We start from the raw sequence: 144179 nt of genomic DNA, 5'->3' as shown, positions 1-144179 counted from the left end.
GAGAGTGGAATGCAGATGCCCTTAGCTTGCTCCCATTTAGTTACTGGTCCATTTGATTTCTTTTTCCAGACTCTAAATATTTGTCTTCTCAGTCCACATTCCTGTTCCCCAGTAGTCTGGCTTCAGTGCCTAGTCTTCTTCCAATTCTGGATCCTTGTCCCTCTACTTGTTCTTATAATTGTGTATGGTCCTGTTTTCTGCTATCATCTGGTTATGTCCAGATGTGAAATTAGCCCTGTATTTCACATGAATGCTAGGTCTTTATGGATAGTTACTAATCATTTTCCCCGATTGAATGTTCCGTGGCCATCTAAATCTTGGTAGCTTCTAAGCCAAACTCACGTTTTGCCTCTTGAGAGAGAAAGAGTGATACTGGGCGCAGTCCTATAAGGATATGTAGGAGTTACCCAGGTGGAGAGGAGAAAAAGAAAATGGTAGTGTAAGTGTGCAAGTGTGGCAGGAGATGAGACTGAGACCAGGTTGTGAACGGCAGAGTTTGCACAACTCGGCTTTTTAACGGGGAAAGTAACTAGGTCATGTCTGATGTGTTTTCATTGAGATCAGAGGCCTCATCTTCATTCATTCAACAATATTTACTGAGCCACCTGTATTTGCCAAATAGTATTTCGGGTGTTGGGAGAATAGTGATGCATAGGACAGTGTCCCTGTTCTCACTGAACTTGTAGTCTTGTGCTTCTTAAATTACTTCTCACTAGGAAGGGTTCAGTAAGTATTTTTGGTAGGGTGGTTTTTGAATTATAGAATTGAATTTGTAATGGTTCAAGTATTTGGAATGAATGGAAGGACTATTGCTACGTTGAAAATATAAGACATTATTTTAATTTTTATACCATAGCAATATGAAGAATTGGGATTATTGGAGGTCTTCAGATTCCCATATTTTAGATGATTAAATGGTACATACAGTTATGCACAAGTGGGGAGGTAGGAGTCAATTATTGTTCTAAGATTTTTAACATTTTTATATTTCGAACTCTTCTTTTACAGGTGTCCTTCTTCACTTCATTATGGAATCATCCGTTTTTCACCATCAGTTGTATCACTCTAATAGGCTTGTTCTTTGCTGGAATACACAAAAGAGTAGTTGCACCGTCAATGTATCCTTTCCCAGGAATTGAGTTTTATTCTCTGGACTAAATTAAAGCACCTTCTCGATCTCTAGGTGTTGGTAAAAGCTCACTCCTGAAATACAAATTTTCCTTTGACCACATTTATCCAGTATAGCTGCTCGATGTCGAACTGTATTAGCAGAGTACAATATGTCTTGTGATGATGTAAGTATTTTCACTAGAGAACTATAGACACGTGTGAAATGACTGAAGTGTTTTGGCTTAAGTAAAACAAATGTTTTATTAACATTAAATTGTCTTCATGGAATTAATAGGGGGAATATTCATTATAGCATTGATTCTAAGACACATTTTTTTAATATTTAACTATGAAATTGAGATGAATCTAATAGTCAATGACATCTTACAATTAAATTGGTAGAGTTGACAGTAATCTTTCTTAATGACATAAAATCATGATGCATCTTCTAATTGAAGCCATCTTAGATTCAGTGAAATACAGTGGTCATTATTGGCTAAAAATGGCTCAGTATTGGTTTTGTAAGCTACTATTATTTCATGGTATTCTGTATTTAGGATCTTAAATAGAGTCATAGATTAATTGATGGAATATGGACATATAAACCTAGTGTGTTTTTAAAAGTTGATCACGTATCAGTATGAGAAGAATATCTCACAAGTTTCATTTATTTATAAAAGCCTTTTTATCTTCAACTTAAAAAGCTGTTAAGTGATACCTACTCAGTATAGAAAATTAGAATAAAAAGCCAAAAAAAGTATTAAGGCAGGAAGACAACTGAATCAATGAAAGTGAATAAAAATGAAACATTCTGATTTTTTTTTATAAGTTAGAGGATAAAGATAGTCTTTCAAGTCAAAAGGGAAGAAATAGGCTATTTGCAGTGTTGAGACAATTGACTGTTTATTTGGAAAAAAATGAATTTAGATCTTTACCTCATATCCATTAAAAAAACTAAATTCCAGGAAATTTCTTAAACAGATTCAAAAAGATACACACATCCTTAGGTGGAGGGTATGGCTAAGTGGTTCAATTCCCAGTACCTCTGTTTAAAAAAATAAACAAACAAGTAAACCTAAAATTATCTCCCCCCATTAAAAAAAAATTGAAAAAGAGACAAAAAAACAAAAACCTATCCAACCATAAAAGCGTTAGAAGAAAATATGGGAGAATATGTTCGTAACCTTGGGATAGGAAAATGTCTTCTTGAGACACAAAACAGAAATGCCATAATGGAAGAAGTTAGATACATTTAATTGCACCAACAGTTAAAGGTTTTGTACAGCAGAAGGCAGAAATTGAGCAATAACTAGAGGAAAGTATTTGTAAGGTATGTAATAGATAGAGGATAGTATCCAGAATATTTGAAGACCTATTAAAAATCAGTAATACAAAAACAAATAAAACATTTTAAAAATGAGAAAAGATAAGTTGTATCACAGAAGGGGACATACAGATGGCCTGTAAACATATAAAGACTGGACAGCCTCATTTGTAATCAGGGAAATGCAAAGTAAAACTCAACTCATTTATGTTACCTGTCAGGTGGGTAGAAATTAAATAACGTTATAACTCCAGTATTGTGGTGAAATGATGCAGCCATACACTGATTGTTTGGAATACACGTTGATGCAGCCATTTTGAAGGGCAGTTTTCATCATGCTTTTAAAATACAATCTGTGCATGCCTCATGACCTAGCGCCATTCTGCTGCTGTCCACCTACCCTAGTTGTGGGCACCATCACAAGTGCACACAAGGAAGCAAGCAAGTACAAGGTGGTTCATCGTAACATGCTTAGCACTAGTGAGCAAATGGAAACAGTTTCTGTTCCTCAACAGGGGAGTCGTGAAATAGGCTATGGTAAAGCCGCATCATAGGAAACCAGAAGTAAATCTATAAATGTGGACATGGATCTCCAAGACATAATGTTAGGAGCAAAGAGTAAATTATGAAGCAGTATGCTCAGTCTGGTACCTTTTTTAAGGTTTGATTATGAAAATTTCCAAACATAAAGTAAAGAGAGGAGTTAAACTCCCATGTATCATTGTCCAGTGTCAACAGTAAATCAACTCATGGCCGCCATTACTTCACGTGTCCCCCTGCCCACCTTCCCCTCATTATTTAGAAACAAATCCCAAGTGATGTATTTTACCCTCAAGCAGCACTTCAGCACCAGATTTTTATTATTCATATATGTGAATGTAAATCCACGGAAAACAGTCTGGAAGAGTTCATGCTAAAACTGGTTTCTTCTTTTACGAGGGCTAGAATTGGAGGTAGAGGGAAAGGATGACTTTAGCCTATCTGTATTGTTTGAACTTTTTATAGTGAGATTACATTAATTTCTTACTCATGTAATTTAAAGTAGATTAAAACTATGGTATTTTTATACAGTGGAATGCTGTATATTTTATATTGTAATAACTGAAAAGGTACAGATGACTGAAACACAGTAACATGAATGAATTTCAGAAACACATTGACTCAGGAATCTATATTCAATACCTTGTAATGGCCTATAATGATAAAGAATGTAAAAAGAAATATATATATATGTATAAAAGGATCACTATGCTGTACACCAGAAATTAGCACATTGTAGATCGACTATATTTCAGGTTTAAAAAAAAAATTGAATGAAAGAGGTAGATGCAAAATCACACACTGTGATTGCATTTATTTAAAGATCAGAAACAGGCAAAATTAATTTGTGGTCAGCAGTTATGTTATATAGGGAGTTGGGATACCATTGACCTTGGAAAGATCATGGAGGAACTTTGGTGGTAATGTTTTGTAGCTTGATCTGGGTGGTGGCTATGAGGGAATACACATTTGTCAAAACTCACAAAATTGTGCTTAAAATTTGAGCATTTCATTGTAGATGAATTATACCTTAATAAAACTAAGAAAAATTATATTAAAGTTCTACCAAGTTATCAAGGAATTACTGAAAATTAAGTGAAAGTAGGAATTGAGAGGTAACCAGAATCCTGACAACACTTTTAAGGATAATAATAAAATTTGTTAATTAAAACCACCTAGAATTTTACCAACCAAAGATAATCATGTTTTATATTTTGTTGTGTATTCTCATTTATTTTTTATAAAAGAAAGATGTTAATTGATTTTTCAAACCTGCTTTGTTGACCCAATGTTAGCCACCATATTTTGTGCATTAACCATGTTCAGTGTCCCAATCCTATTTTTTTATCTACATGATAAAAAATGTAAGGTCTTCCATTTTGTTTAGTTACATACTGTCCCATTTTATGGACGCATATATATATATTGTGCATTTTTTCGCTACGACTTAACCTCCATGAAGACAAGAGACTATCTAGTTGATTACTGGATCCCTGGAATCTCACACAAGGCCTGGCACATAATAGGCACTCAATAAATGTTGAATGAAAGAATTAATAGCACATACATGTATATCTTTACACTTGTATCTAGTTTCTTCAGATAAATTCCTAGAAGTGGAATTGTTTGGATCATATGGTACGTGCTTTTTTAAGGGGAGAGGAGATAAATATGACAGTTGGTCCTACAGAAGAGTTGTATCCACTTATACTGAACACCAGTGTTGTATGAGTGTCTTTCTCCAACCATTGGTTTACATTTTTAACTTAAGGAAATTAAAATTTTAATGTAAAAAAAGGTAAATTTTTGTTTAAATACATAGTTTTATTTGTGTTTTATAGGCTTCATTTGGTAAGGAGCAAAAATAAGTCTATACAAGTTGGGATTTTATTTTATCCAGTGGATCGATTGGCAGGTTTTCAGGTAACCAGTGGACAAGGCATTCATCAGATAAAGATTGTTTTTGTTTTAAAGTACTAAAGATTTTGGAAGTTCCACACAAAGAACACTTTGAAAACATAACTATTAATTGCTTAATCTTGACTAAACAGAGAAGTATTCTAATGCTCTTTGAGTGCGCTTTAAGGTTTCTAGATAAATGGTGGTGTTTTTAATAGAATTGTGTATTTTAAAACTTTTTTTTTTTCTATTTTTACAGACAGGAAAACTAATTTTGAAACCTAGACCTCATGTTCAATGACAATCTGCACTCATTGTTATGGGACTTAAAACAAGCTTTCTTCAAATAAGTGATACAGCAAAAAGCCATAAAGGATTCCTTTTAAGTTGGATATGTGAAGATCATTGCAACAACTGACAAGAAGTGTGCAATATTTACCCAGATCATCTTCGTGGTGATGACTCACGTTATCAGTGCTTTGGTACCTTTGATTACATGTGTTTCAGTATTAGTGTCACTTTAGTACTTCAGATCCTGCAAAGATTTTTGCAGATGAAGTATGTATGTATGTTACTAAGTTAAACTTAGAAACAGAACCTCATCCAGTTTTTATAATGTATTTTTGCAAACTACTGTAAATAGCAAATCAATGCCAATGTTAAGGAGGAAATGTCGTGTGGACTTTGTTCTCCTGCACCAGTATTTCAGGAACATCTGCTTGCCATCTCCACAGCTCTTCAGAGCCAGCTGTTACGTATAGCTGTGCCTTTCACTCTTAACACGCCTCTCTCCTAATCATAATGCAGGAAAAGTACCCGATTGAGCTTAGACTGGGGAAAACTCATCTCCATTGTGTTGTAAGAAATTATAGATGTTTTGAGAAACAATTTTTGTTAAGCCAGATAGTGAATTTCAGCCACTCTTGTTATATTTTCCAGTTCATTGTTTTCATTTAATGCTAAATATACTTTATATTTTTTTAAATGATTTTAAGAACACTCCAGAGGCTTCTGAATAGACAAGTTTAGTTATAAATTATGTATTGTCTGGGAATTTGATAGTCATTGTTTTAGATAATTGGATTTTATGCTGTGGTAGACATGCTGTTACACTAGTATTGTGCAGGTGTAATTGATCATCCCACTCCATCACAAGGATAACTTGGGAGCGGTGCCACAAACTAGTCTACAATTCTCACTGTTTAGAGAGTGTTAATGACATACTGTGTATGCATATTAGCCACATGTACAATAATGGCCCTTAAAAGTAAACTATTGGGATTGCTGTAAATATTTTAAGAACTGGAGGTGCCTTTTACCTGTTTATTAGTAGATTTTGAAAGGTTTAAATTATTTCATGAGCAATCTTTTAAATTTCATTTAATGTAAAGCTGAAAATTGAAAGACAGGACAAAAACTTTTTAACAAGGCTACCATTTAACTTAAATGTGTTCATCTTGGCTTTCACGTGTATAAAATTTTATTCTTTGAACTGCAGCAATAAAACCCTCTGCTCCTACGAAGTCTTCAGAGGGTATTCTATATATTCTGCATTGTTTTATTTTCTGTAAATTTTGTAGGTAAATATGTGCATAGAAATAAATACTTTATATATACTTAGTGATTGGGCTTTTTCCTTGGTGTATTGTAAGTCTGCAGAAAAATTTTTTAAACATGCTGTGTATGTCAGATACAGGCTAGTTCCAAAGGAGATATTTTACTCTAACTCTATGTCCAGTACAGCAAGTTTTAGGAAGCAACCAAAGCCAGTTTATTAGGCTATGAATACTTCTAATATTTTTTATTCATCATTGTCTAATAAACATTTGGTTCTTAATCAGGACATGCAGGTTTTCTCACAAATTGAGCTTGATAAACTTGGATTGCTAGTTTCCTTCAAGTGTGTAAAGTTGAAGAGGGATTTTATATGTCCTAAATCCTTTTTGGAATCATCAGCTACTTTGTGTATTAAGCGAAAGCCTTGCATCCTTTTCCCCAGAGAAATATGCCTGTGCATGTACATTAGTACGTGGAGAGGACTTCAAGGATTTCCTAATGCTGGACTACTTGGAATCCATTGGCCAAGAAAGAAACTTCTGTTACAGTTCCAAAGATTTTTCATACCCTTAATTCTAGCTGAGCAGTTCATTTCCAAAACAGTCTTTGCCCTGGTTGAAATGTCCCAAGGGTCCTTGCCAGGTTAGCTTCTCATCGTCAGCACCCTCACTCTCTCAATCCCCCTTCTGCTCTATTAGGAAATTACCAGTGCAGCTAGTCTTCTGATTTCACAGGTGGGCATAGACAGTCTTAGATTAGATTAGATTTGATTTGATTGATTGATTTAGCTGGGGGAGTAATTAGGCTTATTTATTTATTTATTTATTGAGGAGGTACCAGGGATTGAACCCAGGACCTCGTGCGTGCTAAGCATGCCCTCTCCCGCTTGAGCTATGCCCTCCTGACAGTCGTAGATTTTCAACGTGACTTTACTCCAGGTCCCAACGACTTACTGAAGACAACCAAGTCTCTTGACTCAGACAGAAAGGATGTTTGTGTGTTTGTGTTGAACTTAATTTGTGAGTCATTATAATGTTATGATTAAGAATGTAGACTCAGCTGAACTGTCTGGATTTGAATCTAAGATCTGCTACTTTCTAGTTTTGTAACTTCAGGCAAATTATGTAACCTTAGTTTTTTCATTTATAAAATGGGCATAAGGCCAATCTCCTAGGCAGAGGAAGATAATGTATGGGGTATAGGTGTGTTGCCAATCATCTAGGCTTACATTGAGTATTAAATTTGTAATTCATGGGAAGCACTTAAACAGTACTTGGCTACAGAGTCAATGCTGAGTAAATCTAGTTGTTTAACCAAACACTAAAGGTTAAAACAAAACAAAACAAAACAAAAACATCTCTGTTACACCTTTACCTGATGTCAATATTTTAGTTGAGATCGCCATGAGGAAATGCTACACATCTTTTGAACCAAGCCAACTCCTGAATACTGGATTAAACACAAAGAGAAAGGATATTTGACCTCTAATGATTTAAGAAACTAAAATGACTCCTAGGTATTTTCTCAAGCAACTTCACTGAAAACATTAAGGCTGTGACTGCCTAATAATGCTGCTTTGTGACTGGCTCTTTTCTCTAGAACTGGACTCTTGGTGGGCATTTTGTAGAGACTGAGCTAAGTCCTCATGGCTGGCAGGTGCTCTGCTTTCCTCAGCAACTAAAGTGGCTCTCATTTCCTCTCCTGTTGAAATCATAGAAATTCAAGTCTCATTCTTTTTTCAGGCTAAATTTTCTGTACGCTTTATCCTGGGTAAGTATTCTATCTTTTCCTCTCTTTTTTCCACTAAAAATAGGAAGTGTACTTTGCATCATGGAACACAGACGTTTTAAAAACTGTTTTCAGTGAATAAATGATTGTTATGCATGTCTGATTTTGTGAGGGAAAAAAAATATCAGTTAACTGGAAGTTTGAGGTGTGCTCTTTTATCACCTTTGTGCGATGCCCTTTATGTGCCAAGTGCTTTGTTGTATGTGTGTGTGTGTGTGTGTGTGTGAAGAATTTTTGTCCTCTCAGCACTTGTTGCCTCGGGGAGGGGGGACTCTGGGTGGTGGTGGGGAGACAGACTAGTGGCTGAGCAGTTCCCATATGCTTTAAGTGCTATGAAAGTGCAGGATGCTATAGGAGCCCAGAGGGAAGGTGCTAGTCCAGACACAACTTTCTAAAGGTTATTCTCTGATCTGAAGGGTCAACCATGGAGGAGGGGAGGGGCAGAGTCAGTTCTTGAGTCGGGCTGGCAGCATGGAGATGGAGAGGGATTATGGCAAGAGATGAGGCTGGAAGTAAGTAGGTATCTGGGGTTCGGAGTTTCATGAGGGCAGTGGGAAGCCACCAAAAGTGTTTTGATAGAGAAGTGACAACCGGATTTACATTTTATGATTGTGACTGCTACTGTGTGGACTGGTGGGGCATGGCCTGGGCGGGCGGTTGGGAACTGCTGCTCTGGAGTCCAGGGGAGAGATGAGGGCTCCTGAACCAGGGATGTAAGAACTCTTAAGATAACTCGAGTGGGAGTTAGTGGGAGGTGAGGAGGCGGAGACATTGGGCATAAAGTCTACCACTCTTTTCATCCTGTGTTGCCTGTTACAGAAGTAGTTCCCATGATCACCAATGTTTGAGAACTATTATATGTTCCTCTTGGAGAGTCCCTGTGCTCCAAAGCATAGTAAAAGCTCCAAGTGGTCCTGCAGTAGAGAAAAGTTTCTGCCTGTTTCCCTGACATTTTGGGAAATACCTGTTAACATTGTGGATATTTGGATATTTATCATGATTTCTGTCTACTCAGCTTTTTTTGAATACCTATGCTAGGTTTGGGGAATGCCAGCTGAATGGGTCCAGCCTCTCCCAGGATAACCTCGAAAATCTCCCTGACTCCTTTGTGTTTGGCACACAGGGTGAGGGGAGGCCATAAAGTTGAGTTTCTGTTGTAGGATACTTTGTTGTGCTCAGTGATGGTGGCACTGATTTCCTCATCAGGCCCATTTGGTGACATGAGTTTGGGCATTTTTTCTAAAAGTTTAGAGGTGAACTAGTCTCTCTAGATCTCCCAGTTTCTGTGAGGTACCCAGTATCCTTTCAATGATCTGTTTTCTGTTTAATCTCCCAAAGTCAGTTTCTCTTACTTGCAAATAAAACCCCGACTTACAAAATATTACATAGAAGAGCTGTTCCAAGGAGCACAATTTGAGGAGAGTTGATCCATCAACGTAAGGGATTAGAGAGCTGCTTCAAACCAAGCATGTTGTCGTCTGCCAGGTAAGGGGGCTTTGAGCCATGTGTAGTGGAAGAGCCTTAAGTCCCTATATTCTGAGTCCGCGTCACCCGCGTATCTGCAGTTCCCTAGAGCACATAGCTTATGGAAGATGCTCAGTTACTGTTGGTTGAATGAATGAATGAATCTTGACTTTGGTATCTAAATTTTGTACATAATTACACTAAATCATGTTTTCTTACACAATTTATCTAGTTTTCAGGGAGATTCTCAAGAATGAAGGTTAAATGCTAAGATTTATAATTTAAGTAACAGTAGGGAAACTAAAATAACAGTCTATTATAACTTCAAGTAAACCAAAAAAGAAATACTGTATATTCTTGCCAGAAGTTGCTTTTTATATTTCACATTTCCTACAATTATCTATCAACATCAGACTTGTTTTTTCTCCTGCTCTACCCTGAAAACCATTAAAAGAAAAAACAAATTGTTATTATGGAAAAATGTAAACACATGTAGGGAAAGTAGAATAATGGACACCTTTGTACCCATTACCCAACTTCAACAGGTATCAACATACAATAGCCAATTTTATCTCTTGTGTACACCCTATTTCTACTTCCTCACCCCCAACAAAGGATTATTTTGAAATAAATCCCAGATACTTGATCACTTAATCTGTAAGTATTCCAGTAAGTATATCTGAAAGATAAGGACTCTCTTAACATAACCACAATACTGTATCACACCTGAAAAGTGAACAATAATTTCATACCATCAAATGTTCAGCTCATACTTTCCCAAGCGTCTCATAAATATCTCTTATACAGTTGGTTTGTCTGAATCAAGAATCAGATAAAGAAAATTTGAATACCAGCAACTTGGGAAAAAACCAAGGGTCTGGGGCTTGGTTTCTGAAATCTGATTACATTTGTGAGCTCATGCATATAGAATGCTTTTTCAATAAATAATGTAAAGTGACTCTAGTCAAGAGCTTCCACAGTAAACAACACTATCATAGTGAACACCACTGCTGTCTCTTTATGTATGAACAACCTCAAAGGAGACGGGGAACCCAGTACACAAGCCACGGTGAGGGTCTGGTATGACAGCTATGCAGCATCCTTAGAGAGTTCCCATTCCAGACAAGAGCCGGACGAAAGGAGGAGATCACAGCAAGAAACTGGAGTGGATATGTTTGAACATATGGAAAATATTGTTGACAAAGATCTGAGACATTTGGGAAAAAAATGACAGATTGATGGGAAGCCAGGATAATGAAAAAAACTCAGTTATTAACGTCAGAACAATGAAGGGTTGTATAAGAGACTGTGGTTTTAATGGACTTCTTAGAAGTTGAGCAGTGAGCAATGTATTTGTATTGTCCTAGTAATTTGGATGGTGGTGATTGATTTAATCAAAAATTGTGTTGCACTTTTGTTGAATGAAGGAGAAATGGGGGAGAGGGTACAGGAGAGCTAAGTCCTTACCCATCAGGACAAGAAGTTAAGAAATAATATACAGTACTGACAAACAAGAACAAACAATAGCTTTTCACTGGGGAATATGAAGATACTACTAAGAGAAGCAGAAGAGTTGAGAATGTCTACTTCCTAGAATGGGCTTGGGGTTGGGGAGAAGGAAAGCAAGGGATGGCTGTTCTTCCTTTTATGACTTTTCAAATCGTGTGTTCATGTAAAATACTTCTTTTCAGTGAGGTAGCAAAATACACACGAGTGTGCTCGGTGGAGTAGTTTGTTTTACAAGTGGAGAAGTGTATAGAGAGCATTTTGCCTAGTTCGGGAGCCCTTGCTGTGCTCTTAGTCATTTTTTTATGTTCCTCCCTTTATCTGGTGTTACCCGTGAAAACTTTGATTTCCTCAATTTGTTAGCTCTTCAGTAAATACCAGCAAATTCAGCAGGAGACAGTATATTGCAGTTGACAAGCTAACTCAAGTCTGATGGTCTTTGTCACTTACGAGTCATGTGCTCTTAGGCAAGTAGCTTAACTTCTCTATGCCTCAGTTCCCTTACTTCTAACATGGGGGTGTTAACGTCACGTGGGATTGTTGATGGGTTAAAAAGCTTAATACACGCAAGGCTCTTAAAGCAGTGTCTGGCACGTAGTGAGGCTCAATAAATAGTGTCAATAGGATATTGGCACCCATTCCAGTAGGAAATGGAGCCCATGATAATGACCAGTGAAGCTGAGGGAACTGATCATACAGGGATAGGTTCCATAGACTTTTTTAAAATCAACTTTATTGAGGTTAATTTACATAAAATAACCTCTCTTACTATTATAAAATACTGTTCTTAACTGTAGTTTGATGAATTTTGGTAAGTGTAGCACCCATGTAAAAATCACTACAAGCAAGATACAGAACATTTCAATCACCCCAAAGAGTTCCCTTGAACCATTTCCCAGTCAATTCCCATCCCCAACCCCTGGCTCCAGGCACCTATTGTCTGACTCTATCACTATAGATTAGATTTGTGGTTTCTAGAGTTTCACGTAAATGAAATCATGGTATAATCATACAGTACAATACTCTTTTGTCTGGTTTGTTTTGCTCTACATGTTTTTGAGATTTTATCTACATTAATACATGTATCTGTAATTCATTCCATCTTGTTACTTTTTTGTTTCTCCATTTACCAGTTGATGGGCATTTGGGTTGTTTCCAGTTTGGGGCTTTATTAATAGAGCTTCAGTGAATATTCATGCACAGGTCTGTGTGGCTATATTCACTTTTCTTGGGAATACCTGGAGTGGAATGGCTGAATCATGGGCTGAGTGTATGTAACTTTAGAAGAAGCAGCCAAACTGTTTTCTAAAGTGGTTGCCCCATTTTTCATACCCACCAGCAATGTTTGAGAGTCCCAGTAGCTGTACACCCACTAAAAAGGCTAAAATGAGAAAGACTGACAGTACTGGTTTGGGGAGGAGATGAAATAACTGACTGTTGACTTTTTGGTGAGGAGGGTGCCCTTAAAATGTTCTCCCATCGCTCTGTTTTGATCAAAACCATTTAAGGTGTGTTGCATTCCAAAGGTTGAGTGAGTTAGATGGAATTTATGGTAATCTGTATTAGGATTAAATCCCATCAAGTAGAAGTGATTTGTTCTAAGCTAGGTATTTTTTAGTGTTTATTTTGGCCAAACAGCCAACAAAGCAGGCAATAGTTTTCAAGGGCAGTGATAGGAATATCCTATAACAAAATTGATCTGGCTCATTTCAGGCAAGACCACTAGGTATCAGCTTTGGGGAAAAAAAAAAGTTTAAAATATTCGTTCTCTATTTGAAAAAAGTTTAACTTGCTAGTACAAAATAAAAAAAACTGAAAGGTTACATCAGCAATTGGTATGTTTTTGTCACTTTTGCTATTGGCTAAAGCAAGTGATACGACAATTTTAAGTCTGAACTTTTAATAGAGGCTATTTATTTCTTTTGCTAGTATAGAGTGGCATCAGCAACCGTGATGTTTTGAGAGTTTACCTAACTTTGCATGTTTCATCACATGTGATACAGATTTCCTAAGTAGTCAATTTGTGAACTTTTTATACTATTTGAGATGCATAAAACAATCAGTTATTTAAAAAAAATTCCTTACCTCCATTCTTACTTGAACATTTGATAAATCGTGATTTGATGTGGCATGGAAGGTAATGTAAAAGGAAAAATGTGTAATCACTCATAGTAACTCGTTTTTTTTTAATATATATTTTTATTGAAGTATAGTCAATTTACAATGTTGTGTCAATTTCTGGTGTATACTACTTCAGTCATATGGGAACATACATATATTTCATTTTCATATTCACTCAGTAACTTATGAAAAAAACTGAAGTGATATTAGCCCACTGATCAGTTAAAACAAATAAAACATGATACTAAAATACAGTAGTTAGATGACCCAGTGCTAGGTCCGGACATGCTCAGTTAACACCAGATGGGAATGCACCAGCTCTTCACTGGAGAGTCAGAAGCACCTAGACTGAGAATGGGTTCACTGAGAGCTGAGCAAGGGAGTAAGAAACTACCACTAGGAAGGAAATGCTGCCCACCTGGGAGGGGAAAAAAAACCAGTATTAAATGGGTTTATCTGAAAAATTATATATATGTACTTTTTTTTTAATGGGAAATTTTATAAGAATTCTACAAATGTAAGATTGTTTTACCATATGGAACTCTTGTGCTACAACTAACCTGGTAACAACATCCAACGGTATCCATATTAGTGATAATGACATTAACAAAAAAGGACCAAATGCTGATCTTGACACAGAAGTCACAGGAGGAGCCCTAACTCTTTTAGCAGGGTCTCTGGACACCAAGGGCAGCCTCTGTGGCAGGTGGGTGTGGGGATAATAGGAAAGGAATGGGGACCGCATCAGGGAATTAGACTGCATTTCTTTTAAAATTTTTTCATGGTTTAAAAAAGTATGCAAATACTACCTGCTTATTCTAGAAACACCCCAAACAAAACAGATTTTTAAATGATCTCCCTTATTTACCCCTATAGCCAAACAAACACAGGTGACACTTTGGTATATCTACACACAGGTACTTCCTCTGTGTTTTTCCAAAAATGGGATTCTACTATGCTGCTTTGTAACTTGCCTATTTACTTCATAGTACCTGGTGAACACCTTTCTTCCTTTAAGAATAAATACTGTAAAAGGATAATTTTTCAACAAGTTTAAATTTTCACTCTTATCATATAAACATATAGTGAACATGTGTCAGATTCTTAATGAAGTAGAATTTGATGGACCGCAGTCCCTTTGCAGTGACTTTGTCGGGGTGGCTGTCAGCATTTACACTAACATACAGCTCAGGAAAGTTCTGAGGACCAAATAGAAGATCAGCAGCGAGAGTGCCAGTCTCAGGCTCTGACACCTGCTCTGGAGGCACTCAACTTCCAGTTTTCCTTCCAGGAGGACTTTCCTAAAATAATCAGCATGATCCAAAGCCCTCTGGAATTTCAAAGAGCTGCAAAGAGTTTTTGTAAATGGAGAAACTGAGGTCTACAAAAGGGAAGAGATCTTCCCTTGATCACATAGCCCATTAGTGGCAGATCTGGAACGAGAGGCCAGAGGTCTGATTATCTGTAGATGACTTTTATCAGCAGCTGCATTACTTGCTGATGACTGCTGGGTCACTTATGTAGGGTGAGCTGAGCAGAGGGCAGCAGTCATGTACAGGGAGTGGACAACTCAGGGACTTTCATTCAGCTGGGTGCCAGGCACTGGTCATATAGAGACAGACAATGACCCCTGCCCTCCAAGGAGCTTACAGGCTAGTGCGGGTAGCCCACATGTACACTCTTGATGATAATTCATGGACAATTGTAAGAGAGAAGTACAGGGCCCACAAAGTCCATGGAGGGCTGAGGATGGAGTATCCGCTGGGGCAGGAGGGGGCATGAGGACAGTACGCCAGTCCTCACAGGACAGCCGTTTTTGGTTTACATCTCCTGCCCTACAATGAGTCCCTAAAACTCAGAGGAACTGGAAGTAGAGCCGGGACTGTACCAGGAAAGTGGAAATGGTTAATGCCAGGGTGCACGGTGGAAGCTTGCTGAGCTATACAGCCCCCAGGCCTAGGTAAAGGAAAGTCCGGGGGAGTCTCTGGGGAGACTGAGGAGGCTCCTGGGCCAGAGATGAGGTGTTAGAAGCAAGTGGCAGGGTGCTGTGGCCGCAGAGGAAGTTATGTAAAAGTCTGACCCTGATTCTGTATAGCTCAGACATGCACCTACACAGGATGGTCAAAGGTTTTTAGTGAACTTGATCAGACTGTGTTTTAGGAAGATTACCCTACAAAAATGTGAAGGGGGAGAAACAGGAGTCTGGAAGAACAGCTAGCTCCTGTTTACAACAAAGTGTGTCCAACCAATAATTGATTACAAGCATTTTTATTGTCTCAAAAGGAAAGAGGCTCCTATGCAGTCTAATTCAAAAATTCCCTCTTGACAAAGATCATTTGTAGGAAAGGGGGATGGTTAGATAATCATTGCCTGGCTGGAGTTTTTTAAATGACTGGTTAAGGATTATTAGACTGGTTAAAGGTCTTTGGGCTTCTCCTAAGATTGACAATCATAGGTGGTTCTGAGAAGGGCTTTTAAGTTCACTGAATAAAGTTTTTCATTCATTTTTAGCAGAAATGTTCATTTTTCACAGGAAAGAGTAATGAAATAGACCCCAAAGTTCTCCCCCTGGCTAAGGTTTTGAACTATTTTTTCTTGCTTATTCCCATAGTGAGAGAAACAGCAGGAATCTGTTTTATCTTCTCCTGTTCTGTCTAGATTACATGCTCTACTCTTTCTTGATTACACGGTTCTCCAGTCACTCAAGAAATGGCATGCTTATTTTGTGCGGGGTCTTGGCCAGTGTTAGGAAGACAGTGATGTGGGAAAATAGGCAGCCTTATCCTCACTGGATCTAGTGTGCAGTTGGGGAGAGTATGTGTATAAGTATCAGTATAAGTATTAAATATAACTATACACAAATAAATTTAAATTATACCTGTAATTTTGAGCTGTGTTTTCAAGTAAAGGAACAGGATATATGCTGTCTCAGCAGAGACCCATCTCAGACTTCCAAATCAGAGGAGGGCCTATGCAAAAGTGACTCTTGCACTCACCAAGACAGAGGCAGAGTCTGGGGCTTGTTCAAAGTCTTAAGGAAGAAGAGAGATTGGCACTTTGGAGGATGGCTAAAGGGAGGAAGGAATTCAAGAGGTGACATGAGATGAAGCTGGAGGTTGGGATGAGGCAGTGCAGCCAGCTAAGATTTTGACTTTCATCCTATGAGAAAGAGAAGCCATTGAAAGGTTTCAGGCAAGGGAATGAATATCGGAAAGTTGGAGGGATATTCATTTTGAAAATATCACTCCAGCTGTTCTATGGATGGGCAGAGTGGAAAAAGAGAGACCAGAAGGCCATGTGATCAAGACAAGAATAGACAGTAGCTTGGACGAGGGAGGTTAGGAGATCAGTGGCCAGATAAGAGGGATCTAGTAAAACCTACCAACATACAACTGGGGGTTCCAAGTATTCCTTGTACCTAAAGTTGGTCTTTTATAGGCCCGAGCTTCTGTACAACTTTAGCTAAACCTCTGTGATTATTTTCCAAATATGCTTTCATAATTAGTCATTTTCCTTACTAGACCACAGCTCTTTGAGGGTAGGGTTGCCATGGGGTGGAAATTTTCTCCCATACAGTGTTAACCTGAAAGCTATGTATCTCCCGGGTGCTCAATAAATACATGTAATTATAAAGACTACTAAGATTCTCCTGTACTTTTCCTTCTTTCTTAGTACTTACCACAACAGTAACTAAATAGTTATTCATATAATTATTTATTTAACACATCTCTCACTAAACTGTAAACTCCATAAAGACAAGAACAAATCACAGGGACTGTATCTGTCTTAGTTGAAACTGTTTTATCCCAATGCCTAGCACTGTATCTGGTACTCAATAAATGTTTGTGAAAGAATCCTTTTGTTATTTGTTAAATAAAAGTTTCAACCAAACATTTACATAGTGCTTATTATGTATTATGTGTCAGTCTGTGTTCTTAGCATCTTAAAACGCATGTATCCTTTCTTATTTAAACACATGTATCCTTGTAACTCCATTAGGCATATATTATTGGTATCTCCGTTTCACTGATGAATCTAAGGCAGGAAGATTAAGTAACTTCTTAGGGAGTCTATCTTATCAAATATGGACTTTGTCTATGACTGGACCTGTGCTAGGCACAAAATAAAATCATGATTGGGGGCAGGGTATAGCTCATGTGGTAGAGTGCACGCTTAACATGTAAGAGGTCCTGGGTTCAATTTCCAGTACTGCCTCTAAGCATAAATAAACCTAATTTCCTCCCCCCAAAACAATAAAAAATAAATTTTTAAAAATTTTGTTTAATATTTTTTGAGCACTTACCGTATACAACAGGCTTGGAGTTAGGTGCTTTACACATGTTTGTTTTGTTTTTTAATGGAGGTACTGCGGATTGAACCCAGGATCCCAAGCATGCTAAGTATTTAGTCTACCACTGAGCTATTTCCACCCCCCACTACATGATACTTTTTTAAGCCTCACAATAACCTTTCAAGTTAGGTATCCTTAATTGCATTTGATTATTATGGAAATAAATGTTTGGCAAGTTCTGTAACTTGATAAGCGTCACTAGCTCGTGGTAGACGGGGTCATTAGTACAATTCAAAGCCAGCCTTCCCCTTCCCGGGAAACCCCACAGGTCTCGCCCCTCGGCAATGTCTGGCCCCGCCTATCCTCTATTCTACGCCTGCGCGCTCCCCGCGCCAGCCGCTCCCCACGCCAGCCCCTCCCCCTGCCGCCGACACGCTGCGCGCATGCGCACCGCTGCCCCATGTGGGCTCCGGCCGTCATCGGGCCCAGCTGAACAGCGGCACGTAGTCCCCTAGGTGGCACGACCCTGCTGCCAACTCGGCAGCCTCCGGTTTTGTTGTTGCCTCTCTTCTTCGGTCTTCCTATCAGTGCACGTCGCCATGGGCAAGAGCCGGACGAAGCGCTTCAAGCGACCTCAGTTCTCCCCTACGGGCGACTGTCAGGCCGAGGCTGCAGCGGCGGCGAACGGGACTGAGCGAGAGGAGGACGACGGGCCGGCGGCAGAGCTGCTAGAAAAGGTGAGGCAAGGGCTTGCTGGGCCCCGCGGGGCGGGGGCGGCGGGCTTTACGCGGAGTCCCCGGGCAGCTCAACCTGCCCCCTCGCCGTGCCTCCGCGCATGCGCGCTGTTCTCGCTCTGACACTTGCTCTGTCCTGCTCCAGCTCCAGCACCCGAGCGCCGAAGTTCGCGAGTGCGCCTGCGCGGGACTGGCCCGCCTGGTGCAGCAGCGGCCGGTGCTCCCGGCACTGGCTCGCCGGGACGCAGTGCGCCGCCTCGGGCCGCTGCTGCTCGACCCTAGCTTGGCGGTGAGGGAGACGGCGGCCGGCGCGCTGAGGTGAGCCTTGAGGGGAGTCTAGGGTGGTGCCCCGGATCCGGGCCGCACGGCGTCCAGCCGGCGCCTTCTGTGTGCCACGTACCGTCTCTAATCGGTTTCATCCTCAGTGCACTTGTCTGCGGCACCTCGGGAGGCCCAAGAACTGCCCAGGCTCTCCCATTTGCAGAGGGGGGATTTGAACCCAGACTCCAGACTCCGGAGGTCCCCATGACCCCCAGACCACATGCATTCCATCTGCCGCCTTGCTGCTTCACCTGCAGAAGCCACCTGCCAAGCGTCCTCCCCTCAAGGCCTAGCGCACGTTGTACCCACTTCGAGAACCCTTCATAAGGTCCTGAGGTTCAAGGAACTCTTCCAGTATATGCGCCAGGTCTTCTAGGTGCACGGGATTTTGAGCAGGCAGGACCTTGATCAAGACAGCCAAGATCCCTGCCTTCACAGAACCGATGCTGATGCAGAGACAGACAGGAATTAGTTAAACAGGTGAAGCATAATATTAAGTTGTAAGATGTGCTTGGAGAAGCTGAGAGGATGATGAGTTGGGGGTGGGAAGTTACTTCAAATTGGGTGATCTCTAGATGAAGTTTGTGAACTGAGAGCTGTTGGATGCTAGAGCCAGCAGAGGACAAACAAGGGAGAGAGCATTCCTGACAGAGGGAACAGCAACAGCAGAGGGCTTGGTGTGGTTAAAGAACCAAAAGATTACGTGGCTGAGTAGAGCAGAGGGCAGCATTATGGGAGTTGAGGACGGGGAGATGGACAAGGACTCCGTGGTGTAGAGCTAAAGGACCCGTTCTAAGTGGGAGTGACATAGTCTAATTTACCTTTTCAAAAGGCCACTCTGGTAGCTGTGCAGAGAATGGACTGTAGAGGGGGCAAGAGTAAAGTTAGTATTTGTTCTCGTAGCTCTATGTTTATTCTCTTTCACTCACTGATTTAGCAAGTATATATTGAGTGCCTGCTGTGCACCAGGCAGTGTGTCTAGACTGTGGGCACGTGGGAGTGAGCAAGACAGATAATTTCTGTTCTTTATGGATCTTGCAGTATCTAGGGAGACAGACATGATGCAAATAATCAAGTGTGTAATGACAACCAATGATATTTACAAAGGATGCCATGAGAGGGTATTACTGGGGGTTCAGGGAAGAAAACCCTAAGGGCATGATGTTTGAGATGAGATCCAGGGGATGAGTGGAGGTTATCCAGTTGGTGGAGGAAACGGTGTGGAAAGTCCTACCCTTCCCCTTCCTACGCACACTGGGAGCTCCCGGGAGATGGTGGAGTGGCTTCTCATTTATCTTCATATCCTCAGTGCCTAGCACTGTGCTGTGCTCTCAGAAGGCAGGCAGTGTCTTTCCAATTAAAATTTAATTTAGTCAAGATTGCTTCAGGGAATGTCATTTTCAGTAGCCTCACCTTTCCTACCCTTGAAGTCTTGATTCCAAGAAAAGTTCCCTTCATATAAGATCAGGCAGTGATTTATTATTCACTTTAAATAGGAAGAGTCTTCCTTTCCATGTGTACCATCTCAGACCTGAGAACTAAGTTGTTATGTGATCAGATCATTTATTTGCATCATGTAGAACACGGATCAGAACAGATGGAGATCTGTGGATTGTCTGCAGCATCTTGCAGGAGTCACAAGCAATTTCGTCCAGGAAACCTTGGGTGTGGGTAGAAACATAAATATATTTGAGTGCTTAATATGTCTTGTGACATGTAATCTGAAAGTTTAAAATCTCTTTTAAACTTCTCGTGTAGAAATCTCAGTGCTTGTGGAGGTTTTGAAGTCTGTGATGACATGGTGACTAAGGATATCATGACTCCTCTGGTCGCACTGCTCAAAGAGGTATGCCGCTTTCACGTGTCGCTTTTAGTATACAAACTTAGATAGTTTTGCTTTTTAAGTACTTTGGTATTAGTTATTTTGTCTTCCCTCGAAACATTCTTCAGGAGTTTTATTTCTTTTCCTGGAAACACTGATCTCTCATCACTGATGCTAGTCTCTAGTGTGTACCCACTACCTTTATTCATATGCTTGTTGGAAAAGACCTTCCTAAAACTATAGACTCACTCCGTTGTACTTTAAATTTCATACAGTAAAAATAATTTGTATTTATTGGTTGCTTACTTATGTCCCAGGTGCTGTCTTGTGTATTAATTTATTTAATCCCCACAGCAGTCCTATTTGTCAGGTATTGTTATTCCTGTTTTACAGATGAGGAGACTGGAGCACAGACATTAGGAATTTGCCCCGACGATTAGATTAAACTTGCAAATTTAATATGCCACCTTTATTGCATGATATAGTTCGGGAATCAGAGAGCTCTCTCTCCGTCATGCCTCTGGTCCACTCTTCTGTATTGATGGGTAATTTTCACTTAAGGCTATATAAAGAATATCCAATTTTGATGAGAGGCATCAGTCTGTTTCCCTTAGAACAGCGGTTCTCCTAGGGGTGCTGTGCCCCAGACATTTGGCGATGTCTGGAGCCATTTTTGATTGTCTCAGCTTGGGGGTAGGGGTTGCTACTGGCATCTACCCACTAGATGTTACTAAAAGTCCTACAATGCGCACGACAGCCACGTTTGTCACAGCAAAGAATCATCTGGTCCCAAATGTCATTAGTGCCAAGACTGAGAAGCCTACTTAAGAGGGTGGATTATAGGAGAGGGGCAGACTATGGAGTGGTTCAGAGCACCCACTTCAGAGCCAACTGCCTGGATCTGAATTGCACTTCACTATATACTAAGCTGCACCTTCAGCAAGCTCTCTACTTCAGTTTCCTATTTGTAGCAGGAGATTGGAGATAATCATCTACTTCATAGGTTTGTGGTGAGGATTAAATGACTTAATATACATAAAGTGCTTGGAATAGTGCCTTGTACATAGAGGTACTATGTGGATGTCAGCCTTTATAATGTGTTACCTTTCTTTGTCTTACATAGTATCTTTATCATGTTAGATAAAATACTTTGTATTGATTTTACATTTTCATTTAAAACGTGAAATGCTTTGTATCCAGTTTGTACAATGACTTGCAAACCTTTCTTGTTCTTATTTCTTGCCAAAAAGGAGCAGGGTTATGGGAACCATACTGCTTACGAGCATTTGATTGGCTTGTTAACCACTATTATTTCTGATGTTTAGTTTTTGTGATTCTTCACTGTCATTAGCCTGTTTAATTATTCTTTTGAACCAGGGTTCTAATCATGGTATTTGGTTACAGTGTAGTGCTGGACTGGATTCAAATGAGATGTCTCCACAGGAAAAAAAAGAGCAGAACAGAAATTCTATTGAAAACATAGCCAATGAGGCTGTGAACGTGCTGTGGAATATATGGTAAGATGCTTTCCAAACATATCCTCCTGCGACAGTGCTACTTAGGCTAATGCTCTCTGTTAAACTGCAGAGGAATCTCCATTCTCCTTGGTAGGCCTATAAATCTGTCATCATAATGCTTGGTAGGAAGTCATATCAAGTGACCTAAGATCAGCCGTCCTTCCCAAGCCCTTTTCCTCATAGCATCACAATGTCTTTTTTTTTTTTTTTTTTTTTTTTTTGCTTTACAACTCTTCTCTCCAGGCATTGCTATTGACAAAAATAAGAGGAATCCTGGCCATTAGTACCTACTGCACCCACTGCCTTTGTACTTTAAGCAGCCATTGCCCTAAAGCGGGCCAGGCCCCAGTGCAATAGATGCTTTGGTCTGCCTTCTGGAATGAGGCAGGGACCACAGACCTTGGCAGGTGCCATTTGACAGAGAAGTAGTCGCCTGAGAAGGGCTCCTTTTGCCCCACTAGAACAAAGGCCACGCTCCATGCCACTGTTGTAGCAGTGGCGGGGTTGGGGCAGTGGGTGGACTTGCTTTTAGGAATGGAAATGGCTAGAAGTACAAGCTGGATTTGGTTTTTTTTGGTTTTTTTTTTTTTTACACCCCATTTTATGTCCCATTTCTAGCAAGAATCTGTCATGGATTCTTATTTTCAGTCAGCAGCAACTATTATTTCTGACCTAAGAGCTCAGTTATTTCTTAGAATAGAGGGTTAGGGTGGATCCTGGAGAGCTGCCTGCACAGCAGTCTGAGCTTGCCCATGATTCCACTTTAAACTGCTGGATGCATTCCGCCAGGAAAACTGGAGAGGTCAGATTTGAGGAAATTGCATTCAAGCGAACTAATGGGTGCTATTTTTCAGATAACTTTAACTTACATAAACTGTTGAACTTGGAAATTTAAAAAAAAAAAAACTTTTTTTTTAGTTTGAAAAGAGCCTGAAAAAGTGATCTCTGCAGTGATCTCTCTTTTCTGAGTGCCTGTGAGCCCTGTCTATATCATTTCCAGTTATCATAGCTTTTAACATTTTTGTCTCATAGTTTGTATCTTATATGTACGTATTAAATTGTCTTAACACATGTATGCTTTGTTTTCCTGACTCTACTTGACTTTACTGTGGGGCTGCTGCTTCTTTTTTTTTTTTTTTTAATTTATTTATTACAACTCATGTTTTTCGGTGGGTTTCTGGAGGACAGGCTCATAGCATGTTGCAGTAACTGGGTGGGTGAATGGATGGATGAATAGACAGGCAGAAAATAGTTTATCCTTAGACAACAGGATTGAATGTAAAAATTTAGTCAACTCTGTTAGCTGTTTGTCATATGTACACATGGCATGTCTGGAGGAATACTCTTCCTGGGGACATAAATAAAACTATTATAATATGCTCTCTTTACCCTATACTTAGCATATATATTTGTTAATAACATTAATGACATTAATTCTGACTCTTTTATTAAAAGGTAGTATAATTTCAAAAAAATTTATTGTAGCACTTTCTCTGTTGCAGACTACAAATTCTGCTTGCTAAAATTATAGCAGTCTAGGAGGAAAAAAGTCAAATTTAATTTTACTTTCTTTTAAATTTGTGCTTTTTGTATGATAAGTATAGAGGCCCTTTATCCTTTGATTTATTGCTACTGTGATATATTGTGATATATTGTGATATAGTGAAAAGACTAGTCAGCTGGACCCAAGGACTCAGCACTACCACAATGTGTGATCTTTGGACAGATCACTTCACCTTTTGGGGTCTGGGTTTTCTCATCCATAAAATGAGGAATTGAAGTAAATGATTTCGAAGATCTCTTCCATCTTTAACCTCCTGTAAGGAATCGGGCATGTGGGTAAAGAGACTGGCTAGAAGATCCTACTGTGATGGAAATAAAAATACAGATATCCGGTTGTGCTCATATTTAATGAGTATGAGCGAGTACTGGTTTCTTCATCTGTAAAAATGGCGGGTGTGTGAAACTCCAACTCGGTTCTTTTATAAAGCCTAATTATTTTTTCATGAATTTCTATGGTTGATTTCTTAATGTTAAAATGTGACTAGTAAAACTTTTTTTTCCCCCTTCAATTTAGTGAATGCAGTAGTAGAGCAGTATCTATATTCAACAAAGAAGGGTGTTTGGAGATTGTGTTAAAGTATTTAAGTAGGTTTTCCACCAATGTTGACCTGGCTATTTCAGTAGGTAAGTGAAGAAAAGGTGATGATTTATTAAGTATGTGTGACCTTATTCAAAATTTTTTATTCAGACATAGCATGTTTATTCTACAGGAGTGATTTTTTCCCCCCTCATTGTATATAAATGCATAGCTGAGTGGTGTTTGTTCTGAATCTTTTAAAACTGTGATTAATGCTTTACTTACTCATACAATTTTCTAGAGGGAAGAAGGTAATTATGTGAGCGTATGTAGTTTCTAGTGTATCACCATTCTTAGAAGCCTTTATTAGTTCTTAAAGCTTTCACCTCCCATTTGCTGAGAAACAGTAACCCACAACTACCAGGCCTTTGAGCCAATGTTATTTGGAACGTAGACTTATTTAAATGGCTTCTACCACTATCTCATGCTTCCAGCAGAAAACTTTCGATAACCTGTGTTTTTTGTTTGTTTGTTTTTAACTCACTGCTTTTTTTGAGAGAGGAAAATAAGTGATTGGAATTTCACGTAGGTCTGCTTCCCTTCCGGACAGGGAAAGCAAAGTCTAGCGGCTCCCTCTGCCTCAGCTCCCTAACCTGTGCGTGGGGTTAGAGAGCCGCTGGGGTCCCTCCTGCTCAGCAGGGGCAGGTGACGGAAACTGGAGGTAGGGTGGCTCAACAGAACTCTGGGGGAGAGTGGAAAAATAAGGGATGAAAAGCATTTTTCTTCTACCCATCATGATGATAGGTATCTGGCTGTCCTTAAATTATTTAACTATGCATTTCTCCTGGCAAAGACAAGTTTATTCCCCTTACTGAAGTGTATTCCCTTTACCGATGTTTCTGTTGGCTCTAGTGGTTACCTTTAACAACAGAAAAGAAAAACTAATAGTGAAATAAATACCACTAGGAAAATTTTTAGAAAATCAATTTCTCAGAAAGGAATCTTTGGCAGAGGGGAGATTTGTGGGTAAATGTGGATTTTAAAAACAGTTGAACTAGAAAATTGGTAGATGACTTTTAATCTCAGAGGGCAGTTTTTATTACAGTAAGAGAATTTCGAGAAAGTTTGTAGCTTTTAAAAGAAAAACTTCACTTCTATTTTTGGGTCTTAAGCTTGGTAGGTTTGGTCATTTAGTTTTTTTTCTAAAGAACTTTAAAAAAAAAATGAACCAGAATAAAGTCACTTTGCACTGTATAATAGTGTTTTCCTTCTGCATTTAGCTAGATTCATGATTTTTTAAAACAAACATCAGATTACTTTTGTTTTGAAAATCAAACAAGGCTTGCATCACAGTAAAGTGAGCCTCTAGGATTCCGTCCTTTGTATTGATACAGTTTTCTTTGAACTTGTGTTATGTTAGCATTTACAACTTATTTTGGCTTTTTGCTAAAGTGAATTTAATTATTCTCAGTGAAAAAAGTATTACATTTGGATGTATCTACGTGTATGCATAGATATAGATTTGTATATACATGTATTTTGGAAACCAAACTAGATCACAGCAATAGCATGTATTTTGACTACTAATTTGAATGGAAATGATCCACTTAGGAATTTTTAGACCTGAAAAGAAATGGATTTGTATGGAATATAATATCTCAAAACAAATTTGGGTTTGCTTCCTCTTTTGTGTTTCAGAGGTCTTTTCTGTCAAACTTTTCATGCAATCCCGGTTGTTTTAATACTTTCACTTAATTATTTCTAATATACAAGTTGTAATCCATTGTCTTGTTTTAGTGCCAGAGAAGAGTTAAGTGCTAAATGAATCATATGTCTGTTAATGTTTTACCCATCTCTTAATTAGCTCGTATTTTTATGTAAAGTACTTTTTTTCTTTAGAGAAATATTGTTACCACAGAAATAACCCTGACTTTTAAGGTCATACTGAATTTCAGAGAAGCCAGAATGTCCCAAAACCTAGGGCTTGTCATCGACAAGAGAACTACCCTGAGAGCGCTATCCGTGCTCTGGTGTTTAGTCTGCAGGCTGTTTGCTACTGGTCTGCAATGAGTATAGACATTGAGACTAAACCTTTAGAAGTGTTTTTAGTAATTTCACGTTGTTACAACAGTTGAGCCTTCTAAATTATACTTTATAAAAGAGATTTATTCTGTATAGCACAGGGAACTATATTCAATATCTTGTAATAACCTTTAATGAAAAAGAATATGAAAACGAATATATGTATATATATGCATGACTGGGACATTATGCTGTACACCAGAAATTGACACATTGTAACTGACTATACTTTAATAAAAAAGAAGGAAAGAACTGGGGGGAAACCCCCAAAATAAATTATTTTTTTTTATGAAAGTATAGTTCTGTAAAGGATTAGAAATTGAGAAAAAGAAAAGAAAAAAAGGATAAGAAATTCAGAAAAAGAAGGTAAATTGCATATATCCTACAAAAGCTACCCGTGTCCAAAGAAGTTGTAAAGATACAAATGTTTTTTGATGAGTTATTTTGGTTTAAATTATCCTCGCAGAATTCATTTGCTTCTAAATATTTGACTTTTGTCTTTATAGCATATTGTTTGCAGACAGTGACCGAAGATAATGCAGAGCTACTGAAATCTTTCTGTGCCCCAGCATTACATATGCTGGAATCAGCAATGCTTTCTCCTGTCAGTTCCATGGAGTATATTCTATTAAAGACATTGATAGCAGGTAAAATTTAGCTGTATGCGATGGTGTGCTGTTTTTCAGTAACTTGTAATAGGGGCCAAAATTCAGTCATCCCTTCATTTCACTGCATCAGGGCTTTCTGTGCTTATGTCTGTTCTGAAAATTGTAATATTTAAGTGGAATCCCTTAATTTAAATGGTTCTCCATAGTTTCAAAGCCTTCTAAGTTTAGATTTGTTTTTAATTTAATGAACTGCTGTTGTCTGATAAAGAAATGCTTTTGTCAGGACCCCCTCTTATATATGAACCTGGGAATTCAGAAGTTAACCATAGGCATCTAAGACATGACCACTCACTTTTCTGTAAGATCTCCAGCCCCAGCACTTCTCCCCAGAATTTCTAAATACAGAAGTAAGAAATACTCTGATGATCTGTCGAGTAGTAGGGAATTTATTATATATTTTTCCTTTTGCCCTTTAGTCTTCCAAAGGTAATTTGCCTTGATACGTGGGGTTTTTTTTAATTGGTAAAATATACATAAAATTTACCACCTTAACCATTTTTAAGTGTAAAGTACATTCACATTGCTGTATAACCAGTCTGCAGAACACTTTTCATCTTGCAAGACTGAAACTCTGTAGACATTAAACAGCTCCCCATTTCCTCTCCTCCCCAGGCCCTGGCAACCACTCTTCTTTCTGTCTGTATGAATTTGACTAGATATTTCATATCAGTGGAATCATACAGTATCTTTTTTTTGGTGACTGGCTTATTTCACTTAGCATAATGGCCTCAAGGTTCATCTATGTTGTAGCATGTGTCAGAATTTCCTCTTTTTGAAGGATGAGTAATACTCCACTATGTGTGTATATGGCATTTCGTTCATCTGTGGATGGACACTTGGGTTGTTTCCACCTTTTGGCTGTTGAATAATGCTGCTGTGAATATGGGTCTGCAAGCATCTGTCTGAGTCCTTGCTTTTTTCAATTCTTTTGGATATGTACCCAGAAAAACTATTTTTATTTTAACAGTCACATTTGTTTGTTTGTTTAATTAAGTCTAACCACTTAATGGTAGCTGTTGCTCTATTTCATAAGCAAAAAATAACCAAGACCTTGTTCTCTGGTTTGTCTGTGAGACGTTGGAATTTTAGTACATTCCATTCCATTCTTGGAACATAAGAAGCTGCTTAGGAGAGCAGCTCAGGTTAAGATGAAAGAAAGAGAGGCAACTTAATTTGTCATTTTTAAAGAAACTCGATCGATGTTCTCTTGGCCTGTTACTCTGTGGTGTGTCAGAGAAAGGCATTGTGTGCCAGGAAAGGGAGACGGTGTTGAAGGACTGTAATAAAGGGAGCTGCCTCTGTACAGAGCTTTTTGACATTTAATACAAACCGAACAAAGGTCGTGGGATCGAGATTATTTTTTTGAAATTATGCCTAAGCTTAAAGAACCAATCTTGTGGAAACCATTATTTAATAAAAAATTTCACAGTTGATTTCTTTGTCTTTATCCTCATCCCACCCACTGCCCCCCTCCCCAGGCACAATTTGGAATCTGAAGGACATCATTCCATCCAAGAGTCAGGCAGAGGTAATAAATGCCATACTGAAGATCTTATCTGACATTCTGGAAATGGATGCTGGTGAGACGGTGATTCGAATGAAGGAGGCCGAGACTCAGAGGTTAAAAACTGCTGCCGAGACTGAGGACGCATTACAGAGTGCTAATGGTGATGATCTGATTGAAGACGAGGAAATGGAAGAAATTCCTCGTAGAAGAAAAGTCAGAAGGAAAACTTTCACTTCAGATTTACTTCCAGTAAGTCAGATTGATGCTTTCAAACATGGATTAAGACAGCTGTGTTCCCTCAACGGGTGTCCTAAGCTTTGTAGAAAAATGTTACAGCAAAATTAATTATAAAGTGAATTTCAGTAAAACCAGTCGTATTTTCCCATTAACTCTCATTATAACATTAGAAACCTCCCAAGGCAGGGGGGAAATCTGTCTAAAATGAAACTTTTATATACAGAAGATTCGAAGGATGGGATAGACCAGCACTTTTGCAGCACTTCAGAAACATGCGTGGGTCTGCCTAACTTACTTCCCACTTCAGCTACACACTCTCGCCCAGACTGTCTTCAAACTAAAGGAATTTTCACTTTGCTTGGATTGTCCCTCGCATTCTTGTCTCTTTTACTTTTTAGTATTTCGCCTCTCCATAGTAGCAAGCCAAAGTCTCATTTACCCAGTGTTGCTGAGCAGAGGAGGTTGGGTGATTGTGAGGATGAACGACGGTCTGTAGTTTTCGCAGGCCAGGTGATTGTGGCATCCACGTGCTAGTGGGGGTGATGTTGGGGTCCGTCGGAGCAGTCTTGGGTGCAGGAAGCATGCCAGCTGAGCCAGTCAGCAGAGAGAGAGCCAGACGTTGGGAAAACATTTCCCCCAAGGAGGAGAGCAAGTCGTCAGGAAGACAGGGAGGACAGGGAGTCGGGCTTTATTCATCCAGGTGACGTTTCCTGTGCTCTCGCTGTGTGCCAGGCACTGAGCCAGATGCTGCCGATGGAAGCATAATTAAGGTAGAGTTTGTGTCTTCAGAGACCTTTTCCATCTTGAGAGGATAGACATGTGATTATAGTTTATTGTAATGCATGTGATTATAGTTTATTGTAATGCCTGTGCTGAGAACAGTGATAGGGCCGTGCCCAGATTTCTCAGGGAGTCATAGCTATAGAGTAGGCACAGCTGATTCAGCCCCACTGGGTGAGGAAAGGAAGAGGCTGTCAGAAAAGGGAGGCTTTTTGGACAGATCACCTGAGCTATCTTAATGGTTGGGGTAAGGAGCAGCATGGTAAAAGCAGGTTGGTATTGTTTAGGGGGCCTGGAGGCAGGAAGGCCAGTCAGGAGGCTGCTGAGGTCATTAAAAAATTATTATTGGGCATAAACTTATCAGTATACCACTTCCCCACCTTCGTGAAGTTGGGTAAAGCTGCATTGGTGGTGCTCTAAAGCAATGAGATGTTACCATTATGAACTACTTTCCCAGTCCCCATGAACAGCTGTTGGGTGCAAAGCATTGTGTTCAGTGCTGGGGTTGGACACAAAAATGAAAAGACCCTTGAGTTGCTTGCAAATCATAAAGTGGCTAAAAAATCGTATCACCCCATTTTGGTGCAGGGGGCACATATTTGAGCCCCACATTTACTCCTTATCTCACTTGTGCATCTACATCAGAGGGGGTAGAATTTAAAATCAGTAAAACAAGATAGACTGACATATCTGTGCGCCTTGTTGTCCGAAAGCGTGTTTATAAAGAACCCCAGCAGCTTCTCCTCAGTTGCTACATGGAGGTAAGTTACAGAGCTGGGAGCCACACGTGGAACTTCAGGTGAAACAGATCGGGGCTTGGAGGATCCTCTGCAGATGTCGGCATCACGCCGACCAGGTCACTTTATCCTGACGGATGCACGTATTCCGTGTTTCCCCAGCCCCAGATTCCCGTCTGAGCAGAAGTGGAAATGACTGTTGTGCTGTCAGGGAACTCTGAAGGGTCGGCCGTCCCTGGCTGGGAGCAGGAGAACAGCACTCCTGTGGGTTTTCCAACTCCAGCCTTGCATCCAGCTGCCCTAAAGGGAGTGCATGAGTGGAGATTGAGGTCCAGGTCCACCAAGAAGAAGTGCTACTGTTTAATAAAAGTGTTGATATTTAACTTATTAGAGATTCACTTTCCTAAATATTACTTAGAATTTTGGTGCTTAGAAAATGCAGTGTTTTCTCATAACAAAACTTGCTTTTTAAAGTCTATCCCCATAGCTGAGCAGATGGGATGGTTAACATGCTGGTCAGGCAGCCAGAGTTTAAGTGCCAGTAGGGTGCTGGGCATCGTGCTGTCGTGTGCCAGGAATAGAAATTCGCCGTCAGGCAGCTCTGGGCGTTCACGTTGCCCAGTGCTGGCTTGTGCAGGAGTCCTTTAGACTCAAAACCCTTAATTGCATCATTTAACTTGAGAAGGTATAATCCCAAATCTGTGAAGAACAAACCAACCTAGGTTGTTGCTGTTCCACGCAGAAGTAGGACTCTCCCTGCCCAGCTCCCGACAGATCTCAGTGATCAAGTCATAGTCTGTTTTATTTCATCTATTTCCCCACCCACTCTCCCCTCTCACTGCTGAATGTTTTGAAGCAAGTCTCAGATGTCATAACATTTCCTCTAGACTATTCTTTATGTCAGTGTGATGACAGAACTAGGGAAATGTTCTGAGCAGGAGAGTCAGGTACAGGAGTGAAACTTTTAATTTCAGAGTTCTTCTAAGCCAGATCTTCGTACATGTTAAGTGGATGAAAGCCCCGCAGTGGCGTATGTTTGTGTCATAGCTTTGAGTGTGCTCTAAGAAACGTTTAGTTGGATATCATACATGCATGAAGTGCACAGGGATAAATTTTGTATACATTCATGCCAGCAATAAAAGGAAAACAAACACACGGATTCCTACGCTGCATCTATTAAATTAGCCATCTGCCTTTTTTTTTTTTTTTGAGGACATGGTTCAAAACTGCAGTTAAATCGTTGCACAAAGAAGTTGCTGAAGGATTATAAATGAGTATGAACATTCTGGAAAGGAGAACAGGAATATGTCACAGGATCTATAGATGTGTTTTTAACCTTTGTCCCAGTAAATCTGAGGAAATAAGATAGCAACTACTCTGAAATATTCCACACTAGCAGAATGCTTAATAAATTATAATGCATCCATTTAATGGAATATTGTGCAGCCATTTAAAAGACAATTAGAAAACTGTTGAAGTTGGGAAACATTGAGACAAAATAAGCATAACTTTTAGCTTCTGCACTATTTTGGAACATCACTGTAGCTACTTCACTTTTCATAGGTGACTTGAGAGTTAAGGTCATGTAAATTTATACAATCTATTTTGAGAATGTTGCTTGATAAAGTAAGTTCATGTTATTTATTTCCAGAAGAAAAAGTACCCCTCTTTCTTCAGTCTTAAAGAAAGGCTTTATTGCAGCCTTCCAAGAAAGCCAGGAAGCCTATCTGCTCCCTAGCCAAGCTCTGTCGGTCGTCTAAGGGCCTGTTAGTAATTCTTGTTAATGCAGTCTTTTCTAAGACATCTAAGCGTCTAAAAGCAGGTTTGTTGTGTATAAGTGCCTGGTGTCTGAGAATGAACTCTTGTTCGAGCCTTAGTGTGCTGAGCTACTTCTTAACACATTAGATTAAGTTTCAGGGTGAAATCAGTTCAGAATTCCTGACTATCTGTTCTGTCCAGCTAACTAAGCAACACTTAGAGAATAACCATGCGGATGGATGGATACCCGGTGAATGGGGCACGCACCACAGCACCTAGAGGAGTCATAATGCTCATTTCTACTTCCAGGGCTTTCTGACTTTTCTCCAGCCTACCCGCCTCCCTGCCCTCTGTTCCAAATGCAAATATCATTTGGTAGGCTTTAACTAAGGAAAGTCACATGAAAATATTTTCCCAAACATTTGAGAGTTGGTCATTTGCTTTTTTTCTCTTTTTTTCTAGCCCACCAACAAGGAGCTGAGAGAGGCCATAGCACTGCTGACAGCTCAACAGACTGCTCTGGAAATTATTGTCAACATGTGCTGCAGTGAAGGTTTGTGACCAGTTCACGTCTAGACCTCCTCCCCTGGCCCGAGAGGGCAGCTGCCATGAGGACTGTCTTAAGTATTCCAGTTGTGTTTGGTTTGCCCTCTTTCCCAGATCCCACTGACGACGAGTGGGAAGAGCTTTCCAGCAGCGACGAAAGCGATGCATTTATGGAGGGTTCCTTCAGCGAATGCGGTGGGCAGCTGCTGTCCCCCCTCTGCCTCTCCCACGAGGTTCACACCGCTCTCACCAACCATCTCCTTCCCAAGAAGGTAATCTGTTTTCAGTCTTGGCTCACTGTAGAGCGCAGGGAAGGCTTACGAACGCTATTCGTTCTTTGTGCAGAAGTATGCTCACACTTTCAGGCGCAGGTGATTGATACAATCTGGGAAACAGAGCAATGAACAGCACTGGAAGTAGGCTGCAGTGTGTCTATATTGAGCCTTACATCTCGCTTAGAAGTCATATGTTGGGATTTTATAAAAGGATCATGTATTAAAAAAAAACCTTTAACCTTTGCTTTACTGTTTTTTAAATTTAGATTTTTGAGAAAACTGCTTTTCCAAACAGCATTGCAGTTGACATGTGTTCTAGGAACCCCACTTGGAAACCTTTGATTAGAAAGTAAGAACTTTTCTATTTTCAAAACCACTTGTCGTTATGTTATTATATGAAATGGTGGACCATTAAACAGAAGGTGCTGACTCGCTCAGATTCAAGAGCCCTATTTCTGTGTATGTTCCCTAGAGAAACGTGTGCCTGTGTGCACTAAGACAGGGGAATGCTCACAGCATGGTGGGTCACGGTTGCCCCAACTTGGAAAGAACCTCAAGGTCCATCAGTGGCAGAGTGGATACATAAATTCTGACATAATCATACAATAGAACGCAGACAGCAATAAAAAGACCCAAACTGGAACTGCTCACAACATGGGTGACACTTATGATATTGAGCCAGAAGCAAGTCACAAAAGAATATACACTCTGTGATTCAGTTTTTCCAAAGTTCAAAAACAAGTAACACTGAACTGTTCTGTTTAGGGATGCATAGGTAGGTGGTAAACCTGCAAAGCAAAGCAAGGAAACGTCGGCCATAAAAATCTGGTTATCGGGGTCAGGGAGGTGGGGTGTGATGGGGAAGGGGTAGGAGGGCTGTGAGGGTGCTGGCAGCATTTATCACCCACCTCGGTGTGCAGGTTGTTTGCTTTATAAACTGTTAAACTCGTATGTTCATTGAGCACTTTATGTATGTCATGTTTCACAACTAAAAATGATTTTAAAAATGCTGCCCGGGGGAGGGGGTATAGCTCAGTGGTTGAGTGTGGGCTTAGCAGGCTTGAGGTCCTGGGTTCAATCCCCAGTCCCTCCATAAAAAAAAAAAATAAAACAATTAAACCTAATTATCCCCGCTTCCTCCTAAAAAAGGGCTATGAAGAAAAAATAAGGCAGAGGAAGGAAATAGAGAGTGATGGTCCGTGACTGGTGGGGTGGGGTGGGGTATAATTTAAAAAACAAAACAAACAAGAAGAACCCTGCTGCCGTGCATAGCAATTCTTCTCAAGCAGATTCTGTGTGACTCATAGGTGAGCAGTGTCTCAGGGGCCTTGCGCACGCAAGCAGTTTGATCTGGTCGGGTTAACAGTTCACCTTAAGGTTCCTTGCTAACTGCCCTAGACCTCCTTCTGCTTGCAGGTAGTCCCAGTCCTAGGCTTCCAGAAGCTTAGGCTCAAATGCAGTACTGGATTCTGTTGGGTGACTGTGAGAGGAACAGACAGCATTCTCTCCCTTGCTTTCCAGAATGAACACTGTACAGTGTAGAGCCCTCGTGTGTCTCCAGAGTCTTGTGTCCCTCCTGGATGTGGACCATCTGGGAGGACCTGCAGCCCTTCAGACACTTGCACAACATCTGTCACAGCTGCTTTTTTCCCAGCCAGGTAAATATTTGGGCCTTGTTGTGAAAAACTGCTCGGAGCGAGCGGGAACTTGGAGTCCATAATTGTATACTGTCTCTCATCCAACCTGCAGAAACCTTTCCCAAACACTAAAAGTCATATATTTTTAGTTGTCAATGGTGTAGAGTCAAAACCAGGTATGCAAGCAGGCCTATGGGTTATATTTTTCTTTTTTATTAAAATTTGCTTGTACCAGTTATGTCTGGACAAATCAGGCTGAATCATAAGTATCATAAATATTAGGCTGCATTAAGATGTTTGGGTAATTCTCTATTCTTTAGTTTTCCTCAAGTATAAAACCGCTTGATTTACACTTGATTAGGTAATACAAAGGTGTATGACAGACTTCACAACTTTTGAGAGCCCATAAAGTGGAAAGCCTCCCTACTTTTTCTCACACCATCCAGTTCCTCTCCCAGAATCGGTCACTGGGACCAGTTTCTTGTATATTCCTCCAGACAGATTCTTGATGTAAAGGTATATGTGTGAGTGTTTTTAAGGCAAATGATAAGAGTACCATACACACGGTTCTATACCTTGCTTTTCTCTAACATGTATCTTTCCTCAAACACTTCTGCATGGTAAAAGCTGAATCTCTCTATTACACATCTCTGATATGGATTAATTTCATTTGTACACGGGAACCTAGAGAGAAACTGTACGTAGCTAACTGTTCTTTTTAATGATCTAGCAGTGCAGGGTATACTGCGTGCTTTTCTAACGGATCGTCAGAGTTCACGGTCGTAGAAGCTCATTTAACTTCACCACATTAAACTGGAGGAGTTCAAACAAACAGACAGAGAGGAAATAGTAGTATTTTACACAGTAAAGGAGAATTCTGCACATTACCCACCATTCATGTCTGGTGTGAGGGCTAATACAGGAGACACGAATCTACTGTAATTGCTTGCAAGCAATTTAACATTTTCCCTTCTCAGACACAACACTAAGTCTAAGAGTTGAAACTCTTAAAAGATCCACATATGGTCACTTTTGACTAAATACAAGTTTCTGAATGAGCATTCCTTCAAGAGTTGCTCCCCAACTCTTTTTTTGTTTTTGTTTTTAAATAGAGGTGCTAGGGATTGAACCCAGGACCTTGTGCATGCTAAGCATGCGCTCTACCACTGAGCTGTACCCACTCTGCCGTCCTCAGTTCTTTAAGACATCTATTTTGTTCTCTATCAAGAGGTGCTGTGTATTTAATGGTGCATGTTTTAGAAGTTCTAGATTAATTTTTAAAGATTAAGTAAATAAATGTTCAGAATGTAGTTATTGTTCTGTCTCTATCAACCTTTCAACATTTGTCAGTTAATAGATGCCGTTTTCAGGAGAGCTCAGGCTGTGCGTTCTTTAGTTGGTGTGATCACTTGGAAACTATGCCCAGCCATACCTAAGACAGGTCATAGCCATACCTAAGATGCCAAGCCGGGACTGGGCCAGCTCTGGGGTACAGAGGTGACTTGGCCAGATGGTGACTATAGCTGTGTATTTCTCTTGCAGCCTTATAAACCTAAAGAGATCTGGATGGCAGGGTGGGAAAGGGAGATGGCTCCCATCAGCCCAGCAGGATGTCCTATGGAGGGGTGGCTGGTGGAAGGCTGCTATTGCTCATGCCCCCTCCCACCCACCCATATTCCCATGGGCTTCCCGCAGGGAGCAGGGCCAAATAGGGGAGTCCACAGCCAGGGCCCCAGGTGAGCAGGACCTACCCAAGCCTCTTAGCGCTTCTAAGACCTGCTTAACCCTGTCTGCCCTAGTTCCACAATTGCCATCTCTTTCCTCTGGGCCGTTTCTCAGTTAGAGTCCAGTTAAGGTACCACAAGCCCAATCCCCAACCAGCATCTTTCACTTGAAGTAAGTGCACATATTCTGTGCCTCTGCTATGCAGAAACTCTTAGGTTTGTTTCTCCTAGTTCAGCGGGCTATTTATGGTCACTGGTGCATGCACATTTATTACCTGGAGGGATCGCAGGAAAACCCTCAACAAGCTGAGCCTTGGAGAAATAACGGAAATTGCGGGAAAACATAATTAAACATTTTGATTTTAAATAAACTCCAATTTCATAGCTGTTGTTGACACAATCTTTTATCAAAATGAAATTTTTGATAAAGTAATTGCTTATATTTAGTGATGATATTCTAAAATATTCCTTCTAAACACTTGGGATTTATTAAGTAAGGTAACCCTATGGGTTCTGTATGGATAGAATGAACTGTTATTGGAGAATCTGGCGGGGAGACTGGGGCTAAATCTCTCTCAGCTTTTTTGTGTTACCATGTTTGAAAGTTAAGTGTATGAAGATCACACAGCCATATTTAACTTGTTTTAATTTTAATGCTAAAACATAGTTCCAAATCGTTAGAAAATTTGTGATACATACCTACATATGTTTGTGGCTGACATCAGAGGTGAAGGGAGAAAATTCCAGGAGAATCTGGTCCTTGCATTCAAAGCGCCGATATCTATGTCTCCTTCATTTAAAATACCGATCTTCAAAACGTCAAGAAACTTTGAGCACTGTTGTATTTTCAGATTGGGTCAGTCTGTCATTTGCTCCATTGCTTGGGCTCTAAGATCATTTAGATTTCCTGTTTGCCTAGATTTTGGGAAGCAGAACACTCTTTTTCATTATAGTTAGAATGGTAGTATCACCCATTTTGGGGTATGTTTTTAATTCCATATTAGAACATTGAAAATCAGTCTGAAAAATTCACCTAAATATAATTTGCCTCTTGATTGCTTGTGGGTTGACTATTTGCCCACATTCAGGCGTGCTACAAATTCTTAGATACTGTACAAAGTTGTTGAGGGGACATTTTGAATCACCTCTTTTGTTTAACTTCTTCTGACATTTACTTAATTTCTTCTGACAATACCACATGTGTTGACCTTTTACTGAAAATTTGTCAGAAAGGCAGTCATTTGAACTTCCTTCTCTAATTTGGATAAACGGCCAGACATGTGAATTAAATAAAAATTGCCCAAATTTAGGGAAAGTATGAATTTCACATAATGTAAAACAGTCGTGTAGATTAGGATTTTGAATCTAAGGTAATGGTTATTTTCCTAAGAATGTACGACAGAAAAAAAAATTGAGTCTGAGATATGTTCTAGTATATATTGAGTTACATTGTTCAACTGTTTTATGTGCCATTAGTGAATTTCCAGGGATACACTTACAGCTTTAATCAAATATAATTTACTCTTCATAGCCAGTATGGTGACTTTTTGAAGTTTAATAGTAACAATGTTATACCAATTTTTGAGGGCCTATTAGGTACTAGGTTTTATGAGCTAGGCATTATTACCCTACCTTCCTGGTGAGGAAGCTGAGATTTAGAGGTTAAGGAACTTCGTCAGAGTCATTCCTTTACTTTAAACGTGTGTTTACTGAACACTTACTTTATGCCACGGACTGTGCTGGGTCCGAGGGATCCAAGCATGAACAAGACAGGCAAGGCCATCATGCTCATGGAGCTTGCATTCTCATAGGAGTAAAGGTGTGATGTCATTTCAGCTAGGAAGAAACAAATAAAAGCAGAGTGATATGAGATGTCACAATGGTTAGTGTAGGAAAGGCCCCTCTGAGGAGGTAACATTTGAGCCAGGACCACAATGAGAGGTCACATAATGTCAGAGGCTGGATTCTGTCCCAGGTCTGTCTGATCCCAAAGTATCCTAGTGTCTGATCTGTGATACTTCCAGAAATTCCCCACATCTGTGCCTAACGTGAATGTAAAATGAGAGAAAAATATAGCAAGCCTGGATTCAGACCTGTGCAGAAGCTGCCTTGCTCTCCTGCAGACCAGACCGCCCAAAAGGGGGCATCAGACTGTCTGTGCGGCCAGGTGCCACAGGGAGGAAGCCAGCGTGTCTATTGCTACATAACAAATCACGAAAACTTTGTGGCTTAAGACAGCAATAATCATGTGTTATTTCTCATGATTTCTGTGTGTCAGGGGTTTAGAAAGGGTACAGTGGAGACGGCTTGTCTCTCCTCCACGACGTCTAAGCCAGTCATTCTCAACTAGTGGCAGTTTTGCCCCTGAGGACTTTTGTCAACGTCTGGAGAAACTTTTTGCTGTTATAACTTGGGGGCTTCTGCTGGTATCTAGAGGGTAGAGGCCAGAGATGCTGTTAAATAGTCTAGTGCACAGGGGCCACACAGACATACAAACAGGGAATTATCTCGTCCACAATGTCCATGGTGCTGAGGTTGAGAAACCTCTGTTGGGAAACTGGGAGCCAGAATCATCTGAGGTCTGCTCACTCACATGTCTGGTGGTTGGTGTGGGGCTGTCAGCCAGAACCCCGGCAAGTGACCTCTTCACGTGATCTGGGTGTCATAACACAGTGGCTGGCTTCCAAGGGCAAGAGTTGAGAGAGAGGAGGGGAGCAAACACGTGTGAGTCAGGTGGAAATCACGTTGCCTTTTACACCCTAGCCTTTCATTTTCCTGTGTTCTGTTGATTGAAGAAGCCACAAAGTCCCACTCAGATTCAAGGGGAGGGGAAATTACTCTACATCCATAGGGGAAGCTGCCGAGTTCTGGGAGATCGTGCAGAACTGAAAGTGCCATTGTGGCTATTTTTAGAAAATATAAACTGTCACACCATGTCAGTCACTTTCCCTTCCCACCAAAGGGGGAAGGGAGCCAACTCACCTGGGTGGCCCTCGCCCTTCTGTCCCACTGTGTTGACATGACTGTTTATTGCTGTCCTTCTTTTTGTCCTGTGTGGGAAGAAGGGACAATAAGAAAAGGATAAAAATGAGCAGGAATGGGAAGGGGAAGTTGGGTCGGTAAAAACCATGGGAGCCACTGAGGCATTAGAGGTGGAGGGGCCTGGCCCGGCACAGGCAACACTTGTTGGCTAGGCAGTGGGTTTGGATCGGCGAGGAAGCACTCTGACTTGGGAGATGACTCCGCCCCGTGTCTGCCCAGCATGGGGATGGTAACCTATGGAAAGCTGAATTCAGTCTACCAAGGCTCATTCGGGTTTATCATGTGCTAAAGTGTGAGGGAAATGAAAATGTAGCATCTGGAAGTTGAGGACTGTCATTTGATTTCACTTGTGGTCATCTTTCAGATTCACACGTACAGCTCACAGGGGGATGTTAACTGGAAGTTTGGGCTTGAATATCAAGTGTTTTTTATTTTATTTTTTTATTACAGTAGCATGTATTAACATTTAACATGCTTTGTTTTGATTCTTTTTCTGCAAAATAACTTTTCTTAGAGAAAGACAAATTTATATTTCACTTTTGTGTTTTAGATTTTGCTAAGCACGTTGACTTTTTAGAAGCCATAAGTAGTGCCTTGAGGGCCCTTTTGCAAACAATGGCCTCCAAGAACATTTCTCAGGTAAGGTTTTAAAATTTTTATGTGAAACTAGCAAAGATCCCAAGGCAAAATGTATTACTTAACTATTTTAAAGTATTTATTTCTATTAAAGGAATATGGCATGATCCTTATAAAATGAAAACAGAAGTACTTAAAGTAAAATCTTTTCCTTTTCCCCACCACTGCCACCAAAACACAGTTTTTTTTTTGATATAATGTATTTGACATATGTCTTGTATTTTCCCTGAGTCATTAGTCTTTTTTAAAACATTTTATCACAGAAATTTTCAAGCAGATTCTCCACATGCTCTGCAGAGATCTGTCTGCACCTCTGTGATAGGTGCCTTTATCACGTTTATGTTTTACTTTTAATGCAGGAAATTTTCAAACATCCCCCAAAATACCTATGTGCATTATCATAGGTGTCAATAGATTCTCAGCATCTTGTCATTCTTGTTTCATTCATCTTCCTACATTTTTATTTTTGCATCCTGGAATAGGTAAAGGAAATCTTATTATGTGACCCATAAATACTTTATTGTGTGCTTCATTGTGTGTCTGTGACAGAAAATGAACTTTTAAAAAACTTAACCACGATACCATTATCCCAAACCCCCAAATTAACAGACATTTTAAAGTTATCATTTGATATGCAGTCAGAGTTCAGTTTTCCCTGATTGCTTTAAAAATGTCTCTCTTTTTTTTTTCCCAATTGGTTTGTTATCAGCGTCTAATAAGCAGGATCCACATATTGTTTTTAGTTGATATTTTGATCTCTTAAATATTTTTTTAAAACGGCTGTAGTTGAGATTTGATTCACCTACCATATAATTCACCCATTTAAAGTGTACATTTTAGTAGTTTTTAGTATATTGACAGATTCTTGAATCTCTGAATCGGTAACATTTCCCCTTCCTACCCCTCTTTCCCCATACTGTTTATTCATTGAAGAAGCTGTCCTTTGTCCTAAAGGGTTTTCCCCATTCTCAAGTTTGGCTGGCTAAGCAGTGTTACTGTTTAACGTGTCCCTCTGCCTCCCGCTTTTCCTATAATTTGGGAGCTAGGTCTAGAGCCTTAATTACGTTCAGGATCAGATTTTTTGGGCAAAAATAATCCGTAGTGCTGTATGTATTTATTTTCTACTTTTATATCACAAATATTGTCATAAAATAGTGATGTTAAGATTAATCAGTGGAGTCACTTGTAACAACCAGTGGTAATTGTTACTCAGAGCCATTATTTCATTAGAGCTTTCAAAATGGGGATACCCTAATTTTGTCATTCTTTTCCATTTATTGGCCGTGATTCTTCTATAAATGAGAACTTCCTGTTTCATCCGTTATTTAGTAACTTTGAAGTAAATTACATACCAGAACAGATGGGGTAGGTGTATGATTCTTCTCCCACCCCCACCCCTTTTTCCTGAACAATGAGTTGGTGTCCTAGCAGTCTCTAAACATGACCAGTGAAGGGGAGGGTATAGCTCAAGTGGTAGAGTGCATGCTTAGCATGCATGAGGTCCTGGGTTCAATCCCTGGTACCTCCTCTAAAAATAAATAAATAGGCCTAATTACCTCCCCCTCCCAAAAACAACAAGAAAAAAGATGAATCAAAAAAAAAAATGACCAGTGAATTTTAAGTATCATTATATACTCGTTATTATTGTTTGCTTTATTTTACCCAATATATTTAATAGTTTCAAAATAATGCTGTTATTACTAACAATGACATACTGAATGCAGTTTAAGATTTCCTTATGATGATTCTTGTCCTCAGGGAAAAAAATCCCTCTAGGATTATACAAGTTACTATTAAAGTTGCTTGAAAAATTTCTCTTTGCGGCTTGTTATAAAGTTAGCTTCTGTTGTTGCAGCTTTTTTTTTTAAGGGTTTTTTCGTTTGGTTGCTTTAATTTTTATTTTTTTGATTACATAAAATATTTACACAGTGTCAGAGTTAAAACTGAAACAAAATATGTTCAGAGAAACATATGATATATACATGTGATGGAGTATTATTCAGCTTTAAAGAGGAATGAAGTTCTGATAAATATTACTGCATGAATAAACCTTGAAAACATTATTCTGAGTGAAATAACCAGACATAAAGGACAAATATTGTATGAATTCTCTTATGAGGGACTTAAAGTAGTTAAACTCGTAGGGACAGAAGGTAGAACCAGTGGCTGCCAGAGGTTGGGGTAAGGGGGAAGTAGGGAGATATTGCTGGGTTCAGGGTCTCAGTTTGGGATGATGAAAAAGTTCTGGAGATCGATGGTGGTGATGGTTAGTTGCACAATAATGTAAATGTACTTACTGCTGCTGAACTGTGCATTTAAAAATGGTTAAAATGGTAAGTTTTATGTATATTATACATATATATATATTTATTTAGAGAGGTCTAGCTTCTGCCCCTTTGCCCCTGTTGTTTCCTTTCTGCCATTGATAACCACACTTTATGGTTTTTTAAAATTTATTTATTATTCTATTGTTCTTATTTTGAAAACATAAGCAAATATGTATGTATTCATATTTCACCCCTTTTCTTAAAAGTACTGCTTCTGCCCTTGCTTTGCTTCTGTCCTTTATTAGTCATTGTAGTATATAGACATGTTTCTCATTTCTTTTTTACAACTTCCTATCCATGTGTATTGTATACATTACTCCATTGTATACATATTCCATGTTTTTTCGGCCTCTCTGCTTTGAGGCATATTTGAGTTGTTTCCAGTCTTTTACTATTATGAATGGAACTGCAGTGAATAGCCTTTTTACAGAAGATGCGTTGTGTTGTTGCCACTGTGTCTTTGGGATCGATTCCTGGAAGTGGGCTTGCCGGCTCGATGAACAGATGGCTCTGTAGCTTTGCTGGATGTCACTGTAGTCCCCTCCTTAGCCACTTTGCATCTCCACAGCCGTGTTTGAGAATGCCTGTTTTGCCACAGCCTCGCCAGAAGAATATGATGTCAAAATGTTGGCTTTTTACTGGTTTGATAGTGAGAAATTATGTCTCAGTTTTAATTTGCATTTCTCCTAGTTTGAGGAGATTGGATATCTTTTCCTGTGTTTTAAGGGCCTTTGCAATTTTTTTGCTGTGATTTTTCCTATCTTTTGCCAGTTTTGCTATTGGATCAGTGATCTTGTTCCTCTTTGTATATAAGGGCACATCCTAGGGCTTCACCTCTAGTCTTCGGAAGCAGAGGCTTTGGGGAGGGGCCCAGGGATGTCTGTGTTTTAAAAAGTTCTCCAGGTTATTGTCGTGCACATTGAAGTTTGAGAACCACAGCTCTAAACCATCCTTGCTCCTTCCTTTCTAAAATCCTCCAGTTTTAAGTAACATGTTAGCAGACTGCACCACCCACCTCTCCTGGTTACAGTCACCCACCGTCGCCAGGGGCACCCCTCGTTCCTCGAAGATTCCTGCTTGTCAGTCTCTGTTACTCTTCGCTGGTCCCATTGTGATTCTTGGTGGTTTCAGAATCCAGTTGGATGCCCTTTCCTGGCCCTGGGCTTCACATTTCTTGGGCCTCCTTTCCTCTGGCAGTCTGTCTGCCTTCCTTCCTTGGTCATTCCCGGGCCATACCTCTAGAGCAGCTTGATCCAGGCTTGATCCTGTTCAGGGTTTAATGGAAAGTCTCTGGTGTTTTACTGTTGAATACAGTATATGCTGTGTTGGCCTCTAATATATACTCTTTAATTTTTTTTTCTTTGTATATTTGAGAATTTTTCTCAAGAACACAACTTTTGACCCTCGGTTTCTATGAAATGGAAATGATAATAATGCCTGCCCTGCCATATGGCTATTGAGAAGTTCTGAAAACCCTGTACTGTAGGGCGTATCACAATATAAAGGATTTTTATTCATTTTTCCATGATACTAGGCAGTAGCTTACTAGGTTAGTATGATGTTTGCAGAAAATTACTCGAAGCTCATGCTCAGTTAATGTGAAGTCATTCATATGTATTAAAATCATAAATTCTCAGGTTGCCTGTGTTATGGGCTGGAGCACAGGGTTTTAGAAGTAGCAGGACGCTGGCTCTGTGCTGCTCTTTGAGGAGAGGAAACCAAGGACTAGGCTTGCTGAGTGACGGCACCAGGACAGTGTGGTGCTTCCCTGTCTAGTTCTTTACCTTGTAGGTTTGTACACAAATGAGGCAGCTCACAGGTGTGAGTCATACTGCTAGTAATGCAGCCAGCCTCGTCCTAGTTATGAACAGTCCCAACTTGTGGAGTTTTTTTCATTATTTACCGAGAAACCTGGGCATGTTAGCTGTTACCATTCGATTTGGCAGAAGCACAGCAAATGATTCAGAAATGAGTGTGATGATTTAGAACTGTTTAGTATGTTTATGTATAATAATAGCTAACGTTCAGTGAGTTCTTTATAAACATTATTTAATCCTCATAACAGCTCTGCGTGATGATTTTTGTCCCCATGTTACTGATGAGCAAATGGCAAATTTAGAAGGGTTAAGTCACTTGTGCTGATTTGCCCAGTGCTAAGTGGTACAGCTAGGATTTGAACCCAGGAAGTCACAATCCTAAGCCCTTAATCACCAGACTTTGCTGCTTCTCACAGGAAATCGTTTGGCAACATGACATTCCCACTCTCTTGTGAGACCTGCATCCACGTGTGTGTGCAAATCAATTTAAAATGAAAATTGTCACTGCATGGTGTCACTATATAATTTAATGGATTTTACAGTCTTTAATAATTTATCATAACACATAAATCTCAGAGTAAGTTCTTACCTTGTATAGATTCAGCCAATTTTTATTAAAGCTGCATGATCCTGTTTACATTTACATTTCAAAACACTTTTTTTTTGGTCAGTGTTAAAGAGAAATTAGAATCTCTTTGGTTTGTGTACATCTGTGTGAAAATCTTGAAATGAAACAGGTGGAAACTGAAGGCCCTTTTACAGGCTGACAGCTGTGATGGATTAAATGGTGACAGTGAAGTGAACAGGCCTCATCTTAGTTCAGGAGCACCAACTGTATTTAGGAGTGACTAGAATATGTAATAACTTCTCTGCCGAGAGTGCGTGTCCCTTGTAGAACAAGCTGCCTGTAGAGAGAGACTGACTCCCATCCGTCCCGCTGCACGTGCTGTTGGAACCGGTTGAGTTTAATACTCTAAACGCTCTCTCCTTCTCTTTCAACAGTGCATGACTCCTGACCAGCTGATGACACTATGTAAAGCAGGCATCCACAGTAGTAACGTCGGGGTTAGAGTGAACGTGGTTAGTATTTTAGGAATCACTGGCAGCGTCCTAGCCAAAGAGGATGGCACACTTGAAACTCTTAAGGTAAAAACAATATGCTTCTGACCCAAACTTGTTCAATCATTAGGGATGGGAGCAGAGTGACTATTGGTGTGGGATTTTAAAACCTTCTGTGGTCTTCGTGAGAAGAAATCATACCAAGAAGTTGCCCACTAAGGTATATATAAAATATACCCTCTGGGTTGTTCTAACTACATGAATTAAATAGGTACTTGAAACGTCAAGTCACGTTTTGCCATCTAACATTCCTCTGGAGGTACTTTTTCAAAAGTAAACTTGTCTTCAGTGAAAGACCCAGGTTCGGAACTGTTCAAGATGCCTCTGCCTTCGCTGTTGTCTAAAACGCGTGCCTGTTAAGTTCTTCTCCTGATGAAGGGGCAGTCCAGCCAGGTTTCTTAGCACGCCAGGCTCGCGTGCATTCTGCACAACCCCACACGATTTGTCCTAACACCCCCCCCCCATAAATTTTAAGCAGCAACTCTGGTCGTACCAGCACACTAGGAACTCACTCAGCATATCTGCTTCCAGCACTTTGTCTCTGCACAGTTGCTCAGGAACTGCACTGCTAAAGATACAACCTAGTAACTCAGGGGAGAGTAAGAGTAAAATTACCCTTCATTGTGCTGATGGTAATTGCTGAAATATTTTTAAGGACCTTATTTTGAAAAGGTGATAGATGCACATAGCAAAACATTCAGAAAAGTAGAAAAGAATCTGTAGTGAAAAGACACATCTCCACTCTGAAACTTCCAGTCCCCCAGTTCGACTCTAGAGAGGTAGCCACTGTTACCCGTTTCTTCTGTGTCATTCCAGGGATTTTGACACACATACACGTGGGGGGGGGGTGGTGGCTGTGGGCTCTGTGTGTGCACACACATACCGATGAGTGTGTGTACATATAATTCAGGCTGTAATGTCCCAGGTCCTCTTTAGGGGAGCACCAAGTTTTTCTCAGGCATAACATAAGATTTCCAAGATGTTTGTATTTAGCCACCTTCTCAAGCATAAAGAAAAATAGAAAGTACAATAAATTGTGTACAGCCATCAAGCATATTTAACAATTAGTAGTATTCTATCACATGGACTTGATGTAGCTTCTTTGCTGGGGCTGTTAAAGTAAAGACATCCTGTGGGTTCAGTATACGTGTCTTAAAAATAGGGACAGTTTCTTATATAACCACCATTATCACGCCTTACACAAGTAACTGTCATTTGTTAATATGTCTAATACATGGTCCAATACATTCAGGTTTTTCCAGTTGTTCCAAAAATGTCTATTTCCAGTTAGTTTGCTTCAGTCAGGATCTAAGTGAAGTCTACATGTTGTGCCTGGTTTGGGGTTTTCTAAGCCTCTCTTGATCTACAACAGTGCTCCTTCTGGCACCGCCTACACCGCCTGCTTTTCCCTTAGCTCCTGGGCTGACTGGCTCATAATGCTCAACCTCCTGGATTTGTCTGACTGCTTCCTCATGGTGTTAAGCTTGTTCCTTTATCGTCTGCAATTCCTGCAAAGTGAAAGTTAGATCTGAAGGCTAGGTTAGATTCAGATTATTCTTTTCAATAAGACCGCTTCATAGGTGATGCTGTGTATTTTCATGTTATATTATAGGATATTAAGTTTAAATACCATCTTAGAGGTTATCTAGACCACTTATCAGACGAGAAAATTGAGACCCAGAGTGGGCAATAAGCTGTCCAATGGTCACCTTGTTATGTAGAGCTGGAGTCTGGACTCTCCCGCCCTTAATACCAGATGTGCACATCGCCCTTAAGCCATAAAGGGTGAAGCAGAACAGCCAAAGTAAAGTAACTTTACTCTTGAACAATTCTTCGCAGGTTGAGAAAAGTCTGCTCATTAGCTAGCTAATTGTGAAGAAATGGGTGCATGTTAAAAAATCACAGTGAAGCAAATGAGATGAAGTGTTCTTTATTTTTATAATTGTCTTAGAGTGTTTTTCATATAATTTTAAAAGGCAGATTTTTTTTTTTTGGTTACAGATAGTATTTATATGCATTTTGACACCATGGGAAAAGCCTTTTTGAGGGAGGTAGAGGGGAAATAATTAAAATAATTAAATATTAAAATAATTTCCAAAATCAGTCTATCATATATCATTTATGGATGTTAATTCATTTTATTTAGGAATATAAACTTTAATATTTTTAAATCTTCTTGCATATATTATAGTTGGTATTTTTATAAATATTTGATAAGTCTGTAGTCTTTTTATTTTTTTAATTTAATTTAATTTAATTTTATTTTATTTTCAGTATTGGATTCACTTTAACGTCTGTAGCCTTTTAAAAGTTTTAACTTTTCCCTAGCATTTTTATAGAAAATGTTACTCATGAATTGCTGCCACATTTAGAGTTAGTACTTATTTTTGAAGCTGGCTTAGCGTGTCGGCTGGTAACGATCTATGTGTGCTATTGTCTCCAGACCATCGGGTGCTTTCTGCTCGAGGTTGCCACCAAAGATCCCTCCCTTGTAGTAGCAGGAGAGGCTCTGGATGCCCTCTTCGACGTTTTCGCAGATGGTAAAGAAGCTGAAAGGGCCTCAATTCAAATTAAATTGTTATCTGCCCTGAAAGAGTTCCAGCCAGTCTTCAAAATGAAGGTAGGTAGCGTTTTATTTAGAAATGCTGAAGTCTCAACATTCTGTGGGCGGAGAGTGTGTGTGGTTCCCTCCCTGCAACCTCACTGATTCACACAGCACTTCACCCCCCCCACCCCACCCCCCCTTCTGCGTGAATGCTTGTTGGCTGAGTCAGGGCTCAGGCGCCCTTTCTGTTGAATCACTGTGACTTGAGCCAAAATGGTGTCCACAAGTTCCTCCCTCTGCAGCGGGTTAGTAATGTTCACAATGCTTACGTGTAAGCCCTACACTCTAGCCTGCAAAGCACTTTCATAGACACGTTAAATTTATTTTATATCATGTAATGCATTATAAATGGCTGATTTCATTGTTTTGAATATTTCCCTTTGCTTTGGGAAAAAAGGCCAGCAAACTACAGGCTGGTCTGTAACGGAGAATGTAGCTACCTTCATTTGCCCATTTATTTATGGATGGATGGATTTATTTATTGTTTCATCAGAAGCATTGTGCTAACTTTGAGTCAAAAAATAATTTTCAAAAACTATTACAGTGTTTGGGGGAAGCAATAAAATTTAAAAAACAGCTTTGAGTTTCATGTCCATAAATTTAAGTTTACCATTCTCCTCTTAAAAAATCTCCATTTCGTTTTGAGAAATAAAAATATTTGTGTTTTTGGCTTTTACATTTTAAATTAACTTTTGCTTTTAAATCTTTGTCAAGCGAATAGAAGTTTTAATGAAAAATTAGCTTACTTTTGTTGTTTTCCAATATGTATTTCTTTTCTCTAGCAAACTTCTAACGCAAAATTTAATTCCCATGGACAGAATCCTATGATAAGTTTTTAGATGAATATGATTGTATGTCTAGAAATTTAAGCTTTCTGAATTCTTTTAAGGCATAAAAAATAGTTTTCTAAAAAAATTTTTTTTAAATAGTTTTCTTCTCCAGAAGGAAAAAATAGCAACACATGCCAGGCACATTCTGTGTTGTAGTTACATCAATGTTGGTTTAGAACATTAATAATTGATTTGTTTTTAATATTTTCACGTTTTGGCATCTTACATTCAAAAATATAGTGAGAGTGACTGACATTTATTGAGTTAAGCTTTACCAATAGGTGATATTAGTTTTGAGGGGAAAAACTTGACCAGTTTACTCTTTTTTTTTTTCTTTGATATATATTTTTTCTTGAAGTATAGTCAGTTTGTAATATTGTGTCAGTTTCTGGTGTACAGCACAATGCTTCAGTCGTACCCAAACATACATATATTCGTTTTCATATCCTTTTTCACTGTAAGTTACTACAAGGTACTGAATAGTTTTCCTGTGTGACTAGTTTACTGTTAATCATGCTTTAAGTCTGTAGTTTTGTTTGTTTGTTTGCCTGGGTTTTGTTCCTTTTTTTTTTTTTTTTTTTGAGATATAATTGACATATGACGTGTTAATTTTAGGTGTACAGTACAAGGTAATGATTTGATACATGTATATGTCGCAAAAAAGATTACCACCATAAGTGTAGTTAACATTCATCACCACACATCGTTACAGGTTTTTTTTCCCTTGTAGTGAAAACTTTAAAGATCTACCCAGTGTTGTTAACTATAGTCACCGTGCTGTGCTTTAAACCCCGGGACTTACTTCTCTTATACAGTTGATCCTTGAACAACACAGGTTAAATTGGGCGTATCCACTTAAATATGCGGATTTTCTTCCGTAGTAAATACTACGGTACTACATGATCCTCAGCTGGTTGAATCCTTGGCCATTAGAGTTATACTCAGATTTTCAACTGAGGGTGGGGGGTTGGCACTACCAACCCCTGCATTGTTCAAGGATGCACTGTAATTAGAAGTGTGTACCTCTTGACCACCTTCACCCATTTCACCCATCCCACCCTTCCTCTGGTATTTGTTTTTTAAGCAGTGAGAGGTTTATTCCCACTGGTTCCCTGCCTCACAACTGGATGGTGTTTCTCTAAGCAAAGACAGATGTACGTTAGTATTTTCATTAGGATTCTCCCCCTTTATTATCCAAAAGGCATCATCATAATATGGTCCTGCACTTGATGTGCTTTTATTTAACACTGTCTCCTACAGACATATCCATACTGGCGCATGGAGGGTGTCTACATTGTTTTTAAGGGTCACAGGCCCTTTAAACTTCTGAAAAAGGGAGTCTGCAAGGAAAGGAGATGTCCCCTCTTTCCCTGCAGCTGCCAGGAAGGCAGATGTAGTCAGTTAAGAGTATCAAACTCTGCGGAAGCAAATGCTTAGAGAGTAGTTATGCAAACTGTGAACCAGGAAAATGAGCCCTGGCCTCTGGAAGCTCTGTTGTTCTGATTGATTTTCCTACCTAATATGCATTGCGATGGTAATGACATTTAATTTAAGCATTTTTCTTTTCTCAAAGCTATAAAGCCCTGATAAAATTTTTTTGTTAGCCAGAATGGCAGCATGTAGTTTCTTTTTTTTATATGAAGCTCCTTTGTGAATGAAGCCACAGTTGCATTAAAGGCTGTTCGGTATATATTTGGTCCCAAATTGTATTTAACCACAACACAATGCATTTTACTAAAAAAATCTTCTCTAGAGCAGCCGTTCTCAGAGATGTCCCATATCAGCAACACCAGCATCACCTGCTAACTTGTTACAAATGCAAATTTTCAGGCCCAGCTCCAGACCTACTGAAAATCAGAAACTCTGTGGACAGCCCCCCAATCCGTTTTTTAACAAGCCTTCCAGGTGATACTGTTGTATGCTAAAATTTGAGAACCATTGCTCTAGACTAGAGGTGAGGTGTAGTTCACATACCATAAACCTCATTATTTTAAAGTCTACAATTCAACTGTTCGTGTAACCATCATTTAAAAGGTGCACAGTCCTAATTTATCTTTATTACGGCTCATGCACTCCATTCCATTACCCTGGGAGTGAAAGATGTTTCACCAAGTGCTGGCAGCTATTTGTTCGGAAAGTAAATACATCCAAAATTGAATGCTTTTCTTATTTAAAGGAAGTAGTGATATATACCAAGTCACATATGATTTTTTTGTGGGGGGAGGGTAGATACGAAAAGAAGGCAGAGCTAAATACAGCCCAGATCAGCTGTGTGTTCTCGACAACGTGAAGATGAATTTGAGAAGGTTTGTCGCTTATCAGGAAACTGTTGAGAAAAGACTGACTACTTGACCCATTGAAAGACACCAGTTCTCGCCCCAAAGTGTTCAAAGCTGAAGAATACTAAAGGATTTCCTCTCGGTGTATGCACTCCTGAAAGTCATTTTTTTAATGCCTGTGTTCTGTACGTTAATTTGAAGTTTGTAAAAATTCCAAGACCTCTCAGAGACTCTTTTTTTAAGCTCTGAGATCAGCCTGGCATTTCTAGTGCTCTCAAAAATGTTTCCAGCGTGTTTTAATCACTGGAAAACATGAAGAGTGGACGAGTGGAAACACAAGGGAATCTCAGGTGGTTCTTCATGAACAGTGAACACACTTCCAATCATGTTTTCCTTGAATTTTGGGGGGAAAAAAAAGAAAAATCCAAAGCATTGCTTAGATGCTCTTTTAAGCCAGTATCATTTTATATTAGATGAATGATATTTAGCTGAAATATGAAGACAAGCTTTATAAAAAAAATTTGGGGAGTATGAAGTGTATCAATTATGCCTACCTTTTGTGAAGGGGGAATGAGTTGGACTCACATTCTGCTATTTAGGAGAATATACTGATGAGTTAATGAGGACGTTGTCACCCCCTGTACAAACGAATCTGATTGGTTATTGCAGTGTAACATCACGCCTTGTTTAATTTGATATGGAATCGGGATTGGAAGATGTTTTTTAATAAATAACTTTAATTGAAAGCTTTGTGTCTTATAAAATCTTCTTTAAAATGTCAGATAACCCTATTCCTGGGTGTTGGCTTCCTAATGGATGTTGCTTTGAGTATATGTGTAGTATTAAAAACAAGACTTAAAGCAGGAATCTCCAGCATTATTCTCAATGTCCTTGAAGTAATAGGGTGACAGCTGGAGCAGAGGGAGGCAGTTTCAGTGCACATCGTTGTCTGAGCGAGGCTCCTGGATCTGGGTCAGGTCCGTTTTCTGTCCATTTGCCTGATCAGAGAATCCATTGCTGGAGATTTGAAAACTTCCCCACCATTGATCTCAGTGGACCTGTTAAAAGGCCCAATATTCAGAATAGGACTTAACTTTTTACTTTAGTTAACATCCATCACCTCACGTAGTTACATTTTTTCCCCTGGTGATAAGAACCTTTAGAATCTACTCTCTTAGCAACTTTCAAATACGTAATACTGTAATATTGCTAGCTGTAGTCACCATGCTGTTAACTGTCCAGTAATTTATAACTGGAAGTTTGTACCTTTTGATGACCTTCACCCATTTCACTCACCCTCCATCATCCCACCCTGACCCCTGCCTCTGGCAACTAACAATCTATCCTCTCTCTCTGTGAGTTGAGGTTTTGTTTTGTTTTGTTTTGTTTGGATTCCACATATAAATGAGATCATACAGCATTTGTTTTTCTCTGATTTATTTCACTTAGCATAATGTCCTCAAGATCCATCCACGTCGCAAATGGCAAGTTTTCCTTCTTTTTTATGGCTGCGTAACATTCCACTGTGTATGTACACTACATTTTCTTTATCCATACAACCATTGATGGACATTTAGGTTGTTTCCATGTCTTGGCTACTGTGAATAATGCTGCAATAAACATGTGCAAATCTCTTTTTGAGACAGTGATTTCATTCCCTTCAGATAAATACCAGAGGTGGAATTGCAGGATCATTTGGTGGTTCTTTTTGTTTTTTTGTTTTTTTTGAGGAGCTTGCATACTGTTTTCCACAGTGGCTGCATCCATTTACATTCCTACTAACAGTGTTTGAGGGTTCTCTTTTCTCCACATGCTTATCAACACTTACCTCTTGACTTTTGGGTAATAGCTGCTCTAACAGGTGGGAGGTGATATCTCATTGTGGTTTTGAGAGACAAATTCTTCCAATGAAGAAAAGCTTCAGCGTTCTCCCTGCTTCAAATATTTATAGAATATAATTATTTTCAAGGAGAATAAAATTTCCAACTTTTGTCATCTTTCCCACCCTTTCCAACCTATAAACATTATGCAAAAGATCCAGCACAGGGCCTAGCACATAGTATGCTCTTGATAAACATTTGTTGAAGAAATAAATGTTGGTGATTTTCTGTTTTATTAGCAAGCTTGCTGCAGTTGTTGAATGCAGAATCATCATACGGAACAGTGGAGGGTGAATTATTACATTGGAAATGTGCCATCCCCCCAATTTTTTAGGCCCTGAGGCATGAATAATCTGTATTGCTGCCGTTTAATTTTGCTACTCAAACAGCAAGGAAGATGGGGAAAGATTAAATATACTCTACAGCTCTGTTTACATAATAGCTCAGGCAGAGTATGAATATTATTCATGGCACAGTAAAATAAAAACAATAGTTTGTTTCCTGCAGGAAAAAAAACTCTGCTTTAAAATACTTTTATTTGTAAATCATCCAGAACAGTCCATTCAAGATACACACTTTTTAAAGTGTTGAATTATGAGCTTATGTGAGAGCCTTTGTTTTAGAAGATATTTTTGAAGTGTTCAAGCTGCCATGGCATGTTTACCCAAGGAAATAAAAATCACTGCTTTACTTTTTTTTTTTTCCTGCCTTTACGATGGAAACACATTTTATTTCAAAATAGAATTGATTTTGAAATATTCATCATTTAATTACATTTCTTTGTCTGCAGTTTTGTCTTTTGCTTTCATCTAGTCTTTAAAAAAAATACTTTTGAGTTATCAAGATAGGGAAAAGTTTTTCTCTCTTCAGCATTCCTGTTCAGCCAGTTCTGTTGTAGACTTGCTTCCTGCCTTTTTGAAATTGCATGGACCAATACTTGATTGTACAGGCATACCTTGGAGATATTACCCATTTGGCTCCAGACAACTGCATTAAATCAAATATCTCAATAAAGTGAGTCACGAATTTTTTGTTTCCCAGTGCATATAAAAGTTATGTTTATACTGTACTGTAGTCTTAAGTGTGCAATAGCATTATGTTTAAAAAACTGTACATACCTTAATTTTTAAAATACTTTATTGCTAAAAGATGCTAACCATCATCTGAGCCTTCAGTGAGTTATAATCTTTTTCCTAGTGGAGGGTCCTCCCTCGATGTTGGTGGCTGCTGACCAGTGGTGGTGGTGGTTGCTAAAGGTTGCGATGGCTGTGGCAGTTTCTTAAAATAAGTCACCAATGACGCATCGATTGACTCTTCCTTTCACAAATAAGTTCTTTGTAGCATGCAAAACTGTTTGATAGCATTTTACCCACAGAACTTCTTTCAGAATTGGAGTCAATGCTCTCAAATCCTGCTGCTGCTTTATCAACTAAGGTTTTGTTCATTCACCCAGAAGAAGCAACTCGTCATGCATTAAAGTTTTATCATGAGATTGCAGCCATTCAGTCCCATTTTCAGGCTCCACTTCTAATTCTAGCTCTCCTGCTATTTCCACTACATCTGCAGTGACTTCCTCTACTGAAGTCTTGAACCCTTCCGAGTCATCCATTAGAGATGGAGTCAACTTCTTCCAGACTCCTGTTAGTGTTGATATTTTGACCTCTTCCCACGAATCGTGGGTGTATTTAGTGGCATCTAGAGTGGTGAACCCTTTCCAGAAGGTTTTCAATTTACTTTGCCCAGATCCATCAGAGGAATCACTATCTGTGGCAGCTAAGCCTTATGAAATGTATTTCTTACATAATAAGACTTAAAAAGTGAAAATTACCCCTTTATCCATGGTCTGCAGAATAGATGTTGTGTTAGCAGGTATGAAAGCAACATTAATTTCACTGTACGTGTCCGCCAGAGCTCTTGGGTGACCAGGTATGTTGTCAATGAGCAGTGGTATTTTGAATCTTTTTCTGAGCAGTAGGTCTCAACAGTGGGCTTAAAATATTCAGTAAAACATATTGTAAACAGATGTGCTCTCATCCAGGTTTTGTTGTTCCATTTACAGAGCACAAGTAGATTTAGGATGATTCTTTTTTTTTTTTTAATTGAAGTAAAGTCAGTTACAATGTGTCAATTTCATGTGTACAGCACGGTGTCCCGCAGTATACATACATATATTGGGTTTTAGCATAATTCTTAAAGGTCCTAGGAGTTTTGGAATGGTGAATGAGCATTAGCCCCTAACAAGAGAATCAGTCTGTCCTTTGAAGCTCTGAAGCCAGGCACTGACTTCTCCACTCTAGCTATGAAAGTCCTAGATGGCATCTTCTTTCAGTGTAAGGCTGTTTTGTCTACATTGAAAACCTGCTGTTTAGTGTAACCACCTTCATTAATGACCTCAGCTAGATCTTCTGGTTAACTTGCTGCAGCTTCTACATCAGCACTGGCTGCTTCACTTTGCACTTTTATGTTATGGAGATGGCTTCTTTCTTTAAATCTCATGAACCAACTTCTGCCAGCTTCAGACTTTTCTTCTACAGCATCCTCACCTCTGATTCTTCACAGAATTGAAGAGAGTTAGGGCCTGACTCTGGATTAGGTTTTGGTTTAAGGGAACGTTGTGGCTGGTTTGATCATCTCTCCAGACCATTCAGACTTTCTCCATGTCAGTCGCAAGGCTGTTTTACTTTCTTATCAGTCGTGTGTTCAGTGGAGCAGCACTTTTAATTTCCTTTAAGCACATTCCCTTTGCATTCACAACTTAGCTAACTGTTTGATGAAAGAGGCCGAGGTTTTTTTGTTTGTTTGTTTGTTTTTGGCAAAATAATACGTTTATTACATATGATTGGCAGACAGATTGCTGACTTATTCTCTCCAAGTTTTAAAAGAATTTCAAAATAACAAAATGAATTATACACATCATAAAATTTGTGGTACAGTTAGGCTCAGGGGACCACTTCATTTTTCACAGAGTGGGCAGAAATGTCTGTCTCCAAACTTGTTTTGAGGTAGTTGACTTTCGGCTATGAGTCCTGGTCCCAGTCTGAAACCTCAGGAGGTTAAGTTCACCAGCCAAGGGGGCTGGAATTCTCTCAGCCGTAGGGATGTGAGGTTCCAGTCAGAGGTGAGGAGAAGGCTTCCTGGAATGCACCAATAAAGCCTCTTGAGCAGAAACAGAGGAGACAAGAGCAGAGGGGGTTGGGGCTGAACCAGAGGGACCTCCAAGAGGGGGTGAGGAGTCCTCTCCTGTTCCAGCATTTCCCTGGGGGTCTCCACTCAGAAGAACAAGGGCACCTTAGAACAGAACAGCAGCAGCAGGTAAAACTGGATGTAGGAACTCACTTCTAGTGGCTTCCAGAACCTGAAGGCAGGGACCAGTAGGACCCTCAGCTGGACTCGGGACACTCCAGGATGCCAGGGAGCTACAAGCCCTTGATTAACAAGATGTCCCAGCCAACGGTCTCAGCTCCTGGAAGGCACAGTCAGGTTGTTTTGCAAGGACAGCCCTTTGACTAGGACAGACAGACCTGCACAAACACACTGGAGTTGGGTAGATAGATTGCCTAATGTTAGGAGCAGAGCTCCATGTCCCAGATCCAGTGTTTAAGAAGACACAAAGCTCGTCTTGAGGTTGGAGAACACATGGCTCACCTCAAAGATGACATTGTTTCTACACTGCTGGATGGGATAAGGTTTAGGAGAGAAATGGTCCAGGATGGCCTGGTTGGCATCAAGAAGCTGGACAGTTAGCTGATACACACAGTTAGTGCCTTGTTGGTTTGTCCACCTGTCAAGACATAAATCTCAATCTTGCCACTATCCAGGAGTTCCAGCAAGAGGCCGAGTTTTTGACCAGCCTTGACTTTCGACGAGCCTTCCTTGCTGAGCTTAATCATTTCTAGCTTTCGACTTACAGTGAGAATGTGCGACCCTTCCTTTCACTCGAACACGTAGAGGTCATTGAAGGGATATTGTTGGGCTTAATGCCAATATCATTGTGTCTCAGGGAACAGGGGGGCCCAAGGAGAAGAGATGAACAGAACAGCCTGCTGGTGGAACTGTCAGAACACACACTTTATCAGTTAAGTTCACCATCTTATATACGTGCGGTTTGTGGTTCCCCAAAACAATTACAATAGTAAAGACCAACGATCACTGATCACAGATCACCGTAATAAATATAATAATAATGAAAAAGTTTGAAATATTGTGAGAGTTATCAAAATGTGACACAGACATGAAGTGAGCAGATGCTGTTGGAAAAATGGCACCAATAGACTTTCTCTCACAGGGTTGCCATGAACCTTCAATTTGTAAAAAGCGCCGTTATCTGTGAAGCGCAGTAAAACGAGATACGCCTGATTTAACTTATATATTGGACATGAGCAATTTTAGCTCTCTCTTCTCCGTATTCATAAATTCTTTGTTTTCAGCAACAAAAAAGTTGTCCTAGTTTAAACCATCCTTTTTGAGGAGCACAGCACTCCCTCTCCTTGCCTTTTTATTTTTACACAGATTCATCATATGTAGCTAGTCCATATATTGTCCCCTTCAAAATAAAATCTGTCATTGCCTCTGTCTTGTTACTGCTTAGATGCCTTTCTAAGCATTTATTTCAATTTCAAGGAGACTGTGACACTGACGGATTGTCTGCTACCGAAGAAATTCTTGGTCCTTTGGATGATTCTGCCCCAGGACTTGGATTGTGGAGTCAACACAAAGTCAAGGGTTAGTGAGATGTTTATGGTGGAAGAAGAGGCCTGTGGTCACACTGGTGTCCTCTTTTGGGGGGCAGCTTCTCATTAGACAGTTCCTATGGCCGCACCAGGTCCCTGCTGCCCTGTGCCTGCATTTCCTTTTAGAACCTGATCCTCCCACCCTCTCATTGATTTTGTGAGCTACCCTACAACTTTATAATAAACTGTATTTTTGAAAGCCATGCTTTTTTTTTTTTTTTTTTGCTAGCTAGCAGAGTGAAAACCCTGATTGAGAGGTATCCTTCTAGAGCTTTTCTGGACACAGCCACCTGCACCTACATGAATACATTGTGCAATAGGAACATAATGTTCTGCAACCTGGCTTTTTCCTTTAACAGTAATTCAAGGATGTACTGTCGTGTTAGATTCGTGGTTAGTTTTCGGGTGAACCTTGCTCTTTGAACTTGAAAAATTACTTCATTTCCACTAGATGTTCTATTAGATCTTGGCTTGATAGTTTGGGGTGAAGTTTGCTTTTCTAGGCCTATTCTTGAGACAGCACTTTTAAACATTCTTTAGAGTCTTCTAGTGGTTTGGAGAATTGAATCTCCTCACTTCCGTTGGACCTAGTCCCAAATTCGTATTAAAAATAAACCCATAGAAATTACAAGATGAGGACCAAAGATTTTTAGAAATTTTGTACTTGCTTCACAGTAGAAATTCTTAACCTTTTTCGAATCAGTAATTATACTGAGAATCTGATGCAAATCATAGACCCTTCAAATAAATGCACTGCACTAGTTTTTCTACTGTGTATCAAATTACCCCAAATTTAATAGGCTAAAATAACAAAATTTAATATCTCACAGTTTCTGTTGATCAGGAATTCAGGAGCAGCTTATTAGCTGGGTGGTGCTGCCTCCCGATCTCACAAATTGCAGTAAAGGTGTCGTCTGGGTCTGCAGTCTGCTGAAGGCTTCACTGGGCTGGAGAATTTCTTCCAAGGTGGCCCATTCACGTGACTATTGGCAGGAAGCCTCAGTCCTCATGACACAGCAACTGGCTTCCCCCAGAGTCAATATTCCAAGAGACAGAGAAGGAAAAAGCTGTGATGCTTTTTATAATCTATTTTCAGAAGTAACACACCATCACTTCTGCCATGTTCTTTTTGTTGCAAGTGAGCCACTAAGTCCAACCCACACTTGGGAGAGGGAAATTAAGTTCCACACCTTGACGGAAGGAGTGTCAAAGAATTGATGGTCATATTTTTAAAACCACCATATACATATACATATCTTCATTCTGCATCAGAGTTCAGAGTGTTTATGGATTTTTTTCAATTCACCCATGGACATCGGACTGAGAATTGTGATTTTATATTGAGTTGGTTACTCTTCCAACTTTAAGTCAAAAATTATTCCAAGCACTTCTAAATGCAATTGTCTATTAACAGATTTCTTTACTCATTTAATCTTTAGTGTTTTATTAAACAAATATTGCCCCCATTTTTGCCTTTTCTCCATATTGGGGTGAGAGTAGTCTTTTTTATTTTATTTTTTAAAAAACTGTTATTGAAATATAGCCGATTTAAATGTTGTGTTCATTTCTAGCATACAGCAAAGTGATTCAGTTACACACATATTATGGTTTATTACAGGATATTGAATATAGTTCCCTGTGCTACAATAGGATCTTTTATCTATTTTGTATATAGTAGTTGGTATCTGCTAATCCCAGACTCCTAATTTATCCCTCTCCCCGCCTCTTTCCCCTTTGGTAAACATAGTTTGTTTTCTCAGTGTCTGTGAGTGAGTCTGTTTCTGTTTTGTAAATAAGTTCATTTGTATCATATTTTAGATTCCACATATAAGTGATGTTGTATGGTATTTGTCTTTCTCTGTCTGATTCACTTCACTTTGTATGATAATCTAGGTCCAACCATGTTGCTGCAAATGGTAGTATTTCATTCTTTTTCATGGCTGAGTAGTATTCCATTGCATATATATAACACATCTTCTTTATCCAGTCTTCTGTCGATGGACATTTAGGTTGCTTCCACGTCTTGGCTATTGTAAATAGTGCTGCTGTGAACACTTGGGTACATGTATCCTTTCGAATTAGAGTTTTCTCCAGATATATGCCCAGGAGTGAGATTGCTGTTTCACATGGCAACTCTACTTTTTGTTTTCTAAGGAATCTCCATTCTGTTTTCCATTGGCTGCACCAATTTATAATCCCACCAACAATCTGGGAGGTTTCCCTTTCCTCCACACCCTCTCCAGCATTTAATATTTGTAGACTTTTTTTTTTAAATAATGGCCATTCTGACTGGTGTGAGATGATACCTCACTGTAGTTTTGATTTGTACTTCTCTAATAGTGATGTTGAGCATCTTTTCACATGCCTATCGGCCATCTGGGAGGGTAATCTTTTTGAAACATGAGTTAAGTCACGTTGCTTCCTTGCTTTTATGCTCTAACACTTCAATGGTTCCCATTATCCATGAGATAAAGTTCAAAATCCTTGCCATAAACTGCAAGTAGCATGATCACATGTCCAGGCGTGCCTGAGAGTCCAGCATAATTATTAACATAAGTCCAGGACTCTGTTTGACTATCAGAAGAGCCCTGGATTAAGATTAAGGGAAACTAATGAGACAGTGTAAGACCCAGGATTGGATCTGGGAACAGCATAGAAGCAGCTGTAATGGAAATAACTAAGATGACTGACCAAGTTGAATTTGTAACGTGGACTTGATAATAGTTTTATCACTGTTAAATTCCTGATTGGATCACTGTGTTTATGAAAGGGAATGTCCTTGTTTTTAGGAAATACATATTGAGGCACTTAGGAGTAAAGGAGCATGATGTCTCTGACTTACTCTCATATGACTCAGAAAAAAAATCATCTATACATAAATGTAAAGAGAAGTAAAGCAAATGGGGCAAAATATAAACAATTGGGTAAAGGGTACCTGGGACTTCTTTGAATTATTCTTGCATTTTTCATTAATTTGAAATTATATCAAAACTAAAACTTAGGAAAATAATGTTTTTTTAAATAGGGGAAAAGAAGTGCTCCAGTTTAGACGTTAAATTAAATGGTCATCCTAACCATAGCCCCCCTATGTGGTCTGGTCCTGTTTGACCCTCTGATTTCTCCTGTTCTGCTACTGCCTTTTTCTCTAAGTTTCACCCATTCTGTCCTTTATTCAGTGGTTTGAATGCACCATGCTCCTTTGTGTTCTATGTGTATGCATACCCACCGCCTGGCTTCTGTTTCCACTTAATCTACTTAACTCTTACTCATCCTTCAAAACTCAGCTCAAATAGCAATTTCATAGGGAAACCTTCTCTAATCCTCCAGACAAGACCAGGAGCTGGTGTTCTAGACGCTCATAGCATCTTGTACTATATACCCTTCCTTCATAGCACTTCATTCTTGATCAGAATGTTAGCACTTGCTGAACTGTGTACCAAGCACTCTACTATTGAGGGTACCACAGTAAGAAAAATAGACATGGTCCTCCTTGTGTTTACAGAGCTTGTGGATCAGTAGGAAACAGACATAATCAATGTAAAATTACAAAGTGAAAAGTGCTACAGAGATGGAGTATATGCTGCTGTGAAGCCATAAGAGAGATTTGATCTAGCCAGGGAGGTCAGGGGAGGCTTACTTGGAGAGGTATTAACTAGGTAAGACAGTAAACTAGGTGAAGAAGTAGGGAGAACAGTTCCCAGGAAGAGAGAACAGCCTGTGCAAAGGTCTTGGGGCCAGAGGGAGTGAGTCAAAGATAAGAAATTGACAAAACATTGTAAACTGACTATACATCAATTAAAAAAAAATGCATTGCAACAGATTGAAAGCAAAAGCAGCGATACTGGAACCAGCTTTCAGCCACAAAAAAGAGTTAGCAGTCTAACTCTCATTGGATTTTTTTATGAGATAAAAATTTACTACAGTTTAAACCAGTTGATGCACATTTTCTGTTATTTGTACAGAGTTAAAGTAGAAAACATGATTATCTTAATAGGTGTGGAAAAAGCATTTGACAAAAATCTAACATTCTCAGCAAACTAGGAATAGAGGGAAACTTTCTAAACCTTTTAAAGAACATCTACAAAAAACTAGAGCTAATGTCATACTTATTGGTAGAAGACTTAATTATTTCTGCCTAAGATCAGAAACATGGCAAGGATTTCCATTCTCGCTTCTTTTATTCAGCATCACGTTGGTGATCCTAACCAGAGCAATAAAGCAAGCAAATCAATAAAGAAGACATATGTATCAGAAAGGAAGAGGTGAGACTGCCTTTGTTTGCTGTTGACATGATTATTAGAAAATCTTAAGGAACATACAAAAAAGCTACTAAAAGTAGTAAGTAAATTTGGCAAGGTCACAGCATACAGGATTAATACATAAAAGTCAATTGTATGTCTATATACTAGGAATACATTTAAAAAAGAAATTCATATAACAATTCTATTTATAATAGCATCCAAAAACATACTTAAGAATAAATTTATAGAGGACATTTAATATCTGTACATTGAAAACTACAAAACATTGCTGAGAGAAATTAAAGGAAACATAAATGAATGGAAAAATATACCATGTCAGTAGATTGGAAGATGACACTTCTCCCCAAAAGGATTCAAGGCAGTCCCAGTCAAAATCCCAGCAGGCTTTTCTGTAGAAATTGACAAGCTGACTCTAAAATTTGTGAGGAAAAGCAAAAGACTTAAAGTATCCAAAACAACTTTTAAAGAGAAGAACAAAATTAGAAGACTTATACCACCTGATTTTAAAACTTACTATAAAGCTATAGTAATTGAGACAGTATGGTATCGGCATAAGGAAAGACATAGAAATCATTGGAACAAATTGAGAGTTTAGAAAGAGACCCATTATTTTTAAATGTTTCATTTATTTATTAACGGAGGTCCTGGGGATTGAACCCAGCACCTTGTGCGTGCTAAGCATGCACTCTACCACTGAGCTCTACCCTCCCCCTAGACCCATAATTATATGGCCAATTGCTTTTCCACTAAAGTGCCAGATTAATTCGATGGAGAAATAATAGTCTTTCCAATAAATGGTGCTAGAATAACTGATATCTATACAGGAAAAGACCTAGATTCAAGAGTCAAGTTTTAATGAACTTTAATATTTTTTACTAACTCATCAGGTTAAGTGCTGCTGACTATTTTTTTCTGTAAGTGCATGATGGGGAAGAATACAGTGACTATTAGTATAGGAGGTGCCAGTGCCTTGGTTGATACTGGCCACCAGCAGGTTTACCCACCATTGTTTTTGTGCCCCCAGTGCCAACGTGTCAACACAGAGACAAAGGCAAGTGACGCTTTAGCATCGTTGTGAAAATAGTTTTGACCTTGTAGGCCCCTGAAAAGGATCTATGGGACGCAGTTTGAGAACTACTCGTCTAGAAAGAGGTAGAGAAAAGGAGGAGGACTGAGACCCTTAAAATCTAATATTTAATGGCCTGGTTGGAGGAAGAACCTAAAAGGATACATAAGAGAAGAGGGTAGAGCTCAGGGGTAGTGCATGTGCTTAGCATGTGCAAGGTCGTGTGTTCGATCCCCAGTACCTCCATTAAATAAAGCATAATAATAATAAATCAACCTAATTACCTCCTCCTCCAAAATCAAAACAAAACAAACTAAACGGATACATAAGAGTAACCAGAGAGGTAAGAGAGAAACCAGAATGGGTAAAATCAGGGACACTAAGGGACGCTGCTTTCAGAAAGAGAAGGGGCCAAGAATGGGGAATACAGTTAAGGTCCAGGAAGAGGAGAGATGAAAAATGACCACTGATTTAGTGACTCGGATGCCACCTGTGATGGTAGCAAGAGCTACTTCCATGGAATGATCAGGTCAGAAGTCAGATTTCAGGGAGTTGGAGGAGTGTGGGAGGAGAGGGAGTGAAGCTGGGGCAGAGACCAGCCTTCAGAGAGATTTGTGAAGGGAAAAAAGGAGACAAGGCAGTCGCTGAAGGAAGGAGTCCCACCTGTTCATTTACTATAAATGAATACATGAATGAATTGGCGATGCTTTTGACCTGGAGGACAGAGCGAGAGAAAATCCCAAGGTGATACTTGTTTCCAGCTTGTGGAACTAATTGATTAGTGGACTATTTGTCAAGATGGGCAGCCAGTCCCAAAGGAGGGGGACCATACCTGTAGTTTACCTGTAGTTTGAGCTGAGGAAGCATTTACCTAGGAAGTCTTAACTTCCTTTTTAAAGAAATTGGTTTCCCCCGCCAGACTTCAAAACCTGCTTACTGCTTCTGTTGGTAACAAACTCTCAGAGTTTCAAAATCTTAGTGAATACTCTTTTTAAAGCTTACCCCTTCTTTGAGTTAAAAGTTCACCTTAGTTTTATTATCGAACCAAAAAAAAAAAAAAGTTATGTCTTCATATAGTGGAAGATTCTCAAATTTTACCCTGTTAGAGAATTTATATCTTTAATTAAAACTATTTTGGTCCACTTAATTGAGCATTTTCTTATTTTAATGAATGGAATTAAATTGAGTCATTTTTTTCAATGCAGAGTGAAAAGTTATAAGCAAGTGGTTTCCAGTATTTGCTTAAATATATTTTTAGCCTCCCTAGTCTCATATAGGAACCCTAATTATGAGAACACAGTTGTCCTAAAATTTTAACATTTTCATCAGTGTATGCCTGTCCATGAAAAGAACAAATTCTTTTTAAATAAAGGAGTACAGTCTTCAATTACTCCCATTTAGTATGAATGAAGCCAGAAAAAATACATTCCTACTCTCATTTGTAGGAACCTATTTCCTGAGTTTATTCAACATAAAGATAACTAAAGTAATTCAAGTAAAATAGGAAGAAATGAAGATTTTTGTGGAATGAATTCTATTGAACGAAAGGAATAGTGGATTTGTTTTTAGGGCCATGAGATTTTAAATTATAGATAATGGAACAGGTAGAGAACATGGAGCTGAGATGATTTCATGAAAGTGTTTGAAATAGTTGCCTTCTGTTTTTCCTTTTTTTATTTCAAAGATTAGTGTACAAGCCAGAAAATAAGTGTAAAATCATGGCAGTTTTTTTTTAAGACATTACACCCTCTAAGGAAATAACTCTCTATTGTGCAAAGATTTTCATTAAAATTTACACAGGAATTTAATGCATTTCACAATTTGATAAAAATAAAACGGATAAGCTACCAAAAAGAAAAAAATTAAGCCATATGAAAGATACGGAAGTTTTCACTTTTGGTCTTCCACTTTGACCTTGAAGTATAAAGTAGAATAAGTTCTGAAAAATTCAGAAGATGACATTTTCCATTGCTCTGTTGAAAGAAGTTATATTTCCTTTCAATTTTTTAAAGTTATAGTTAATAAAATAGGTGTTACATGTGTATGTGAAGTAGTTAAACAACGACCAAGAAAATCCTAGAAAAGTTTTTCTGCCTCCCTGTTCCTCTTCCCAAAAATAACTACCCATACTGGTTTTGCATGTATCTGTCTAGAAATGCTCTTTGCATGATAAAGCTCATACTTGCATGTGTTATTCCCCTGTTTTGTAAACAAACGTCAGTGTACTCTATACCTCTCAATAGCTTCATGTCATTTGTTAATATCTTAGACACATTTCCATATCAACACATATAGAACTGCTCCCCACGCCCCCCTTTTTTTCAGTAGCGCCACAGAATTCCACTCAAGGGATGGATTCACGATTTAATTAGTCTGCCCCTGGAGAGGGACGCAGCACTGCAAGGTCAAGAGATCAGACTCTGGAGCCAGACAGCCTGGGTTTGAATCCTGCCTCTACTGCTCTCTCACTGTGTAAACTTAGACAAATGACTTAATTTCTCTGCCTCAGTTTTCTCATCTGAGAAAGGGAATACTGGCATCAGGCACTTAATAGGTTTGTTGTTGAGCATTGAGTTAATATTTGTAAAACACAGAACAGTGCTTAACATATATTAAAAGCTATACAAATGTTTCTTACCTAGAGAGATGTCTAGGTTGTGTCCAGTCTTTTGCTGCTGCAGACAATGCTGTGGTGAATGTTCTGGTACTTGTGTGAATATCTATGCACAAGATAAGGAGGAGCTATATATATATTATATATAACATCTATTATAATGTCCCTTTATCAGAGAGCCTTCCCCACTCTCATCTAAAATAGTGCACACTATACCCCCTTATTCTACTGTATTTTTTCTTTAGTACTTATCACCATTTGATACGTACATTTATTTAGGACATTATATTTTGAACTCCACAAATTGGTCAGATCTCTGCTCTTTACATTTGGAGAGAAGGATAACAACCAGGAACCTGAGAAACAGCCTGTGTTCAGGTTTTTTCATTGCTTTGAAGAGGGCTTTAGACAGAGCCGGGCATCTGGAAGCCGCATGTTGTGCAGGGCTCCCCGCGCCCTTTCCTGCCAGTCCTGGAAGGTGAGGAAGTCTTCGTTGCTGCCATCACGGGCTTGCAGGGTCCCTGCAGAGAATGAGAGGCCTGTGGGTCTCTGTGATGTGTAATGATGTGGGCAGCCGAATACATTCTGGAGGAAACAGGAGAAAAGAGGCAATTAAGCCTACTTGGAAGTTTCAGGAAGAGAGAGACATGGCAGATACCATCCTGCAAGATCTACCCTGATCCTTGCCACTTTGGCGCACACCAGCCTGACTGCCGGCTGCCAGGCTCCATATTTCCTGGCCCGAGGACTTTCTTTGGCCTCCAGGTCTTTCTTTGCCCCAGCATCACCTGTCAGAAATACAAGGAATGGATGAAACGTCTCCCTTCCCCATCCCTCCGTGATGGCTGGCAGGCGGAGGTGTATGACTACCCAGCACACTTGCCCCCTGGACCGGGCGGCTCTGAGGTCCCAACGTTCTCCTGCAAGATTCAGCCTTACTTCCTCACACTGGTGCCCTGCTTGAAAACAGACCTTTTATCGCTGAGACCTTCCCCATCTGGCTTCCCCTCGCCCCACTTGGATCACCTCCCTCATGAACTGTTTGCATTGAACCCTTGGTTTAGTGTCCACTTCTGGAGGAACCCAAAGCAACACAAGACATATTTAAGTTATGTTTTAAGGGGAATAACAGTGTGTGTGTAAAATTTGTTAAGTTCACACATTTACATTCTGGGTGTGCAAGAGTTTTGTACTTTAGCCACACCCATGGAGTAGAGCTAGTCAGTGTGCAGTTATCTTGGATTTCTTGCCATAGGATGGAGGAGAATTCTAATTTTCATTTATCAAACTAACTTCCTTCTGTCGATATTAAAAATTGCCTTACTCCAGCCCAAATGTCTATTTAACAGAAATTAATTTGATAATCAAGTAAATTCTATTTGGACCTAATTAGGACCAGAACAATGTAACTGTTTGAACTGAAAAAACAAAAAACAAAAACAAAAAAATGAGTATTAGAAAATCCTAGTGTTGGAGGGAGGAGATAGCTCAGTAGTAGAGCATATGCTTAGCAAGAACAAGGTCCTGGGTTCAATCCCCAGTACCTCCATTAAAAAAAAAAACAAAAAAATCCTAATTCCCCCCACCACCAAAAAAAAAGAAAAAGAGAATACTAGTGGGAGAATATGATGGTCCTCTCTACATTCGTCATGTCATTACCAATAACATGGGAAGTAAATTCAAGAGGGAAATCTTCCACCCAAAGACTCAAAATTGCTGGTACATTCTGAGATCCAAGCAACTGACCTCAAAGCTGATTTCTGAGATCTAATCCACTAGTGTGTGGATGGAAATACTTGCCGAACTACATGTGAAATTGCACTTGAAAAGCCAATTGATAAGTTCTTGTCTAACAGGAATGAGATGAAATGGGATACTGGAAAATCAGAGCAATACATCCTAGTCTGAAAAACAATGTTTTAGTCCAGGGAGGGACAACAGGTATAAAAAGTGTAAGAACGTGCTTACCTAAATTGCACCTTCATTTCTGTATCTGTCAAGGGGGATCACCTTGATGATTACTTGGGTAGGTCTGGGGATTAATCTAGAAAATAATAACAAAATCGTTATGAAAGGACATACTTTTAATAAGTAGAATGGCACGGACTTCTATGAAAACCTTCCTTACAGCAGTGTTTATGATAGCAAAAGATTGCAAAAGAAGGTGAATCCATAGAGATGTAAAGCATATTCATGGTTGCTAGGGGTTGGGTTAGGGAGCAGGGGGAGTGACTGCCCACATGGGGTGATAAAGATGTTTGGAGCCAGAGGGAAGTGATGGCTGAATAATGTTGTGAATGCACCAAGTGCCACTGAACTGTACACTTCTAGATGAAGTGGTGAATGTTTTTCTATGTGAATTTACCTCCAAAACAAACAAAAAAAAGTAACACCTCCACCTAGGAGTGAGGGTGGGCAAAGAACAAACAGTACGGAAGGGGATAAGGAACAAATTCTTCCTCCTCATGCTCTAAGTCCAATCCTTGGAAGTAATGACTGCCAATGGTTTCTTATAAATCCTTCCAGAAAATAGTGATGCTTAAACTTTTTCTTCTTTTACAGAAATTGGATCATACTGTACACACTTCTCTCACCTTGCTTTTTTCACTTAATGATATATTTTAGTGAGTTCCCCATGTCAGTATGTTCGGTGCTGGCCCGTTCATTTTAACAGCTGCAAAGCAGTATTTTATTGACTGAGTGCACCTTAATTTGTCTGACTAGACCCCTCTTGATGGATGCTTAGGATGTTTTCAGTTCTTGGCTACTGCAGACAATCCAATTTTAAACATTCTTACTGAAAGTTCTTTGTGCACGTGTGCAAACACATGTGTGGGATAAATCTCTAAAACTGGATTTGCTGGACGTCATGCACTATAGTGTGTCCCTAATTCCCTGCCCTCTGCAAAGTCCACATGTTGAAATCCTAACCACCAATGTGTATTTGGAGATAGGGTCTTTAGGGAGGTGACTAAGGTTAAATGAAGTCATAAGGGTGGACCCTAATCAAACAGAACCGGTGTCCTTATAAGGAGAGGAAGAGACTCCAGAGACCTCTCTCTTCCTGTATGTGCACATTTAGGACACAGGGAAAAGATGTCATCTACGAGCCAAAAGGAGAGTTCTCACCAGAATCCAACTCCTACAGCACCTTGATCTTGGACTTCCAGCCTCCAGAACTGTGAGAAAACAAATTTCTGTTGTTTCAGGCAGCCACCCAGTCTGTGTTGTTCTGTTATGGCAGCCTGGGTAGACTAAGACCTTGGGACAGAGGACTTAAACATTTTAAACTTGATGGATAGGACCAAAATAATCCACTGAAACATTTGCTCTGTTTCACAAGGCTTGTGTCTCCCATATCCTCACCGGCACTGGGTATAATCACACTGTTCAATCTTTGTCAATCTGAGAGACACACAAAAAAAGTACCTAATTTTAATGTATGCTTGAAATTGAGATTTTTTTTTCAAATGTGTGTCTGACATTTAAAGAGTGAATCCTTTATTCTCCGTCTCCATCCGTGGAAGCCCATTATGTGTTATTACATGAAAGCTCGTCCAACTCCGCAGGGATGTTTCAAGCAACTCTCTTATTCACTTTCCATTTCCTCTCACTTCTTTAATAATTCATGAGTTGAAATGGCTATAAAGGAATAAAGGTAAGAGAACATTATTGGCAGGGGTCTCTCGTATTTGGTAGTAAGATATTTAATTCACAGTGATTTGAGAAAATGCGCGATAGGTCATATAATATTATAGATGAATGTAGGCTTCCACTAGAGTCAAATTTCCTCAACTGCCTGATTGCAATATGAAATGGATTTGAACGGTTTTAGAACAGAAGTGGTCATTACATGTGTCCAGCAGACTGTTAGGAGTAGGAATGAGGAGGATGTGTAATTTTTGTTCTTTGAGATACGTTAGGCTAGCTTCCCCCTGATCATTGTTCTTTCCTCCTTCTCATCACTTGGGAGTGCAAGGATGTGTCACCTGGACCCTCTGCTCCAGGGGCTCGCAGGTGCCCCATTTGAGTTACGCATCCCATATGCCTGTCCTCCAGTTGCCTGCATTCCTGCCAATTGAAAAAGATGGGCTACCATGACATATATAGATTAGAATACACACCCACACACCCATGGACCACTGGACTGTGAGCAATGCCCTTGACTTATGCCTCGTTGTCCCCAGTGTTAAACGTCAGTGGAATGAGTGAATGAGTGTAGGTATGAATGACTGAATGGCCATAATGCCAATTAGTTAAGTATCCAAATGCTTCTTGGGAAGGATGTGACTTCAGCCAGGAGACTGAGCACAGCTCTTGATCCTCATAGGATTCAAAGTCATGACCTTATAGCCACATTAGCAAAATGCATAGTTTGAACAGATTGATCAAGCCCACCTATGAAAAACTGAAATATTTCACACACACACACACACACACATATACACCCTCACATGAAATGAATTATGATTTGAGAAGCTGGACAAAGATGATATATTATAACTCACTCTTTTTTAGCCATTAATTCACAGATATTGATTGATCATTGAATGCTCATTATGGTTGTGTGTTCTCAGATTCAGTTTTAGAACTTTGAACAAGGTCAATAATCTTGTTTTGCTCTGGTCATAGTCCCTCATTAATTACAGAGAGTGAGTAACTCTGTCTTAAATATTTTCTAGAGCACTCGGAGAAATAGCTTTCAGCATATCTCAAATTTGTTATGTAGGCTAGTTCCAAAACAGACTGGGGGCTACAAATTTAAAACTGTTCCCTCTCATGATGTCTCCAAGGTTGCTTGGGGTTTTTTTTTGTAAATAGTCACCTTGTCAATTTCTATTTGTGGCATACAGTGTGTGCCTCTCAGAGCCCTAGGCTGTATTCTACGACTCCATTTTCCTGACTGTGTAATACATCCATTTGTCCTCATTCTGCAAATTTCAGTTTGCTTATTTTTTTTTACCTCTGCCCAACAAATACGGAAATTGCCCCCCTTATTTTGGCCCCCTTTTTCAAAACTTATCAGACCATCCCCAAACTCCAGGGTAACTCTGGAACTTAAATTATTCAAATTTTTCTTGAATGAGATGCCTTTTAGACTGGATACACGATAACAATTAGGGAAAAACTTGGCTCCTTTGTCGTGCATTTTACTGTAGAAAAGGCCCTCATGGCTTGGCTTACGCATGTCTGGAAGTTGGCTTCTTTGCTGTGAGACAGTCAATGCATGATATGCAAGTTCAAAACATATTTAGTTCTGTCTGTAGCAATTCTTTTGTTGAAGATGCTTGTCACCAAACATCCTGGAGGGGGATGGAGTGGAAATGAATAACAGACTGGGGTGCTGCTTGGATGGGGAAGGCAGAGTACTGCCTAAATTAGTGCTGAAGAAGTGATTTTACTTTACAAACCATTACAGTGTGAAGTCACGGGGGCTATTTTGTTCTGTTGTGTATGTGTGTTTAAGCAATGCATTTATAGAGTAAAATTATTTTTTAAACAGTTCAAATGGGTATAAAATGAGATGAAAGTCTCCCTCCTTCCTGGATTCCTAGTTCTTTTGTTTTCCTCCCCGGACTTCTGTCAGTTTCTAGTATATCCTTCTAGAGAAATTCTCCATTTATGCAGATACACACACACACACAAAACTAGTAGCATAACACTGTTGTCTACTTTGTATTCTCTGTTGTGCTTTTTCATAACAATATACTCATTCAACAGACATTTACTGGGCACCTATTATATGCTGGATCCTGTTCTAAGTTCTCAGGCTAGAACAATGAACAAAACAAATGAATTATGTTGGTTTTCTATTGCTGAGTAACAAATTACCACAAATTTAGCAGCTAAGAATAACAGACATTATTATCTCTCAGTTTCAGTGGGTCAAGAGTCTGGGCACCACTTAGTTGAGTTTTCTGCTTCAGGCTCTCGCCAGGCTGCAGTCAGAGGGTCTGCAGGGCTGTGTTCTCATCCGGAGGCTCAACTGAATTCTTTGTCTGTTTCCAGGCTCCCTCCAGTTGTTGGTAGAATTCACTTCCTTGTGGTGACTGGACTGAGAGCTTCAGTTTTTCAACTGGCTATTGGTCAGAGGTGCTCAGTTTCTGGCTGCTGCCCTCAGACAGTTCACAGACGGCAGCTTCCTCTTTCAAAGCCAGCAGGAGAGTGAGAGTCAGCTACCAAGACGAAGTCTTATAATATATAGCATAACCATGGGAATAACAGCCCATCATTTTGCCATATTCTATTGATTAGAGACAAGTCACGGGCCCCACTCACACAGAAGAGGAGGGAATTACACAAAGATGTGAACACCTTTCACATGTATTTGAAGTGGGGCTCATGGGTTGGGGAGGGGGTGCATCTTAAAGTCCATCTGGCTTGCAAACCAAACCCCTGCTTTCATGGAGCTTATATTATAGTCAGGGAAGACAGAGAACAAAGGAATAGACAAAGAAATGTTCGGTGCTGCAGGTAAGTGCTAACACAGAACAGTAAAGCTGGCTAAATGGAACAGAAGTGAAGGAGTGTTGTTGCAGAAGAGTGCGGTCAGGGCAGGCCTCCCGGGGGCAGCAATGTGGGAGCAGAACCCTGGAGGATGAGAGACAGCTGTACAGAGAGCACAGAGAGAAGTGGGCTCCAGCCCAAGACAGCAAGTGCACAGGCCCTACCTGGTGGGCATCCTGGAAAGTTCTGTAACAGTCAGCCCACCCATGTGGCTGCAGCCATGGCTCAGGTGGTAGGACACAAGGCCAGAGAGGAGATGGGGGTCAGATCAGGTAGAGCCTGGTGGATGTAAGGATCTCTGAGCCAGATGCAGAGCCGCTGGAAAATTGGGGCAGAGGAGAAACACTGTTTAGCTTACCTTTGCAAAAGATCATCGTGTTCCTGGAGCGAGAACAGACTGAAGGGAGGCGTCGGTGGAAGCAGGGAAACCAGTTTGTAGGCTGTTTTACTAATCTGGGCAGGAAGCAATGTTGGTTTGGATCAAAGTGGTGTTGGTGTGTTTCCTGTAAAGTAGGCAGCTATCGTCTGAGGTAGAGCCTGCAGCAATGAGGGTGGGAAGGAGAGAGAAATTTAAGGGTGATGATGACAAGGATTTTGGCCACTTGAAGAATGGAGTCACCATGTACTGAGATGCAGAACACAGTGAGGGGGATGGGTTTTGCCAGAAAAAAATCTAGAGTTTGATTTTATTATACACTTTAAGAAGGAGGATATAGTCAAATTCATATTTTAAAAATTTCAGCCTGGGTGCTGTGAGATGTGGAATTGAGAAGTTTAAGTGTGGACACTCTGAGACCCCACTGGGAAAGGTATTGTGGTGGCCGAGGCAACAAGTGTTGGTGGCCAGGACTCAGCAGACAGGATGGGAGTAGAGGGAAGTGAATGGGCTTGGGATGTGTTCTGGAGGTTGTCTAAATGTAGTAGGAACGGTTTTGTTGGGAGGAAGACCAAACTTGTCTGATAGGCATAAAACAGAAGGTGACTCCCAACATAGGACAAGAACAAGAGTAAAACTGGATTCTCCACAGGGGCTTTGGAAACTTCTTTCATGACCGAGTGCCTTAGTCAGTCCAGGCTGCTATAACAGAATACCACAGGGTGGCTTACAAGCAATGGAAATTTCTTTCTCACACTTCTGGAGGCTGGAAGCCTAAGATCAGGGTTCCAGCACGGTCAGGTTCCGGTGAGGACCCTCTTCCAGGTTGCTGACTATCAATTTCTCCATGTATCCTCAAGTGGTGGAGAGCAGAGAGAGGATGCACGTTCTCCTATGCCTCTTATAAGGGCACCAATCCCATTCATCAGGGCTCCACCCTCATGACCTCATCTAATCCTAATCCTATACCCAAAGGCCCCCCTACTCCTATACCATCACATCCAGGAGTAGGGTTTCAACACAGGAATTTTGGGAAGACATAAACATTCAATCCATAATATCCTGTCCCTGGATTCCCCCAAATTCATGTCCTCTCACATGCACAATACATTGATTCCATCCCCCAAGTCTCAAAGGTCTTAAACTCATTCCAGCATCAACTCTGAAGTCCAAAGTCTCATCTAAATATCATCCAGATCAGGTATGGGTTGGACTGTAGGTATGATTCATCCTGAGGTTAATTCCTTTCCAGTTATGAACCTGTGAAACCATATTATGTGCTTCTAAAATACGATGATCGGACAAGCATAGAAGAGACATTCCCATTCTAAAAGGTAGAAATAGGGAAGAAGGCAGGGGTGATGGATTCCAAGCAAGTCCAGAATCTAGCAAGGCAAACTCCATAAGCTTTTAAGGCTCCATGCTCTCCCCTCCAGGTCTATGTGGGCAGAAATCTCACCTTTCTGACCCACTGGGGCAGTGGTCCCACCTCCACTGGGGTGACCATACTGCCTCTGTAGCTCTAATAGGTAGAAGTCAGCCTCCAGGGCTCTGGCACAAAGTCCCATCCCCACAACTCTAGGCAGCCCTACCCCTCCCTGGTCTGGGCAGAGGCTGTCTGGCCTGTTGGAAGCAAGGCAATGGTCCCCTTTTCTGAAACCAAGGAGGCAGCCCTGATGATCTCTGAATCTCTTTTGGGGTCACTCTTTCCTTGTCTTGAAGAATATAATAGCACATGATCTCAGCCAAATATCTCTATGGTCTCATCCTGTACAATCCATGAAGTCTGACAGCCTTCCTTCATTCCTTCCCATTTCATTCTCCTTCAGTTCAGACCAGCAGTTTTCCTCCTGAAGTGGCTGATTAGTGGTTCACAACCAGTCATTTCCCAATGACCCAAGTGGTTGCTTGGCCATGACATTAGTGTTCTCTCCCTCTCTCTCTTTTTTTGCAATATGCATAGGCTGAGAATTTCCCAAATCACTACGTTCTATTTCCTTTTTTGCGTAACAATTCTGTCTTTAAGTCATTTCTCTCTTCTTGAATTTTACTATCAGCAGCCAGGAGGAGCCAAGCCACACCTTCAACACTTTTTTTAGAAATTGCTTCAGTTAAATATCCAATTTCATCACTTGCAAGTTTTACCTTCCACAAAACACTGGAACACAAACACAATTCAGCCACGTTCTCAGCCACAAAAACAAGGATGGCCTTTCCTCCAGTTTCCAATAACATGCTCTTCATTTGTATCTGAGACATCAGCAGAATGTCCTTTACCATCTGTATTTCTACCAACATACTGTTCGTGACTTCTTGGGTATTCCCAAAGAAGACAGACTTTCTCTACAGATCTCCTCTTTATTTTGAGCTGTCACCAGAATGACCTTCAAAGGGCCATTTGTGCTGGTGTAGGTTTTTTCTAGCATGCATCTCCAAAATCCTCCAGTGTCTATCCATTTCCCATTTTCAAAGCTGCTTCCACATTTTTTGGTATTTTTTGTTACTGCAGCACGCTTAACTTCTCAGCATCAATCTTCTGTATCAGCCAGGGTCCTCCAGAGAAACAGAACCAGGAAGATGTATATATTATCTATTATTTGGACTTATTGTATGTATCATATATAACCAGATATATGGAGATTTATTATGAGGAATTGGCTTATGCTATTGTGAAGACTGAGATGTTCCCCATGATCTGCTGTCTGCAAGCTGGAGACCAAGGAAAACCAGTGGTATAATTTAGTCCAAGTCTGAATGCTTGGCAACCAGGGATGCCAATGGCGTAAATCCCAGACCAAGGGATGGAAAAGATGAGATGTCTCAGCTCAATCAGCAAGGGATGAAAAAAGGAATTCCTCCTTCCTCTGCTTTTTGTTCTATTCAGGCCCTCAACCCATAAGATAAGTCCCACCAACACTGGGGAGGGCAATCTACCGAGTCCACTGATTAAAATCAAATGTTTGCTGAGCTTATCCGAAAGCATCCTCACAGACACACCCAGCAGAAATTCTTAATCTGGGCACTCCATGGTCAGTCAAGTTGATACATAAAATTAGCCATCATACCAATTACCTATGCTTCGAGGAGAAGTTCTGGACTGCATTTTAAGTTATGTAGGTTCTAGAAAGAGAATGTTCTAGAGTGAGCCTTTGAATTTTAGTAAGAGTCTTTGTTGCTTTTGTTGCTTTCTTTTTTTAGAGGGGAGGTAATTAGACTTATTTACTTATTTAATGGACGACTGGGAATTGAATCCAGGCCCTCATGCATGCTAAGCATGTGTTCTACCGCTGAGCTATACCCTCCCCTCTAAGGCTTTGTCTTTAGAAGTGGAATTTCTCTGCTTGGGCCATTCAATGACAGGTGACAAAAGCAGTTGGGGGTGAGCACCATCTTAGGCAGGATCATCTTACCTGGGGTCTTCTCCCTCATCCACAGACTGCCCTGCAGTGATCAGTTAAAAAAAAGTGGTAAAATGCAGAGTTATTTGAATATTGGATCTTGGCTGAGTTTCTGGGCTTTATCTCCAAAGAGTGGTTGCCTGGGGACCATCATCACCTGCTTTGCCTGCTCATGGATGAGGATGGTACTTCCCTTCTGAATGGGAGAGGAGTTGCCTTAATAGCCTCGTGGAAACTTGAATCTGAAAAATGTCTGGATTTTTTTACAGATTGGTCAAAAATTATGAGAAAATGCCCTTTTGGGCAGTGTTTTTATTCCCCCATTGTCCATGAGGCTAGGCAAGCAATTCTTTGTGGGGGCTTTGGCAGCTACCATAGTCAAATTCTATGGAAACACCACTCAAAACACAGACTATCCAGAAAGGCAAATCCACAGAGATAGAAAGTATATTCGTAGTTGCCTGGGGCTGGGGCTGGGGCTGGGGCTGGGGCTAGGGCTGGGAAAAGGGATTGACAGCAAATAGGCCCTAGAGATCTTTTTAGGGTTGGAAATAATCCAAAATTGATTGTGATGACAGTTGCACAACTCTGTAAATTTAGTAAAAATCATTAAATTGTACACTTAAAATGAGTGAATTTTATAGTATAGAAATTATACTGTAAAGCTCTTACATACACACAGGCATGTACATACACACGCAGACACACGCACTCTGACTCCAAAGATCCCAGAATGCAGACAATTTGAGCAATTTTTTTTCTAAAACAGTTGGGAATGGAAGAAATTTTCGCTGTTCAGAACAAAATACAGGCTTCCACACTGCCTATTATTTTGAAGTCTCATTGAAAATTATTTCCCTAATTGGAATCCTCTTTGTATTCACGAAGGAGGAAGAAAACACGGTACAATGGTGTATATTTTGTGCAAAAAAGGGAAAGCAGTAAATTGTGCCTAAATTCAAGATTATTAATACCTGGTGCAAATACTTCATTTCCTAAACACAGAAAAATACTAACAACTATAACTATGTGACTATTATTCATGGTTTTGTTAACTCTGGAGTGGAGTAATATAATCACACACTGTCTAAGATTTAATTATAATGACAATTACTAATAACACCATGTAGTAAGTATGTATATGCATTTCCCTTTCTGTTTTTTTCAAGTTAATAAATCAACACAATCATATTTAAATTTGCCTGATTCTTAGGTAACTTGCTTCTCATTTCTCTACTCAATTTTTACTCTACAGAATCTTGGTGTTTCAGTAAATCTTGCAAGTTGAGACCATCAACTCAGTATTTTCCTCCCTAAGAACAAGAATACTGAGAATGAATAGGACATTAGATTAGGCAGGAAAATGTCTGGGTTTTTGATGGCTGTGTTTTTTTGCTCATCAATTTAATGAAGGTGGTTTTAAAGAATGTAATGTTCTAAATAGCAAAATGAAAGGCTCTAAATAGCAAAATGAAAAGGTTGAGTAATCAAAATATACTATTGAAATTAGTGTAGTCTTTCTCTGTGGATGCAGATTACTTTGAGACAGAACATTGCAGATTTGTTGGAGAAAGCAAATATATTTTTGTGCATTTAAAATTCCCTACTGTTTTACTTTAGACTAGATGATTTTTGAGGAAACTTCCAGAAGAGATACTTTAGGATTCTATACCATGGAACACATACAACACTCAATTACAGTGCCTTATCATCCTGCACACAAAGTATATTCCTGCCTCAGGGCCTTTACACTTGCTATTCCCTTTATCTGAGGGATCATTCCTTAGATGGTCATGGTCCACTCCCTCACTTAAGTCCCTGCTCAAATATCACTTCCTCAGAGCAGCCTTCCCTGATTAGCCCATCTAAAAATAGCACACTGTCACTATCCTTTTAGTTTGCTTTCTCTCTCTTCATAGCACTTAACCACTGTCTGATCATCTTATATGCTTGCCTTACTCACTACAATGTAAGCTTCACAAAGGCAGGTACCTCATCAGTATTGTTCATTGCTGTATCCCCAGATTCTGGTACATAGTAGTTGCTCAAGATGTATTTGTTGAATTAAATGAATGAATAGTAATTTGACTTTAAATATTTACCTTTTTTGCTTCCCTAACCAGACAGTAAATTCTTGGAAGGCAGCCAAAGGCCCTGGTTGCTTATTTATCTCCTCCAGAGCAATTAGCTCAGTTCTGCAAGGATGATAGACATTCAACCAAGATTTACTGAATGAATGCCTTGAAACATGGATGCATTACAGAGCTAACCAGGATTGCCTGCAGGTGAACAAGAACAGTAATGTCTTGCCTTTCAGCCCACATTTTAGAGTACTTTTATGTATATTAATTCATTTTATCATTTTGCTAATACTTTACTAGTTCTTAAGTTTTGCCTAAAGAAACAAGCACTCAAATATAACAAATATTAATTTCTGATATGTAGTACTGCTAATTTTGAATACTTTTTTTTGGTCTTAGACACCACTGGCAGTTAATGGCTTCTTGGACATTTGAAAAAATATTTTTAAAGACTGAGTGAGATTTAAAATAAGTAAAAATAAGGACTATCTTGACACGTACTTATGCGTGGAGTAATTTTTCTGAAGAGTGTTTAACAAAGTCTTCATAGTAATAACTTTCTAGATGGTGGGAACTTGACAATGTTTACTTTTTTCAGCTTTGCATTTTTCTCATTTGAAGTTTTAAAACAAATTTGAAGTCTTGAAAAGAAACCTATTTCTATATAAAGCTTTTTGTTTAATTTGCCAATGAGAATAGCATAAAAAAATCACTACTCATTTTCCTGGCTATGTAATTCTCAGCACATAGCAAATTTCATTCTGAGAAAATTTTCAATACTGATTTATAGTAAAGCAATAACAAATAGAATGAACCAAAATTCTTTAGGTTTTTTTGTGTATTTTTCATATTTATGTCCATGTTATTCTTTCAGCAAGAAAAAAGGTAGAGCAATGCTTGGTAATTTGGTAATTTTTTATCTTTGCCAAAAAAACCTTTCCAGGATATTGAGCTCCCAAAATAGGCCAAAATCGGACGTTAGGAACTCGTTCTGGACTTCGGACCAATCTTAGAGGACACATATGAAACGTACTCACTTATTTTCCTTTTTTCTCTTGATGATTTAAAATACTTAGTTACATTTTCCTTGTCTTTTTACCACAGGGTTTGTGAAGATGTGCAAATAATCACCTTGTCTTAAATCACTACTGATGCCAAAAATATGATCCTCCTATTAGGCTTAAAAGGTTTGGGATTTTCTTTAATTCTGAACTAGGAAGGGTTTTTCATGGTTGCTGGTGCACCTTAGGGGAAATGAAGTTTCATTACACGCTGAGTAGCTAGGGTGCCTGTCTCCGTGCGTGTCTGTGTATTGGTTCATGTTTATGTGTGCCTGCCTGTGTAAAGTGGGTTTGGGGTATGTGATGGTGGTTTTGAGCCCATGGCTTACACACTTTACGAAGAAGCGCTTCCAGCCAGGTGGACGCAGGTTTCTCTAGTCTCGGGTTAGGGTGGGGGTACCCTCCACCAAAACTTGCAGCTCCCAACATTGGCCAGGGTGCGGCAGGGCCGGTGCTGCAAGTAGCGGGGCGGCCCGGCAGCAGAGGAACCAGCGAAGCCTGAGTCCTGGCAGGGTCCAGGGCACATGTTCGGGTTGGGAGGGGGCCTATTTTCTCCCCTCTGGAACGGTGCTTAGAGAGGAGATTTCGGGAGGGGTCAGAGGAGCCGACGGGGGAGGTCCTCTGGGTGCGTAGTGGGGGAGGGGACAGTGGGCGGGGCGGCACCTCCCACAATCCATTCCTCGGAGAGCTGGTGGCGACCTCCGTCTGGTCTCACCAGTCTAGGGACTGGGAAACTAAGAACGGCGGCGGCACGCGCCTCAGGGGTGCTGGGACGCCCAGGTACGTGCGACGCCCTCCGTAGCCGGCGCGGGGACGGTTGGCCCAGGCAGTTGCAGGCCACGCCGTGCCGCGCCGCGGCCTCTGTGACGCACGGCGCGGCCTCTAGGGCTGGACCGGCGGCGCGGCGCGGCGGGGGCGGAGCGAGCGCGGGAAGGTGGGGGGGCAGGACGGGGGCGGGGCGAGGGGGCGGAGCCGGAGGAGGCCCCGCCCCGGGGCCGGAGTAGCGGGGACGCTACCGAGCAGGCGCGTCCGGCCGCCGCCGCTGCTGCCGCCGCCGCCGACACTCGCCCTTCTCTCGAGCCTCCGCTGCCGCCGCCATTTGCACGGGGACCCCGGTGACAGGGGCTCGGCAGAGGGGCGGAGGGAGGGGGGAGGGCCCGCGGAGCCCCCGAGGGCGGGTGCGACGCCGCCGGCGCCGGCCGGGCTCCCTGCGCGACCGCGCCGCCCGCGGCGGGCCCTGAGCGGCGGTGGTAGCAGCAGCAGCAGCAGCAGCAGCAGCAGCAGCAGCAGCACAGCAGCAGCAGCAGCAGCAGCAGCAGCCGAGGCCGGGCGTGCGCCTAAGGCGCGGCGGCGGCGGCGGCCCTGCGGGCAGCCGGGAGGGGCGGGGACAGCGGCCGCCGCCGTTTGATGGATCCGAGGATCGCCTGGTTCCAGCCAGAGCAGCTCGGACCGTCCAACAGTCTGTGGATGCAGATCTGGGAGACGACCCAGGGACTGAGGAACCTCTACTTCAACCACCACTGTCACAGCAGCGGCGGCGCGAGTGGCGGCGGCGGCGGCAGCAGCACGGCCACCGGCGGGAGCGGCAGCAGTACCGGCAGCCCCGGCGGCGCGGCCCCGGCCCCGGCCCCGGCCGGCATGTACCGCTCCGGGGAGCGCCTGCTGGGCGGCCACGCGCAGCCGGCGGAGCAGCGGGACTTCCTGCCCCTGGAGACAACCAACAACAACAACAACCACCACCAGCCCGCGGCCTGGGCTCGCCGAGCTGCCGCGGGCCCCTCGGCGTCCCCGTCCCCCTCGGCGTCCCCGTCCCCGCACCCCTCGGCGGCCGTCCCCGCCCCGGAGCCCGCCGACCCGGCCTCGGGCAGCAGCAATAAGAGGAAGCGCGACAACAAGGCCAGCACCTACGGACTCAACTACAGCCTGCTGCAGCCCAGCGGAGGGCGGGCCGCGGGGGGCGGTCGGGCCGACGGCAGCGGGGGAGTGTACAGCGGGACCCCGTGGAAGCGGAGGAACTACAACCAGGGAGTCGTGGGGTGAGTGGTGGCCCTGCGGCCTGGTGGCCTGGCCCTTGCACACGCGCAGCCGAGCACACGCCCACAGAAGGGGAATTTGGGGGGAGCCTGGGTGAGGCCAGCCCCCGGCCTCCCTTCATTGTTGGTCCTCAGGGGACTGATGGCCATCCTTCCATCCCTCCACCATCCACACCTTCCCCCAATCTTCCTTAGCGGTCCATACCTTACCCCCCTCCCCCTCAGCTCCACGCCTTTTCTGGACATCCCGTCGGCCATCCACAGCTTCCCCTCACCTCCCTTAGTCATCCACATCCTCCCTCTTAACCGTCTACATCTTCCCTGGACCCCTCTTATCCATCCACTCGTTTCTCCCATTCCCCTGTCAAACACATCTTCCCCCTACTCCCCACTTCAGCTCTCTAGCCCTCCCCACCTTGCTTCCCATCATCACACCCCAAAATGAAGTCGCTTAGCACAGGCAAATCATTCATTCCCTGAGAACATTCCTGGGTTGGTGCCTTTTGACGGTACAGGACCTGGAGGTGCTTTCCTTGCCAAGAATAGAAACATCCAGAAAAGCTCCTCCCCCTCCCCCAATCCCAAACAGGAATCATGTCAGCCCTGAAAAGCTTTGCCTGCTATTGACCCTTTGGCTCTTCTTTTTATTTCTTATTTTTTAAAATTCCCTGTTATCGATGCCTTCCTCTGTGGGGAGTGAGGAATGTGGAGACAGTTAAGTTTAGGCTGGTGGAGATGGTGAGCTCTTCTTCTGAGGCGGATAGAACTTTCTAGGAGTTCATGGTCCTTGGTCCTAGTTTCTCACTGTAAAGTAGTCATCTGGCAGAGACAGGCAATGCTTTTCTTTCTAGGGGGTAACTTTATGCTAATGAGTGAATGTTGCCCCACTAATGACTTTCTGTTTAAAGTTCAGCTGTTACAAAATGGAATCTTACCTGACCCCTGGTGAATTATGTACATAAGCAGGGAATCCAGCCAGATTTCCCTTCTGGAAGAGCCTTGTGCTGGAATCGTTACAGAGTTGTTGGTTTTTGTTTGTTTTGTTTTTGGTAAAATAAAGCTTTGAGGCCTTGTTTGTGTGTGTGTTTAGCTTGAATACGGAGAGTGAGCTTTAAAATTGCCTTTCATTTTTCAATCCTGTTTTACATTGGGGGCTATCTTAGGCAAAAGAAATTGCCATTAGTAATCCCTGGCAAAACCTTTTCTTAGATCCACCCATTCAGATTTGCCCTGCTTTGGCAAGCAGAGACAGTTCTGTGTACCTTTTTGAAGGTTTGGGTAAAATGAGTTGGTGGGTTCCATCTGCTTCTAGTGGGCTGGTGTCTGCTATATGCTACTATTACAACTTCCACCTTTTATGGAAAATATAGTCAAGCATTTTAGTATTGGCCCTGGGGTACATATCAAACCTGTCCTTACTTTATAGAAGGGAACCTTTTGGGGTTGAGTCCTCTGTTGCTAAGCTTCAAGGGCGCTCTCCATGGTCATCTCGTTTTAATAAAAGGCTCATAGTTCCACCCTGTTAGCATTTCCAAGATAAAGCATAAACCTGTGGTTTAGTGACAAACAAATTGATATTGAGGGATTCTGGTAGTTTCATTTCACAGGAATAAGCTCCAGTGAAGTAATCACTGCCAACTAAAACCTTGAAGTTCCCTAGTTTTGTTTCCCCAAAGCTTCTGCATATATGTTTAGCAAAGATAGATTATAAATCCAAAATACTGGCTGCCTCTCTTTTTGATAGGTTAGAAATTCTCTCCTCTACTTGGTATTTAACGTGGAGGATACTGTAAAAGGTTCGCATTTCAACTTAGGTAGTCTTGTTCCTGATTCGAATATTATATTGCCTTCAAAAGGATTAAAGAAAGGAATTTTCATTTCCCAGAGGGATTACTGTTTAAAAACTGACTGTAAACCTGTTTTAAAACTGCTTATCACTTCATCAGACTTTCCATTCTTTTGCCTCCTCCTTTAAAGGATGTCAGCAGTTACAGACTTTTTTATTTTATTAAGTGTGTCTGGGTGCTTAAAAATTCTTGTTTTGACTGATGGATCCTTATTTCTTGACTTTTATAAAAGTTTTGCTGTTTTTAATACAGGTATTCAAAAAACCCTGAATTCAGAGCGCACCTCAATGTTATGCTATTCTGAAATTAGACAGAGTAAGACTATTCTGAGTTCTTGGGATGAGATTCACATTGAGCTAATAGGTTAACAAATTATGGTGGTCCCTGGCCTCTGAACTGACATGACTGCCGAGACAGAGAGGAAGAAAAGGCATATGAACAGTGGACTAGAACTGTGCCACATATACACTCCATCTCACATCTTTGATCTCTCTGTGTTCTCTGCTTTGGCCAGACTGTTTCACTTACTGCCTGAACACTCCAAGATACAGTTCAAAATCCTGACTTAGTTGCCTACCTTCTTGCTTTTTCAGGTTCCTCCTCTGAAATCTTGTAGTCCTTGTTTCATGCTCTTGGTATAGCTTGCTTACGTTTAATTTTCCTTTTATGTATATGTTTTCCCTTACCCATTAGGTCACTAGTTAAAATGAAATAATTTTTTTTTTAAATTGAGGTAAGATGGACATTTTTTAAGTGTAGAGTAAGATATTTGGATTTCGTCCTGATGTCTTCATGGTCCTCTTTCATAATTAAAACTCACCTGGGCTTACCATCTCAGGCTTCTTCCCCACGTAGCCACAGAGCCAGGGAGTTTGTGTGCTTTCCTTTTTATCTTTTTAAAGTTACTTTCACTTGTTCTATTTCTTGGGATTCCTTCCCCTTCAAGGCCTGGCTGTGGTGTAGGAAGTAGTCCACCTGCTCCATGAAAATGAGCTATAAGGCCTTTTCTTTTCAAAGATTTGATCACCATGGGGAAAGAAGAGATGACAAAAAGCAGCAAATACGGGAAACTTCTGGAGATTCAGAATCCCTGGTCCTGAGCCGTAATGTCCAGAAACTTCTCGTCGAAGTGCTTGGTGCTTATCCAAGCTCGTGAGGACAGGCTTGTGTTGGCTGCACTGCGAAATCTGTAGATTTTTTTTTCAAGGCTTGGATGACTTGTTCAAAATAATACTTTGGAGTTTGAATTTGGCTGTGGGACATCAAGATGTCCCTGCTGAGAAACTTGGGTTTAAGGAATAATCCTTGAACTGGGATGATGGGGATAGGAATGGGAAAGACTGACTGTGACAGGTACTACAAGGTAAGGATTTAAAGGATTCTGACTCCCTTCATGCTTTTAATAATGACTCTACAGCTTTGAATTTGAGTGATTGGGGAAATGTTGGTGTTATTTTTGAAAATAAGGGTTAGGACTGTTGGTTTGGAGTAAAAGGTTTGAAGATGTTTAGATAGAACTGTCTCACGGTGAGTTGAAATTTGGGGCTGAGATAGAGTTGTCTTTGCTGCAGCGAGGTGGTGTCCTTCCTTATGTATGTTGTATACTGTGTCACAGTACGTCTGAGATGCTGACCCTGTTCTTCAGCGCTGGCATTATGGCCTCCTTCTAACTATTTCTACACAATATGATCAGTGGGATTGGTGTCAGTGCTGGGCCCCAAAGCGATCAGGCAGATTAATGTGAAAGAATTTAGAGGCCTTATTCCAGGGGTTTACTAAATATAATTTCTATGCATTTGCAAATGTAGTCCACACTAATTCTTTAGTGAACTAGGACCTTCAGGTTATTGAATTTTACTGCATTGGGGTGTTGGAATATGCTTTCGAGAAGACATTAGGTTTCCTGCAGTGTAGATTCTACACTAACATTGTAATTCATAATTGAGAATTTCCCAAAATCTAGTGTACTGTGTTCAGCTAAGCTGTTTCCATGCCACGACTCATCTTTCTAAAATCTGTAGCAGTGAACACTGTCACTGTCAGAATCATTGGCATTTTAGTGCAAAATTTTTTTCAACACCTATAAAGTTTTTAGTCATTGAAAGGCAAAAGGAAACAATGCCTAGAGCTTTTTGGAGTCTACCCTGGGTTCACACGGAAGGTTTAGTTTTTTCAGGAAAGGAAGCATGGGAAAGGGATACTAGAAAAGTCTAAGGTACGGAGGGGGAGGGAGTGTGTATTAGAACATTTCTGGACCTGGTGTGATAGATGGCCTTGTGTCACAACTTCCTCCATGAAACCCCTACTGGTAAATTCTAGCGTTAAGAGTCCAGAAGGGTCCAGGGGAAGAAAATTCAAGGGCTCCCTTACTGACACTGGACTGATCAGATAGTCGTGGTTAGGTATTCTTGTACCTGCTGAAACGGAGAAAAAGTTAAGCCGCTTTTCTATGGGAAGTAGAAAAGCAAGCTGTTGTATGATTTTACTCAGCTTTCTATTTTTCCTTCTGTGGAATCCTTTAGAGTAACATTTAGTGGAGGAAACTATTTCAGGATCACACCCACTGCATTGGAGGCTGTGTGTATTAATCACTTGAACACGCATAGGTATGGAGTAATCTTGACGGGCCTATGGGCCGAAGAAGAAGCTTAGTTGAAGAATTAGGGTCCAGTTCCCAGCAGCTGGTCTGAGACTCCTATTTGGGCTCTTAACTGCAGAACTGGCTGGACAGCTCAGCCTGCTTCAGGAATTCAAAGGACGGCCAGTAGAATGTTCTTGCTAACCCTCAGAATACTTGACAGCTGCTACAGAACACCAAAAGTCTTTAAATTGATTTTAACCATGACATGAAATTATTTTTTTTCCTAAGAGCATCTTTATTGAGATTGAGAATGGCGTTGAGCTCGACTTTTTATTAATTTGAACCCAGACAGCAGGTGATACATCCTCTAAGTTACTTGATGATATTAGAGATCTTTGTATACTGTGGTCTTTGGGCCCGGTGGAAGTTTGAGCTAAAGATTTTGGGAAGAAAATTGAATGTGGGGACGTTTTCATTGTGCACTGGCTCCTTAATGACTTGAACAGTTTCAGAGTGTGAAAAAAATCTTGCCATGAGCGTAAGAGACTTCATGTGGTATCTGGTAACTAAACTCTGGAATTCTAGCTCAAGTCATGCTTTCTGTTGAAATAATTTGAATAGTATGCAGAAACCAGTGTTTTTGAATTAGGTGATTTATTAAATTAAAAGTGCTCTATAAAATCAGAGTGCTCATGGAGCCTGTTTATCATGTTCCATATATGCTATGTTAAACCTTTTGTATTGTATTTTTTTTAAATTTTTTAAAAATTGAGTTATACTCAGTTTACAATGTTGTGTCCAATTTCTGGTGTACGGCACAATTCTTCAGTCATACGTGAACATACATGTATTCATTTTCATTTTATTTTCCACCGTGAGCTACTACAAGATATTGAATATATTTCCCTGTGCTATAAAACCTTTTGTATTTGTTATATTAACCTTCTTATGCATAGCCCCTAATTTTTTTTTAAACATTTCGTTTCGGAATATAGATTCACAGAAAGTTGCAAAAAATAGTACAGAAAGATCCCATGTTCCCTTCACCTAGTTTCATGCAGTGATAACATCTTACATAACTATAGTTTAATTACAAAACCAGGAAATTAACATATTGTTATAATACATAGCCTTTATTCAAATTTCACCAGTCTTATATGCCCTCACTTGTGTAGTATATGAGTGTTTAGTTCTGTGCAATTTTACCCTTGTAGATTTGTGTAACCACCACCACAATCAAGATACAAAACTGTGCCATCACCTCAAAGATCCCTCATGCTGTCCTTTTATTTTCATACACACACACCCTCAGCTTTAACCGTGAACAACCACTTGTCTGTTCTCCATGTTTATAATTTTTTTCATTTTGAAAATGTTATATAAATGGAGTCATATAGTACTTTACTTTGGCTTTTTTCCATTTACCCTAATTCCTTTGAGATCTATCCGAATTGTTGCATGTCTCAATAGTTCCTTCCTTTTTAATGCTAAGTACTGTTCGAAAATTTGAATGTACAATGGTTTGTTTAATGATTCACTTGAAGTACATTCCAGAAGAGTTTATAGTTTTTGGCTATTTCAAATAAAGCTGCTATAAACATTTGTGTACACATTTTTATGTGAACATAGTTTTCATATTGGGGGGATAAATGCCCCATAGTTCTGGGTCATTGGTAAGTACATGTTTAGTTTTAAAAGAAACTGCTGAACTCTCTTCTAGAGTCGCTGTATCAGATTACATGCCTACCAGCAATGTATGTGAGATCTGGTTTCTCTGTGTCCTCTCCAGCATTTGGTATTATCGGTGTTTTTTATTTTAGCTGTTCTAATATGGGTAGTGATAGTTGATTGTGATTTTATCATATCAGCTTTCTCAGAGATAACTCTACCTAATTTTAGTTTTAGTTTTTATTTTAAAAACTTCTTGGCAGTATTGAGAATGTCTACAATTAATTAAATCTCTAAGTAAAATTGACTTAAAAGGGCCTTATTTTCAATTTGCTTTCATTTTATTCTTAGCAGTATCATTTTAACTCTTTATCTTTGAACTACTTTGAATGTTTCCTTTACACGTTGATTTTTCTCAGTAGTATAAAGTAGAGCTTTATTTTCATTTTCTAAAAACATATAGAAAGGTAAACTGCAGAGTTGATTTCAAAATTTAGAGTCCTTCCTTTCATATGTTGTGAGTAAACTTTATTTTCTGTTGGCTTGGCTATATTTTGGCTAGTAAACCCTGTGGTTAGTGGTGGTTTTTTTGTTGGTTGGTTTGTTTGTTTACAGTATTTTTATATTTGAACAATGTCTTCAGACTGTGTAGAATAAATACTTTATCTTCAAATCTATGCTGGAATAACCTCTGTTTCATTGGAACCGTTTTCTGGACTGAAAATTGGAACCTGGTCTTTGATTTTTCCCTTACCAGTCCCTTGTAGTCACTGTTTTGATTTGGCCAAAATAACAGAACTTTTAGCACTGTCCAGTCTGTATTATAAATTGCAAATTTATTGACTTGTAAATTTCTGCCAAAGCAAGGGTAAGAATGATTAGGATTGTGGTTGTGGAGTTATAAAAGTTAACTTTTAGTAATTTGGATTTAGTTAAGTGTCAGGTCATTGATGAGGTTTTAAAATTTGATGTCTTTATTTCTTAAAGTTAGTTTTTCACCCTTTATTTTCTTCTTTGTTTGAGATGTTAACTACCACTGTTCCTTAGAATACTTGTTTTTAAAATCAATATATATTTTATATATGACTAATAAATGCTAATTGTCAAAAAACTAGAAAATACAGTGAAACCAAAGGAAGCCCCTATAATACTACTACCAGGATAAAACTACTGTTAACACATTTTGGTGTAAGTATTTTTACACTTTTAAATGTATGTATACATATGTTTCCTTTTTTCTGTCTGTCAATGGACTTCGCTATTGGTATACTTAAAATTTTTTTTTCAAATTTAAAGAAAAATTTTTCAAATAACAGAAATTTATTCTCTAGAGGCCTGAAGTTAGAATTGGTTTTTATCCTAAGATTGTTTTCTGTTTGGGAGAAGGGCATCAGAATATTGTGGACATACTTTTTTGACTTAAAAAAATTATTAATAATGACGAAAATCTTTCATATGAAATATATTTTGACAGCATTTTTTAATAGCCCATTATGTTTAGTATGACTCTGTGTACCTACCATGTGTGGACATGGTATTCCATTGATTGAATGCACCTTAATTTATTTCACCAACCTCCAACTGGACCTTTAGTTTGTCTCCAATCTTTTGTTTTTTATAAAAGACATACTTTTAGCTGAGCCTTTGCCCCAGAGAGGATTATTTCTTTTTTTTTTTCTACTTATTTTCACTGAGATAAAATTCACATACTATCATATTCACCCTTCTAAAGTGTGCAGTTCAGTGGTTTTAGAATATTACACAGTTGTGTAACCATCACAGCTATCTAATTCCAGAACATTTTCATCACCACGGAAAGAAACCCTGTACCCATTATCACTCCCCACTCTACCCTTCCCACTCAGATCCTGGCAACCTCAATCATACTTTTTGTCTCTGGATTTATGATTTTGGACATTTCTTAAGAATGGAATCATATAATATATGGCCTTTTGTGCCTGGCTTCTTTCAATTAGCATAATGTGTTCAAAGTTTAGTCACGTTGTAGCATGTATCAGTACTTCACTCCTTTTTATGCCTGAATATTCTAGTGTGTGAATATACTACATTTTGTTTGTTCATCTATCAGTTGATGGACATCTGAGTTGTTTCCACTTTTTGGCTGTTATAAATAGTGAACATTCATGCAGAAATTTTTGTGTGAGTACATGTTTTCATTTTTCTCGGGTAAATACCTAGGAGTGAAATTGTTGGGTCATATAAAGTGGCTACGATATTTTTCATTCCCACCAGCAATGTATGTGGTTTCCAGTTTCTCCATGTTCTTGTCAACACATTTCATTATCTGTCTTTTTGATTATAGCCATTCTGTTGGGTGTGAAGTGGCATCTCATTGTGATTTTAATTGCATTTCCCCAACGACTAAGGGTGTTAAGCATATCTTCATGTGCTTGTAGGCCGTATGTATATCTTCTTTGGAGAAATGTCTAAGTTATTTGCCCATTTTTGATTAGATTGTCTTTTTATTGTTTATTGTAAGAGTTCTTTATGTATTCTGGATAATAGACCCTCATCGAATAGATAATTTGTAGATATTGCTCCCATTCTGTGTATTGTCTTTATACTTTCTTGATACTGTCCTTTGAAGCACAGAGGTTTGTTTTTTCTGTTTTATAAATTTCAATTCATCTATTATATTTTTTTCTGTTGCTTGTGCTTTAAGTATCTAAGAAACCATTGCCAAGATCATGACGGTTAACCCCTGTGTTTCCTTTTAAGGTTTTATAGTTTTAGCTCCAGTATTTAGGTCTTTGATCCATTTTGAATTCACTTCAGCATATGGTGTGAGGTAAAGGTCCAGCTTCATTCTTTTGCCTGTGAATATCAGGTTGTCCCAGCACCATTTGTTAAATGCCTATTATTTCTCCATAATTGTCGTGGCACATGGTTATTTCTTGAGGATAAAGTTTTAGATTGGAAAATGTTTGTATCTTTTAAGGCTTTTGCCATATTTTCCTGTGGAAAGATTGGATCAATTTACTCTTATGTCGGTAGTGTGTGAGAGTTCCAATTTTCCTTACATCTTCACCAGTGCGACATACTACAGTTTTAAAAACAAATGCCAATACAAAGGAAAACAGTTTTTTTGCCAACTTTTTAGGCAAAAAATAGTATTTTACTGATTTCATTTGCAGTGCCTTCACATTAATTGGCTATTTATTTTTCTCTTCAGTTTCTTATTTCCCTTGCCTATCTTTCTTTTGGAGATGTTTGTGTTTTTAATTTGTAAAAGCCGTTGGTCTGTCCTATTACATATATATGTAATTTTCAATTCTAGTTTTATGATTTATAAATAGTTTTTATTACACTATGACTGACTTATAATAAAATTTACCCATTTTGATTGTACAGATAGATGACTTTTGGAAATATATACAGTTGTGTTACCACGACAGTCAAAATGTAGGAAAAACACATAGAACATTTCCATCGCTCAAAAAGTATCCTCATGCCTGTTAGTCAGTCCCCTTACCCCATCCCTTGCCCTTGGCAACCACTTTTGCCTTTTCTAGGATTTCAAATAAATGAAATTATATTTACTTTGTAGTCTTTTGTGTCTAACTTCTTTCTTTTAGCATGATGTTTTGGAGATTCACCCATATTATGTGTAACACTGTTGTTTGTTACTTTTTAATGCTGAGTAGCATTCCTAATTGTATGGATCTATCACAATATGTTCATCCATTCTTCATGACCTATAAAATTTGTGAACATGTCCTCTGATTTGGTTCTGTATCCCTTGTTGATTTTGTGACTCATCTCTGAACAAACCAGAATGATCCACCCATTTTTTGGTTGCTAATCAACTGCTGTAGGCAAACCACTGACTAGGCTTTTTGTGGGAAGTAAGACAGTAAAGCATGCTCTCTCTTCTGAGAAGTTATGCTCTGATTGGATGGACTGTATATAGTGGAGAAGTAGCTTTTGACTAGTGAGGTAAGGGCAAACTTTGGTAAGAGTGGAAATTTTTGCTAATGTTTTGAAAGATGGGTTAGTTTGTAGAGGGTTGGAAAGGAAAAGTTGACTGTATTAGTTTCATATAATAAGCCCTCAGGGGACAGTTTGGATATACAGTCTTCCGTCAGGATCTGCAGGGGTTTGGTTCCTGGAGCCCCTGCGGATACCAAAATATGGGGGTGCTCAAATCCCTTATATAATATGGCGTAGAGCAGTGAATACAGTTGGCTCTCTGTATCTGTGGAGTTTGCACCTGTGGATTCAGCCAACCTCAGACTGAAATTTTGATCTGCAGTTGGTTGAATCTGTGGATGCAAAACCTATGGATATGGAGGGCCAACTGTGTAATATTTAGCATAATTGAGATAGATGGGGAGCAGGATCTACTATGATGGTTGACCTTTCTCAAAGGAATTTTGAGGTCTGAAATTACTCTACTTCATTTCTTATAACCTTTTTATTATGGAAACTTAAAGCTGTATGGAAGTAGACAGAATAGAATAATGAACTTCCATGTACTCATCGTGCAACTTCAACAGTCATCAACCCATGGCCAAACTCGTTTTACCTGCACTCCAGTCCATTTCCACCCCACGTTTTTTTGAAGCAAGTTACAGATGTTGAATCATTTTGTATAATGTTTTTGTGTGAATCTCTAGATAAGAACTTAAAAAGAAACCATAATCACCATTATTACACCTAAACAAATTAACAGTAATTCCTTAGTTGCATCAAATAGCCAAGGTTTATATTTCCCCAAATGTCCCATAATTATCTTTTTTTAACAGTTTGTTCAAATCAGAATCCAAATGAGTCTCTTGCATTACTGTTGGTTGAAATGCCTTTTTAATCTTTTAATCAGCAGCTTTCTCTGCCACCTGTTTTCCCCCGTATTAATTTATTTGTTGAAGGAACTGGGTTGTTTTTCCTGTAGACTCTTCTGCTTTCTGAGTTTTGCTGATTGCATTCCTGTAGTGTCAATATCTTGCGTTGTCTCCCTGTATTTTCTATATGTTTGTAATTAGATCTAGAGAGTTGTTTAGATTTTTTCTTTGTTTTGCAAAAATACATAGATGGTGGTGTGTACTTTTCCCAGAAGACACTTAATGTCTGAATTCTTTCTTTTTGTAATATTGGTAGCCATTAATGATCATTGCCTGTATATATTAGTTCATTATTAAGGTTGTAAACTTGTGATATTCTTATTCTCTTGATCATTTGTTAGCTGGAACATTCCTAAAAGGAGACTTCCTCCTCAGATATTTGCTTATCCTGTGGGTACAGTTCTCATAGGGAAAACAGGGTAAGACTGAGACGGGGGTATAACTTCTAACTGGCTCTGTTAATGATCTGTGATCCCGAAGGGAAGAGAAGCAGGTGGGCTTCAGGAAGCTGAAGGTGGCTTTGGGGCAGCTAGTGCCTGGTGTGTGGAAAGGGCAGTTAGTTCTCTCCGGAGTGAACTGTGCTCGGCCTTTGGTCGGTGGCCGGTACTGTCAGGGGAGCCCTTGGCCCACAGCCACAGCTGACCTTTGCTTTCAGCTTGTGGTAGGTGAAGGAAACCACGGTGGATATGTGGCCTGTGAAGCCTTTGCTCAGGAGACAGAGTTCTCACAGCCTTAACTCGACAACCAGGAGTAATACATTTGTTTACCCTTGAAATTAAATCTGGATTATGTTTCTTCATCTTGTGCTAATATTCTTTAACCGTAGGCTAATGTAACCAGTACAGCATTATGGGAAGGATTCCTACTGGGAGTAAATCTTTTAACACTTTAACTCCGATCAGATACTTATTTTAAAAGTTACTATTTACATATAATAACAATATAGCAAGCAGCTGTATAAAGGAAGGCTCCTAAAAGATGACCAGAACCAAGCTTTTAGGTCATGGTTTGACTTCAGCTTCCTTAGGAGTTTGTGGTCACCCCTTCTGGGGAAGTCAGCAGGCAGGGTCATGTGTGGGACCTGGCGAAATGGAGATGTTCATGGACTTTTCTGTTCTGAAATAACTGGTCCTCTATTTTTCCTCCCCAAGCGGTGTGTATATGTGTGTATGGTATATATATACATATACATGTATATGTATATGTATATGTATAAATATATGTATGTATAAATGTGTATTTATAATGTGTGTGTATATATATATTATATATATATATTATATATATAATATATATATATAATTTTTTCTTGATCGGTTTTAGGTTTATGGAACAATTGAGCAAAAGTACAGAGTTCTCATATACTCCCTCACTCCTCCACTCCCACCCCAGTTTCCCCTATAATGAATGTATTTGTTAAAATTGTTGGGCCATGTATTGATACATTATGATTAATTGAAGTCCAGAGTTTAAATTAGGATTCATTCTGTGTTGTACATTCTACTACAATCTATGGCTTTTGGCAAATGTGTAATGACATGTATCCATCATTACAGTATCCTACAGGATAGTTTCACTGCCCTAAAAATCCCCTGTGTTACATCTGCTAATTCGCCTCTCTTTCCCCCTAAACCCCTGGCAACCACTGATTTTTTTTACTATCTCCATAGTTTTGTATTTTCCAGAATGTCATATAATTGGAAACATACAGTATGTGACCATTTCAAATTGTCTACTTTCACTTAGCAATATGCATTTAAGTTCCTCTATATCTTTTCCTGGCTTGATAGCTTTTTTAAAAAAATCTAAATAATACTCCATTGTACAACAGTTTATTTATCCAATCACCTATTGAAGGACATCTTGGTTGTTTCAAGTTTTGGCAATTATGAGATAAAACTGCTGTAAACATCTGTATGCAGGTTTTTGTGTGAACATAGGTTTTCAACTCCCTTGGGTAAATACCAAGGCATGAAATTGCTGGATGGATGGTATATTTAGTTTTGTAAGAAACTGCCAAACTGTCTTTCAAAGTGGCTATACTGTTTTGCATTCCCGCTGGCAATGAGTGAGAGTTCTTGCTGCTCCACATCCTTGCCAGCATTTGGTGTCATCAGTGTTTTGGTTTTTGGCCATTCTAATTGGTGTGTAGTGGTATCTCATTGTTTTAATTTGCAGTTCCCTAATGACATGTCCAGTATCTTTTCATGCTTGTGTTTTCTTTAGTGAAGTATCTGCTCAGATATTTTAAAAATTGAAGTATAGGTTATACAATATTATATTAGTTTCAAGGGTATAGCATAGTCACTCGATATTTTAATAGATTATACTCCATGTTTTGCTAATCCCTTTAATTGGGTTATTTTCTTATTGTTGGGTTTTAAGAGTTTTGTATATTTTGGATACCAGTCCTTTATTGGATATGTGTTTTGTAAAAATTTTCTCCCAGCCTGTGGCTTGCCTTTTCATTTTCTTGACAGTGTCTTTCCCAGAGCAGAGGTTTTGACTTTTAGTGAAATCTAATTTAACAGTTTTCTTTCATGGATTGTGCTTTTGATATTGTGCATGGAAAGTGATGGCCAAACTCAAGGTCACCTAAATTTTCTCTTAGTTGTCTTCTAGGAGTTTTATAGTTTGGCGTTTTACATTTAGGTCTGTGATCCATTTTAGTTAATTTTTACGAAAGATGGTAGATCTGTGTTTAGATTCACTTTTTTTTTGCATGTGAATGTCCGATTGTTCGAGCACCGTTTGCTAAAAAGACCGTCCTTGCTCCACTGAATTGCCTTTGCTCCTTTGTCAAAGATCAGTTGACTGTATTTTGTGTAGGTCTCTTTCTGGGCTTTCTACTCTGTTTCATGATCTACTTGTCTACTTTTTCACCAGTACCACATCTTGATTACTTTAGCTTTATAGTGAATCTTGAGGTCAGGTAGTGTCATTCCTCTGACTTTATTCTTCTCCTGTGTTATTTTGACTATTCTGGATCTTTTGTCTTTCTGTATAAATTTTAGAATATTGTCGAAATACCTTGCTAGAATTTTGATTGGGATTTCATTGAATCTGTAGATCAAAATTGGGAAGAATTGGAATAGCCTTGCATTTCCTTCAGTCTTTGATTTCTTTCATCAGAGCTTTCTTCATATCAATCTTAAACATAAGTTGTTAGATTTATACCTACCTAAGTATTTCTGTTCTGGGTTTTTTTTTTAACACTGAGGTAAATATTATTTATGGTATTGCATTTTAAATTTCAGATTTCAGTTGTTTATTGATGATATATGAGAAAGCAGTTGGCTTTTACTAACTTTGTATCCTGTAACCTTGCTATAATAACTTATTAGTTCTAGGAAATTTTTTGTTGTTTCTTTGGGATTTTCTACATAGGTATTCATGTCAGCAGCAAACAAAAGCAATTTTATTCTTTCTTCCCAACTTTTATTTCCTATTGCATTAGGACTTCCAATATGATTTGATTAGGAGTGGTGAGAGTGGACATCTTGCCTTGTTCCTAATCTTAGTGGGAAAGCATCTAACTTCTCATCATTAAGTATGATGTTAGCAGTAAGACTTTTATAATATGTTCTTTATCAAGTTGAACTTCCCCTCTGTTTCCAGTTTGCTGAGTGTGTTTGATTGGGTGTCAGATTTTTTTCAAATGCTTTTTCTGTGTCTCCTTGCTATAATTATAGGATTTGTTTTCTTTAGCCTGTTGATGTGACATACATTTATTTTTGAATGTTGAATTGGTCTTAACACACTTGGAATAAATCCCACTTGGTCATGGTATGTAATTCTTTTTGTACATTGTTGGATTTGGTTTGCTAATATTTTGTTGAAGATTTTTACATCTGTGTTAGGGAGAAATATTGGTCTGTAGTTTTTCTTTCTTGTAATGTCTTTGTCTGGTTTGGGGATTAGGATGATGCTGATCTCAGAGAATGAGTTAGAAATGCTTCTATTTTCTGGAAGAGAGTGTAGAGAATTGAGATGATTTCTTCATCAGATCTTTGGTAGATTTCCCCAGCGAACCCATCTGGGGTTGCTGCTTTCTGTTTTAAGAAGATGATTAGTTGTTGATTCAATTCCCTTAATAGATACAAGCCTATTCGGACTGTTCTTTTCTTCCTGTGTAAATTCTGGTAGTCTCTTTCGAGGAACTGGTCTGTTTCAAGTAGGTTAATCAAATGTGTGTACATAGAGTTGTTCATAATATTCCTTTATTATCCTGTTAATATCCATAGAATCAGTAGCAATAGACCTTTTATTTCTAAAATTAGTTAATTAGTGTCTTTCTTTTTTTCTTAATTTGGCTAGAGGTTTATCCATCTCATGGACCTTTTCAAAGAATCAACTTTGTTTCATTGATTTTTTTTCTCTTTTCTGCTCAAATTTTAATTATTTATTTTCTTGTTCTTACTTTGAGTATAACTTGTTCATTCTTTTTCTAGTTTCCTAAGGTAGAAACTTAGATAATTGATTTTTAGATCTCTCTTCTTTTCTAATATTTGCATTTGATGCTGTAAAGTTTCCTCTATGTACTACTTTCCCTGCATCCCACAGGTTTTGGTAAGTTGTATTTTTACTTCCATTTATTTAGGAATATCTCTTGAGACTTCTTTGACCCAAATTTTATTTAATCTCCCAAGTATTAAGTCTTCCAAGTACTGTGTGTTTAACTTCCAAATACTGTATTTTGGGGTTTTCCAGCTATTTTTTTTTTTTATTGATTTCTAGTTTAATCCCACTGTGGTCTGAGAGCGTACTTTATATGATTTCCATTTTTAAAATTTGGTAAGGTGTGTTTTATGGCCCAGAATGTGGACTGCTTACGGGTTTGTTTGTTTGTTTCCCAAAGAAATGCTGGTGATATAAGTTTCATCTTTATTGTATGTGACTTCAAAATAACATACAGTTAAAAAAAATCAGAACGAAGCAACCCAAGTGTTTATTGATAGATAAATGGGTAAACAAAGTATGTTAATATACACACAACGAAGTATCATTCAGTGTTAAAAAGGAAAGAAATTCTGGTACATGCTAAAACATGAATGAAACTTCAGGACATGCTAAGTGAAAAAAAAAAAAAAACAGTCACAAAGGACAGATATTGAAAGATTCTACTTCTGTGAGGTACCTGGAGAGTAGTTAAATTCATAGAGACAGAAAGTAGAACAGAGGTTGCCAGGGGCTGGAGGGGAGAAGAGAATGGGGAGTTAGTGTTTAATAGGTACAGAGTTTCTTTTGGGGAAGATTAAAAAGTTCAGGAGCAAAGTTTCAGTTATGCAGTATAAGTGAGTTCTGGAGATCAATATAGCATGGTGCCTGTAACTAATATTACTGTATTATATGCTTAAAATTTGCTAAGGGGATAGATCTTTTGTTATTTATTCTTAACATACACATAAAAGAAAACAGTAAATAAAGGGGGCAAGGGGAAGCTTTGGGAGGTATTGGGTATGTTTCTGGCCTTGATTGGTGATAGTTTCACAAATGTAGTTGTGTACATTAAATATTTTATATGTCAATCATACTTCAGTAAAGTGATTTTAGAAGAAGTTTTGTAGATGGATAGTTGTTATGGTTACATAAGGTTACATACTTAATGCTATAGAACTGTACACTTAAAAATGGTTAAAATGGTAAATTTATATATATATTTTACCACGATTTTTAAAAATGGAAAAACATTTTTTAATCAGAATACTGACAAGAAGGGGGAAGGGTATGGTATAGCTCAAGTGGTAGAGCTCATGCTCAGCATGCCAGAGGCCCCAGGTTCAATCCCCAGTACTTCCTCCAGGCTGAAATCAATGGAGAAACCTAATTACCTCCCCGTCAGAAAACAGACAATACAGAATATCGACAAGGAAAAGGTTAAAGAGTTATTTTCAAAAATTCTTTATTCCAAATGTTTGTATTTATTTTGGGACTTATGTGACTAGTTTAATTTTCATTTGTGTTTGATTTGATAGAATCTAATTATGGATTAGATTTCTTATGGTGTGATAAGGAATACAGTAGACCAACACGAAGTTGTACATATGATTAATGTGTTACTCAGAGAAGATATTCATGCATTTATTTAAGGACCACTCTGCTTATGGACTTGGCTGATTTGTAGCCATATGGTAGAATCACAGCTAGTGGAGTGACTTTATCTTTACCTGAAACTAGGGCTTCTCACCAGCCCTAGTCTATAATGGGTCTCAGTGTATGGAGAGTCTGTTCTGATCAGCCTAACCCTGTGATTTCAAATAAAACTCGGGGTTGGCGTTTCGCCATCTCCCCTGGCATGCCACTGTGTTTCCTACAACCCAAACAGGTAATAAGGGTAACTCCTAGATCAGTTAACTTGAGCATAGGGTTTGAGGAAGTTTAAAAAAAAAAAAATTCTAATGACTGAAACCCACTCCTCAGAGATTCTGATTTCATAGGTCCCTGTAGAGGGTGGTAGCTCTCACGTCATATTAAAAAAAAAAAAAAGAATTCATATGCAGCACAAATTGAGGAGTACTGCTTAAAAGGATCTTTTAAAGCATGGGTTCCCAAACCTGGCTAATTATTAGAATCCCCTGGGGAGCTCAGAACCCTCAGACCCCATTGCAATGGAGGGATTCTTCTTTGGGGTGGGAGATGAGATGTGGTTCTCTGATGCTCAAAATGGAATTGGTTTGCCTCCCCACTAACTTTTCTGTACTGATTAAAACCAGACCGAGTGAATAAAACGACTTCAAAACAGTTATGTGGGCAACAGACATCATTTTAATGAGGTAAAGTTTGACTGAGGCCTTGTAACACTATTCTTTGGATTAAAAGTAAAAATGCTTATTAAGGAATTTGAGATTATGTGTAAGATTTTTTTTTTTAATTTGGCCTTGTACTAAAAGTGCTTTCTTCCTCCTTTTTTTTTTTTTTTTTTTTTTTGGCAGAGAGGGCGTTTGGGGTTGTTTTTAAGCAAGGAAGAGCATTTATATTGTTGGAGAGGTGCAGAGGGAAGTATGTTTTTGAATGTAGATGTGAAGACAGTGTGCCTGCAATGCCCTTTATCAATTAGATTCAGACCACCTGTGTTCATATAGATTTGAATTCCCTTAATGGAATGTTAGGTAAATCACATGCAATTTATGACTCACAGATTTTTCTTGTTATAATTATGTAAGTAGGGCATGAATTTATTCTCCTAGTAAAAACTCAAAACACTGCAGACAAGTCAGGAGTCTCATGTGACCACCATTCTAGTTCTCAGCCCCAGCCTCTTCCTCAGAGGTAGCGTTGGTTCCAGTGTACTGTGGATTCTCCCAGAACATTTCCTACCTGGTAGAATGGCCAAAGAAAATACATACTATGTTGTAACTTTTGCTTTTTTCCATATAATAGATCTTGGAAAATTTTTCATGTCAGTTGAAGTGCTATGTAGAATTCAACTGTATAGCTGTACCATAATTTTTAAAGCCATTTTCCTACTGGTGAACACAAATGTTGATTTCCACTGTTTCCTGTTGCAGTGCTGAAGTGAGCATTCCCATGGATGCCTTTGTGTGCACGTGTGCTGTGGTTGCTGGGGAAGGGTTGTCTAGTTAAATGCTAAATTGACCTCCAGGCAGGCCATGCTGCAGAGGTGTTGAGTTGAGGAGTGAGGGACTCGGGAGAATTTTCTGGACTTCATTGAACTTGCAAATATTTGAGTGAGAACACAGAGTAGCAGGACATATTAAGTTTTTTCTTTATGATTGTCAAAAATATGAGGAGTGTTTTGGGTTTGCTCTGCAGATCCTGAATGTCTGCATGCCTGGTGCCAGTGTACTGGCTGCCGACTTGGAAACAGTTTATAAAAAATGCTGAATTAGGTTAGTGATGTGAAGATGATTAACAGATAATGGTAGCCAGAATAATTGTGTCAAAACAGCAAAAAATACCAAGAGAATTTGATGAGTTCTGCGTTTTCTTTGGTGATTGCCTTTCGTAATCGTGTTAGAAGCTTTAGGTTGTATATTTAATAATTTTTCTTGTATATTTGATCAGCTTGACTACAGTGTAACAACAAACATGCCAGTTGAAAGAAGCGCTTCACTAAAAAGTATCGACTATTTATTACTCTCCATATACTCTTATTTATGTCACTGTAAAATATCCATTTTTAAAAAGACTAATTTCCTTCTACATGAAAGATCTTAGTGCTTCCCCTGTTTTGCATTTTGCATGGTCTTTTCCATGTATTTACGCAGTTTACAATGCAGCTTTTTGCAGGGGGATAAAACATGTTTTCCTGTGTGACTATACCAGAGTTTACTTAAGCACTCCCCTACTGTTGGGCATCTAAGCTGCTCTTTATTTTCTATTGTGGATGAAGCTTGAGAAGCATACTTGTAAATGTTATTTACTTTTCAGCTAGTTTCTTTATCTGTGCTCCTCAAAATAAGATGGCTGTGTTTCTCAATGTATGTTGTCAGAAAGATTGTGAGGGTAACCATGAATGAGGGGAAGCGTTACTGCTTTTCTGAATACTCCCAGGCTCCTCTGTTCTCCCCCCAAGTAGATTAGGTTTTATCAGTTTACTTACTTCTGCCTTTGTGAGATTTTTGCCCACTGGGTTTGTCGGTGCATGTGTTTGTGTTTTGAGGTGTGTGTAAATGTGTTAGCTGCATTGTCATTCTACTTTGAAGTTTCACTAGTCAGATAGTATTGTAGTTTTTCTCACGTATATCACTTTCTTATCTGAAAGTGAGTTACTAGTGGATTTAGCACCATTGAATTAGAACCTTGGCTGCTTGTCCTTGACCAGAAGATCATATGCCCAGAAAAGAGGTAAGGTGAGAGATTCAGTAGTTCCAGAAATGGATGATGTGTCTTCCAAAGGAGAATGCCAAAGAGTTCAGATTTATGTAACGTTACATAACATGAGACGAGGCTCCCTGAGTAATGGCGAATTTAAGGACATACAGTATGCGCCCATTGGCAAGGAAACTAATGGTGAAAGGGATTTTGTTTTTTGACCCCCTGTGGATGCTTGATGATCACCCTGGGAAAGCAGCAGTGCCCAGGAGGGAGCTGAGATGGGCAGACACAGATTCATGGACTCACTAGTGACATGTGGAGAAGCTGGGACTCTAGACTTAGACTGATTTCCATTAAAAGCTCTGAAGGCCTTAGATAAGCATTGACCCTGGGATTCCTAGGCCCTCTTAATATTTTCGGTATTTCAGAAGAGATAACGATTTGCTTGTTTACCTTGGTCCATGTGCTAATTAAAATGTCAAATTGTTTTGTTTTAGGTTTGTATGAGTCATTTATTACCTGGGTATAGAAGTCTTCTTTTTATTGACTTATAGATTCTCCTGTTCCTCTTATTTTGCTTTGTGGTAACATATAAGTTAAGGCAGGATCTTTTTAGGGCTGTAACAGCAGCTTGTCCTCCCTCCTTCCCTTTCTCCTTCCTTCCTTCTTTCCTTTTTCTTTCTTCCTTCCTTTCTTTTTCTTTTCTTTCTTCTTTCTTTCTCTCTTTCTCTTTCTCTCTTTCCTTCCTTTCTCTTTTTTCTCTTTCTCTCTTCTTTCTTTCCCCAATAACAGCCTCATTGAGGTATGTACATTTCAGATTTTTTTTTTTAGCATTTTCACAGATTTGTGCAGCTATCATCAGAGTAAGATTTAGAACAGTTTTATCACCTCAGAAAGAAACCTCATATCCATTAGCAATTACTTTCCATCTTTCCCCAGAACTCCTCAGTCCTAGGCAACTAGCAGTCTACTTACTGTCTCTATGGATGTGCTTATTTTGGACATTTCGTATAAATGGACTCATATAATATAGGTGTCCTTTCGTGTCTGCCTTCTTTCACTTGGCCTACTGTATTTAAGGTTCACCCATGTTGTAACATGCATCAAAATTTCATCCCTTTATGTGGCTGAATAACATTCCATTGTGTCCACATTTTGTTTATCCATTCATCAGTGATGGACACTTGGAATGTTTCCACTTTTTGGCTATTGTGAATAATGCTGCTATAAACAGTTTTTGTGTGGGCATACACTTTCAGTTCTCTTGGATAATTACCTAGGAGTGTTCCCCCTTTTGGTTCTTAGTGTCATTTTGAGCCGGGTGTGCTTTTACGTCTCCCATACTTACATGGAGAGAGTGTTTAGGCTAAAAAAAAAAAAAAAAAAATAGTCGTGTGTGTGTGTGTGTGTGTGAGAGAGAGAGAGAAGGAGAGAGAGATGCATACAAGTTGATGCATATATGTATTCAATTTTGACAAAGTTCAGTTTATCTATTTTTTTTTCTTTTGTTGCCTGTGCTTTCGGTTTTATAGCCAAGAAATCATTGCCAATTCACCGTCACGACTCTCTAGTGTTTCTTCTAAGAATTTTATAGTTCTAGTTCTTAAGTTTAGATCTTTGATCCCTTCTGAGTTAATGTTTGCATATGGTGTAAGGCAAGGGTCCAGCTGTATTCTTTTGCACATGGATGTCTGATTTCCCCAGCATCATTTGTTGAAAAGACTGTCCTTTCCTGTTGACTGCTCTTTGCACACTAGCTTAAGTTATTTTTATATAATGTAAGAATGCACACAAGTATTAATTTCTTATGCTTAAAAGATTATAAAGACAAAGCAGATTAACAAATTAAATACAAGTGAAATGACAGATTCAATAAAATTAACTTTATGAGACGGGTGATGTTTTACTCAAATTGCTATTCTCAATGTGAATATGGTATATATCGCCTGCTGTGGCTGGGAATGCTTTGGAAATGCCTTCATTACCTTGCACTCAGTTCTCTCATCACTTTTCTCTATTCTGAAAACTGTACAGTTTTTCAGGGGTGCTGTTTGAGTTTTATTTGGCACATGTGTGCAATATATGTATCAGGTCTTACTCTGCTCTTGACTCTTAGTACAGACCAGTTAAAATCTTCCTGTTTGGTCTTAGCCTAATGGTAAGCACAGCAGCACACATGGGCTCGGGGCATCCCTGAGCAGCTCAGCTCTCTGTTTCCAAAGAAGCGTTGGATGACACAGAACAGGCTTATGCTAATGTTATTAGAGTAATATTGAAATGAAGACACACAATTTAAAAATTCTCATGGAGAACGTATGAACTTAAAGAAATGTCTACAGACCCAGCTTGAGATACATTTCTTGGTGTTTGATGAAGGTTGCCTTATTTCCTATGCTGCTTATAAATTTAATTTGATCCCCTCAAGTTTAAACAATTAAGATAGAAATGTTGATATTCAAGTTTGACAGGAGGAGCTTGTTTTGCGCTTTTGTTTTTTGTGTTTTTTTTGCTCTACTTTTTCTGTAGTAACCGTTTATAGGGCATCTCACTGTTGTCTGCTTTACCGTTACCTAAAGATAAAGGATTCCTTACCCTTAGCTGGAGATCCATCTCTTTTTCTTAAATGCAGTAAGTTCAGTTATTCTTTTAACTTAGGGTAATTTTTTATTGCTTATTTTTCGTGCTTATATCGTATTGCTTTTTCTCTTGATTACAACCAAAATAAAAGCTTGTATTCTTAATCTCAAATCATATGTGTGTTTAAATATAATTTTACTGTCAAAAATCTGTCAAGTTGGCTTTTATTACATTACTTTTGTTTTATGTGGTTAATATAACCCTCAGATGCCATGTCTTCTCACTGTTAAATTCTCAACTGAGTTGTCCTATTTAAAGTGTGAGAATGCCAATTTAATTTTAAAATGTTGGAAGTGAATTATGGTGAGATAAAGCTGTGAAGAAAGAACCTTCATGTTCCTCTTATAGTCTTTGGCTTTTGTTTCTACTTGAAGACAACTTTTTCTTAATGCATTTTGGGGTTTTTTTCAGTTTTTTTGGTGGTGGTAGGGATTGGGTTTATTTATAAGTTTATTTTTAGAGGAGGTACTAGGGATTGAACCCAGAACCTCCTGCGTGCTAAGCATATGCTCTACCACTTGAGCTACACCCTACTCACTCTTAATGCTTTTTGAGGAAAGAACCTCTCACTTCTTTAGACAGCTCTGGGGGCAAATGGCTGGAAGTCATGAACCAAAGTCCTGGCCATCTCCTGTCAGGAGGTCCCCTTCATGCTCTTTCTGAAGCGTTGCAATGTGTAGTGCGTTTCCTGTTAGTGTGAACTCCTGTATCTAGTACCTAAAATCAAATTGTTATCTTCTGTGCATGAATCACGTCATGCCCTCATCTCATAGTAGGATGTGAATAAATATTTCTATTAAAATATAATGGTTTCCTAAATTTTTGTCAGGAAACAACCAGAGAATCATATTTATTAACAAAATGGTATTTATTTTCATCAGACTAATAACATTTATGTGAAATAACGTATTGTTATGATAGTAGGGTAGAACCTAGTTCTTCAGTGATGTGTCTCTGCTAATAGCTGCATGGTATCTAAATGAGCTGTTGGCTTCTTTTTTGCAAACAGTGCACTTTGAAACATTGTTGTAAAATACATATAAGACACTTGTTTTATGATGTAAACATTTTAAAAGGAACAGTTTAGTGGCATTAAGTACAGTTGACCCTTGAACAACACAGGGAGTAGGAGCCCAACCCTCTGCACAGTTGAAAATCTGTGTCTACCTTACAGGCAGGCCTCCCACCCCGTATACGCCATTCCTGCGTACCCGCAGTTCTGCATGTGTGGATTTGGTCAACCTCAGATCCTGTAGTACTGTAGTATTTAATCCTGGGAAAAAACCCGCCTGTAAGTGGACCCGCACAGTTCAGATCTATTATTCAAGGGTCAGCTGTACATTCACAACGTTGTGCGACCGTTGCCACTGTGTAGTTTCAGAGCATTTTATCCCCAAACAGAAACTCCATGCTTGTTACGAAGTCACTCCCCATCCTCAGGCAACCAACAATCTGCTTTCTGTCTCTATGGATTTACTTATTCTGGACATTCCCTATAAATGGATCCATATAATAGTTGGGTTTTTGTGTCTGGCTTCTTTCACTTAGTGTAATATTTTCAAAGTTTATCCGTGTTACAGCATGTATCAGTACTTCATTCCTTTTTATATCTATTGTATGGATATATCACATTTTATTAATGACAAGTCTTTTGGTTAGCTACGTTTTTAAAAATTGTGGTAAAAATTACACATAATATAAAACTGACCATTTTAACCATTTTTAAGTGTACAGTTCAGTGGCATTAAGTACATTCCCACTGTTGGCAAATCATCACTACTACTGTCCATCTCTACACATTTGTCATCTTCCCCTGTGGACACTTTGTACCCATTAGACACCAACTCGCCATCCTCTGCTCCCCAGAACCCCTGGCAAGCACCATTCTACTTTTTCTGTGACAGAGACTTGACTGTACTAGGCATTGCAAATAGTGCTGTTATGAACGTGGTTGCGCGTTCTGTTTTCAGTTCTTTTGGCTGTATACCCAGAAGTGAAATTGCTGGGTCGTACGGTAAATCTGTATCTACCTGCTTGAGGAGGTGACATGCTGATTTCCATAGCAGTTGCACCACTTAATGCTCCTGTTAGCACAAGTGATGTAAGTTCTGGTTTTTCCACACCCTCACCAACACCTGCTGTTTTCTGTTTTTTTGATAGAAGCCATCCTCACGGCTACTTAAAAAAAAATGTATTTTAAGTTATAATGTATGGCTAAATTTTAAAGCATAGCTAAGCACTGAGCAGTTAACACTGAGGTTTTTGTTTTTTATCAGTAACAAGCGTAACCTTAGTTGACTCTTTGATAGGAACTGGGATGGAAGATGCTGAGGAGACAGTTGTTTCTATAGTACTTCTAAAAACTGTAAGTACAAAAAGTGTAGATTTCTTTTTCCCCAAGTAATGTACAAGGCAGTGCACAGAAATACATGGTGTAACTTGGTAGACTTGATCTATCAAATTAATAGTCTTGGGTCTGTTATGGAGCCTACATATAGATCAGGGTTCAGTAAACTTTTTCTATAAAGATAGTAAATATTTTAAGCTGCTTTTTTAGGTTCTAAGGTCTCTCTCTGTCTCAGCTACCCAGCTCTGCTCTTGAAATTCACAAAAGCAGCCACTGACAATTTGTAAATGAATAAGCATGGCTACACAATATTCCAATAGAATTTTATGTATGTACACTGAAATTTGAATTGCATATAATTTACACCTATCCCAAAATATTATTATTCAACCATTTAAAATGTAAAAACATTCATACCTTGGGGGATGGGTTTGGCCTGTGGATGTGGTTTGTTGACCTCTGTATAGAGGAATTGGTGGATTTTAGAGGTGGTGTGGAACTCATGTGATACTTGAATTATTTGTTGAAATGCTTTGGAGTTAGCTTTTTGGTCTGGACCAAAGGGCCAAGGGCTAAGGGAGTCAGACTGCTGGAGAGTAATAGTAAGCTCAGAGTAGCAGATCCTGGACTCTCAGATGGAACAAAGATTAAGTGATTAAATCAACATCTGGCAGTGCTTGGCACATCGTCACCTTCCATAAGTCTTTATGAGAATGTCAGTAATGAGAAGGATGAGGGAAGCCTGGTCTGAAAAGGATTAGGGGGTGGGGGTGTGGCTGGTGGCCGCCATGTTAAGTGGCTGCTGTTTTGGTGGACCTGCCTTACAGAAGTGACTAGTCATACTCTCTTAGCGTCCTGGTGTATGTGTAAGCTCGTGAGGACTCGAGACAGCTGAAGCCTGAGAAGGTTAGCAGGACTCTGAAGTGTACAAGTGCCAGGCGGTGGGCTTGGGCCACACGGAGCTGCCGAATGGGCGTTCATGTCCCTGTTTTACAGATGTGGACACTGATACTGAGGGCAGCTGGTAGCTTTTGAAAGGTCACTCAGCTAGAAAAGTCTTAGCTGGGTTTGAGACTAATTTTGCCTCTGTGATCCTGATGGTTGGCATGTTAACAAGTGAGATCCTTTTCCCAGATTTGGTTCTGCCATTGATTTTCTGTGTGATTTTAGGGAAGTCAGTTATTCCCTATTTAAAAAAAAAAATTCTTTTAGTTAGAAAGTAACTTCTGCCTAGCCTCCCTTCACAGGATTATTGTGGATGATTGAATTAGGCAATAGGTAAGAGCTCTTTGAAAACTATGAGGTGCCATACAGAAGGGAGATGCTTTGTCAAGGTGAAGCCCTCTCTGACATGCACTCCTGCCCCATCAGTATCGCTCTCAAAGCCTAGCACCAGAACTGGGAGCTTGGTTCTTTGGAGAAACCCTTAAGCTCTCAGTGAGTTTACTTTTCTTTAATGCCTGTATTAAGTATAATAGAAGCTAAAGAGGGAAGGGGCGAAAATCAGAAGGTCATGGTAAGAATGAGCTGATAACAAAGCAGCAGAGCCCACATTTAGACCCCAAGCTGCTCTGAGTGATGCTGGACAGCCATGGGTGTGCACAGTGATGGCCAGAGTTACGGAAACAGAGTGAAGGCTTTAAATTATGTCTAATAGAGCAATAAAGCATATTTTTCATCATTAAGTTTTAGCACGTAGACGGAAGTTTGGCGATACTTACCGTATTTCATTTTCTGTTAGTGAAGAGGCACTGTTTTATTATTATTACAGGGCCTCTTTAAAATTGTCAAAGTGTTTGCAAGAGTCTTCTCAAAAATGTCTACGTATAAATATATATACATTTTGTAGGCTATCTAATAGATCTTATTTTGTCCATAGGTCTTACAGTTTTGTTTATAGGGGTTAAGGATAAATTTAGCGAGAATCTTTACAAGGTTGATGAGTAAGCATTATTACGAGAAAGTGCTGCGTGGCCAACTGTAGACGTACTAGAAATCCTCTTGAAATAGTAAAATGAGGCCTCACCTCAGAGTAGAAGAAATAGTCATTGTAGAAGAACTTTACAGTATGTTGCAAGTAGATGTGACTGCTGACAACTTTGGCAGGTTTTAAGAGAAGTTAGGCAGTAAATTTAACGTATGTGCAGTTGACTTTTGAGCAGCAAGGGGGTTAGGGACGCCAACTCTGCAGCTGAAAATGCATGTATAACGTCCAGCCCTCTGTGTCTACAGCTTGTCGGTGTTGGCGGTTCCTCTGTATCCGCGGAGTCAAACAATGTGGATCCTTTAGTACTGCAGTCTTTATTGAAAAAAATCTGTGTGAGTGGACCTGCACAGTTCAAACCTGTGTACTTAAAATACATCTGATGAAACAGTGCCAGGTTCAGATGATTTTTGTTATCAGTGTTTAAACTTCTGTGCACATCCAGAAAACATATTTTCCTGTGATCTGCTGGTTGGCTGCTCGATGAAAGTATCAAGTGAATTATTTCCATTTTGTTTTGTCTGCTGTTTATTGGGTTAAGGACGTTACCTAGTTGGGAGTATGTGGGGGGCGGGGCGAGGGGGAGTTGACTTATTAGAATAGTGGGTTTCTGTTTGACTTGAAATATTTTTGTTGTTGCTATTATATTAGTGGCTTGTTTGTGAAATTTGTTGAAGCCACATACCTAGAGTTATAGCGTTTAATTTAATCACCATTCATAGTTGTCATTGTCATTATGAAAGGAAGAAGCTACCATGTTGCTTTATTCTGGCAAAAAGTGTAACAGATGCTTGTTGAAAATAACTTCATTGAGGGAAGCCTTAAATGAAATTTGTCTGTTAAAAAGAGTACAACTTGAGTAAACTAGAAATATGCAGACACTTTCATAGCCTGATAATGAGTGGTACTTTCAAACCAATTTACAACATTATGTGAAACCCTAGAAACAGTTCCTATTAAAATCAGGAGCAAGACGCTGATGCCGCCCTTACCAGTATTATTTGGCCTGGCCTTGGTGATTCTAGCCCATGCAGCTGGGCTAGAAAATTGTCTAGCTTATTACAAAATAAACATACCAAAGTCATTAGCTTTCTATGTAACAGTCAGAAAATATAATTTTAAAAAAGAAAAAAGACTTCACTCACTACAGCATCAAAACCCTCAAAGTAATTTAAAACACAGCTAAAAATGTGAAGAAAATGAAAAAAGTTACAGTGAGTGGCATAAAAAACTCAAAGATGTTCAGTTCATTAGTTTGTTAATTAATGTAATACAAATAAAAATTCCAGTGAATTTTTTCTGAGGGTGAGGGGAGTGACTTGTTCAAATGATTCTCAGGAGCTGCTGGAAGAATAAACAGGCAAGAATAGCCATGAGAACCATAGTTTTGAAAACTATAGATGAGTTTGGGAAGGATTGGTTTTATACTGTCAACTATTTATAGATTTATATAAGAATTTTAAAGGGTACCCTGAGCCCTAGACTAGATAGAAATAGTAGTAGATCTGAAAAGAAAGCTTAGACCTGACCTGGCTGTGCATACAAATTTAATGTCTGAGCAGAGGCTTTGTGTGTAAATCAAGTGTGAAGGAAAGAAAATCAACCATCTTGGTTTAAGCAAAAACTAAACAAAACACTTATTTTGTACCTGGGATACCCTGGGAGTGTTACTAGCTTCAGTGACTCCAGGGGAGGCTCAAATGCTCTGTCTCCCCTGAATTTGCTTCTTTCTCAGAGTTGGCTCCATTCGCTCCTGTTACCAGTGGGCTTCCTTTTTGTAGCTAGAGGAAAAGGTGTGGTTGTTGGTATTTCTAGGCTTCTATTTTTATAGCTTGAGGTCAGAGAAGAAAATGACCTTCCTCAGCGTCTGTATGTAAAGTCCTAAGGAAGGACATCACGCAGACTGCTGGGGTCACGTGCCCGTCCCTGGGCCCTGTCTGTCAGATGCTGCACTAACGGGGTCACCCATGCCTGCTTCTGTCCGGGATCCGCCGGCTCTGCTGTGCAGCCTCACTAGAATCGCAGCAACAGTACGGAGAGGAATTACTCCCCAGCAGAAGCGGTTGGGGTGGTAGAACTACTCAGGGAAGCAGGGGACCAGCTGTTGGGCAGACCAGAACATCAAGTGTATGCTCAGTCATTAAGAAAAGGATGGCTTATTTAATAATAAAGGGTGCTGGACAGTTGATTATAACTATTTGGGGGAAAAGGAAGTTATATTCCTACCTTTCACCATATTCAGTTTAATTCCAAATGAATAAGTGGTAATTAATTAGGAAAAAAGGAAGAATTTAAGTAATTAGAAGAAATATAGTCAGATTTTTAAAATGGACTTTATTTTTTTGAGCAATTTTAGGTTCACAGCCAAACTGAGTGAAAGGTACAGAGATTTCTTCCCATATTTTACCAAGGTAGTACATTTGTTAAAATGAATTGAATCTATGTTGATACATCACTATCACCCTAAGTCCATAGTTCATATTAGCACTCACTCTTGGTGTTGTGCATTTTATGGGTTTGGGTAAATGTATATCATACAGAACAGTTTCACTGCCCTAAAAGCCTTCTGTTCTCTGCCTGTTCATCCCTTCCTCCCCTCAACCAGTCATCCTTTTACTGTCTCTATAGTTTTGCCTTTTCCAAAATGTCAAATAGTTAGAATCCTACGGTACATAGCCCTCTCACATTGGCTTCTTTCACCTGGGAATATGCAGTTGAGGTACCTCCATGTCTTTTCATGGCTTTGATAGCCCATTTCTTTTTAGTGTTGAGTAATATTACTTATTTGGATGTACCACGGTTTATGTATCCAGTTACCTACTGAAGGACATATTGGTTGCTTCCAAGTTTTGACAGTTATGAGTAAAGTTGCTGTAAACATCTGTATGCGAGTTTTTGTGTGGATGTAAGTTTTCAGCTCTTTTGGGTGAATTACCAAGGAGCATGATTGCTGGATCATAAGCTAAGAGTATGTTTACTTTTGTAAGAAACTGCCAGACTGTCTTCCGAAGTGGCTGCACCAGTTTGCATTTTACCAGTAATGTATGAGAGTTCTTGTTGCTCCACATCCTTGCCAGCATTTGGTGTTGTCAGTGTTTTGGTTTTTGGCCATTCTAATAGGTGTGTAATGGTATCTCACTATTGGGTTTTTTTTTCTGTTGTTTTAGTTTGCACTTCCCTAATGACACGACGTTGAGTATCTTCATATGCTTATTTGTCATCTCTGTGTTGTTGTTTTTGTTTGTTTTTTTGCTTTGCGATGTATCTGTTTAAGTCTTGCTCATTTTTAAATTGAGTTCCTTGTTTTCTTAAACAAAACTCTTAAACTCTGAAAACAAGAGCTCTTAGTATGTTTTGGATACCAGTTCTTTATCAGATTATGTATTTTACAAGTATTTTTTCCCAGTCTGTGGCTTGTCTCTCATTCTCTTGATAGTCAGGTATTTTTCTAATCTTAAAAGTGAAAAAGCCTTTTGAAACATACAGAAGAGGGAGACTTTTAAAGCAGAGATTGCAGACTGATGGTCTAATGGCTGGATCAGACCTGTATACGTTATGTTTTATCTTGTTTAGTTTATCTTTTGAAAATTGTGTCCAAATTTTAAAATAAAAATTTTGCAGTGTATCTAGATTTCTGGCTTATCTTGCAAAATGGGGAGCATTGGCAGTGCTGGTTTCACATTCCAATGTGACAACGATTGGCCAGCATTAAGTGGCAGCTGCTTCCTTTAGATGGGATGTGGGCTTTCCAGTTACCTCTCCCTGATGAACCTCAGCATTACAGTTGCCCGTGAGTTGCCCTTTCTTTTTACAGTTATATTCATTTACCTTAGCTGTCTGTACCTTTTAGGCAAAGATTCATAGGTGTAAGTCCATAAAAAAAAAGTTTATGCACGTTGAAAAAACTTTACAAAATGGAAGGACTAACCAGAAAGAGTATTTGTTGTCTATGGGAAAATGTTAATAGCCATAATATATAAAGAATGCTAATGGACCAGTAAGCAAATAACACAAACACAACACAAAAAATAAGAAGAAAAATTTCTTTTTAAAATTATTCCCAGTAGGCTGTAAGCTTCATGATGGCAGGGACCACGTCTGGCTTACTCAACCTGGTGTCTTACTGCCTCGCTCAGTGCCTTATACTCTGCAAGTGTTTAGTAAATAGCTGATGTTTATTGAGGGTTTACTATGTGCAAAGTCAACACCAAGCCCTGTGCGAAGCCTTTTCCATACTCTTGTTTAATCCCTTCAGAAACTTTCCAAGGTGGTAGATACTGTTGTCCTCATTTTGCAGGTGGGAAGTGAGCCCGGGGAGGTGTAGGGCACTTACCCAGGCGTTCCTGGTCAGTGGGATGCAGAGGTTTGATTCCAGCTCATGCTTTTTAAACTTATGTGTTAATTCTACCTAATAGCCTATTGGAATGAGTTGAAAAAGAAAGAATACAAATGTTCAGTAAACATGGAGAAAATTCCTAACCTTATTAGGAATCAAAGAATAAAAGCAAAACACTCCACTTTGGTGTGGAGGTTGGGAGGTACCCTCATGCATTTCTGTGGGAGACTGTATCAGCATCCATTCTGGTGGAGGGCACTCTGGGAATATTCCTCAAAAGTGTTAACTCTTCATATTTTTTCACCAAGGGGTTCCACTTCTGCGAATTTGTTCTAAGAGAAAAATGAGACTTGATTACAGATTTATGTGCAAAGATAGCATTATATTGTTAATTATAGTGATGAAAAATTGGAAGCAGCCTAAATGCTCGGTGATTAAGGAATTGGTAGAATAAATTAAGGTACACAGGCATACCTTGTAGAATGCAGGTTCAGTTCCAGACCACCGCAACAAAGCGAATATTGCAATAAAGTGAGTGACACAAATTTTTTGGTTTCCTAGTGCATATCAAAGTTATATTTACACTATTCTGTAGTCAATTAAGCGTTGAGTAGCATTATGTCTAAAAAAAAATGTACATACCTTAATTTAAAATACTTTATTGTTGGGGGAAGAGTATAGCTCAAGTGGTAGAGCACATGCTCAGCATGCAAGATGTCCTCGGTTCGATCCCCAGTACCTGCACCAAGCAGAAACAAAGGAATAAACCTAATTACCTTCCCTCATAAAAACAAACAAAAATAATAATAAAATTAAATTAAAAATACTTTATTGCTAAAAAATGCTAATCATCATGTGACAACACAAGGTTGCCACAAACCTTCAGTTTGTAAAAAAAAAAATGCAGTATCTGCAAATCACAGTAAAGCAAATTGCAATAAAATGAAGTTTGTCTGTATTCAAATACTAGAATAATATGCAGTCATCACAAATTGACTTTTATAGCATCAGATGACACGCACAGTGACCATGATATAGCTACTGTGTTTTTCCACTGACTCTACAGTGTTACAGGGAGTAAAGCATTTGGCAGCAGGGGTTTGGTGAGGGTATGTGTCTGGTACGTAGTCACCACCGGCTGTGTTTGCTGCTGTTTAGAAGGTGATTTTTAAGTGAGTTTTTTTTTTTTCCCCCTGTGTATTTTTCCAAACAGCTATAAATTCCCATATTTCTTTCAGAGTTTATTTTGTTGTTGTTAATTTTGAAAGAATATAGGACCTCATAAAGTCAACCTGAATTTATAAGCATTATGTTTTTGGTGTATGTATAAATGAATTCTTTGTGAATCAATTGGCTTTTGTCTTTTTCAGTTAAGCTTTAAAAAATTCTGTAAACATTACCAGCACTTATCCAAAAGATCTCAACAGTACAGGAAAAAAAAAATAGTTAATTGTGAAACCCTTTATCCAGGTTAGCCTTGTTCCTGATTCCATTATCCAAGGTAATCATTGTTAATAGTGACGTAGGGGTCCTTGAAAGTGAGGTACCTCTGTGCTGGTCCTGTGCCTCTTTCCCCAGTACCCTGACGCACGGGAAGGCATTGCAAGCACTTGTGTATTTATGCAGCAGTGTCTCTTCTTAAAAACATCAGTCCCTCCAACCAAAAATAAATAAATAAATGAAAAATAAATAAATAAAACTTTGGTATTAAAATTGCATGGGTTAAACGTATCCACATTTCATTATTATATTTAAGAATATAACTTCCCTCCTTCCCTCCAAAATAAATAAAAATAAAATAGTTGGACAGAAAAAGAGAATATAACAAACTTCTGTGGAATGAACTGTTCTTACTGACATTTGAAATTTGTGGAAATGGAAAGATTCAGCCTCATTTATTTGTTTTTTCACTCAGCAAATATTTGAGGACCTTCTCCTGGGGGATAAATCTATTAGATAAGCTTTTATTTCAAGACATTTGCTCTTAGTTGGGAAATACTATCACCTATTCTTTGAGCTTCCCAACTGTGTCCAAGTTTACGTCTACTCAGAGTGGTGGGGGGAGTTCAGAATTTTTACTGGAAGTGGAGAGAGTTGATGACTAGAATTAGATAAAGCAACTCTTAGGTAACAGTTTCTTCCCTCTTTTCTCTTTTCCTTTTCTTTGTACGCGCTTGAAAGAAGTGACAGGGTTGGGTGGCAAAAGTAAGAGGCTTGGGAGAAGTCAGATGGTTTTCATTATCTCTCTTCGGAGCAGTAAAGGGAGAAGGGACAGAGAGGAAATCAAATGAAAAAACCATCCTTCTGAAACATTGTCCTCATAAAACTGTGGTCCAGAAATTGAGAGCACCAGACGATGGCATTTTTTAAAGGAATGCTCTGATTTCTAGGAAAGCAGGTATGAGCACCTCTTAAAAGAAGAAAAAAAGTGAAAACTTTATAATCTAGAACACAGAGACAAGTATCTGCTCTGTAGTTTTACTGCCGTGTCCTAACCAAGGAGGGGCTGACATAGCAAATGGGACATTCCTTAATCATGAATAACAGTTTTAAATGCCTACAAAGTTTGCAAACCTAAGATATGTAGACTCTTTTTCCTTTTAAATAATTTTACGTCATCATCCATATTTTCTCTCTTCCTTGTTTTTTTAAATCTTAGGATATGGTGAGAAATGTTTGGGGTATGAAGACGTTTCTTATCTATAAATAGAAGAAGTAGAGAGTTTTTTCCTTTTAGCTTCGATACTGGTGATCTATTTAGTTAGACATGGCTTTTTTCAAGTGACATTGCTGTATCTTTATCACTACTATAGAAAATTAGACACATTGTGCAGACTTTAAAATATCAAGATAATAGGGTATTTCATTTTTGAAATACTTCTAAACCTTGGCTTTTAAAAAAATTACATGATATTTTCTTGTAGCCATATCTCTATGCACATACAGACTTATTTCCTTAGGCTATATTCTGACAAGTGGAATTACCCTCTTTAACTCTAAGGGACATCTGTAGTTTGGGGCCAAATTGTGCTTCTTTCTGGTTCTGTCATTTTTCACAGTGTGAGTGTCCATTTCCTTGGATCCTGGTACCGAGCTCATTTTAAGGCATGCAGTCTCCTTTTGTGACATGAGACATGGGTGCGGATGGATGTACACATGTCAGCCGAGGGTCCCGTTCTCCAGAAGAGCTTCTCTGTGCTGTGTCTTGGGTCTGAGGACACAGAGCTGAGTCAGAGAGTTGAGTCAGAGCAGGGAGGCCTGTAAGTGGAGGATTCACTGTGAATCCGTGTGATTGACTGCTGGGCAGAACCAGAGCTGTCAGGAGCATTGAGGAGGAACTAAAGTAATGCTGCGTCTGGGAACGTGACCAAGGAGGTGATGGTTGAGCTCTCAGAGGTTGAATAAGAAGGTATTTCAGGCACAGGCCCTGCCCTTGCAAGGGCGGGCTTCCTGAAGAGGCATGGCGGGTTCCAGCACAGTTCTTTGTGGCTGTGAGGGGAGAAGAGGGATGAAAAGGGCAGCAGGCAAGGCAGTGCTCTGATAAGGAGTTTGCAAGTGACACAGATGGCTTGAGGAATGGGACCCCAGTGATCACGTGGAAGATGGCCCAGAGAAAGAAGAAGATGGGGGCAGGGAGACCAGTTTGTTTTCTATTTGGGGAAAACAATGACTCAGGGAGGAAAATGCAAGGAGGAAGAACAGGTTTTGGAAAAGAATTAAGAATTTCATCTTGAGCTTACTGGATTTGAGGTGACGGTTAAGTAGCGGAGTCTAGCTGGCAGCTGGAAATACAAGAGAATGGGTGTGTGTGTGTGTGTGTGTGTGTGTGTGTGTGTGTGAGACAGTTTCTTTGTAAAACTTGAATTCTAGAGCCTCCTGAAGATGTCACTCATGCTGCACTGGGGATCGCCCTAGGGCTTGCTGTTACTCACTTCTCTTGGTGCCTACGTGCTTTTGAAAAAAATCAAACAGTACAAAAGCGTATATAGATCTTGCACCTCAGACCTTAGTCCCACCCCACTGCACCCCCTGCAAGAGGAACCTGCTGTGAGCAGTTTTTATTTGTTCTTTGTGTGTGTCTTTTCAATGCACATGAAAGGGATCTTGCTAAACACATTCTTTTACATTTAACAAATCTTAGGTCTTTCTCCATCAGCTTATATAGCTCTGCTTCATTCTTTTTAATGGGTTATTGGCTGTAATTGAAGGGAAGGCCAGTGAGTGCTCCTCTGATTATTTAATTGGATCCCATTGATGGACACTGAGACTGTTTCTAAATTATTTCGTGTCCCAAATCATGCTGTGATGACTAACCTTGTTCCCTCTTGGAAATGTTTCTGGAGGATGAAAATAAAGGGATATGTTTTTTAATTTATTTTTTATTTTTTGTTGTTGGGGTGGAGGTAATTAGGTCTGTTTTTTAATGGAGGTACTGGGGATTGAACCCAGAACCTCGTGCATGCTAGGCATGCTCTCTACCACTGACCTATACTCTCCCCTGAAAGATTTGTTTCTAAACAGCATTATTGAAGTTATAATTGATACTGAAAAAAACTTCGTATATTTAATATGAATATTCAACTTGGTGAGTTTGGACATATGCACACCCCTATGAAACCATCAGCACAGTCAAGGTAACAGACATATCCAGCACCTCCCAGAGTTTCTTTGTGTCCCCTCACTTGTTTTGTGGTGAGAACACAACGTTAAATCTATTGTCATTATAGGTGTATACCACAGTTTCCTTGTCTGTTCATCTGTCCGTGTGCACTTGCACTGTTTCCGTATCTTGGCTCTTGTGAACAATGCCATGAAACATGAGAGTGCAGATAGATGTTCTTCAAGATTCTGGTTTTAATAAAAGAGAATTAAAAAAATTATTTATATAAATGTTATTTATGATTTATTAATACAACCACCTCTGGAGAGGTTGTAGTAATTTATATTTTTACACATAGCATGTGAGTGTCTTTTCTGTATATCCTTGTCAAAATTGGTTATTATTAATCTTAACATTTTTGTGGAGAGGAATATCTTGTCATTGACAGTAATTGAAGAGAACTTTGTCAATGCCTTCACGTAAGTCTGAAGTTAGTAATTAAGGAGGACTTCAGTTCTGAAAACTGGAAAGCTTGACCTTGATATGACAGTGGCCTTGGGCACGTTGCAAGTTGGGCAAGGGTCCTTCAGGACGCAGTGTTCCCCTGAGCGGATTTTGGGTGAGCTGCAGGGGGCAGTGTGGAGCAGAGGGGCCGGCAGTGGGTCATCAGCCTGGCGGCATCAGGGAGGCTGACGTGTTGCCTCTGTTTTTGAGGGTACAGAGGCTCCTGAGAGACTCACAGCCCCACCCTTGCCAGCTCAACTGAAAAAGTGTGAAGCCAGGTCTTCCCTTTTATAGCTAGAGAAACTGAGCCTTGGAGAGCCATTTTGAAACTCTAGCTTTTCCTAACTCTGGCAGAACTTTTCTCAGAGAAAAAGTGATCTTTTTCTTGTCTCTATTTTGACCTAAATTATCTGTGAGGTTGTACTTTTAAAAATATGGGCACTGTTTTTTATTGCTATGTCTTCTTTGCCTTATTAAATTTTTGTGTTATCACTTTGAGATTAATGTAAATTTCATTCCAGCAAATTAATTTTGGTTCTCATTTTTTTTTGTTGTTTTTGGGGGCATCCTCTCTAGTTATATAGTGGCACTTATTTTATGTATATTTTTATTATATACTTTTCCTTTAAATGTGTTTTCTTGCTCACTTTCCCTTTTAAAAAAATACATCCATATGTTAATAGAGGCACTGTATTTTGGGTAGTCAGGAATTTTGATCACAGGAGAGGTGTATTTTATAATTTAAGATAAGAAACTTGCAAGGCTGTGTAAGTAGCATACAACACATTGATCATGTTAAGTTGTGATCCACGTGTGGGAAAAACTAAAGTTTTCTCTGGGTAGTTGAACTCAGAGGCATAAAGTTGCATTAATATGTGAAAGTAAACTTGCAGAGTTTCTCTAGTTTCCAGCCTTTATTAGGTTGTCATGTCACTCAAAAGTGTGCGAGGCATGTAGTAGCCACTCCAAAACTGGGGTTCAGTTCCTTCAGGATTTTTAAAGCACCTAGATACACATGATGCCATGCCAGTAAAACTGTGCAGCCCACAGGGATAGGGCCTCTCCAAACTATATAAAAATCTTTACTGGAAGTTTATTTCCTAAACATACCAAGATTTCTCACTTAGTTCTTTAAGCATTTTACGTGTAGCTGGTTAAGCGCAGACGAGATGGGCAGTGGTGTTTGTGTCAGGTGTGGGTGGGGAGATGACCTGGCAGGCCTGAGATGGGTTCTCTTGTTCTTACTGTTCAAGTATGGTTTTGTTTTAATAGCCCTTCTTTTTTCCCCTTATTCCTCTTTTCCCTTCCAATATGGCAATTGCAAATCAATAAAAGAAATAGGATAACCCGTAGAACCACATTTTCCAAAATAGGAAGGTGGTTCCTTGGTATAGTAAACTTGAGGGTCATCTTGTTTTAAGAGTTTGCCTCATAAACCTGCAATAACTTGCCTGCAAATTAATGTGTGAATTAAAATCCTAGAAGCCTGGTGATAAACAGGAATTTTAGAATCTCCACTTTTTACCAGGTTCAGAAGTCTTTTATAAGACTTTTGTTTGCTTCATGGTTGTCTACTTTCTTTATTTATACTTGTAGTGATGGGGACCTCACTACCCTGAAAGGCTACCCCTTTGTGTTCCCCACGGCTGTGATCATTGGACAGCACTCCTGTTCATCTGCAACCTGCCTATGGTGGAACAGTGCGGAACATACGTATTACACATCACAAAACTGCTTCAAATGAGTATTTGTTTTCATCGTTAGATGGAAACTACCCAGGGCAAGGATCATGTGTGTCCGGCCTTCTTTCTGATGCCTTGAACACTGGCACTTGGTGATGTTTAGAGAATGAATTCCTATTTCGTTTTATACGACTTGAAGATTAACTGGAAGTTGGGCTTAATATTTTTGGCCTATATTTGAATTAGAAAATGTGTAAGTGAGCCTTTGTAATGTGGTTAACAGTGAAATTTAGGAGGTTTTTTCCCAGTGGAAATGGAAATGTTTTGCAGTGATGTGCTTTCTAATCACAAATAAACTCTGATAATTCATAACAAACGACCCAGTTAGATAAAAAATTCATTTGTTTGTTGTTTATTTGTGGTCCTCATCCTTGCCAAAAGTGCAGAAGAGCAAGGTAAGCTGTAAACTCTCTAACGTCTAATCGTTTTAGCTGTTGTCTTTAAAAAGCTGAAGGCAGTGACCTTAGAGAATATATTAAAACCTGGGAAGCTTAAAAAAAAATCAGAAGGTTAAGATCTTAAGGTACCTAGAAGCATGCCAAGGAAGGCTGGACTCCACTGGGAGTCTTTGGATTCACCTGCAGAACTCCCTGGAGTTTTAAAATCTGATTTTTTCTGCAGTATTGCACAGCAGACGGGCAGAACGCTGCTATAAATCATTCCTCACCAAATGGCCCAGGGTTTGAAACTAAGGGCCGGAAAAGGCTCCTGTTGCCAACCCCTGTGCTGTGCCTGAGGACACCGAGGCTGGAAAGTGCCAGTCACTTTTCAGAAGGAACACAGCTGCCCTGAGGTGGAGCCTGAGTCTGAAACTCTAGTTTTTTGACTCTGCCTAAAAATAAAACATCCCAAGAGGCAGAAACTGTTGATTGCATACTTGGACACATTTTAAATATTATAGCCAGTGGAGGCTGGGACTTAGACATTTTTTTCTCCCTTCTTAAAACCTTTTTGAGTCCCTTGATGTTTCTGGCTTCCTGTGAATCCTGTACCTGTTCTGAACCTGAATGGGCTTTCAATTGTGGGCACATCCCTCCTTCCAGATTCCGTTACTTCAGGGCTGCTCTGCTGCCACTGTCCCCCAGGACGCTGCCCCCTGGCACTTGGCACCCTTTGCTGTTTGACAGTGCCCCTCTCCCAGCTTCCTGGTCCATCACCTGTGCTAGCCTGAGACACCGAGAGATCGTCCTCTCCCCAGCTCACCGCCAGCCACCTGGAGCCGGGCCTCCCTCCTCGTCAGCGTTCAACCCACGTTTCACAGATTTCCTTCCATTTTATACTCGTTTCTCCTCCTAATGGTAGCTCTTCACAGTTGCCCCAGTTTGATAAGGAATGCTGTTTTCATCTTCTTCTGTTCTACAGTAGTCATTGACTACATTCAGCTCATTAGCCAGCCTAGTTAGTTTTTCCTTTCATCTTGTTCATTGATTCCCCCAGCCCCTCGGGCCTCAGCCCGTGCAGGCATCCTCACTCCCCTCTTCCCGTTGCTGGTTGTGTCCTGCGGCCCAGCCATTTTGTGTGTGTGTGTGTGTGTGTGTGTGTGTGTGTGTGTGTGTGTGTGTGTGTGTGTGTGTGTGTGTGTGTGTGTGTGTGTGTGTGTGTGTGTGTGTGTGTGTGTGTGTGTGTGTGTGTGTGTGTGTGTGTGTGTGTGTGTGTGTGTGTGTGTGTTGTTTCTGGAGCCCATTTCTTTCCTGCCACCGTCCTCCAGCCTTCATTCAGTCCTTCTATAGCTGCAGTAATTTATGAGCCATTCTCTGCATCCAGTCTTGTTTCTCTGCCAGTCTATAGTTTGCACCATTGCCAGACGAATCTTAAAATGCTCCATTTTTGATTTCCCTAGTCTTTCTCAGAGGCATTTAAATAGTTCCCTGTTGCCACAGGGGAAAGTCTGAACTTAGCTTGTCACTCAAAGCCCACCGTCATCGGCGCCTGCCTTCCTCCCCAGTGCTTCTCCTCTTCCTCTGTGTGCCACGGGCTGTGCGCTTTGCTCAGAGCCCCCTAAGTGAGCCTCATACCTCTTGGTCTCTGGGAGTCTTTAGCTCCTTCATGGAGCCTTGTCTGCCAGCTGTTCTTTTCAGGTCTTTGCAGATATTCACGGCTGACCTATTCATTTGACACCTAATTCACTCACCAAACATTATGAAAGACACGCTGTTTTGCTCCCGTGAGGAATGGATTACAGAGGGGTAAGAGGGCCAGTCCCCACGGCCAGGAAGCTTGTCTGTGTCACCTGGATTCATATCGTTTTGTCTTTAGGTCTGCTAGATCAGAAGTGTAAATACAGAGGCCAGACATTTTGTGTAAATTGTACACTCACACCGTCCCCCCCAGATACACCCTAAATTACAGAATTTGAAACTACTAAAGATGGGAGGGTCCTGATACCCTGATTATTAGGGGAAAACTTGGAGGGATGCAGTGGGCTGATGTCAGTAAGGACAAGCTATTATGAGATGTTTCAGGGCTGCAGCTCATTATTCCTATCACTACACAGAACATTTCTTTTCCTCAGATCACTCACCATGTCCACAAATACAGTAAAGCTATGATAGTTTTAGGGGCTTTGAGCTGCAAAATCCGTTCCCATGTGACCTTTCCTCCTGGGGCTCTGTTTTCTTGGTTAAAGAGTTGCACTTAGCCTAGAGTTTGCTACTAACCAGAAAGATGTGCTCATTGGGTAAGCACCATATAAGCAGAGTCTGTGATTAGAAATTGTAAGCGGGCACCACTGATTATTTTAAAGTGAGGCTAGAAAGAATTTTTAAAAAGCACTGCAAACCCAGTTCTCACATGTCCCCATATTAAGCCCTAACTTGAGCATCAGAGTAAAATATTTTGGCCTAAATTGCTGAGTTTCCAGGTGCTGGAAGCATTAAAACAGTCTTTCTCTAGTTAGTCAGACGTACATGTGTGGTGTATGTGTGTAACTGTGTAATTGATTATATTATACCTGCATATTAGGGCTTATTGGAAACAGGCTATTAAGAAATAAAGTCAATTAAAAAAAAAGGGAAGAAAAAAAAAAGATAAGCCAAGCTTTACTCTTGAAATTTAAAAAATGTTTAAATCACCAGCATCTAGCAAGTATTTTGCACAGGCAGATAATAAAGTGCTGTGAGAGCTACTAGTACACGTCCATTAAGAATTACTGGAATTTGGAATTTCTTATTTAATTATTTTGGCATCTTTGATTAAATTTTGTACGTTCCCATTTTAGCTGCTTATGAACTGTAATATTAACATTTAAGGTGAGAAATCTATGAATATAAAATCATCAGCTAAGTTACAAGACTTAATTAGATAAGACTATTTAAGATAATGATTTCTCATTAGATTGGCTCTGCCCACACTAACTTTCCTGCCTTTTTTCTTCAGTCTGCATGAAGAAATCAGTGATTTTTATGAATACATGTCTCCGAGACCAGAGGAGGAGAAGATGCGGATGGAGGTGGTGAACAGGATCGAGAGTGTGATTAAGGAGCTCTGGCCCAGCGCTGACGTGAGTACCTGTCTGGGTGGCTGGGTGCTCAGGGTAGTGCCCCTTTCTGCAGGATGGAGAGCGTGTGTCCACATCCCACTCGCAGCCCTCACATGCAGGTGCGTGTGCATCCTTAGGATTGTGGTCTAATGAAATTTTAAAGGCAAACAATTTTCTTCAGCCTTTAGAATTTTGGGCTTCCTAATTATGTGCATTGAATCGCATGACTTACTTAAACTCTTTGCAGTACTGAGTAGCAACTACTAAAGGCAAGGTATATTTAAGAATCACTCATACAAAGAGAAGAAAGATAGATCAGGCCTCGTTGGAGTAGTCCGTTGTTTGAATGTGATGTATCAGAACCCCGTTACTATTTTGTTCCAGCCTGCTGGTATAAACATGTAATTGTTTATAGCTGAATGAAGATGTCAGGTAGGAATCTCTTATGTCACTGGAAGTTCATTTTCATAGGCTAACGCAGGTGTGTGTTCTGCTCTCCTGAAACTTTTCTTCTCTCTTTCTAACCACTCCTTGTCTCCCAGTACAGCCCTCCCCACCCAGTGAATAAAACCTTTAGCCAAGATTTCCTCTTCTTATTTGTGGTTCTTATTGCAGACGCACACTTTTTAGGGCTCCTTTGAGGGTCTGTTCTCCAATTTTGTGGATTCAAAGAAGTAACTTTTAATTAGAGTCCATTATACTGTGTTATAGAGCTTTTCTTTAGACTCTGCCTTGGGGTAGTGAAGGCGAAAATAGGGAAGTGTTTTTGGTCCAATTGGCAAAACAAAGAAGCTTCAAATAAGATACTGAAGGTACAGGGAAGAGGGGAGGACACCAGTGTTTTACTGAGCAGCTGTGTGTCCCATTGCTTCTCTTGTGTGATCTAAATCAGCAGTTTTCAACTGGGGACATGTTTGCCCCCCAGGAGGCATTTGGCAATGTCAGAGACACTTTTGATTATCATGCCTGGCGAGGTGCTCCTGGCATATAGTGATCAGAGGCCAAGGAGCTTGCTGAACGTCATACCGTGTGCAGGACGGCCTCTCATCACAAAGAATGATCTGTCCCAAATGTCAGGAGTGCTGAATTGAGAAACCCTCATGTAAATCAGTCGTCCTACTTCTGAGGTGGAGGATTTTATCTATAATTGTTTTTGCAGATGAGTAACACGAGGCTCTGATCAGGTTCCTGGGTCCACCTCACCTCAGAAGTTGAGCTTTTTCCATTGTTTGTCCTTTATTGTAATTACTCGCGTACACACACCTGCCTGAGTCTTCCCACTGTTGTCCGTGGGTTGGGGCAGGATGTGTCCTAGCTTTATGCCCAGCGTGATGTTGTAATGACAGCTGCCTGGTGTTCTCTGCAGAGATGGCCTACAGGCTGGCACTTGTCCTGCAGTTGAAGTAGTCTGAGCCTAATTCAGTAATCTGCAAGACTTCCACTTAGAGAACAAAGGTTACAGCTTTGTGATTGTGTCTCTGGATTATATGGGAACATTAGTGACCTGAACTTTACTTTTGAAAGGTTTCTATTTTAGTATACGTGTTTGATATTTGAACCTAATAAGTTTAAACCATATTCCAAATGTCTGCTTGTGAGATACAGGATCCCACCTCGTGAAAGCGGGGTGTTAGAGGAAAAAAATGCTCTTGTAGTACTAAAATATACCAGTAGAGGGTAGCAAACCCCCACATTTCTCCATAGCTTGGTGGCTTATCATCTGATATTTTAATATAATAATTCTTTCTATTTCAGGTCCAGATATTTGGAAGTTTTAAAACTGGCCTGTATTTACCTACTAGGTTAGTACATTTATGAAGCTTTCAGGGGATTGTGCATTTTTCTAGAGTGTATTCATTTTGACTGTTGAATGTGTTAAGAGTAGAAACAAAACAGATTTATGAGAGAAAAATTCACTTACCTATATTTTATTTAAATTACTTTGATGTAGAATATCACTGCAGAGAACTGTTCAATCCCATAACTTAACCCACTAACACAGATGTTAATGTAATATTACGGCAAAACACCTGATTAAACTGTAGAACTTTGTATACTCTGGAATGCCAGGTCTCTCATTTTTTATTAAAAACTCATGCTGTTAGCTCCTGTTCCAGCCTTCTGGCCCAGAGGTGCAGGTGCAAACTCTTCTTTCAGGAAAGTCGTGATCTTTTCAGGCCCCTTGTTTATTTCAGTCTGACCCATAGCTGAGTGTGAGGGTGGGGTGTGTGTGTTGGGGGCCCTTTTGGGGAGTGGGAAGGCTTCCTTGAGGGGTGAATACCTGTCTCTAAAAATTGAAATGCTATGGTCTTTACAAAGCCAAAACATTTCATCCTGTTTTGATTTTGTTTTTATTGTGGGAAGAGCACTCAACATGAGACTTACCCTCTTAATAAATGTTTAAGTGCACAGTACAGCATGATTAACTGTAGACATCCATTATGTTTTTCATTTGAGTTTAATTCGATCTACTTTACTCAAACTTAAAATGAGTTAAAGTGGATGGGTCCCAGCAATTTCCATTCTTCCCATGGCTGCCCTAGGCCCACAAAAGCCATAAAATATTAAACTTTGAGTTCATTAATATTTTTTCTTATTTAGATTCTGAGCTTCAGCAAAACCCTGAGTCATTCTTTCTAAAAATGTAATTAAATTTTATGAACAAGTAGTGCCTTTACCTATTTCAGATTTGAAAAGGGCACAAAAATAATTACAGTGAAAAGTCTAGATCCCACCTCTGTCCCCAGTTTCTCTCCTTGGAGGAGCCACTGTTACCAGTTAGTTCCTGCTTATTCTTCCAGAAATACTATATGCATATAAAAGGAAATGTATGTTTTCTTCCCTTTTTACACAGATAGTAGCATACTAGATACACTGCCAGCATCTTGCTTTTTATACTTAATAATCTAAGTCACAGTTAATCTCATTCACTTGCAAGGTCTTAAGTTTTTTAGTACCGGAAGACCTTATGCACAGGAAACATTAACTGGTGTTTCTGAGGTTTTACTTCTTTCAGCATCACCCGTGAAATGACTACGAGAAGGAGGAGGTTGTTAAAATCACCAACCTCCACTTCCCCTCTGAAAAACAGTCCTCACCAACACATTCAGTCTTCCTTGGGCAGGGTGAGAAATAGGTTTTCATGGTACTAACTTGCAGTCTGTAGCCTGAATGTAAGTTCAAGTAAGTACAGTCTATTGCTTCTTTAAACACCTCTTGTGTGTGCTCTGTGTTCAGTGACATCGATCTTGTGGTGTTTGGGAAGTGGGAGAATCTGCCCCTCTGGACCCTGGAAGAGGCTCTTCGGAAGCATAAGGTTGCAGATGAGGATTCGGTGAAAGTTCTAGACAAAGCAACTGTAAGTGCTTCAGTGTTTCATCTTAAACTCTCTAATTACTTATGCATGAAACTTGTAAAATTGAAACTTAATTTTGGTGAACACAGTCATATTATGAGTGAATGATCTTTCCTTTTGTTAATGATCGTAGTGTTTGAACATAAAAAGTTTCGTTTGTGAGACAAATTGTTCTGGTTACACATTTCTTTAAAAAATGTTACTTAATTTTATCATACATAATACTCCTGATAGTTTTTTAATATATATCTATTAAAAAGTTTATAGTTACATAGAAGATACTGCTTTTCTATTCTGTCATATTTTGTATCCTTGAAAAATTGTATATAATTGAAATTTTGTAAATCAAATCATATTTTAACTAATGGAATGGGCATTAAAATTTTTTTTGTGGAAGCTCATTCTGGAAATAAATAAAATATTTTAGAAGTTTGGATTTTTTGCATATTAGGTTTTATTAGAGCAAAACAACTTGTGTTTTTTATTAAAAGCTGTTAGTTTGGAAATCCAGTTCTGTACATGGAGTTTGCTGGCCTGAGTCTTCTAATGCATGATGCAAATAGGGCTTTTTTTTTTTATTTATGAATTCCTGATATCTCGTTAAATCATTCTATCATTTTTCATTTTAGAGTAATTCTTATTTTTTCAGTTCTTCTGTTGTTTTCTTGGGCTATTTGCAAAGCTGACCAATAATGCCAGTGAACTACTGTGTGGGACTAGCAGTTCCCTTATTGGAAACAGCTTGGTGCTATGAACTGACATTCATAATTCTTGATCTTCTTGAGTTGGAAACTGTTCCAAAGTAGATAATGTTAAGAAAGGTTTCTGTTACCTGATTTCAAAATTCTTTATCAAAAGAAATTACAAAATATATTGTAAGAGGTTAAATGCTAAGTATGTAACGTAAAGTATCTAGAAAGCCAAGTTCACTGTGGTACATAGGATTCAGAACACTCAGTGTTTTACTGTCCTCATGAGGAAGTCAAGACTGTAAGTCTGGTAACCTTCCATTCTCTGATTTTGTCATTTTAATTTGGTGAAAGTATTTAAATTTTATTTTTCTTCTCTTCCTAGGTACCTATTATTAAATTAACAGATTCTTTTACCGAAGTGAAAGTTGATATCAGCTTTAATGTACAGAATGGCGTGAGAGCAGCTGACCTCATCAAAGATTTTACCAAGGTCAGAGAATTTATAGCGTTTATTCAGTGAAAACTATTAGAAATAGAGCTGTGTTTTGAGATTCCCTTGTGGTGGTGGTCTGAGATACTTGGCTAAACTATTTTTGTATTTGCATTACAGACAAGTGCTTCTTTTCAGTGCAATGGTTTTACTTTCCTTGAATCTGCTTGTAATAATCAGTAATTTATAATGTGACCTCAATAAGAGTTAAGGGTTGAGGAAGCTTTTGAAGAACTCTGCTCTAGATCCTTCCTCTTAGGGAGACTAGGGCTGAGTCCTGCTGCACAGTTGATTCGTGTCTCCTTTCAGTCTCCAAGAGTGCAGATTAAGCCCCTCTTCAGGGAGCCTCTTCCAGGCTTCACCTGTAAGATAGGCCCTGCAGGTGTCCTTACTTTATCTTGGAGTGGTTTGCATCTGTTTCCGCTTGTTCTGTTTTCTCCCAGGATAGGGGAGAATTGGTCAGCATCATCTTCAGAACACTTCACATGCTTGATGCATCAGCTTTTCTCTCCCTGAACCAAAGCTGTGAACTGCTTTGGTTTATGTGGAACATCTTTTCTCTGCACAATTTTTTTCTTTAGCAGCTCTTTGAGTTACCTTCTTCTTTTTATATAAGAAAAAAATTTTAACTGTTTCGTCGTGTGGTAAACATTACATTCTTGTATAAACGTGCACAATACAGAAAAACAGAACAAGAAAAGAAATATTATCCGTAATCCCACTCTTTTGGAGGTATTGGGTGTGTGTAAATTTTCTTTTTACCAGAAATTAAACATTTTTTTAAAAATTGAGAATAGTATGCATGGTAAAAATTTACCAATTTAAAAAGGAAGTGAAAAGCACGTCACCCTTATACCTTATATGCTTAGATCAGCTTTACAGGATTTACCATCATCAACCTTTTTCTTTGCTTGTTTATCCTCTTCTTGAAATTTTCAGCAAAAGCAATAGCACACTATATACACATGGTCTATAGTTTTTTTTTTAACTTAACATTTTGGAAGTTTTTTCGTATTGGCGTAGACAGGTTTCCCTCATCCTTTTCATTGACTGCACGGTTGACCTTTGTTAGGTTGTGTCAGGCTTTGTGCAGCACTTCCAGGGTCTTTTGCTGTTACAAAAAGTACTTGGTGGGCATCCTTCCATGCCTACATCTTCCTTTACGCTAATGAATTGTTTGTAGGAAGGATCCTAGAAGTGGAATTTCTGGGTCAGAGGATGTAAAGAAACTATTTCTGACTTTAACTGTAATGTTTACAAATGATTATTTCTCCACATTTTTGTTTCTCATACTTGCTTACTCTGACATATTTGCAAAAGTATAAGCTTCTTTCTTTCTTGTGGAAGCAGTTTGTTTTCATTGTGTAAGTGTCAAGAAAAGAGTAGAAATCACTAGTAATTCTGCTACCCCCGGCAGCGGCTGTTAAGACTCCTTTCCAGGTGTTTGTACCTGCTTTGTTTACCTGTGTCCCTGGCCGAGGGCCTGGCTTGTGGAGCGACTTAAGGAGTACGTGTGTGAGTGAAAGATGGACCCACGCCGTCCACAGTTGCTAGCGTGGACCTTTTCACCCTTGTTTGTGAAGCACGGAAGGTGGGTCTGTGGGCTCGCCTGCCTGCGCGGGAGGCTGCAGACACGAGCGCTCCCGCCCCCGGGCTGTGCAGGGTCATCTGAAGGACCCTGGTCTGCCTGGTGGAGTGCCACCTACAAAACGTGATTCTTTAAAATCCCGATTCGGCGCTTGAAGAGTTGAGACATTGCCCTGGACTGTGTGTTTTACCTGTTTACAATTGAATATTACCCGGTGATGGCCGTCAGTGAGTACTGCCGGTGTTTTCTGTCCCGTACTGAGTGCTTGGGGGCTGTTACTTACAACTACATGTTTTAGAGTTTAGATGTGAGGAGAAAATCCTGAATTACTTGTAGCTTACTTTTTTATAGCTTGCTTTTAAAAATAGGAAACTAAGTATTTTATGCATCTCCACCGAAGTTTGTAGTGTAAGGACCAGCTTATTCTTAGAGACCATTGTGCTGTTAATGCTTAGAGCTGTTGCTGATGTAGGATTTCACTGAACATGTGATTTTCTTTTTCAGAAATATCCTGTATTGCCATACTTGGTTTTAGTATTGAAACAGTTCTTATTACAGAGGGACCTTAATGAAGTATTTACAGGTGGAATTGGTTCTTATAGTCTCTTTTTAATGGCAGTCAGTTTCCTTCAGGTAAGTTGTATGATTATACCATGCTTTGCACACTGAATTTTTTTTTTTTAATAAATCAGTCGAGAATCATTTTGGAAAAAATTTAAATCAAGCTCTAAACCAATGATTCCCTTACTTGCTTATTACTTTTCCCATTAAACTGGGTACCTTTTTATAATTTAGCAAGTATTTTAAAATCCCTAGGAAAGAATATTTTTTGTTTGTCTTTAATCCTATGTGTTCTAGTATTTTTGAGACTTTTCACTACAAATTTTAATTTGCAAAGGTATGGTGTGGTTTCCATCAGTATGATAGTAATATAAATACCAAAAATGAGAATGTCTTCTAAGTAACTAATCTTGTAAGTTTAGCTGGAATTGAGACTTTCTGTCTGAGATAAGTTAGAAGTCTTAATACCATCACCGAGCATAGTTATGGAGTGTATTGTCGCCAGCTGCTGACTCCGCTCGTGAATCAGAATGACTTCCCTGAGGCTGGGCCAAGCCCGCCCTGCCAGCATCCTAGGGAAGCTGTAAAATTCAGCCTTATAAGTTGTCCTGCACCAGTTCCACACCCACAGGGCTTCAGTGTTGTCTCTGATGGAAGTACTGTTCCTGTTGCTGTTAGCCTGTGGTGACCTTGATAACGTAGAGAAAGTCCAATAAAACTTTTTTCTTCTCCTTTCAGTTACATCCCAGGGAAGACGCTTGCATCCCCAACACGAACTATGGTGTTCTCTTAATAGAATTTTTTGAATTATATGGACGACACTTCAATTATTTAAAGACCGGCATCCGGATAAAGGATGGTGGTTCCTATGTGGCCAAAGATGAAGTACAGAAAAATATGCTGGATGGCTACAGGCCATCAATGCTTTATATTGAAGATCCCTTACAACCAGGTATTGAATTTAGGTAAATTTGTGGGCATTCAAAGAAAAGGGCATTATCAGTCACCATGTTATACTTTAAATGATGATGAAAAATGAAAAATTAAGGATTAACTTCTAATTGTAGTCATCCTGTTTTCATCGAACTATTTTATAAGGAAACACATGAACGTAAACACACATACACACCATAAAAACATGTTATATACTTCTAGAGAAGTTGGGAGTAGAATCCATTTGACTCTTAAAGGCAAAAGAAAATTGGTACTAGCTATTTGGGTGAGTTTGTGCACATTCAATTTGGTGGCCATTTTTCTTCTTTCTTGAGTCCTCACTGGTCCTGATTCTAACCAGTGGTCAGCCAGGGTTTCAAGTGAGGATTCTGCAGCCCATAGAGGCAGTGAGTGCACTGATATATCTCAGAATTCACGAGAGAAAGAGACAGCTGATTTTCCTTTGGGGCCGCTTCATTCCTCTTTAATTTTGCATAGTGTTCTTGTGCTTTTTCCAGCTTTATGTCGGCTTGAAAGTGAGCAGAAAATGAATTCCTTTCGTGTTTACATGAAGCTGTTTGCTTGTTCGTGTCTTAGTTTTTCTAGCCAATATTTTTTTTCCTGATATAATTGTAAAATATTTAGATTCTCTGTTATCAGACTTCAGTGGAAATGCTTTGAGTCATTTGCTTTAATGTTTTGACTTTAAAAATGAATAAGGAAAGGGAGTTAAGAGAGAGAGTGGCTGTTCAGGAGCCCTTTGCTGGCTTAATGAGCCATCTTATAAGCATTAACAGTCCTGTGTGTTTATTCATTGAGGAAATGTTCATTGGGTGCCTCCTCTATGTAAAGGACACACAGATTTTTCAGCGAGATGGTCCTTGCTTCCTCAGAGCTTATAATTTAAGTGTAGAAGATATTTATATAGCTAACAAGCAAAAAATAGATATTTCTAATTTAGCTTGGTTTCACTCTTAGGAGAGAACAGGCAGTTAGTTCTTTTATTTGCATGACTGTGTATGAGACAGTCCCTTTTGGGCCAGAAGACACTTAGGCAGTTTGTCTGCTGTAATAACATACTTATGTGTGATACCCACGTTCAGAGCCTGGGGAGCCGCAGGGCCTACTGACAGCTCAGGTTCTGAGTGCAGCTCTAGCAGGCTGGCGGTCGCTCTTGCTCTCCCAGGAGAGGGTCTGTGAACGTTTAGTTCATATTAAGTAATGGTGAATTTTACTATCTTATGTATACATTTCTTTTAAAGGTAATGATGTTGGAAGGAGTTCATATGGGGCCATGCAAGTGAAACAGGCCTTTGATTATGCCTACGTTGTTTTGAGTCATGCTGTATCGCCAATAGCAAAGTACTATCCCAACAATGAGACGGAGAGGTAAAAATTGAACTAAAATCAGCTCATTGGGTCAAAATTGGTTATGGTTTCTTATCTTCAAATTAATTGTGCCTCCCCTCTTTTTTTTAAACACATGCAGCATATTAGGTAGAATAATTAGAGTAACGGACGAAGTTGCCACGTATAGAGATTGGATATCAAAGCAGTGGGGCTTGCAGAATAGGCCTGAGCCTTCGTGCAATGGTAAGAGTTTTTCATTGATCGATTGACTGAGTATTAGAGGCTTTTCTGTGTTGTGTGTGCTTAACGGGAAGAAACGTTTTCCAATCTTTTGCCACTCTTTCAGGAAATGGTGTTACCTTGATAGTAGATTCTCAGCAGTTAGATAAATGTAATAATAATCTATCTGAAGAAAATGAAGCCCTTGGAAAATGTAGAAGTAAAGCTTCGGAGTCTCTTAGTAAACACTCTTCAAACTCTTCATCAGGTCCAGTGTCTTCCTCTTCTGCCACGCAGTCCAGCTCTAGTGATGTCGTAAGTATGATGATGTGGCTTTCTAAACCTAGACCCTTAGGGCGTCTGTTGTTGGGGTAATTGTCTAGAGAGCTAGAGCTAACTTGTTTTCTTACTTGTTCCTGGGAAATTTTAGTAATTTTAATGACTGTAACGTTGTATTCAAAATTTGAAGCATACAGCAAAAGTAAAAGAATTTTAGTGACCATTCGCATACACCACCGCTAGACTCCACCATTACCATTTTACTTGCTTATCACACAGCTGGCCACCCATGCATCCATTCTTCTTATTCTTTGGTACATTTCAAAGTATTGCAGACATCAGCACACTTCCTGCAAAGTACTGTAGTGTGCTCATCATTAACCAGAGTTCAGTATTTGTCCAGTGTTCTTCTTTTGCTATAAAATTGACATATAAGGAAATCTTGATTGTACGTTTACCAGATTTTAACAAATGCATACACATATGTGACCCCAGATCCTAACAAGACATAGAATGTTACTATCACCCCAGAGAGCTTCCTCGTGATGTTTTCTAGTCAATCCCCAATCTTACCCTCAGAGGTAACCACTATTACGATTTTCTAATACAATAGATTAGTTTTATCTATTCCAGAACTTCATTTAAGTGAGATATACACTCTTTTGTTCAGCATTTTAAAATGTACAGCTCAAGTGTTTTTAGTATATTCACAATATTATACAACCATATGGTCACCACCATCTAATTGCAGGAGATTTCCATCACTCCACAAGGAAATCTATTAGCAGTCCCCAACCATTCTTCCCTTCCCCCATGCCCTGACCATGCCAAACCTACTCTCTGTCTTATCCTGGTTAAATTTTTAGCTTCAGTTATACCTTGTAGGTACTTATCCTCATCAGGGTTAATTTTGAGCTAATTTAAAATCGACATCTAAAATGGACTTACCTGTTATTTGAATTTTGATTTTATTGAGTGTCTGACATAAAATAACCTCAACATGGAAGAGACATAATTCTATGTTGTTGATGACGACCATTTATCATAATGGAGTCATAAATCCTCACGTGCAGAATCTACCTGCGTGCCATCTTGGTTCAGAGAGCGGAACTATGGGGGACAGAATGCTGGGCTGGATGTCACAAACGCATTGGGGCGGAAGCAGAGACGGCCTTGAAGGGGAGCATTAGGGACTAAGAGTGTGTCTCTGAGATGCTGGGTGGAGTGTGAGAGCAAAGGATACACCTGAGGAGAGAGCAGCAGCCAAGGCCCAAGCAGCCCAGAAGCAGGTGGGGCTCAGCCCAGTGTCTCTGGGGAGGGAAGTCCCTGTCCACACGGTGTGTGGTTGGAGGGAGTGCTGATTTGCTATTGCAGACTCTCAGAGATTGAGCCTCTTAAACTGATTGTATTATATTTGATTGAAGACATTGAATCAGGGCCTGGGGCCTATGCCCTCACTCTTTACCATGCTTTTTCCATTATACCATGGTTCATTTTCTGTAATTAAAAATGCAGATAAACTTGGACCTCCATGAGCTCCTTCAAGGCCGATTAACAAGGTCAGGCGTGGGCAATGGATTTAACAATGAACAGAAACCCTCTGATAAAATAAGCTACTTTAAATGTTTGGAGGAAGACTTAAGCAGTTAATTTTATAAATTCCGGGGTGTGTTCCCTTTAACTCCCAAATGTTTAAACTTAGTCCAGAGAGTGCTTAGCTGAAGCTCTTTTCCTTTCTTAGTGTTGAATATCTAAATTATTACTGCATCACGTTATAACTCATGTGACTTGTGTTAGGATTCCGATGCGACACCCTGCAAAACTCCGAAACAGCTGCTCTGCCGTCCGTCCACTGGGAATCGAGTAGGGTCGCAAGATGTGTCCCTGGAGTCCTCTCAGGCAGTCGGGAAAATGCAGAGCACCCAGACCACTAACACATCCAGCAGCACCAACAAATCCCAGGTGTGTGGAATTTGTGTTTTTCATTGTTAGTATTCAATATAGAAGGTTTAGAGTTTTGTTCGTACATACACATACAAACATACATATACCTGCATGTTATGGGTTTGAAGAAAGCTCTAGGTTAAAGAAAAAGATGTAGTTTGTTCTAAGAGGTTCCAAAGCATGACAGTGTTTCTTGTAATAGGATGTCCTGAAGACCTTTGTGAGACACTATTGTAACATAAAACTTTTGTGGGAATCTGATGACTTGGTCCTTATAAGATGTCCCAGCCAACCCACCTTATTACAATTTCAGCATGAAAAAAATTGCTTCAAGTTATAAAAAAGTTCAGTTGAACTTGAAGTAAACTCACATAAAGCTTTTGCATGACCTCCTCATAGTGTTGTGTACGTATTCTTTTTTATATTTTAATATTAAATACCTAGTTGCCTGTGTTGAAAATGGTCAGACAGCACTCAGCCATGTCAGCTGATTAGCTTTAGCTTTGACTTAAAAAGACCACAGAGATACTCTACTGTAAGTTTTTCACTTGCCAAAAATTGTGTTAATCATGAGTAATGAATCAAAATGACGGGAAGAAGCCATTTCACATGGGGCTCCAGTGTGAGGCCACCACACCTTCTCCCAGGACCTCGGGGACCCCGGGGAAGGCCCCTTGGCAGTAGGGATGACTGTTACGCCTGACTCGACTCACAGAATCCACTCTGTACAGCCTTAGTCATGAGCACCGCACACTGACTCACTGAGAAATGGCAGCCAGAATGACAGGTGCGAGCAGGAAAGGCCAGCCAGCCGTGATGACCCCTGACCTGGCAGCACACCTGCCTGTCTCAGAGCTTCTTCCAGTGACGCCATTTATCAGGCGGTGTATCATCTGATAGGTTCCTTAAGAAAAGTTTCACATTTTATATTCTCTGTTAAGAAGGCAAGGCTTCTTAATGGAAGAAGTGGTCTGCGTTTTTCAATATTTCCATGAAAAAATAGTGTAAGCATTTTAGAGGGTTAACCCCTGTAGCATCGTTCTCTGCCTGCTAGGTAAGTCAGCATTTTCCTAGTTATGAGAGCCCCCCGAGTCAGGTCTTAGCGAGTGCTCTGTTGACTCCGCGATACTGATATCTTTTTGACCGCTTTCCTTCTCTGCAGCATGGATCAGCAAGGCTCTTTCGGTCTTCCAGCAAAGGCTTCCAAGGTACAACCCAAACAAGCCATGGTTCCTTGATGACAAACAAACAACATCAAGGCAAATCCAATAATCAGTATTACCATGGCAAAAAGAGGAAACACAAGAGGGACGCCCCCCTCTCAGACCTTTGTAGATAGTCGGCGTTGTACGATGGACTGTCTTCTGTGTGCAATGATCTCATGCTCAGGACAGTTGGATAGGGACTCCTGGGAGACATTCGGGAGCCTTACACTGTTCAGACGTTGATTTAGCAACTGCGTTTTTTCCCAGCTCGCCACGGAATGGATCATGAAGACTGACAACTACAAAAACAAAAAGCAAGCAAAAAAGGGGAAAAAAAAAAAGAGGCTGCTCATTTGATAAGTCATATGCTACAACAGGGTCATTTTAAGATTTAAAGCTTGAATGTAAAATAAATCTATTTCTCATTGGCTTTATGCAGAGTTTAGGGAGTAGTATTCAGTGTGGGTAGGGTGATAGAAACAGAAAACAATTTCAGAGGACGGGGTGGGGAAGGAAAACACAGGTGTCTTATAGGAAGTCCAGATTCCAAAGGGGAAAGTGATCTGTGCATGTTTTTTTTTTTAATATTTTTGCATATATTTACCATTTTATTGTGTGTATATATAGATGACCATATAGGAAATTGATATTTGTAATAGTGGATTTGTTAATACTTTTTACATAACATTACTGTTTAAATTGTAAACAGATTTTTCTCAGGATTAGTTTGAAAAATAATCTGAATTGTCATCTTAACATCCATCTATAGGGAAGTGATTAGTTCTATTACTCAGTTTGTTTCCTCAGCATTGAAATGACTTAATAGAACCCTTGTGACCTGCTGCAAAAAAAATTTTCCTCTCTAAAGAAAAGGTTATGGTGGCAAATGACATTTATTTTATTTTGTAAAAAAAAAAAATGTACTATGTACTTTTGTGTAAACACTGAAAAATCTCTAGTCATCTCTAAGAATTAACTTGCGACTGTTTTCTATAGTGCTGTCATCTTGGCCAATGGGCAATTACATGACTTTGTGTTTGTTTCCTTTGCAGTCTTTTTTTTTTTTTTTTTCCTTCCTAATAGGGAAAAAAAAGGCCACCCGCGTCTGGTCCCATTCCTGTTGCAGTAAAACCTCGAGTTCCACAGACTTTGCATGCTGCTCCTCTAACCCTGTGTGCTGCGTGTGCTTGTTTTCCTCATCTCTTATTCTTTTTTAAATTCATGCTTACCTACTGTGGGACAGAATAACTGTAAACAGCTTTAATTAAATCATACTTATAAAAAAAACTATTTTCTTATACTCCACTTTATGCTTTTGGTATTGTTGATCTTTAAAAATTAAATGGTCTTTGATAATGGATCTATTTTGTATTGCCTTATTAAGACCAAATACTTCTTGTCATCCCATTCTTTATCCTCTCCTTTCATGGAATTGTTATCTTTAATTAAAACTTTTTTAAACATTGGCTTGTTTCAATCAACTGTAAATTTTGGTTGTGGTCAGCTTTGAGTGCAAATGAGATGTATTCTGTTATTCATCACATGTTGAGTTTGAAACTCAGTTGGGAATATTTAATAGAATGTAAGAGGCATTTCTGAAAAATGCTTTCTTTCAAGGTGAACGCTCTTATGTTTAGCATCAGTGTGTGTGGCTCTGTTAATTACAGCCGTTTCTGAGATGAGATTCTTTTTTATATGTATACATATAAAGTACTATTGGCTTTTAGGAATTTCTTTTATATACATTTATGAAATACTGAAGACCAGTCAGACCACTAATGGACACTTAGTGCAAGTTTTTTAAAGAAAATAATGCTGAAGTAAGACCAAAACTGGTGTCATCACTAAAATTAACAGTTTTCAATCTGTTCGTATTTTAATTCACAACAGAAAAATGTGTTCCAAAACTGGAAATTCATAATACTTGTGTAAACCGTGGAAGATTTTAAATGTGATGTTATTTTGATGATGTTTTAAATTTTAGAAGTCACATTTTATTCTGATCAGAATTTTTATCAAGACGTTGAGCTTTTGTTTTTTGAAACTAGTTTGTCATAACATGTTGTGCGTAATCACCGTATTTATTTTCTAGGACTATTGTGGAATGTGTAGACTTATGTTTACTGCTAAGGGAACAATTATTTATAAAGTAATATTAAATCCAGTATTAGTTGCCTATTTCAGACACTTAATACCTACAGAGATCCATGTTACATTTACCACACTGAAGTTTTGGTTTTTGTTTTAAAGAATCACCCTCATTGTTGAAAGTAAATGTGCCCTTAGGGTACAGACATTAGTGTTCCAATAAGCATGTGATTATATTAAGGTGGTGGTAGCGGGAAGATAATCTTGATTCCATTGGGAATCTTAGGTATTCGTAAATTTATTGGGAAAATAGTTTTTCCTGTATTTTGACGTTTCTTTTTGGTAAACAGTATCTTTCTAAAAGAAAAAGCATGAAGGAGAAATTGAGGTGTGTACATTTCCTCAAATGACCAGCATTGTATTCGTGAATACTGTGTATCTTGCAATGAACAGTGTGAAAGCTGTTCATTTTTCAATCTGAAGTAAAATACTTTCAAGAACTTTTAGTTTGCCTGCTCATTTGTTTTGTACATTTCATCTCTGTATTTGACTCCTGTCTTTTTTCTTTTTTGAGTTTTAATACTTTATAAAGATTTTGTGGCTATGTCAGAAATGTGTCATTTAAATATTGTAGTCCATCCATATCCATGAATCATAACCTTCCTTTGCTAGTACTTGTAGAGTGGGATTTTACAAATTCTGCCTCACTGTGATGGCATTTCTCTGGCGGTCATGTATGTGTACCTGGTTGGTGTGGAAACTCCTTAAAAAAGTGATAATAAACTTTCTTAGAGGTGCTGATGGGTCGAAGAGGTGTCAGCACAGAACCTGTGTGGTTATGCTTTGATGATAAAGGTAAATGCATTTTTTCCTCCAAGTTTTAAGGTGTCTGTGAAGGTGCCCGGTTTTTAGTGTCTTTGATTTGTTTGGAGATGTTGTGTTATGGTTTTCAAATCTAGCTTTGATCTGTGAGATCTACTGGTTTTACATGTAGTTGCCCTCTGGTCTTCAACAGTTGATCATATTATATTTTTGTCCTGTTCTGAGTGTTTTACCTTTACTGGTATTTTGAGTTTCTCATTAATATTTAGGTTATTTGCTTTGGCTCCAGATAATTCGTGGATAAAGTCTTCACAGAACAAAACATGTGCGGTAGGGAGAGCATTTTTTTTAGTCTTTTTCCTCTGGAGTCTTATATCTCCATGTGTTTGCTTTTCATCCCCTCCCCCCACATGGTAAGTGTGCACTGTGTTTGCTTTAACCCATGGTTAAGTGTTTGGGGTTTCTGACCTATAGGTGAGTCACAGGACAGTATGACTGCTCAGAGCTGCAGGACCCTATTCTGTGACATACATTCATTGCAAAGACCTCCCCAGGGACTAGGGTGTACTTATCTAGGTGGCTCTGTAGAAATCCCTAGAAATCACCATTATTGGGTATTATTGATAAGTTTTGCTGATATTTTTTTACTGTTCGTGATGCATCTTCTCAACTTAATATTGATCTATGCAGTTTGAAACTGATCAGTTCCTTCAGTTATTAAATCCTATTGATTTCTTAGTGTTTCAGTCACTAACTAGGAATGTTGATAGGAAATTAGTTGCTTCTCAATTAACTTTTCAAACATTAAATGGTAAAGTATAAAAAGTTATTCCCAATTTTGCTGTGATCGATATTAAAATATTAAAAATAACAGAAGAGTTTATGCTCATCAGTTTTTGCTCTCATTAAACTGAATTAGTGAAAAGCAACATTCTCATAAAGTGTTTTGCGAGCAAAACATTCTATAAATGATGCTGTTGAACTTCATTGAGTAGGAAAGTTATATTTAATAGTTCTCTTTACCCTGATTTTCATCATGGACATAGCTCGTCTAGTGAAATATGTAAGAACAAGGTAGCATTGAAGTGGGGACAGAAGTATAGGCGAGTCCTCGGAAGCAGTGTCTTCTCGCCTCGGCTTCCAGACCTCAGGACGCTTTAACTGCCTGCCATTTTGTCACAACATTTATGGGCAGGCTAAACGTTAAAGAACAGATTTTAATATGCTACTTGATATTTAACATAACTAAGAAACAAGCCACATTTTACCACAGAGGTTATTTGCATGACCTGTAAACTCTACATAACCCAGAAGCCTTTTTCTCAACCATCTTCTTTTGAGCTGTCTTGACTTTACACCGTAAGCAACTTTTTTTTCCATCAAAGTTAGTGAACTAAATATCTGTATAAGTTGAATGCTGACAAAATGATTAATCTGAGGAATCGCTTTTAAAGTCCGCTGATCTATTTGATCTCCAGAGTTAAATACTTAAGGATGGTTTTTAGGTAATAAACTGCAAATGTGCTAATGTTTGTTTTACCCATGTCAGGTTGGTTTTTTGTTTTTAATTTTTTCAGTATTTGGCTCTTCCTTTTTTCTACTTGAGCATGTGCCTTAGTAAATTTAGCCTAGTCTACTAGCCTGAAGGAGGTAACACTTTAAGAAAGAGGTTAAACCAGAGAGCTGGAGACAGCGTATCCCCCTTTGATGCCTATAAACGAGGTATCTTCTGGATTTACTGAGAGCAACGTTAGCTATGTGAGTAAGAACAGGTACTAACACGGAAGTCAGGTGTTCTCCTGTTTTGTGTATGTCAGCGCAGCGCATGTGTTTATTGGTGTTTGCACATCATCTTAATTTTGCATTTTAATTTAAGTCCTCTTGGGTCCACACAGCTGTGGCTACTTTTCACTGCAACAACTTCTACGTGGCCTGATTACAGGGAAGGTCTCCACTAAGCAAACGGTCTGGATGGATTTGTTAGGAGTAGTGCTGTACCTTACAGATGCTGTGGTAATAAGAGGTTATGAAGTAAACAGGCTGGTAGTTACCCCCCTGGCCGGGTGAGTGGGAAGAGAAGAAACAGGCCTAGGAGAAGTGTTCCCTAACGCTTGGTAAGATTTAGTCCCTGTCTCATGGATTTGTCAGCCATACCTTTTAAAAAGAGTGAGATTTTAGGTTATCAGCCACATTTTTTGAGTTTAAGTGTATCTTCGCCTTTCCACTTGGGTTCTTGCAATTCACAGCTGTTCCCTAAATCATTTCATATTACCTTTTATTTGGTTGCAACTTACAGTATGTCTCTTTGTACCTAAACTTAATCTCCGAAATTTAAGATCCCTCTCTCTCATTTTAAAAGTTTTCAGTCACTTTTTTTAAAAAAGTCTTTTGAAAGTCATGTGATCCTAAAACAATTCAACGACTTGTTGCAAATATCAAAGACTTCACACTGTACTCAGTACTAAAAAGCACCATCTTATGGTCGTTAAAAGCGGAAAAGTTAGGTGACAGCCAGTGCCGTTACTGGACATGAAATGTGAAGGACTGTTGAGATAAACATTTTTTAGTGGAATATACATAGATACATATGTTTAGAAGTGTAATAACCCAATGTTTGTTTTAAATAACCTTTTTATTTATTTCCTTCTTTGATTAGCATTGCCTTCTGTGTTAAGAAATGCGGACTCCTGTGAGGTGCTGGAGGTTTGAATCATCTTGAAAGCTTTCCAATCTTGTCTAGTTACCGCTGCAGAGGCACTAAGGAATTTACCAGAAAAAAGAGATTTGATACAAATGATTTATGAAATCTCGACATTTCCTGAGGTCATATCACTGGGCACCAGTTACCAATGCTGTGAATGAATTGCACACCTGGAAGCTTTTTTTATTTTTTTTTTAAGCTAACGATTTCTCCAAAGATGTCAATTGTTTGCCTTGAAAATTTTATAAATTGCATTTCTACGTACATCTGCCCCCAGTGATTACCATTGGGTTTATTATTCATAATCTGCAGTTTAATAAAGGCTTTGTGCTTTGATTTATCTTCAAACCCTTTGGTATGAGCCTTTATGTAAAACTTGAATGACTACTTAAAAAAATAAAAAGTATCTTGTAATTCTAAGGACAGCCCTATTTAGACTGATAAGAGGTTTTCTTGTACCTATATGAAGAGCATTCCTGTGGGTTTTCTTCCTTTTTAATGCCAGCAGTGGAGTGGGAGATAGCTTTAAGATTTTTTTTTTTTTTTTTTTTGCCAAAGACATCCTTTTGGCCTCTCCACTGCCAATGTGAGACTGTGGAAACCGGCTGGCTCCCTGGAATTCGGTTATTTGCAAGTACCAACCCAGTTTTATCCTTTGCTTTAATGTAAGAGGTTGTGCTCGCTGTACTAAGAAATTGAGATACCTTACCTTCTGTTCATGGAGCAGATTACACAGACTGCTGCAATAGAGCAATGAAAATGTTGGTTCTCCAAAGAACAGAGAGAAGCAGGGTTAATAATCAAGTGCAACTAAAGCATGTTTTCAGAATTCTCACGCAGGGAGCTAAACCAGCAGTCCTATGGCTTGGACCAATGGTGCTTGCCTGGGACCCAACTGAATGGTGGGGAAAACCCCGGATAGTTTGCTTCGGGATAATTACAAGCATGGTTTCGGGTGAAGAGCAGCTAGGCAGTCTGTAGATAACTGGCTGGTAAAACCAGCCTGCCCACTCCAGCCCGATTTCTCCTGCCTACCTCTTACACACTTACTGGAGATGTTCTCTTTCAAAAAGTAAAAAGATAGAATCCTGTTAAATAGCATCCCAGAAATTTCTCAAATGGTAAATTAAGAAATGAACTGAATGTACAGGACAGCTTTGTCCATCTACCCAGACGCAATGAATTTACTTAATTTCTCAACTAATACGTGAATGTATGTTCCATTCTGAAGCAATGTAAGTAATATGTAAATACTTAAATAAGAGGAGCTAGTTCCCCCTCCCAATCCCACTTAGCTCCTTAGAGCTAGCTGCTTTAATATCTTGGGGTGTACACTTGTAGATTTTCAGAAATGCATTTTCATACATAAACGTGTCTGTGCAAATATAATTTCAGGGGGGCTTTTCCCCGTTTATGCAAGTGGTATCTTTCTGCATTACTCTGCTACTCCCCTACCACATGGAGAGATCTCTCCACGTCACTACAGGTGCAGCTCTGCTTCGTTCCTTTTTATGATGCTGACTTTTGCTTGCAAGTGGCTTTGGTAAATTCACACGTCAGATACCCCAAGGCCTTATAAGCTAATAAGCACTTATGAAACATCCAGCACTTTTCAGCTCAACTTGAATAGGGGTTTTTTATAAAGTATTACTATTTGATAGCACTTATGAACTTTTACTGAGGGAAGAAAGTTTCCTCCGCTTTATCTTCTTTTGGGTGAATTTTCATGAATTGCTTTTGGATGATTTTTGCTAGGATTTAACTTATAAATGCAACATGGTCATCTGAAACTACACTCTGCTACTTTTTCTGTATTTCCACTTTTTTAAAAATTGCCTTTGGCAAAATTGATGAAAGAATATTAGTTGTATTGATCGCTGTCCACTACCTGCCCTCTAACTTAATCTTTTAAGACCCTTCAATAATTGCAGCAACAACAACTGTAAAATTCTCTCTAAAAATAACTGATCTGCCTTTAAAGCAGAATGAATCATCTGAGAGGGAACTCTGGCGAGAGAAAGAATCCAGCTATTTGGGTCAAGAGAAGGCAGAAAACTGCCTTAGATTTTATTGGGAATATCCGCTGGAAAATTTTGTTAGGAAAAGAAGATGAACAGTAGCTGTGGGAAATTCGAGGTGGTGATGTCCCTAAACCTTAGGAGCGATCATTTTTTTAGGAAATTACTTCCCTTGAAATCACTTTCTCAGGCTCTCACTAAGTGATTGTGGAAAATGAGATGCTCTGTATTTACTAGGTGAGCTTAGGGATACAACAACTCTGACTTTTAAATTGGGACCATTGTTTGCTTTATAAGAAAAATGCTTTATAATTATTGCTTGTCTAAAAAAATCATTTGAAAACACTGGTGAAATGAAAGTTCGCATTTTAAGACGAGAAAAATGTAAACATAAATTTTTTCTTCTGCTCGTTTGGGCCTCCTCCCTCCCCTGTAACGCATTATGCATCTGCATTTTATGTCAATGAGACTTCCTTAATGGCAGAAATACCTGCCCAACCATGAAGATCAGTTTTTCTCCTTCTGGTGCCAGCCATGTCATTCCTTTGAAGACAACATCCCTTTCTCAATCCTGTGAAGGGTCACAATAACCTTGTACATGCAGATGTCTTTGGTGAATTTAATGTACAATGCCAGTACATCATTTTCCTTAAAGACAGTGATTGGTGCAGAGCAGACTGGTCAGTTGACCTGGGGAGATACTGGGCTGCACCTAATGGAAGTTCCTTAATATTTATGACTTTATTCATGCTACTAGCTATATTACTTATATTCCGCCTATTTTACAAGATTATTGTTTCTTGCAATACCAAATGTGTGACTGAGCCTCAGATAAAATTGATGATTTAGGCAACTTGAAACAATCGATTGAATATATAGTTCTATAAGATAGTGATTATAATAGTGTAACTCTAGATACAGGACGAAGCAACAAGAGGGAACCACTTCGTGGACCGTAACAGACTAGTAAGACCGATGGTCCAGAGGTTCTGGCTACTGTTAACTGTGCAGTAACAGCAGAGTGGCCTGTCAACGAAATCCTCGCTTGACCTGGGGATGAGCATTCTTAGCACCATGGGACAAATTGGTTATGAAATGCCTCCCAAACCTTGGTCAAAATTAAGACCGAAAGGCAAGGGGTTGTAAAATAAAGAATGTTGCCCACCATCAAGTCATTAGGTACTGCGGCTACTGAGCTCCATTACACCCGAAAGGAGCTCAGGGTGAGGATCAGGACGAGGCACTCTGTGCTCTGGGAAAACTGACAGCCTGGCCCTCAGATAGATATTTTCAGGGGAAAAGTTTATGAACCCGGTTTCTTCCATCTTCCCATGCTTAGAAAACCATGAACTAAGATGTTTGCTCCTCACGGCCAGCAGCGACCTTCTACCAAGATGTGTGCTTGAGTGCACATAGCCCCTTCGCCAGAATCACATATAAACTGACCATCCCCCTTGCCTCTTCAGAACAGTTCCCAGAGCTCTCTGAGAGGATATCCACTGGGTTATAATCTTCAGTTTGGCTCGAGTAAAATTTACCATTTCTTTCTTAGATTGATTATTAATTTTTTTTTGTCAACAATCCAGACTAATATGGGAAAGAATCTGTTTGGGAAATACCATAAATTTATGTTAAATGTGTGTTTCTAAAGCAAGTAACTACTATTTGAAAACAAGATTAAAATGTTGAAGAGAAGCCCATTAGAGATAAAAATGTTGGTGTTTAATGCCAACATTAAAATAAAAGGAGAGAGTTAAAGGTATCAAGTGGCCTAATCAAATGGTGTATCAATTTTCAAAAGAGCCACTGCTAAATATGGGTTGCAAACCACTTTTGTACTTCAATCACTCAGCAGCTACCTTCAGGAATGTGGCTTTGTGCA

The 144179-nt window shown here is 39.4% G+C and overlaps 3 protein-coding genes and 1 long non-coding RNA gene across 8 annotated transcripts in view; 3 read left to right on the top strand and 1 right to left on the bottom strand.

Annotated features, from left to right (window-relative positions):
* Positions 1-6493, top strand: part of CNEP1R1 (CTD nuclear envelope phosphatase 1 regulatory subunit 1) — a 12084-nt gene extending 5591 nt beyond the window's left edge. Inside the window, exons 4-6 of the mRNA XM_010990089.3 lie at positions 1009-1118; positions 1241-1295; positions 5133-6493. Coding sequence (XP_010988391.1) covers positions 1009-1118; positions 1241-1295; positions 5133-5174 — 207 coding nt within the window. The 3' untranslated portion in view covers positions 5175-6493. The remainder of the gene's footprint in view (positions 1-1008; positions 1119-1240; positions 1296-5132) is intronic.
* An 11550-nt stretch (positions 6494-18043) lies between these two features.
* On the top strand, positions 18044-57493 carry HEATR3 (HEAT repeat containing 3). Of its 4 annotated transcripts, none has more exons than XM_031458493.2 (15): positions 18044-18337; positions 18480-18652; positions 20414-20501; positions 21882-21994; positions 24072-24181; positions 26663-26803; positions 28303-28580; positions 32306-32396; positions 32504-32661; positions 32931-33013; positions 34186-34322; positions 39618-39706; positions 44850-44993; positions 47410-47586; positions 56561-57493. In XM_031458493.2, exons 1-15 carry the CDS (start codon positions 18200-18202, stop codon positions 56588-56590), a joined length of 1950 nt encoding a protein of 649 aa, XP_031314353.1. In that variant the 5' UTR covers positions 18044-18199; the 3' UTR covers positions 56591-57493. The 4 variants fall into 4 exon arrangements, with proteins under 4 accessions (XP_031314353.1, XP_031314350.1, XP_064345256.1 ...); XM_031458490.2 differs by lacking the exon at positions 56561-57493 and adding an exon at positions 50631-51426 and having other exon boundaries at positions 18045-18337; XM_064489186.1 differs by lacking the exons at positions 18044-18337; positions 18480-18652; positions 56561-57493 and adding exons at positions 18732-19135; positions 50631-51426.
* On the bottom strand, positions 36698-39073 carry LOC135322171 (uncharacterized). The gene is made up of 3 exons (XR_010382538.1): positions 39008-39073; positions 37747-37861; positions 36698-36940 (listed from the first exon to the last, which is right to left on the bottom strand). It is a non-coding gene; the product is annotated as an uncharacterized LOC135322171 (long non-coding RNA).
* Positions 57494-79821: 22328 nt separating the features above from the next.
* TENT4B (terminal nucleotidyltransferase 4B) lies at positions 79822-137262 on the top strand. Of its 2 annotated transcripts, none has more exons than XM_064489185.1 (12): positions 79822-80691; positions 121950-122073; positions 123808-123854; positions 125290-125410; positions 126482-126589; positions 128682-128810; positions 129477-129690; positions 130934-131060; positions 131161-131264; positions 131509-131555; positions 133317-133481; positions 134626-137262. In XM_064489185.1, exons 1-12 carry the CDS (start codon positions 80063-80065, stop codon positions 134800-134802), a joined length of 1992 nt encoding a protein of 663 aa, XP_064345255.1. In that variant the 5' UTR covers positions 79822-80062; the 3' UTR covers positions 134803-137262. The 2 variants fall into 2 exon arrangements, with proteins under 2 accessions (XP_064345255.1, XP_010988389.3); XM_010990087.3 differs by having other exon boundaries at positions 131368-131555.
* Positions 137263-144179: the final 6917 nt, after the last annotated feature.

Source organism: Camelus dromedarius, chromosome 9 (assembly GCF_036321535.1).
Source record: "Camelus dromedarius isolate mCamDro1 chromosome 9, mCamDro1.pat, whole genome shotgun sequence".
Lineage (NCBI taxonomy): Eukaryota > Metazoa > Chordata > Mammalia > Artiodactyla > Camelidae > Camelus > Camelus dromedarius.
The sequence above is the reverse complement of the archived record's forward strand: the minus strand, read 5'-3'. Positions and strand labels throughout refer to the sequence as shown.

Bases quoted from the DNA above. Each gene is read 5' to 3' on its own strand.
- HEATR3 (XM_031458490.2), top strand. From the start codon at position 18,200: ATGGGCAAGAGCCGGACGAAGCGCTTCAAGCGACCTCAGTTCTCCCCT. The intron at 26,804-28,302 runs GTAAAATTTAGC...CCCCCTCCCCAG, and splicing joins ATTAAAGACATTGATAGCAG to GCACAATTTGGAATCTGAAG. The intron at 32,662-32,930 runs GTAATCTGTTTT...TTTTAAATTTAG, and splicing joins ACCATCTCCTTCCCAAGAAG to ATTTTTGAGAAAACTGCTTT.
- TENT4B (XM_010990087.3), top strand. From the start codon at position 80,063: ATGGATCCGAGGATCGCCTGGTTCCAGCCAGAGCAGCTCGGACCGTCC. The intron at 80,692-121,949 runs GTGAGTGGTGGC...TTTTTTCTTCAG, and splicing joins TACAACCAGGGAGTCGTGGG to TCTGCATGAAGAAATCAGTG. The intron at 122,074-123,807 runs GTGAGTACCTGT...TTTCTATTTCAG, and splicing joins AGCTCTGGCCCAGCGCTGAC to GTCCAGATATTTGGAAGTTT.